Source organism: Arctopsyche grandis, chromosome 3, assembly GCF_051622035.1.
Source record: "Arctopsyche grandis isolate Sample6627 chromosome 3, ASM5162203v2, whole genome shotgun sequence".
NCBI lineage: Eukaryota > Metazoa > Arthropoda > Insecta > Trichoptera > Hydropsychidae > Arctopsyche > Arctopsyche grandis.
The window spans coordinates 12,393,314-12,537,492 of NC_135357.1; the positions used below are offsets into that span (position 1 = coordinate 12,393,314).

General features: G+C 33.9%; 1 protein-coding gene across 1 annotated transcript; it reads left to right on the forward strand.

Annotated features, from left to right (window-relative positions):
- Positions 1-1,181: 1,181 nt before the first annotated feature.
- On the forward strand, positions 1,182-121,292 carry heca (hdc homolog, cell cycle regulator). Its single transcript, XM_077446591.1, has 5 exons — positions 1,182-1,958; positions 45,410-45,506; positions 118,025-118,213; positions 119,319-119,507; positions 119,588-121,292. Exons 1-5 carry the CDS (start codon positions 1,375-1,377, stop codon positions 119,759-119,761), a joined length of 1,233 nt encoding a protein of 410 aa, XP_077302717.1. The 5' UTR covers positions 1,182-1,374; the 3' UTR covers positions 119,762-121,292.
- Positions 121,293-144,179: the final 22,887 nt, after the last annotated feature.

Sequence of the window (144,179 nt, forward strand, 5' to 3'; positions counted from 1 at the left end):
AATTTTGCAAAATGCAAAATGCGAAATTTTAAAAATTATTATTAATTAGGTTTTTTGCATTAGTTGATTATATTTATTCGCGTCTTCCCTCATCTTACCGTTCACATGAATTTATCCTTTTTCTGAAATTGCAACGGAATAGTACGTACATATAAAAGCGGTCACCGTGACGAGACAGAATGTTAAATGACAGAAAACGCAAATATCGGAAGGCAAAGATCGAAAATCGAAAGATCTTAAATCGAAAGATCAAAAAAAAATGGTGCATGGTAAACGGTACATACTCACTTAATTTGCGCGAGCAGGATACAACAGGAACAAGAGGAACAGGCTTTTCCTCCCATATTAATGTGCGGGCGCAAAATACGGGAGGAAAAGCATGTTCCTCTTGTTCCTGTTGTATCCTTCTCGCGCAAATTAAGTGAATATGTACGCATATTAATGTGCGGGCGCAAAATACGGGAGGAAAAGCATGTTCCTCTTGTTCCTGTTGTATCCTTCTCGCGCAAATTAAGTGAATATGTACGTGAGTATGTACCGTTTACCATGCACCATTTTTTTTTGATCTTTCGACTTAAGATCTTTCGATTTTCGATCTTTGCCTTCCGATATTTGCGTTTTCTGTCATTTAACATTCTGTCTCGTCACGTAGACCCATATAAAAGCCCCTCCAGATGCTCTAAAAAAGAATATTCTCGAAAATTCTCGGTTATTCTCCAAAAGAATTTTACAACACTATGTGCGACGCAAGCCTTCCGCCGGGTCCACCGTGGGAAATGGAAAATTCGCTTTTTTTGCTACGATCATGTGTAGGTAGGTGTGTGTGTGTGTGGTGGTGGGTTCGTTTGTACATTGAAAGGAAAAGTCGGCGCGCGCTTTCGCCCACCGGTAGGCTCGTGCAGTGGCGACGTACATGGGTGAGGGAGAGGGAGAGGGAGAGGTAGAGGGGTGCAGTGCACAGTGAAGGGGTGCAGCGTGGCGGGCGGGGTGGGGTGGGGTGGGGTGGGGTGCAGGCGGCCGTCACCGCCAACGACAGTGAAACCCGGCCGAAAGTGAAGCCGCGCCCGCTCCCGCCCCCCCGCCCCGCGCCCTCCCCTCGCGCGCCCATCCCCTCCGCCGCGCCGCGCCTTCCCACCACGGTACGTCTGTGCGGCGCGGCGCGATCTTGAAATTTCGCTTTCGTTGCCGCGGCAGTCGGGCGCGCGCGCCGTCAGCATGCGCCGCGTTCTCGCGATCCCCTCCACGCTCTGACCCAACCGCTCTCCCCCCGCTGCTCTCAAACTACACCGCAAGACCCCTCAGACGCGCCTCGGTTTGTTTACATTCGGCGATTACCGGGAGCGCAGAGGTCCGAATTCGGATATCGCTGCTGCGATGGCTCCTAGGAGGCAGGTGGGCGCCATCGGCGAGTTGCCTCCGGGCAGCGATTGCCACACGCTGCGCTGCTGCGTCCCCACCGGGGAATGCCTGCGACCCCAAGACCACATCGCTCCCGAGGACCCCAGGGACTCCGTGCGGGTCACCTGCAACAACGACGCCTGCCCCGCTGGCCGCTACATGCACCGCGAGTGCTTCGATCTCTGGGAGCAGACCGTTCTCACTTACCTCAAGTCGTGCGGCAGGGCTCGCTCCTGGTCCGAGCGCCAGCGCCACCAGAACCTCTGGACCAAGAAGGGCTACGACTTGGCGTTCAAGGCCTGCGGCTGTCTCTGCGGCCGCGGACACCTCAAGAAGGATCTGGACTGGACTCCGAGGTCCGAAGACCACGACAAGCGCAGGAGGCGGCGGGCTCGCACCGCGGCCGTGGGACTTCCCAAAGCGCCGGCTCCCGAGGGAAGAGGTCGCGCCGAGAGCCTCTCCTCCAGCGGCTCCTGCAGTCCTCCGTCGTCGGGCAGTCCTACTCATCCCCACGGAAAGAACGGCTCCTCCAAGACCGAGATCGTCTCCGACAGAATCAGGTAACGACGACAATAATTTTTCGGATGCGGCGAATTGTTACAAAATTACGGCTTTTGTTTTTATTTTGTATGTATATATATATATAATATGTATGTATGTACTCTCTTCTTCGTCTTTTTTTCGTTTGTTTGGGCGCGCGTGCCGATTTTACGGCCTTGGCCTTGATCTTGGCGGCGGCTGAGGCGACGTTGTCGATGCGGAATCGCGAACCCTCTTTCTTTTATGATTAACTTTGCAGCAACTTTTTTTTTATTGACTTCGCGCTTTTTGTCGCAGTCTAAGTGGAATCCAACCGGAATCTTACCAGGCCTCTCTGTTGTTGTTGTTGAAATCTCGCGTACATATTTTTCGCCGACCACGTGTTTGACCGAGCGTATTTCGGATATTGCTTTTTTGTCGCAAACTTGTCGAATTAGTTATTGCCCTTCGGCCGTTTTTTTTATCGTCAATCTTAAACTTTTCTAGTCTTTGTTGACTCGATCGCTTTTTTTTATTATTATTCTTCTTTCTGAACGTACATTCATCAATCCATTTCTTTCTTTGTCTTTGCTAGTCTTTTTTTTTTTTTAAGAAAAATTGGTCAAAATTTTGAACGTGTGCATATTGTTCGTTGCATAGCTTGAAGAATAAGGGTGAAACTCCCCGCTAAATCTTTGCAGCAAATAGGTCATGAAAAATATTGGGGAGGGTTATTTTATCTTGCGGCTGCAAGCGAGCGCGTCTTGACAGGCAGATGTACTTAATGTCGAATAAATTTTCTCCCTTTCGCTAAAGAAACAGGATCGCCGCCGTATATTCTTACGAAATTTAGGGTAATAATTCGTTTATTTTTTATGTAAATCTGTTTTTTTTTTTTTGTGCAAAAGCTTGTTAATTATTTTCGAGCTTGCGAGATTTTTACGAGGTGGATTTCCGCCGTAATTTTATTGGGAGGAAATGAGTTTTCTCGGATCTTTCAACGGCTGTAGGCGAAAAGTTGACTGAAAACGGGCGTTTTAATTAAATCTTCGTATTATTAAAGGAGAAATAATCATCGGTTCCGTTGGATAATGACTGAAATTCCTCTCGCTCCCTATTGCATTATACATAAATCGGTATGCAAATGAGAAATATGTATATTACTTGGATGTCTTCGGTTCGGTTCGCGATTGGAAACTTTTTCAATCGTAGAAAATATTCCGGCTGAAATAAAAATCTCGTCGATCATTTTGTTTTCCGGTCAATTACGTTTATTCAAGTTGAAACTTTTCCTTGGAAGTCCCCGAGGAGCAATTAAAATCCTTTTACTCTTTTGGTCGCGTCGTTTTTTTTGCCTATCGAGAAACGTTCAGTTTTTACAGTCGCTAAAGAAGAAAAAACCAATTAATCTCTTCGGCTTTTTATTTCCATTCTAATTTCAATTATTTTCATAGTCGTTAAAAGTTTTATCGAGTGTCCGTTAAAATAGATATAAGATGTATTGTGAACATAATTTCGTAATAATAAAAAGCATTTAAAAATCAAAATCAATCGAGTGTCCGTAATATCACTATGAATGCCAATAATGATCATCGTTTTGATGCTGCTTTAAAAATTTTCACTTTTGTTAATCCAATTTTGATACATTCTATTTTTTTTTTATAATTTATTGTTTTAAATATACACTAAAATCACTATGTCGGAAATGTTTTCAATATATTTCTGGATACGACTCACGAAAATATATTAGAATCAATCTATTTCAATTGCCACTCTTTAAAGTAATTTTTCCACCAGTTTGATATCGTTAATATTTTGTCTTATAAATATAATCTCAATGTCGAAATATTGTATTTTCAATATTATACACACATTGCGTAGGTGAATTTATTGACTTTCGTTTAAAAAAAATGATAGAATTATTACTTGTGCGATTAATTTTTCACGGTCGTCCGACAAAATCTCACGAAAAAACATCGAATCTAATAATACATATAATGAAATCCGAAAATCAATTTTAAACGCTACCGCAACATCCTCGGTCCTTGGCATTATTGTTCACTGGATGCCATTATTTTGCGGAAATTGTCTTCTTTTCAAATCTGCGATTGAGAAACATAATTGTGATGTATATCATTCAAGTGCACGAATTGAAAATAAATTTATCGATCCTTATAATTTTTTTTGCGTTTATCCTTTGTTGCATAATTGACATTGACCATATTTATTGTACCGGATTTGTAATGCTTTCAAAATGTGCTTAAGCGTAGATGTAAATAAATTTGCATCTACATATTCAAGTGAACATCATTAATGATTCACTTAGGTATTATGTATTATGATTGGGAAGATCGAAAATCTTTACAATATTCAGGTTCAGCTTGAATATAAAATTCAATTCAAGTAAAGTCACATAAAAGCTCAAGTAATCACACCTTTTTATTACAAGGATTATATATTGTTCAATTCGCCTTTTGGTCTGACAGTATTCCTACATTCTTCTGGTCGTTTTGAAACCTTTTGCGCGGTTGGGTCAGTATATTTTAAAAGATTAAAATTTAAACATTTATAAAATAAGTGAATCTATTATATGTATATATTATGTATAAAATGATTATTTATTTTCTGACTTTTTTTTTCGAATCGCAATATTCCAAGGACATTTCATACACCTATTGCGGGAATCACATTATCGGGTTTCTTGGATTCGATATATTTTGAATAACATTGTAACGCCAGTTGCTAAATTTTTTAATCTTAGAAACAAATTTTGCGACATTCACAACAAGACTTGTGCGAAGAAAAAGGCGCGCCCGGGACAAAAGCTCGAATTTATTCCCCCCCCCCCCCCTTAAATTAGGTTTCAATTTTTAATAATAATTCCAATTTTTTTAGTTGTGTAGATGATAGTTAATATGCTATTTTTTCAAGAATAAAGACCGCAATGTGAAAAAAATGTTTAATTCAAGTTTGAAAAATGTAAATGCAACAAATAATATTTAACATCATATTTGTAAACTTTTATTGATTTAAACATTTTAAGAAAATTACAATTAAAAAGTTATTCTTTTATACATCACGCAAATAGAAAACATGGCTACCGAAATCTCTAGAATTTCAAATTATCAAAGGACTTCTAAATAGTCCTTAAGAAAAAAAATTTAGAAAATTTAGAAAAACGAATTCGTCCATAAAATGTAGTAAAATCATAATTCGCAGTGAAAATATAATATGTAGTATATTTATATGCTAACATCGTTCTAACTGGTAAGGAATATTATCATCTTCCAGTGGCTGGAGACGATGTCTTAATGGCTTTGCGACTATTTCTCGCTAAATTTTCGCTTTCGGGCGAGAGTTCCCTTTCCTGGAACCATTCCTATTTTCGTGCTGCACTACTATTAAAAACTACCCTCCAAACCCCCTCCCCCCTCTACAGCCAAGTGCATTTATGAGTCCGATTTACGAACGTTGCTCTGGTAATCGTAAATTGTCTCCTTCCCTGAAAACCGAACACAAAAAGGTATATTCACATACATACAATATATGTATGCATGTATGTATGGATGGATTTCGTGTTTTTAGTATGTGTGCATGCCTGGGTACTACTTGCATATAAATATATGTATGTATGGCCAAAGGAATTGTGAGAATTGCCACCGTGTGCCGTTAAAATGCTGGCGAATTCGCGAAAGCTTTCCACGCCCGTTATATGCACTATATAACATGGATAATATGGGAAATTTTATAACCCAACGTTCTAAATATTGTTTATATCTTTGTAAAAACCGACGCTGTATAAATTTATTATAAGAGCGTCGTATTCGAAGTTTTCGTTGTTTTGTTTCGATATTATATTCAGACATTGCAGAAATGCAGGTCCCGTACTAATTCGAGTGTCGATATTGTATAAGTGTGTCCGGGGATAAATATGTATCGACCTTTCTTTGCTTTTCGAAATTGTTTCGTTCTCTGTGGCTTAAATTTCCCTTGATTAAACATTCGAATGCGCCCGTTCAATTAGTGTGTTTGCATGCAAGTTGAACACTTCTGCGGATGAATCATATTCGTTTTTAATTTATAACATGGCTGGATTGATACGGAGTGGTAAGAGTGTTTTGTTTGGTGAAACAGAGCTGGAAGCACTCGTCGTTTCGATTTCACACGAGGTCATCTTCCGAATATCCAGCGAGAGGAACAACATGATCCAAAAAACTGTTTCGAACCATCTGGTGCGCGCACACACACACACGCACACAAACACACACACACACACACACACACACACACACACACACACACACACACACACACACACACACACACACACACACACACACACACACACACACACACACACACACACACACACACACACACACACACACACACACACACACACACACACACACACACACACACACACACACACACACACACACACACACACACACACACACACACACTGTATTGTCGTTCTCCAGAAACTTGTGTAGCTTTTTTGGTCACTTTTCTGATATGTTTGAAGATGTTGTCGGCTTGGACTTTTGGGTGTTTGTTGGCTTTTGATGACTTGTCGCCGGGTCAAGTGCGCGTTTGGTGGAAGTTCGCAACTCGCCCAACCTTGTCGATAAGCGGCTCGAGGTCATGTCTTATTAGGTAATAATGAAAAATGCATACGAAAACAATAGTATGCAAATTTTTTTCGATGTTCGTTTTATCGTCGGAGACCCACACATTCGTGGTCGAAGCTCATGTTTTTATTTTGCCCTTGAACGCAGTCGAATGTCACACTTATCTTTGTCGAATTATTAATTATTCCGTTTCGTAATGCGATATAGTGCTCTTTATCCGGGGGCCGTAAAACAAGTGAACAATTTCATTGAGATAAAAATTCGCATCGTTTATTATTGAGAGTGCAAATTAAATTTACGCCTTTTTTTGGTTTTGATGTATGTTCAGTCCAGGGCTTTGGAGTCATGGCTTTTTGGCTGGAGTCTGAAGCCGTTGAAAATTCGAGCGACACTGTTTTATTTTTTTACAAGCTTTTTATTAGCATCACTCAGTTATTTAACTTAATAATATAATATGCATATTAGGATATTGCCTAAGAGTGATCCACTAACGCCCAATATATGAAGATCTGAGATGCAGTGTTTCTAACTTTGTTTTTTTCATGTGCTTAGGTCGAATTGAGAGGTTTGACATTTGACTAATGCGTACATTTCGTTAAGTTTCATGTCATCGCCATCGTCATTTACAGCCATTCACCATATATGCTCTCCAAAACGCTAATTTTACATTTTCTTCACACATTTTTCTAATTTCGTCTATCCATCTTCCTTGCGGCTTTCCTTTCTCTATATTCTCTCGGGTACCTTTCTAACACACCCTTTGTCCACCTTTCGTCCATTCTTCTAGCTATGTGACCTGAACCGCACATTGTCATGTCAATCTCTTCACTCTCTTTACTATATCCACCACCCTTGTCACACTTCTCACGCACACATTATATGTACTTACATGCAATACACGCTTATTTCGTTTCCTATTCATAAATAAAAATAAAAAGCTTGTAAAAATACGAAATATTGAAAGGTAAAAAGTTTAATTTAAGGTTGATGCTTACTATAATAAGTGTGACAACCTCATTAGTACTTCAGAAATATTCGAAAATATAAGCCGATTTAAAAAATTACATAAAATAAATAAAAAAAAATTAGAAAAGTCGCAGTCGGATTAGTATTTTATTCAACGACTGCTATTTATTTACGTATTTAATATTTGGCGATGATTCACTGTTGACTCTTCTCGTCTTCTCCTTATACATATTTGTAAAAAAATAAACTGTGGAAATTGCATTTCGATTCATTTTTTAATTTAGTCGCATTTTCTTACTTACTTTGATAGCAATCCAATTCTGATTATTATGATTTGAAATTTTATTTTGACAGGTGTTATTATATGGCCGATAATAATCGGCCATGACCAATTATATTAATTGTATATCATATAGTTTTTAATTTCCTTTCGGCGGCTGCAATAATTTGTGGAAAACCTTTTGGTTGCGTCATGTCCGTCCGTGTGTATGTATGGTTGTTCTTGATTGAGTAATTTTTATATCTTTTCGATATAATTTCACGTTATTCGAAAGCGACAGTCAAATTTGGGCTGCCGTGAAAAGAATATGCCCGTTACAATCTCAAATGACATGCATTGTCCTTACAAGAATCTTCCTTGTCGTGAAGCGGAGCGTGACTTATCTGTATGCGGTAACTGCATTTGATGCTCTGTTTCCTTATTTTTAAACAATGCGATTTGACGGTTTTTATCTCACAGACGATTCAAAAGGGGCAATTTTCTCGAAATTAAACCAATTTACTTCGGTGATCTTTGTTGAAGGCTCCGTTTTCAATTGTACTTGCAAATTTAAATTTCATACGCTATAGATGTATTTATTATATGCACATATGTATGTATGTATGTATGGGTGAAACAAAAAAAATCCAATTTTCACTTGTCTCTCGCATAATAATGTGTGTAAAACAATTACGGCTTCCACACGCTATTGTATATTTTTCGGTTTGGATTCAACCCACCTCCGGTCGAGATCACGAAACTCTCTTCCCCTTCGGGTGAACAGTTTTTTTTTTTGGTACATACGTAATTATGTCCGATTCTTCAGAGTGGGGAAATCGTGACGGGTGTATTTTCACGTGAATAATTCAAACTCAATGTTTTTTGATTGACGGCCGTGGCCTTTGCCGGTTTTGTTTTGTTGCAATATTAATGAGTTACACATGTAACAAAGTTTGCTTTCGGATCAATTTCATAGCTTAAGCTGTTGTTGATTATGTACATATGCCGAAGCCAAACGACTGATATTCTTTCGGTGGTCTTTTTTGGAAACAAGTGGAACTATTTAGTTTTTTTATATATAAAAAAAACTTTGTAAAAAAAATTATAATAAAAATATTTGGTTTTCTCATTTAAAAATAACATTTACTTCAAATATGAATTTTAGTGGTTCATTCAACCTTCCTATAACGCGCTAAATCTGTTCGGCCACAAATCGGATAAATATTTATATTACATACATATATAAGAAAGCAAAGTCAAAGAATAATATTGCGAGAAAATGTCACGCAGAGTACAACGCTCTTTCATATTCTAACTTGCTTTTTTTTCTTTTTAATTTCGCTATAATAATATAGCGAGTTATAGAAGGGTTGGGTTTACATACATGTGTATTAATGTATTTTATGTTTTCATTTTATTGAGGAAGCTAAACTGTAGCTTGATATTAGCATGTTTCATATTTTTTTACTTATTTTAATAGTCAAGTCACTTAAATATTTATAATGTAAAAATTTTATATCTAACAGAGTTTTTTGTTATTTTTTGCTTTTCGTTAACACTTGCCTTACTGTGCTATAAAAATCCGCTAACCTCTGTGCTGGACGTCAAGCGTCCAGTTAAAATGTGTGTGTGTTTTAAGTTAAAATAATGCAAAATATGCAAGGTTAATTATTCTAATTAGTTATAAAATCATTTTAAAATGTATTGAATAAGTGCAAGAAATGAAAATAATTATTTCTTATGGCTTCCCGGGAAAATAATTATTTATGTTAATATTGATCAATATTTTTATTTTATAATGACATAATTTGAATTTGAAGGTTTTTATGAAGAATAGATATATAAAATATGAAGACCTTGCATTCAGTATATGTATTTGGAGAAATAAAATAAAATGTAAGTTCTGATCACTCGTTATCCATCACAGTGCGGCAAGTGCTAATAATGATCAATGCTATTTAAATGAACAGGTTGAATTTAAGTGATTATAATTTTTATACTCAAGTATAATTTTCACAGGTAAGCGATGTTTTACGTAATATGTATGTATGTACATATATTTTATTCACATGCAAATAATACTAGGACAAGTTGCTTCAAAAGTGATGATGCAATTATTTGTATTTCCTTGGTTATAAAACATATTTTAATTGTTTCTATTAAGATTTTTTTTTGACATTTGAAAGATTTTATAAATCTTGCACGTAAAAGAAGTTCTCCGAACATGAATAGAATCTGTTCGGCTATTGTTTTCCCAAAACGCTTCTCAAACTTGGAATCTCATTATACTCGTTAGTTCGCCGTGGCACGTAACAATCAACAAATTTAATTACACAGCTGTCATAAGGGAACTTCGTTTCGACTCGATATCGTGTTCTTTTTCGAGAGCGCTTCTTCGCCTTTGTTGCTCGGCTAAACTTGATTTCAGTTCTTGTGTAAAAACTTTTTTTAAGCTATTTTTGGTTATACGGACGTGTTCGTGATTCACCGTCGTTTATGAATTCGTAAATAAATTATGCACACTTGAATGTACGCCTGTGTTTGTGTTGCGTTTGGTCATTGCATTCTTTCAGCATGCGATTGTATTCGATTGCATAAGTGAAAAAAATAGAATGAATTTCCCTTTGTCCCTATTTTATACTCGGTCGAACAATACGAAATTTGATTCGAACGCTTATTATTATTCTCACGTATCTAATTGTTTGGGATATTAAAAACAAATTTTCGGCCAATTTTTCTCTCGATCTGTAACACTTATCTTATGTGTTAGTTTTTTGAAATAGCGACTTGAGAAAATTCAATCGATTGTTCGTGACCTGCGGCTCCAACGGTTGTACACCTCTGTCTCGAATGCATACAATTCGCGACTTTAATTAGGGTGAATCGGCCCAATTGACCCCAAGCGTGCTCTTGAAAGACGTAATTGTTAATAAATGCAATTTGATTGTTATCGTCGACGGGCGCAAATAGAGATAGAACTTCGATGATGTGAAAACATTATTGACACTGATAAAGCGGTACTAAAGTGGAAAGATTTTCACACCGGATAAAGCAAATGAAGCGGAAAATGTGCTTGTCGCGTTAACAAATCGATATTCATTTAATGAAATGTTATAGAATGTTTCCAATGTCAAGGTTTGTTTTATGTATATCTTTTCATCTTATTCGTCCTTACTGCTATGTACATACATATGTATCGTACATAGTATACTAGTTATAGGATGCAATATATTTCTTATTAGGCAATCACGTTTGATTTTTGACTTTATTGTTGGTTCACCTTTGATGACATTGCGATATGTTATTCCATTGTGGTCGCCTTGTTTGGGTTTTAAGCATTTTAGAGATGGCTTCTTTCTCCGGATTGCGTATCTAAGCCGCATGCAAATGTCGAACTTGAGGATATGTTGAATAATTCATAGTAGTCGAGGTCTGAAAAACGTGAACGATTGTCGGTGTGCAAGAGTGTATAAAAAAACAGGCAATAGTATATTTTTTAATATATTTGCAAGTACTGCGTGTGAAGTTTGGACTTGGACTTAGACAAATAGCACTGACTTGACCACGACCACGACTGTTCTGCAAGGAGAAACACGACTATGAAGTTTGGGCTTAAAAATTCTTGGATGTATTTTCAATGATTTTCTGAATGCTCGATTATATCCACGACTTTAAATTCTGTTAATGACGCATAATCGTAATGAGGACTTTTGACAACAGTTTAAGGATAATTCGTGGTAGTAGGTGCATTATTGTTTTAGATAATTGAAATTTCAATTTTCAGCAGAACGGACGTGTTCTCGTTTATCTGACATGAAAGATCTGAAATCGCCTGAAAGAGAGCTCAACGACCGTGTTCACTTCCCCGTAACTAAAACGAAATACTGCGATTTCATTATGTGCGTTTTATGTGTGTATATACATATGTATGTATATTGTGTGCCAAGTTCAAAATATCACGCAACCTCTGACCCGTGTCAATCTCGTATTACAAAAAATTCATCATGTTTCTCTAAAAATTAACTTGTTTTTTTTTCTTCTCTTTGCAGGTATGTTATCACTTTCGCTTCGTGTTTGTACAAGTATGTATGATGAATTCGTTCGGCAATGTTCGTAAGTAGATGATATTTTATATTGAATAATTGAGCATATTTAGTGTAATCTTCTGCAATTTACGTCAGTAACTGATCAATCATAAATTCTGATACGGTCATGTGAGTTTTGCATATTTCACAAGATGATATCATACCTTTCAAAAGTTACACTAAGATCGATGTGGATTTTAGTTACTTTGCAGGGTTGAATCACCGCTTGTATGCGTCCGTATTTCACAATATTTCGTTTCATATGACGCAATTAGATTGAAATTAATACTGCGGTATTTAAATTGGAATGTTTATTTTCAACGTGCTGGTACGTTTTTGTCAAATTACTACATACATATACGGGAAGTTGCAGTTGGTTTGCAGTGTCATATGTTGTTTTTATTGTATCTAGATGTATACATTTTTCGTGGCTTTAATCCCACAAGGCAATTTCTCTCGTTGTTTTTGGTTATAGAATAATTTTATTATTAGATATGATTTTTTGCATGGATGTAGATTCACATAGATACATTACATAATGTTTTTTTGCGAAGTTTTTATGTCCATTTTATAAATAGATGACTGATATCCAAATCGAAATTTCCGTACGCTTGTTGTCGGACGACGCTTAGCAGATTGTAATTTATAACCCAAAAAAAGCGACTTTGATATGGTGCAATCTTTGCATACATTATTTATGTTAACCTGTATAATTTTAAGTATATGTTAAAGGTGTGCATTGCGTGAGAATGCTATTCGATGTTATCTCTCGTAATAAAATGGATGAAATCGTGACAATTTATCGCAAATTTGCTGTAAATTTTATTCATATATACCTGAGAGAATTTTCATGTATAAATAAGCGCTTTTCGTCGGTTGAAAAGAACCGGTTTTCAGCAACAACGAGACTTTCAAAACCCCTCGATGATGTATTAATTAATTATTATGATAATACGCCTTTGTAACTTGAACAGCAATGCGGTTTATCTGGGATAAATTTTGTAACAATATACCTTGCCGTATTTTCTTATATTTATAGAATCGAATTTACGAATTTGAAACACAAATAAACATCAATATAGTAATAGCAATACGGAAGAACGTAATTTGGAACAACTTGTTTTCTATAAAGGCAGGTATATCGCGCATAAATGAATAAACTACTGGTCTACCTTGGGAATAATTGAGCGTTTTTTTTCCTTCTTTATGGTTCAAAACATATTAATGCTTTTTATTCAGCTAAACATACCCAGCTCATCCCACAAAGCGATTTTGTATTATGACGGTGGTTATTAGACGTGGGTGCAAATATTTGTTCACATATTTGGCTAAACCAATTTTGATACTGCGGCTGACTTATATACAATACAACAAAATACTCGTATATCAGAACGTTGCGAAGAAAAATGGGGTGTAAAAAATATGACAATAAAAGAAATGTTTGTGTATATCGAATAAAAATCTCAGATTAGATAACGAAGCGTAGGAGTACTTTATGGTTGAATGTGTTGAAGTGTAACATCTTACATGTGGGTAATGCGATTGTAAAATAATGTTTGCCTTATGGATTATGTACAAACGCAGAAGATTTTAAAAACATTGGGTTGTAAAAATTACACTTGTGTGCTAAATTTGTAGGTCGAGGTCTTGCTGGCAAATTTGTCCGATTCGTGATCCAAATTGGTTCGTATGCGATCGCATCTAACTAAACAAAAAAAAAATACCAAACCATTTAATTATCGCGTAACATATGTACATCCATATGTACGAGTTTTCGCGTATTATTATTTATAGTATCATTATACATTTTCTTGACCTTTGTTGATGGAAACTAGCGCCGTTCATATTTTATGTCAGTCATTTGTACGCCGATCATATTTTCAGTTTTTTTGGCTTTTTACAGTCTTTAACTAAAAATCTAGTATTTCTATCAAAAAAGTGAGTATTGGAATCAATAGTCGGATGCTTTTCTATTTATTGTGATATCTCTATGTTTTAAAATAGTTATAATTGATAATCTAGCGAATTTTAAAAGTCAAAAATTCACTTTTTTTTCGTGATGTAATTAATGAGCTTATTTTGCTAATTTTTCACTTAGCCACGTTTATAATGATTGATTTCTACATATTTAAATTTTCATTTTATTTAAACGTACTAATTCAAGCGGTAAATATTTTTTTAAATTTCAATAATGTGTAATATGATTGATTTAAAATTCAAAATTTCGTATGCATATATTTTGTATTATATTTTATATACTTATGAAGCTTTTTTTAAGTTATAAAACGATTCTTTACGTCCTTTATTTTCTACAAAAAATATGGTCACCATACTCTTATCCTACCTGATTAAAATTTTACATACAAAAAGCTGTTTAATTTTTTCAGCATATTTCATATGTATTTTTTAGATTTGCAATATTCTATTACATCTATCGTGTTCTGAAATGCAACAAAAAAAGCAAACTGTCTAAATTATGTTATTTTATGCAATTAGAGTCAACAAACCGCGAAGACGTGGATTCCGCTTTATAATCAAGGCCAAGGTGTTATAATCATTTTCGGTTATGAAATTTTGCCATGTTGCGTATTTTTTTGAAGATATGAATCTGAATTTGTCAGTGGTGCATACGCTGTGAAGTATATTGGTTGAACCACTTATGTATATGTATTTACGTATGTATGGGAAGGTGTATTTAGCGAGGCAAGCTCTCCGAGATGGTGTGGGAGATGGGATTTAATCTCTGCTAATCGCTGTTGAGCAAAACTTGGGCCTTTGGACGGTGTTAAAATGTCTTGGCGACAGTCGGAAGTGTTTTCACGACGAGCATATCGACTTTGGTTAAGGCCCGTTCTTGGACCACTGGTGCTGTAGCCCACTCGTGGTTACTATTTTTAGCCGAGAGCGAGTGGGCCGTTGCAACTCGGCTGCACACGCGGCAACGTTGCCCCAACTGGAATTGGACAACAACAACCATGGATTTGTTGGAATTCGCCTAACACTTTTCAATTCGAATATCTTCCTATGTATTTTTCGGTCTTCGTATGTGGCTGCTTTCGATTGGCTTCCGTCTCCTTTATGCAACATTGTTTCGTTCCGTGTAACGGTCGAATGGGATTTCGTTTGTCGAAGGGACCCACCCAATGGCACCATGAACTTTTCGTGCACTGTTTCACTTTCGCACCCTCCTGTTAATTGGGGAAGAAACCTTGAAGTCAGTTGCTGGTTCACTCATATGTGTACATATGTATGTTCATCTGTTGAATATATGTACATACATCGATCGTTGTAAACTTATCAAGAATCGTGCCGCTTGTCATGATGCATGTTTCATATCTTTACGTAGCTTATTTCAAAGATTTAACATTTGCGTGCTGCAACGATGTTTAAAGTTCACGTAATTATGTATTTGTATTATCATCATCATCATCATCGTCGTCGTTTTTAAAGGTTCGCTTTCGATTGTTGGATTTAAGCTACTTCCGCAATTTTCATTTAACATACGCTCTATACATTTTTCCTTGTTTAACTGTGTTTGTATTCTTTTGGATACTACATAATATATTAATTCCTTCTATATCAATCTTACCATTTCATCGTTTTCAAGATGAAAGATTGTTGTATTGAAAAATGTGTTGTTTCATGTCAGTGTCGTGTCGTGATTTCTAAATCAAGGGACTAGGTATGGACAAAAAATATACATACACATAGGTATGTATATAGAAAAATAATTTAAAATTTTTGAATTATGATAGTTTGTCTTAACGTGTTTAGTATAAATTTTCAATTATGTGCTAACAGAAATATCCCAAGTAGCCTCCTTTTCTTAATTACATCTTGTTTGTCTTTAAAACTTAATCTTCCGAGAATCGATCAAGAATGCAACATTCCAAGGCTTTGTTATTGGTTTCCGCACTGATTTTTTCTGAAGGAGTCATTTTGCGAGCCGAGTCATTTTGCGAGCCGAGTCCTTGCAAGCGAACGACGCGGCGGACCATATCATAACAATACACAGCCACTATATCAGGTCGGGCCGATTCTAGTTTTTGAACTCCGCTAATTTCCGAGTGAACAATATCAATATGGACAATGATTTGAATTTATTGTAATTGATTTGTTGATTTTTTTTTTAAATTTTAGGTTTCATATGTAGATTTTGTCATGTTGTTTCGAAACACTTGTTGCATCTTTGCATGTACATATGTACATATATTCAGCTTTAAAAGGTTGAAAAAATATTTTATAGCACAATTACGTTCTATATCTGTGTTGTTTTTTTCAGCGGAATATTTAAACTATATGTTTGATTCTTATTGGAGGTCGGTTTGATGTACAATTCTTATCATTTGGAAAGTTCTATATAAATACATTCCCCTATAAAACGTTCGTAAGATGTTTTGAAACCTTTTTTTATCAGTAGATTGCACTCATATCTGGATTTACCATTTATTTATAACCTTTTAAAAATATAAATGCATTTTTAAACAAACATTCGGTCACTGATATGGTAGAATGTTCCGTATTGTTTTGAATATTTATTCCAGTTAGATTCTTATGAAAATTTATGCTTGCGATATGATTCATGCTAGGATTTTCCACAGATTCGATTTAGATTTATATATTTTTTATATTTTATTACAAAACATTCTTGCTAGGCATTTTGGCTCAATGCTACTTACACACACCGCATTAAATTAATTGATTTTCCCGCCATTTTAACCATGAATTCGTCACCGTTTCAGGAAAGTCGTATGAATCACACGCGATTTCGTAACTTTTCACGCTTTTGCGCGTAGCTGCGGTTTATTTTTCTTCAATGAAAATATTGTTATTTTTACATACCTCCTTTACGTTTCTTTACTTATCGCATAATAATAAAACCAATCGATCTAGTATTTTGCATTTTTGAACTAATATTTACTATGCTGTGTTTGTGTTTGCCTTCATGCGTGCTTTATCAGTCGTTTCTGTGAGCAGACAACGACAGCAAACGTTTGTATGATTTGCACGCGAACGTTTTCAGGAAACGTCGGTCTGTTTCCACGAACACCGCGAGTATCAACTCTTCCACTCTGTTGATATTGTAAAAAATAAAAAAAATGCTACGAAAACAAACCCACACACACACACAGTTGGCTCAGATTCGGTGGGGGAGTTCCGTGATGTGTATCGTTCGAATTCGCGTGTCTAAACTAACGACTCCCGTAAGTGACATTCTGAAATGCCAAAATTTTCGGTTGTCGTACACAACTTTTGTCATCCACACGCACGCGACATGCTAATTGAACAATTAACAAAACTGCTGGAGTACCACAGTCGCCGCCAATTATGTCTTCCTTACTGCCATCTCAGCAGTGTCATAAATTCTGACGATAGCATTGTATGAAATCTGATTATCCTTCGTTTCAAGTCTTGGCGAGGTGACAACGCATTCAACTCAAATTGCATTGTCAATGAATTCTTTTGTATTATATGTATTTGCATGAGATCTTTTCTTTGAACGTTTTCCTCTCATATAAAGACGTGCTTAATATGGTTCATTTTTATTGCCAGTTTGGCGAAACTACTTTTTCTTAATTCGTTAACTATAGTATATATATAATTCATAACTAAGAAGAATTGGTGACTTTGGAGAGAAAAAATATCGCAAAACATAAAGTAGTCATTTTGAAATGCCATGAAAAGATTTTATCTAGCCATAATTATTATTGAATCATTATAAAGCAGAGATTGCTATGATATTTCTATCTTGATAATTAAGTCAAATTAATATTATAAATGACAATCTGGATATGTATGTAATTATGGAAGATCAAGCGTATCCAAATCATTTTGTATACATGTTCAAATGTTATTATTACTACAACATTATACATACATGTAATTCATTATATGTATGTATATCGTATTCAATGTAATGTTCTACCTGCTGAAGATCAAGTTAATTCTAATTGTTTGTATTCTTATAATTAGAATCTTAGCTACTAATTTATTAATATAAAATTTATTTATCTAAAAAATATTTTAAAAACCAAAGGATTTATCTATTACCTGGAAAAATGTAATTATACAAATAAATTTATTTGAAATGGCTTCTTAAGAATACTAAAATAGTGATTTAAATGAGAATCCGAAAGCATGTTTCTAGATTTGGCACAAATATTTCCAGCAATGGAAAAAAGTTTTTCATTTTCGGTTTGGTTTTTTGTAAGTTGGGAAGTTTTAGAAGTTGGTTTTAGAGTTAAAAGGTATGAAAATATTTTTTTTATATTATCTGGTTTTTCTCCTGTCATGTACATATATTTTCATGCTATTTTTGTTTACATTATTTTGTAGTTTTCTCTTCGAAAACTGCATATTTAATTCTTCATTCTTCCAACACATAATTGACGGTCTGAAAACCAGACTGGCACAAGTGACATTTAAAAAAAAAACTGGTTTAAGTACTAAAATAATAGGATATATGAAATGATATTATTTTAGCACTTAAACCAGCTTTTTTAAAAATGTCACTTGTACCCGTCTGGTTTTCAGCCCGTCAATTGTCTCATTTTCATTAGAATTTAAGAGTTTCTTCTATGTATTGTTGAATCGTCAGTACTAGAAGGATACATATGTACACTCGCTTCATAATAGTTTAATCGTAGGGTATACATTCGTCGTTATTATAAGAACGTTTTGATTGAAATATTTTTCCTGGGATTCGAGATTAGAATTCCCGGGACACGGGACATAAATTATCCGTGATTTCGGGCACTAACCATAGTATGCATTCTACGTTCTTCTAAATCCATTGAAACAAATGTACAATGGACGTTCATGATTTTCAAATCTATTCAAACGAAACTTCTCAATCCATTAACGATTCACCTCCTTCCTACACGCTTTGCCCTCGACTCTTTTGACGCCGATAATAATTATTATCCTCTCATTTTTGTGGCGCCATCGGTTAATTGAACCAATTAAATGCATTGAACGCGCTGCGTGCATAATTTGCAATGAGCCTCTTCACGAATATGCGCTCGGCGTGTTTTGCATTGTCAATCGATATATTATTCGGTCGTGAACAGTTATTAAGTTTTTAAACAAGCGAACGAGTGCCATTTAGTTGCATAAGCGTCGAGATTATAGCAACGGTTTATAAGCGTAATTGCGAGAACGTGTCAATTAGTGGGGCTACATTGTGTGGCATCCCGACCTGCTCTCACATAATACACGTACTCGTGTGTACGTACTCTCGTAACTCTTTAGATGCGATCAAAATAACCATATGTTATTATCGCCGTTTCTGTGTGTCTGTCTGGCCTTGAAAGAGAGAGTTCACTCGGCGTGACGATGGTCTGGCTTCTTCATGGTCTGTGGACTCGCCCACGAGCTGGCTTACTGACCGTAAGTGGATCCGATCCGCCTTCCTTGAATCGAGTTTGGTTTACCCACATGGACTCCTCACAGTTAGCCGAGTCCGTCACGCTGTCTGTGGACGAGTGTCCTTCATCTGGTCCGTCGCGGGTATCCATGGGGTCTCGTCCGAATTTCATGGTGGGGTGCGTCGAAATGGTGATTTTTTTTTTCGGCGATGAGGACTCGCTGGTCTGAATATAATGCCTAATTAGCCTGATGTTAATGTCGTCCTCGGTTGAGGGAACTAACTGGATGGGGATAGACTGCAGTGCATCTGCAGGGCTCGTGACTTGTTTTTTTATGAATAATTCTTTGGTACTTGGTGCTTTCTGTCTGATAGTCAAAATAGTCGATTTGTTGTGGGAAAATAAGTAGATACATATTATATCGAATTCTGTTTTTATACGTTCTGGAGGGTTCATTGCTTAAAAAAAAGCATTACATATGGAAAAGTTGTGGATTTGGTTAATAACCAAGTAAAACTTATTCGCTTGCTTTTTTTGATTTTTTATTCATTTAGGTTTTTGAGCTTATTTGTTCTATTATGCTGTTATACACAGATATTAAAATAAGGTAATACTATAAATACCAACAAGAAAAATAGTGTAAAATAGATAATTATCATTGGATCAATATTAGGGATTCCGAAACCGGTTCTACCGGTTTTTGAATACAATTTGACCTTCCCGTAGTACAAAATAGACTCGATAATACTGAAATATAATAATTTTAACGTTATTTCCGGTGAATTGTTTTGAATTTAGAAGAAAACAATATATCGGCAAGTTTGTATGGATTAATAGTAAGTATGAGTCAACACTCAATATACTTTTTGATCCGCTATTCAAAGGAGCCGTATAGGACGGTATAACCGGTAGTGGTCAATTTTATCTCGGTATAACCGATAGTGACATGTGTCGGTATTTTTGGAATCATTAATCAAACTATGTGTAATATACCTAAGATGTATTGTGAACTATGAAAACAATTTAAAAATCAAAGTTCACATATTACATATATATGTACATATATATAAGTTCACAATACTTTTTTGAATATATTTAAATTATTACTGATTCAGTGATCATTATCTATTTTACACATTATTTTTCTTGCTATTATTTATAACACTGTTTGTGTTTAAGGCATAATCGAAAAAAAATCTTAGAAGCTCTTTCTTTTTCGTCCATTTCTTATATGATAACTTAGGAATGAGTTAATTAAATGTTAAGTTTAAATCCTTATAATTTAACACATTGAAATAACACGTAATATTTTAAGTCAATCGTCTGTCTAAAAAAATTTTTTTTTAAACCTGGCCATCCATGATTTCTCTATTAATTTCCCGAATTACTGATATTTACAAACATATTATTATAATATTCAAAAAAAATATGAAATCATGTACTTATTATATGTTAAAAATATAACGAATCAATTCATTGGTATAATAAAAAAGATAAAGTAAAAACTACATGAAAAAAAATCAGTTTGAAATATTTATTCTTGAATTACATATATACCCATCAAAATTATGACCGTAGTCATGCTATAGTTAGTCAGTATTACCTGAATCTGAATACCAACATTTTTAGTTTTTAGTCGTTTGGATTGATAAATATGTTTAGGATTCTGATATTTGGTATTATTTTACCCTTTTACAACCGTGTTCCGAAACGAAAAATAAATAAATTCTCGATGTTGGGATCACGGTGGCATCTTTTACTCGTTCATTATGTGTACTCGAGAATCTTCCGATTTTCCGGATTCGGTTCTTGAACCTGCTCTAGCATCTCCTTTCAGTAAGGAATCCCGCTAATTATAATAAATCACCGATGCGGTGCGGCGGGTGCATTTATAAAATGATCTCTCGTCCGCTTTATCTCAATACGGTCGTTTGTGAACCCTTGGCGTTTTAGCGGAACGGCTCGGTTAAGCTAGTTTCAGATATAATTAATAAACGACAGGTGCCAGGCCCGTAAACATTCAGTTTTATGTAAAAATTATGCAGCGGCTCTTAATGTTTCACTGCTTTTGGCCTTGGATGCTTCCTCTTTCTGTTAAAAAATAAGTGAGGCGGGGAAAGGGGGAGATTAGATTAAATATAAAATATATAAATTGGATTCGCAGTACGTAGGCTTCGTCTTGAAAGTTTACACAATGCCAAAATTGAACTCGTAATAAAAAAAACTAGTTGATTATTTACATTTATTCAAGTTATAAATAGTGCTCGTGTGTGTGTGTGTACTCCCTCATGCCGCATATTATGTCTTTAAGTGCATGACATAGATTACTGCTATCAAATGCAACTATGTTGCATACAGCTCGTCTTCGTAAACAACAGTGTGTATTAGAATATAATATAATATATCGGTGTCATATATCAGAATGCGATATTTATAATTTCCGGCTCATTAGAAGCGAAATACAATATATGTATTTTAATCTGGCCCGATTTCGGTTCAGAAAAGTAATCTGTCGTGACCCGAAATATATATTTATTATTCATTAATTGATCGCTTTCTCTTTTTACGATTTATATTTGGGACGGAAATGAGTTCGCATCGAGGGGGATTTCGACAAAAGTGTGCACCTTTGAATAAAGGTTGAATGTGCACGGTTGCAACCGGTGCACATACAACTCGGTTCTATTTCAGGCCCACTCGCCATGACCGAGACACCAAACTCGAATCAACATAATGTATGTATGTACTTAGCACTTTAAATTTAAAACATTCGGTATTCCCTTTTTGGCAATGGATTTGTGGCGTCTTATTTTATGCCATTTAATTAATATCTGTATGTATATCTTGTTCGTGTTTATAATTCGGCTTTGTGTAGGTGTTGCCGCTAACTTAGCAATTAGTGCCTTGTATAAGTTTTGCGGATCGAGGGGATTGTTAGAGGTGAAACTTTAGGAAAGATAATCTGGATCACGAGAGATAATATTGTTACATCGCGGGACGAATATCAAACTAAAGCGCCTTATATGTACGCTGTGAATATTTTATGCTGTAAATTCATAGTTTGTATCGAATTAATCTCGTTGGATCGCGGTGCATGGTAGGGTACAATTTGTGCATATTTAATAACATAAGGTACGTGCATATGTGTATACTGAATTTTAATTGATTAATTGCGATTTTCATTATTTACCGTTGTCAATTTTGAATGTGATCTAGTGGGCTTTCTAATAATTAATCGTTCGGGGATGATTGAGCACATTTTTGCGATGGCATTTATTTTGTTTTATTTTCTTATGTGGGTGAAACGATTGCAGTCTACGCTTTTAGTCACCTGGATATTGTGCCGTTTATTTTGCAGCAGCATCTCGAGGGCGCCCACGCTTAACCCATTGTCTAAGATTAAGGCGCTCGTCCATTTCGCCATTACAGAAGTTATTTTGTAGCCATTGGCTTATCTGGCTCTTCCATTAACTCAGACAATAATCTTAATGCCGACCATTACGGTTGTGAAGGGAGTGAAGCTTGTAACCCATCTTTTCGGTTAAATCGAAACTAAACTTTGCTGTTGTGCGATTATTCTCGATGCCATTTTCCTGTTGTGTTTTTAATTATTTTACTGTTTAGTATCGCTCATGTTAATGTTTAATCTTTGCTTTCTTTTGTTCTTCAATTGTACGTTTTTGCTACTTTTATTTGTTGAATATGAGCCCCGTTAGTTAGTAGGTCGTTAGATTCGCATCTATGTGTGGCGTTCGGTCCAATTGGGGCCTGCTTTTTAATTTCAGTAATTTGTTGAAAGTTATAGTATGGGAATAAATCTCCATAAATCGATTAAGTTTGGATAAAAACACATTAGATAGTTAACGTTTAAATTTATTATACTTTTATCTACTTTTCCTTCGAGACAAAAGAGAGATTTCTTTGTGTCTTGATACTTACGAGCTCGCGACGATTTTTTCCTCTTTTCAATACGAAAGTAATACAGTCCCTAAGGGTCATTATTCCTCGGGGTTTTTTTTTTCATTTTTTTCCCTCTTTCCTTTCTTGCGTTTTTCATTTTCGCCTTTTTTATTTTATTTCGTCAGATCGTTGATGAAGTCTGCGAAGGTAAGGGAAAAGCGGAATTTCGTTTTTACGTGGGATGATAGTTATTTTTACATTTCATTTTTCTCTCATTTTTCCGCTTCTCTCATTTCGTATTGTATTGTAAAGGAATCGTATGTACTGACGTTTTCTATATGTATACATATTATGTGCACTGAAATAAGATATCAGTTTCATTATGGTACATTTATATGTATCGAGTCGTTATACGATAAATTACATTTAATAAAATTTAATTTAATGATAAATTAATTTTAGTAATATCATGCCGATCTTTTATTGATATGAAACTGTAAAAAATTCTCACGATATACCCTATATAAATATTTAAATGTCAATAAAAATTGTGAAATTAAAAGAATTTTCTAAAACATTTCATTAATTGCGCACAATATAATACATTCTTTGAATTGATATTTTAAATTACAAAATAAATCAAGAACTGATATAATCTTTCGTTCGATAATTATCTTGATTTTGTTATTTTTTTTATGAGCATACCAATATATGTATAACGAATTTATTCGACATCATTGAAGCCGTTCTCTTTTAGATTTCACCGTTGAAATTTAACGTGTGCGTTTTGTTAAATGTACTGCTGGATTTGCATAAAATGCATTTCGATGCAGAGGCGCTCTTTTCCTCGACTCAAGATTAATAGTATGCCAAATAAATTGCACTGCGTTCGCAACCGATAATAACAACGTTTTACAATTTACACACAATTCGCCATGGCTTTGTGCGTTGGTTTAATAAATTCAAACCATTCCGCGGTGCGGAGTGTCTAATAAATTCACGTAGCGGATATTTTTTTGTTTTCGAATCCAACTCGCAGGTATCCCAACACTTCCGCGAATATTGCGCGAAAATGTTTGTTTCTGTTTTTATTATGACCATGGTATTCTTCGGAGTGGTCTTAGCGAAGAATAGAAATTGAAAGGGAACAAGTGCATAATCAAATTAGAATTTTTATTATCCGACACACCTAAATTGTTCCGAGTGTTTCGCACAGCGCCAGAGACAAGGTGTGAAGCACTTAGCTAGATTGGAAGTTGTTATGAAGAGAGTGAGACAGGCAGGAGGAACGCAATTTCTTAAACGTTTTCACTTACCATATAATCGGGCACATATACATTTTTATACGTGCGTTATTTATGTATGTATTATTAGAACAAAATAATCCACTTGATATCGAATTATAGGACCCAATTGCGAAAGCTCGTTCCATTTCCCTCGCAAAGGGTATTTCATGGTTGTGCGCTTTTAACCCGTTTCGGGGGAAAATTGTATTACGACGATGTAACGGTCGTCGGTTTCGATTTGCGAATATATTGCAGTTATTACGAGCTCTCCTCCAGCTTCATTGTGGTTCGAAAGCTCAATGCTTCAGTACTTTTTCTATCAAAAATTAAACTATGAATCTACTTGTATCGCATGTGAGCTCGCATACAGGAAGTTTCTTTCATATAGAAAGAATCACCATCGTGTGATATTTGTTTACTGTTTTAGTTGGTTTTTATCTTTCACACTTGTGTCTGCTGCATGTATGCCGGTATATCAGGGTCTTCACTTTTATATTATATAATGTATTTTCTTATTTTTAGTATGTACATATGTATATTCACATTTAGTAGATATTTATGTACATATGTACATACATATGTAGTTGAAATTTTGACTCGGTTGCTTCATTTGGTAATTTTTTGATCCCCAGTACACACTATGCGTGTGTTTTGAATAAGATCGTGTTCATTTTGAATTATCCAAGCATTGTTTTATGCACGAACTAATAACATTGAGTTGTTTATAGCTTTCGAACGTGCCTTTTTCGAACGTTGAATCGACGTATCGACACGCTCAAAGTACAGAAAGGTAAAGGGCGTATGGTTTTAAGAAAAAATGCTCTCATGTACTTACACATTCGTATGTATGTGACTAAAACAAATAAAACGAGACAACTCGCTCCAAATTGTTTTTTCTTGACTTTTCTTTTGAATTTTTAAATTTACACATGACGTGAGCAAAAAATCAAATATTCAATGACTGAAAGCTTTTAATGTCAGTTAGCATAGCAGTTAGGGTTCTGCATTGTTGCACAAGACATGGACTACATTTTTCATTGTGGAACCGGTTGTCGTTTACCTTACGACTCTACTACATACATATATGTACGTGAAGAAGTGTTCCATTTGCCTTTTTTTAAATATTAGTTCTAATATTGTTCACGTCCTCAATCTTCAATAATAGTAGATGCGTCGAAGCTTCAAAACGTGGTTCTATGTATATTTACCCATTTTTACTGTGATATTTTTACTCAGTGGGACTAGTAACTTAACCAACTGATTCTATAATGCTCCATCAACATTAATAACAATTTGGGTTTTTAATATTGTTTTCGTTGTACAATCGATTTTAAGTCGTTGCAATGACCGCAGCTTTTTCAATGCTTCCCTTATGCAGTTTCAACGTAATCCTTCTCCGCTCGAAAAAAAAAGATCAAGTACGAAAAGTAAGAAAAGCTATTGTTTATCAGTAGATAGGTCGTCGGTTCAAGTCCCGACTGAGCTGCTGCTCGCGCTGAAATACGCTGCTGGCGAGATCTTAGTGATTAAATCAATACACTGTTTTAAATTCTGGTGAAGATGAGACACCTGTGTGCTTTAAAAGCCGTTATCAAAGACAAAATTATAAAATAACTTAAATTAAAAAAATAGCATCGACTTTAAAGAATGAAACGAAAACATTAACTGACAGGAGAAAAAAAAAATTATAAAAATAGTTTTTTTCCATTGCTGGAAATATTTGTGCCTAATCTAGAAATATGATTCTCATTTAAATATTTCAGTTATTCTTTAAAAGTTATTTCATATAAATTTACTTTTATAGTTACATTTTTTCCAGTTATTAGATATATTTGAAAGTTGCGTAAGTCCACTTTTCTTTATTTCGAGAAATATCTCGCAAAACATTAAAAATATAATGTTTATAATTTAAATATAATTAAAAAATACTGGTGGCCTGTAATAAGTTTATTCTGCTCTTCCGAGATTCTGAACATATCGAATCAAAAGTAGCGATAATAATTTGTAAATTAAGTCAAACTGAAATATTGTTTTTAGAACTGAAAATTGGACTTTCTTCGCCGCTTTCAAATATTAGGGCTCATTTTTTAATTTTTTTTTTAAATTAACCAATTTTATATTAATAAAAATAAATTTAATTGAAAAAAAAACTTTTTATTTGTATCGGGATTGCCGGGAACGATCCTGAGAAAATTGAAAAAGTTCGGGAAATCAGAAACTCTAGTCTGCACATACATATATCCGAGTCTCCCATCGTGCATCTCCTCGTTACACTCTAGCAGTATCTCCCATTACTTTCACGCGAGTCACACCCTCTGTACAATGTGTGTGCGTGTACGCACTGATTTTTTGTCGTTTTATAAAATGCATTCGCATTCTGCATGCGTGCTACATCCTCGTTCTGTGTCGACGCGTGACAGGATAGAATTGACGCAATACCCAGCCAAAGAATCGTTTTGTATGCGCGTGCGCATGCGCAGTCGTTAACTTTTTCTCTTCCACTACCACTAGTGTGCGTTTTTTTTAGGTTTGTTATGGCGGCGAATTGTCCGTGTCCACATTCCGGTAGTGTGATCGTTCTCGGATCGATCATGCCGTTCAATGCAGCAGCTCGGGTCCACGACTACTATGTATTCTTCTAGCAAGTGTGATGTGTAGACTGTGGATAGACACCGTGCTTTTTCCAGGAATCGGGGCGGTTTAGCTCTATTTACAAAGCGTCCAAAGAGTCCAAAGAAAAAACGTTCGGCGAACCTTTCACAATGCATTTACAATTGAACAATACGCAGCACCCTCTGGGTCCGGGCTTTAGTGATGTGGCCGTAGTGTGTTGTGTAGCCGAGGTCTATTTTTCACGGTGCGTTTGATTAGAGTGCAACGCTCTCTGGTCCCGTGTATTTGTTGGCGCTAGTTGCGCCACTCGCCGTTCGTTGTATCCTTTCGAAATTGCGCTGATGTCGGCCGGTCAAGGTCTCGTCGAGATAAACGCCGTCGTAAACCACTTTTACCCGTTTGGGATGTTGACAAAATCGCATGTGCAATAGGACAGGATGCCGGTGTCCAGTTGGCCGTTGACGAATTTCCATCTCGCTTGGAATGCCCCCTGACATTATGATTTTATATACACTTACTTCCTTATTGGCTTGAGTGTCGCTGACATATTCTTGTTTTGATTTGTAAATGTCACGTATTGATTTAGTTACACAGTGTTTCTTTTTTACAAACCTCCTTTACGTTTCTCTTACGATTACAATTCAGGAAAAAGTTTGCCTCTTATCCGATCGTTTTCATACTTTGCCATATTGCTCATTTTGGTCATCAATATAAGTAAATGGATCCTCCGCCATTACGATGGTGCAAAAATATCGTGTAAGACGCGTTTAAAATCTGCCCGGCGAGGTAGTCGTTGACGTTTATCCACCGTTTGTTTATTAGTTTTACACTGCGGTACTTTTGGCGGTAGTAAAATAAAATAATGGTATTTTTATTCAAAATAATAATTTTATATACAAATTATAGAAGAGGTATGTTTTTAAAAAACTTGTTTTTAAAAACGCTTTATACGCGCGTATAATCTTGTTTTTTGAAGTGCATGCAGGCGCGTATAGGCGCGTCGTTTTCCATACGCGCAACTCGTACGAGCGTAGACGCGCTTATAAGCTCGTATTATCCATGTTGATACTAAATCACCACTACCGGTTCGAGGGAAAACGTCGGAATAAGCCCGTGTACGCGCGTCCGGTTTTTTGAAGCGCGAAAAGTAGCGCGCGTGTAAGCGCGTATGCCGAAACGACCGTATACGCGCAAAAAATAACGCTAGTCTGAAACCGCCCTTAGACTATTCTCACTTTTCGCCATGTCAGATTTCAATTGTTTAAACGCCTATAACTTTTTCTTTTTTCACTATATTTTATAAAATTTGCTTTATAGGTTCTCGTTATCTCTAATATATAAATATTTATAGTTTTAACTCTCGTATGTATATATAAATTTCAAATTTGGCGTATAGCTTCGTGTAATGGCATATAGCCGCTATATATCGATTTACGGCCGAATGTGTCAGATCTGACATTTCACTGCTAGAAGTACATCTCTTCACTGAGCGTTATCTGCGAGATAAGTATTCAATAAGAAGTTATGTTGTATCTAATTGTTAATATCATTTACATACAATAAGTTTTCCACCAACAAACAAAGCTAGGCCCCATTGACGTTTAACCCATAACCTCAAATTTCAGTTGTTTCTTCCTCCAAAACTTTCTAACCAATACAGGCTCAATATTGTACATATACATATATACAAAGATCAAACAGTGATAGTTTTATATTTAGTTATCAGCTGATTTAAAAGTTCTACTCTGGTTATATAACTAGTAAACTAAAAAAATTAAAATAAAATTCGTGGTAAAAAAACTTTTAAGATATATAATTATAAAATAAAAAAACTGAAGTAAAAAAAAAACTAGTAAATAATAAAACGGTAGTAATAAAATAATGTACTAAAATATAAATAAAATAAAAAGACAATTTAAACAATATTTCAACAACAAATGTGCAAATAAATATGTGGGATTTCATGATTAATATTTCAATCAAAGAGTTTTCAATGATTGGGGTTTCAATTAAAATTATGATCCCGGCTTATACTAATGTAATTAAATATATTACTAAGAGGTTTGGGCCGCTTTTATATCATCACATACTTAGAGGAAAATTTAACTGTTCGTTCACGTATTTAGATAGCTCTAATAGACGAAAAATCCGTCGAATGAATCTTATATTATTTTTTTAAATTTTCTTTAAATTTATGTATGTTTATATACATAGTTACGCTGTGGTGTTTTCCTTTTTTCACATACCTCCTTTACGTTTCACATGGTTTTCGTTCAAGTGGTAATTTTTAATAAAACAGTGATGTGCGGTTGCTCTAGTGCTCTACAGTCTAGACAACAAAAAGGTCAGTTTTATATATAAAGTTGGGCCTATATTATAGGCGAAATTTTCTTGAAAAGATTTATTTTAATCCGTTAATCATACCATGGCCAACTTTGTGGAAATACAATGAAGAATCTTCTTATTCTTTATTTTTTATGTCAGATTCTGATTTTGGAGCAATTATGCAATGGAAATTGCAAATTCATCGTATTTAATTTTAATTTTTTTGTTTATATGAATTATATTTCGAAGGAGATGTAAACTCTTACGTACGTTTAAATAGATGTGTCGACTCGATTTCCTCTTTCATTCCCTGTGCATCATAAATTGCGAATCACTCCGTATAGAATTCCGAATATTTGCGACTATTAAAAATTAATTTCACGCAATATAATCGTTAAGATATTAAGCTCGCGCGAACAGGTGAGCTCTCTTCTCACGGCAATTTCGATCGTAATGATCAAATAAAATGCATTTAAATGTACGATACGAACCGAATAACGACTTATCCTAATAGCGTCGAAACACCATTCGAATCCTATAAATTGCATACACCTTTTGGTGAATCTTTTCGAATTTGTTCAGGATATAAACTACCACCTATGTATGTATTTATTATACACAAATATATCTGTCTGTTTATACAGGCTTCGTTCGAGGACTTTGTTTTAATTTGCGAATCTTTTGTGCACCGGGCGAAAATGTTAATTTCGTCACTCGGCGATGAACGCGCGATAAATCGCATTATGCAAACGAGGTGTAGATTTTACTCGCGCAATACGGGATTTGTCCGACGCGCCGTATTATGGCACGTTATTACGTACTCTCTTGTATAATGCAATCGCAGACTTTTGTGTGTATGTAACAGATAAATATCGACCAACTGGTCTGGCGAAAAACACCCAACAAAAGAGGCTAATTTACCCCTTACGCTGCGGACCGGTTCGAGCTAATTTAACGCACGTGCTATTTACGCGCCTGCGAATAAAGTTCACTCGTTTCACTTTACGAGCGCAACATGCTCGCAGATCCGCGTAAATGGACCACAAATCGTCATGTAATTGGAGTTTGAGGTGAGGAGGGGTCTGGCTTTGCCGGGGCTGTCCTAGTGGAACGGTGACAATTGGGAGCACTCGTGGGGATGCTTTGTATACAGTGTCAATGTTTTATATTTTTAGCATTGATTTCCTAGCAATGTGCACTGTTTATGAACGCCTACTTCCACTCCTCGGAAAAGTGCGCAGAAGTAACGATCAGCACGTGTGCACATCTTTTCTGCGGAGTGGGGGCGGGCCTTTATAAATGGAAGAATCTCTCCACTTTTACGTGGTAGCAAATAATAAGAAATAAGGGACTTATGAGATTAGGATGAGTGCATTTTAACGAGTGAATGCGGTTTTTTTTAAATCAAAAATGCCTCTGCCTGAAGATCTTCGATTTTGGAAATTTAATGCCAAGATGCTACACAAAGTAAAATACACTTTGGTGGAAAAAATAAGTGCTAGAATGATACCCGAGAGTATGCAAAAGGGTAAAAGGAAGACGAAATTAGGAAAAAACGTGGGGTGAGATGGATGAGAGTTGCGCAAAACAGAGACGAGTGGAAGCGTGTTGGAGAGGCCTTCAGCAGTGGATGGCGAATGGCTGTAGATTATGATGATGAGACTACGTTATTAATAGAGATCTGAAATCTGTGTATTCAAATATATTTTTCTTCTACCTACAGCACATTCGATTCGTTTCGATGTACCGGATTCGGATTCTTTTGAAATTTAACAATATTTTGATCTTTCTAAAACTTCAATACTTCAATACAAGCAATATTCGATAGTCGAATTAAACAAATACGAGTATATGGTAGTTCGAGTTATCAATGTATGTATCTTCTAAAAATGTATATAAATATATGTTTACATTTTTTTCTTTAAATAATGCGTTTATTGTTCGCTTATTGACATGAACATACTTAATTTTCCGGACACATTCGTTTATCCTTGACGTGCTTGTTGGATGAGTAATTGCATCTGGATTTATTTGTATGTTTGGAGAAATTATATATACACACACATCTTCAAAAGTTTCTCATTTTAAAAATTACAAGCCTCACTTCCTGCCTATTCAAAATCCGTGGACATACAATTGCTATTTATCATTTGAACCTGTTATTGGATTGCAAAAGCTGTTTTGTATGTATATGTATATGTCTGGTAAATAATATTTAAAATATTTGTCAACACGAGAAAATAAAAGGTGAAACTCGTCAGCTTTTCGTATGTACGTTTTAAGTGATTGATGCATTTCTGTGCATTGTGCAAAATTCGAAAAGCAGATTTATTAGTAAAACGCGCAAACATACCGACAATACGTTTTAAACGTTTGCATCTTTTTAACGAGTGCTCCTTTTTTTTTTTTATTAAAACGAATTTAAAGTGGTGTTTGCACGGACTTTTGTGCTCCCGACGTTGAATTTGCATAAGCGAAAATTTTCCGACCGAAGTTTCATTCGTTTGTTATTTTCGTCATGTGAGAGAGAAAACGTATGTACATACATCAATTTCGAAAATCAAGAAAATATATTTGCACTGTACACCATAACAAGTGATGTGTTCTCACATTTTTCTTTTTTCGTGTTGGTGTTTCAATTTGAATCTGCAATATACGCAGTGACGCAATTCGGTGCATGTGTACTTTTGATCATGAAATTTAATCAATTTATGACTCCTCATCATCTCTCTGCTTGCACATACCAAATTCGTACGTACATAAATCGTACCGTACTTGTATTTCATCACATGATCATGTCACGTATATCGGTTATGATGAAATATAAAGTGGATGATTCAAATTTGGAATGATCCATTTGTCAAATCAGGTCTGTTTATCAACTTGTCAAATTTAAAGTTTTTTTTTTGTGTATTTGAATTAAATACAAATGAATTTGGTTCTTTAAAAGCTTTTTATTATGTCTATATATGCTTTTTATTATTAGCATGTCCGTCAAAAATTTGTGATTTGATTTTGAATCACGACCACTCTTGTATCGTTTTGATATTTTAGCTAACATTGAAGTAAGCTAATGTCTCCGACATAAAGCTAGATGAGTTTAATCATTAACGAACTCATTAAAAATTACATCGGAATCTTGTGTCAGATTGAAGCGATGACAGCTAAATTTCCAAACGCGGCTTTCAACCGCCCCTTCACATCTAACTTAAACAACGGAGAAAGCTACTTTTTTCACTCTCATTTAAACTTAATATTACAAGCTCTTATTATTTCTCATATACATTTTCAATTCACTAAAAGATTAAATAAAGTAATAAATTCGTGAAACTCGTGGTCCCACTATTGAACTATAATTTTTAATATTCCAAATTAACACTACATAATATATTGACGCTCGTTCGATATGCGTTAAACTGTTCAATTTTCAAATTAGGACAACGATATTTTTAAACGTGTAATTTTTTCAACTCTGAACTATGTTTTTTTATTGCCTATAATTATAGGATAAATCAAGGAAGCACTGTACCCGGACCAAAGTGTTCGTTATGACTGATTGTAATGCTGTAATCATCGCATTAGGGGGTCGTATTATTTCATTAGCATTTGTGTTAGATGGTTAACTTTTCCATTACATCCATTCGCATGAAAATTGTCTATCTTATACATACACATGTATACTATTTTATTATTATTACGACTATCGGAAGTGTTGGTTTTTTTTATTGAGATACTTATGTAAGTACCAAGGGGGTTGCATACACTTTCGAAATTAATTTTATATTCATTGTTGCTCAACTAAAGACCGAAAAAGTACAGTTACGAGTTGCGATGCGTCGCAAATAGTACGACGTGTCATTCATTGTGTATTGTTAATTGAAATATTTAAATATCCATTGTGTGGAGGCTTCGCCAGCAGGATATATATTTATTCTTATCGGGGAAAACAATAGGTGAAATAACTAAACCATGAAAATGTTGCCCGTGTTAATTTCGGTACTCGAAGCACGTGATGATAATACGGGGCGGGCTGCTTTCCCGTTTTCGTTTACAATAGACTCGTGTCAGAAGTATGGGATTTGTAATGCTTATGTTTTATATGAAAAATGTACGTTTGTGTTGGAATTAAATGTGTGGAAGTCATTCTTTCGAGTCATTTGCTTATTAAACTGCTATTTTTGTGTATGTGTGTATGTTAGTATGATCAGTTGCTTTCACATTCATCATTATTTCATTATGTAAATATGATAATAATAAAGTAATAAATACGCTATTGAAAAACAACATAACTAGCGAACATATCTGGCCTCTGTTACCCAATACCTTATTTTTGGACGACCTTGGCGCTTGGCTTGTTTACGTTTTTTTTTTTTATTATCTTTATGCAGTGTGCAAAAAAATGTTATCTGCGCTTTGGTAGCCGGTTTCAGTCTTTGCCAAACTTTTTTGCTTTCAAACACCAAACAATTTTTACACTTTTCGGGATTTTTATTATAGATTTGATTAAATTCTGTGTTGCACTTGGCTATTCGTCGCTGCGTAAAAACCAAGTACCATTCCGACGAATAACAATCGGACGTTTTATGAGTTAGCATTAGCTTTTTGTGCTTGTGTGAACTCTTCTCCATTTTTACATACCTCCTTTACGTTTTTTCTTATTTTGGAACTATTTGCATTGTATTGCAAAACACACAAATTGAATTCACGAGTTTTTCTCACATTTTAATGCAAAATAGGCGGCTTACATTGTGGTAAATGACAAAACTATATGAGGCTCGAGTATGTGAAACGTAAACATGTGTTTTTTTATGTATATATTATAATTTATTCTATCGACCATTTATTTTTTGCAATTCTAATATTTATTTGTCATACTCACATTGGCAATCTTTTCTATTCTTAGCAAATTGTATCATATGACTTCCATTTCATACATTACGAACATTATAAAACGCTCACTTTATTTTGGTTTTTAACGGAAAAAAAACAACAGACTTAAATTAAAACCTGATCTCATTATTATCGCTCTGAATATCATTACAGCTTGTATGTACATATGTATGTGTCAGTGGCGTGCCGTCATTGGAATAGAAGGACTAGGTTAGTCCCCTTAAATATCAACAATTCAACTACAGTTAATTCAAATCGTTATTCATATTGTTCCCACAGATTAGCGTTCAGAACCTGAAATCGGCTCTAACTGAGGTAATGATAGTGGCTGTTGATTGTTATGGTATGGTCCGTCGCGCTGTTCGCTTGCACGGTCTCGCCATCTCAATCCTGTCCCCCTCGCGGTAAAGCTGAATTGTTACTTATGTTGGCGTGCTAAGCTGTCAAAGAAAAACCACTCCTCCCTTCCCATAAGTATTTATGGAATTTTTACTAAGAATATTCTAATTCGTGTCCGTCAAACATCATTCTGAACTATTTTTCGTTGTTAAAATAAAACATATGTATTTACACGGTACTTATATGGTAGGGGACTCGCTTAACTAAACGATTCCCTCAGAATGAATCAATGCAGAGCGCGCCGAAACTATGTATGTATGTATGTAGTAACGAGGCATTGGAATACAGCATTCTCGATCGATTGTTCGATAAATCATTCAAAAGATTAATTTTTGAAGTTAAATAAGGTGTTATTAAGAAAGATACTTAGGTTAGTTGTTAGGATGTCTGATGAAAAAATGAAAAATTATAATCATCATTTCAAGACTATTATAATCCAAAAATTAAAAATATATTTTTTGTCCTCACCTAGTTCCCCAAAGCCACGACACGCCACTGGTATTGACGTACAAATGTACTGTCAGTGTACAATTTTATAATTTTAATCAAAAAGGAATGTTTGAATAGTGTGTTTGTTTTAATTTTTATTTAAACAAAGCGAGTAAATATATTTGAAATGAATTAGCATTCCTTGTGTTCACAATTGTACTGCGAAAATAAATTCTTACATTTCCATCGTCGCTCTGTGACTGGCGTTAAAAACAGTTTGTTTTCTTTGTATTAAGTTATGACTTGTGGAAAAAATTACGGCAAACAGTGCGCGTGCTTCAGAATTTTTTAATTGAATTTGCAGTATTGAAAAAGTCAATTAAGTCATCAACGACTATGTAGTCGGCGCTCGCACTCGCACAATCTTTTCTCAATAACAATTTAACAGGCCTAGCAAAGTACACATCTCGTATTGATTTAAATTAAATAGTAACATTTAATTTTCAAAATTAGAGTAAGTGTGAAATTGGATAATTAGCTGATGAATTTTTGTTCTTTTTTTAATGCTGACCCCCAGGGAATTCTTTGGAAGTGACAATTAATCTTCACTAACCCAATTGGTTTAAGTTGCCCACATGTGTTCGTTCGTCAAGATAGCGGTGTCGCGTTAGCAAAATAAATACACACGAAAACGTATTAAATAAAAAGTAATGCGATGTTTGTGTGTGCGAAGAAGCGGTCTGTCTGATGACCCATATTCTCTTCTGTGTAATTTATCTGCAACCAGTTTTCCAGTGCAAACAAAAAGAATGTGTTTTTAACAGGGCTGTTGGTATGCAGCGCGCGAAATTTTTATAGCAACAGCAATTCCATAATGTAGCGTAAACGTCGCCCGTTTCATGCTCGCTAAACAAAAATTTGAACAAAAGATGCTTTTAATTTTTATCTTTGAAAGATACTGGAATGGTGTCGCAGACTTGTAGCATTTGAGAGTTCGGTTGGCGTGTATGTTTCTTCAAATTATTACATTCCGAAAATCAACACGGCGTTCATTTTGATCAAATTTTACATTGTTTGTTCGATTATCTAATGATTTTGCTAGAAACTATTCTGATTTTTGGTGTATTCTCATAGTACAAATATAGCTGTATATGAGTCAACGTCGTTGATTTTTAATTATAAATTACTAGTGGTTTTACCCGGCTTCGCTCGAAATTTGTAATATAAACAGCTTAAACATGGAAAAACAATTGTAAATATTCATTTGTTTTTTATTAAATTTATTTTAATTGAAAAAAAAATAATATTCAACGATAACGATATCGTCGTCATAGAAACTTTGATTTGTTCTCGATGCTCCCACCCAAACCTTTAAAGTCTCTTTCGAAATTATATATTAGATAATTTACCATGATATACTATTTACGAGGAGCGAAGAGAAACCTCTGTGAGGGACAATACATATATGTAAGTTAAATATAGAATTTTAGATTTAAGTTATTAAGATGTATTTTTTTTTTAAATTAGCTAATAGCTAAAATGATATATAATTAAATAAATAATGATGCTATTGCGGGCTTTACCCCTGAGCGACACCTTTGGTATTACACCTGTATATAAATTTTACAGGTTATAAATTTGAAATCATATTCGTGGTGACAAATAGTAGGTAGGATGATTTTGCTAATTTGATGAGGAACCCTTTATATAGAATCTCTGATAGGAAACGATCGATTTGCAGTCACAAATATCCAAGTCTGACCAGCAGCACTGCAGAAATACTTGGAATAAATTATCTTAATTTAAGGTCAACCCAGAGCTTGAGCCCGTTAACCTCTCTGGGATAGAATTACACCAACCACCGAGCTATACTGCTGGCTTCAAATTAAATTTAAAATTATTTATGTTAATGTCGATTTTTATTTTTTTTTCAACTTATTCACTACTATTTTATCTTATTCATCAACCCAATATATACATATACATATATTGGGTTGATGCGACATGAGTGAACTCGGACCGAGTCCGCTAATTTGGTCGGACTTAACTCGTAACGTGTCAAAACGCTATTATTCGAGTCAATGATTAATTTTAGAATGTTGAATCTTCTTTTTTGTTAAATTCTGTTAGTACATACATATGTACATACTTTATGTGAACATGCAAATTTTTGCACAAGCGTTGCTTCTATTTTATTTCAACTATGTATTTAAATTTTTGTAAACTATTTTATGCGCATTTTAAATCGATACGTGAGCCAATTTGATGACTCAATAAAACGAGAGAAAATTCCTAAACCATCAATTTGTTTACTCTTCGACATATGTATACTCGTACATATGTACATATGTGTGTAATACATTTTACGACTCGTCGAGGAAGTTTTTGTTATCGCACATATGTAGCTTCGACGTTTTTTGTTTTGATATTATGAACTCATACTTCTGAAGGTGTGATAAAATGACCGTTGACTGATTTCGAAGGTTTTTGCGACATTTGGATCGTCTCGCATTTCAGATTTTCATCTGTACATATGTGGCGTTTACACACTGTCAATGTTGGCATTTGTGTGTTGATAAAATAAAAGTACATATGTTTATAATCACATATATATATAATAATATATTTATCATCAGTGCGAATCAGGTCTCTTCTTGCGATACCTACTCGCAGATATACCGTTGGTCGTCTGATGAATAACCGCCACATTTCGCAACAGCCAATACCATTTGTGGATGCTGCGACTCGTTCGAGAGAACTGGTCGAGTCTTTGCCATAGCTCGTGACACCTTTTAATGCGTCTGGTCTGTTTGTTGGCCGGTGTCTTTGCACACTTGCAACAGAAGTAAAGTAGTTAGCGATGCCATTTTTGGTTGTAAGCTTCGAGTGAAGTCTCATTATAAAAGGAGCGTTGCTTCTTCTCCATATCGAAATTCAAAACTCAATTCAAAATGCAATGTATAATTTATGCACGTTTCGTAAGGGCGTTTTGCGCTGAATTTTTGTTGCTCATTTTGTATTTGATTCGTCGCCTGCATTGCAAATGATGTTTTTTTATTTAACATTCGATTATGTGTCGTTATTTTTAGCTAAATCGCAATTTTTTTTTCGTCGTTTCCACGGCAGATTTTACATCGGACTATTATATGTAGTACCTTTTGGATTAAATCGAAAGTTTTAATTTGTTATAAATGTGAACAACTTTTTTAACTGTTAGTTACCATTAAAATTTTCATCATTCCCTGGACTTCGCGGTGATATCGTGTCTAATTGGAAACATTGTCATAGCACTTAAAACTTTTCAGTTGTAATGGCTTTGCGTCGGAATATTATCGTTCGGTTGCAATCACTTATTGAGAATAAAAACCAGTTTCGTTTTTGATAAAATTAAGATTTTTTACGATGGACTAAAAGCTCCATTAAACATTTTTAAGTTTTATAGAGTTTCATAATTGAAAACTTATTGCTCTTTACTCCCTCATTCTTGTATTATGTTAAAAATGGTCGTAATGATATTTGGCTCTTTCTTAAGGGGGTATTCTAGTTTAGAGGCATGAATTTTAGGTATTTTTTCAGGTGCAATAAAAAAAAACAAAAAATATTTTTAGGAGCCATTATTTTACCAAATATTTATTACTGTTTGAAGAATACATAGAAAAAAAATCAAAGGAAAAAAGTTACAGGCTGATGAAGTGAGGGGTCTCAAAAAAAATGGTGCGCCCTGGTTGACACGATTCCAACCCTCCTAGTAATCCAAAATCAAAAAAGCAAATTAATTCTTAATCCAAATAAATGCTGCTATGGCATGAACTACGGAAAAGTAAAAAAAAAATTTTTCGCAAAATAGCGGCTGTCTAATAAAAAGTGTTTTTTTAACGAGTTTTTTTGACTTCCGAATTTTTTAAAAATAGTAATAATTGGAATTTTGTCATAGTTCTAGTTCATGAGATAAAGGAATGTATAGAAAAGGCTCACACCAATTTTCAAGTAAATTGGTCCAGTAGAACTTGAGATATCATGTCAACCGTTTCGAAAAAAGTAGTTTCGAGAAAAACGCGTTTAAAGTTTCGGTTAAAATTACGCGCCGGTCAGATGCCACGTCACTAAAGCAGCTATATCTCCGAAAATAATTTGGATTTTGAAAAATTCTCTTAATATGAAAGAAAAAAAATCGATTTTTTCAAATTTCTAGACTAGAATACCCCCTTAAGAACCTGCTTTAAATAAGGCTATTTATTAGCATTTATAATTTAAGATGATTCAAGTTCTTTGGTATTATTACACACAGTGCCTGTTCTTGTATACACAGTAACACTGGTTTATTCATCTCAGCAATGCAATGGTTGTAGTAGAGCGTGACTTGTATGCTTCATATTAATTAATCATCTTGTTTTTCATACAAATTTGTTTCGTGCATTCACTTTGGTTAATTTTTATTTATAAATTTCTAACGCTTCAAGTAACTTTATACTGCTCTAGTATCTCTGGATTATATCATTCTTGTAATAGCCGAAGGAAAAAATCGTATCATATTTTTTAGCTTGCAAAAAATTGGCCTTGGTGCCGTCAGACATTTTTTACGTCGTGCGGGTTTGATCCGTCTCATTTGTTTTGCAATGGCAGAGAAGTGCTTCTCATCTACATAAATATGTATGTATGTATGTATATTGAAACTATTTTTATTTTTTAAACACAATAGTGTCGGAACCAAGACCAACTTGTATGCACTGCTTGAATTTATTAAGCCTGATATTATCACATTCCGTTCGGTCGATGAAGTTGATACTCTTTTAATAGCATTGTTTACGTTACACATAATTTATGATTGTTCTTTTGAATTATTGCTATCGCCAATTGTTTATTTTACTTTACAAATAAAATCTATGTTTATTTCTGTATCACTATGTAACTATCAGTGGCGTGCCGTGACTTTCAAAACAGGAGACTAGATATGGACAATTTTTTTTTCATTCAATTAATCTTGTGAATGATTTATCGAACAAGATGCAACATTCCAAGACCTCGTTATTTGTTTCCGCACTCTCTGCACTGATTGGTTCTAAGGGAATCCTTTTGCGAGCCGAGTCCCTTGCCATATTTGTACTAAAAAATTCCGTGCAAGCGAACGACGCGCCGGACCATACCATAACAATCCGCTACCACACCAACTACCTTAACCCATTTGAACCCACGCGGTCAGTTATGAACTTACACGATGTATGCCAGCGCGGTCATTCACGGCATTTTACAATTTTGCGTCGTAAAATAAAGGGATCACTCAGGCCGGCCGTAAAACCTTTCGTTACGCTTGGTTAGATGTTGGTGATGAATTTTAAGAAAGTCACACGAAATTAAATCAGTTCCTTTTGGAGTTTTGAGGGAATAACATCGAGCGTTTTTCGACTTGCAGATATGTCGAAGAGAAAACATACGTAAGTTTTTTATTTTTACATATTTTTTATTTATCTTTATGTTTCTAATACAGTAGGACTTATTGTATAATATGCATAAGAGAAATTGCGTTTATATATCTCATATTCCTGAAAAAAAAATCAAAAGTCGATGGAGTCGTATATGACTCCTTGGGATAATGACACATATTTTTTCCAGAGAATGCAATTTTACTACTGCAGAGATACGGGAAGAAATTGATAATTGGGACGAGTCTCAACTTCCGGATTCCACATACATACATATTACCACCCCTGGAAACTGATATTCGGTTAAAGAAAAAAGTAGGGTGGAAATCAATCAACCATTTAGTATAAATATGTATAATAAATATATGGGTGGGGTTGATCAAATGGATAACCATATTTCTAACTATAACATAAGTATTAGAGGGAAAAAATGGTACATGCCTATTCTGTTTTGGAACATCGATGTAGCTGTGAATAACGCTTGGATTCTAAGCAAAAGTTTTGGTTGTAAATTTGATAAATTAGGATTTATCAGACAGGTAACAGAGACGTTGTGCAAGTGTTATGGTCAAAAACGAAAACAATTGGTCCCATTCAGACCCGGCAAAGTTAATCAAAATCAAAAGGAAGTTGGAAGACATTTGATATTGGTCAAACAGAAAAGGAGAAATTGTGGACACTGTAAAAATAAAACGTTTTCCGCTTGTGATAACTGTGAAATTCCATTGCATGACAAATGTTTTGTACCGTATCATAATAATTAATTATTTTGTCTTCATGTATTTTGTTTTTACGACTTTTGAACCCAAAATCTCGTTTATGACATTTCTTCTTTTAAAAGGGTGCACCCTTTTTTTTGTTGACGATGTGTATATGTCACAATATATGTACCTACGTGTGTTATGTTATGCGATTTGAAAATATCATTTTATCGAAGAGATGCGTGTTTGTTATTTTTAAAATTAATTTTATAAATTTCTTAACAATAAAATTACAAATAACCAGTGAGAAAGTATTATAACTGATTATGTGACTCCATTGTGATTTTTGTTTTATTTTAAAAAACATGTTTCATTAGCCCCATAGGTCGTTCACGACACCACCTTGAAAAAAATTAAAAATGTTGAAAAATCAATTAATTATCCATCCCTATCCTATAAAAAATATTTCCCATGAAATAACTCAAAGATTTTGGAAAATAAACGAAAAAATAGTCCTGGGCACATGGGACATGTGTTTTCACGCGAGCTCTGGGTTCAAATGGGTTAAGTAGGGCCGATTCCGGCTTATGAACTTCGCTAAGTGAACAATATTAATATGGACAATAATTTGAATTCATTGTAATTGAATTGTTGATCTTTTTATTAAATTTTAGGGGACCAGCCTAGTTCCTCTAGTCCAATAACGGCACGCCACTGGCAACTATTTACTATTTTACTATACAATGTATCATATCAGCTAACTTCGGGCTACTACTAGCCTCCATTGTAACGAATTTGCATTATTTAAATATTGTAATTTTTATGTTAGCTATCGTGATGTGATGATTAATTAGGATAACTATGGAAATTCTCGTATGTACATATTTATTTACAGACTATTGAATCATCAGCACTGCCTATATTTTTTTAATATTAGCATATTCTTGCACATTCGCGTGGGTTTAAAGATGAACAGGGTCGTAAGGGACACCTTGGAGGAGTATTCAATCGTTATTAGTCTGTCAACTTTTGTAAGTAAGAAATTCAAATTTATTGTTCACGAATCTTTTCGCTTTGATTGCGTATGCATCACAATGTTTGTGTAATTTGAATTGTAAATTGATTCGTTATCCCGTGGTATTAATAATTTATTCATAACCTATTGCATGGAATTTTTGTGCATACGTATTCACCAAATAATGTGGCACTTCTTTGACATTTGCACTTTTTTAATTGCAATAACAATAACGTCGACGCCTTGAACGTTCCTTTATCTGAACATGTCTTAATTGCTTTTATCTCGTTTATTTCACGGAAATTTGAATATTAAATTACGTGTACTGAAAGGCCTATTATGAACGACCTAGCAGGAAGTGAAGTAATAGCTTCACATATTTTTCATTGGATCTTGGCCTTTTAACCTTGACTGCCATTGTTATTTATTTTTGTCATTTTTCAACTTTGTTTCGAGCTGATTTTGCATAAGAATCAAGCGTGGCTGATAACGTAGTTGTGAATATAAAAACAAATACAATACCATTTGAGATCGTTTGATTATTTTCATAGATTTTATGCGGTTTGATGTGTTTATTTCCCGTTGTGTAAATATTTCGATAACGATTTCATAATATAATAAATATTACAGCCGATGTTCTCGGAAATTTCTTCGAATTCTTGGATACATCGTTGTATTTCGTGCATGAAAAAATGTACATTAGAACATATCCTAGTATTTTTTCCCCTGCGGTGTTTTGGTGAATCACGTTTTGGTTGTCCTTCACGTGTCTTGACTCACCGCACCGGTCTGTTTACTGTTTTTTTGAGTTCTCAGTATTTGATAGTTCCTATATAATATTTTATTTTACAAAATTTACTGTTTATCGTATATTTTGAATACCTTGTTTAAATTATTTTCGATCATTCAAGGCTATACAATTAAACTAAAAGACAAATAGTTCACGAGTAGTAAAATAACTTAATTTATTTTTAAGTGTACATACGTACATATGTATGTACATACATATATGCAAAAAAAGTTGCACGAGTATAAAATGTGCGCAAGCATTATTTTTGTTTGTTGGAGCATGACTCGTGTAGTAACCCACTTTACTGCCACAGTTGTATCTCCTGCTTCGTCGTTAGTTTCGGATTTTCGACAATGTTCCATTGTATTTTCAAATGCAAGGTCAATTCGTGTTTAGAGCAGGCACGTAAGTACATTATTCGATTCGAGTACCATTGTATGTATGTAGAAAAAAAATACAAAAAAACCACTAACTTGGTTTGTGTTTTTGGATCGACAATAAGTAAGTACCTTGAATTTACTTACTACGAATGCAACAGACTAGAACTGTGTTCGGCTGTCGGTTTACCTGTCATAGTGTGTCACAAGAGTGAAGGTCGGTCAAAGCGTTGATGTTTTGAAAAATGGTTATATGTCAAGTGAATCCAAACATGTGTTACTAAATGGCGTCAATTAAACGTACGTTTTTCTAATGTGACTTGACTCATCGGTCATAAGATGGGTTTATGGGTTTGTTATTGTGAATTTTTTACGCGTTAGAATTCTAGTACAGATCAGCATATTTCATTATATTCATTGTTAAGGTCTTATTCTTAGGTTTGTGGTGCATAAGTGAAATGTTTATGTAGTAAACATTTGCCGTGCTGTTAAAGGGAGAGAATACGGTGTAATCAAAATATGTCACCCGCATACAAACACCGTAACTACCATCGGGTGTGGGGAGTCTGTTACATGCCGAAGAACATCTGAACACACACATGTACTTCATCTCTAAAAATAAACAGTCGCATTTGTTGTTGTTGTGTGGTTTGGTCTCAGGACTCGTTCTATTGCTTATCTCTTATACTGGTTGACCTTGACAATGAACAAGAATTTTAATGGCAGTGGTTCTATTTAGACGTCCCACTCCAGCTTGCATTATCACAAGTCAATTTTGCAGCTTCCTATTCATCATTTCCGCTAATGGTGAGAAATTAGTATTTTATTACGTCGCGCTCTATAGTGATGTACTGTAGTGATGCTAAGCTGGACGAGTTCTTTGTTTTTGTTTTGTACTTTTTATTTTTCTGCTAGATATATATCCATTCTTTTATCGCCTTTGGAAACTGATCCGTCTCGGAAAAGTTTGATTGCCACTACTTGTCTTCCATAATTTATATCGGCAATAAAAGTAAAAATGATAACCTTAAAATTTTGCCAGCTCTCGTTTATCTTGTCACCTCTCTCCACGTCTGATAAATTCGTATGATAAATGCATTTCCCTTTAGTGTCAAACGGAAAACTCGTTGCCCTTTGTTTTTCTCGCGCAGTCGAAAGAAGAAAAACTTTTCTCAGTTTTTCCGTGACCATAATTTATGCCCGGAGGTCCCCCGTAGATGATTTATGGCGAGTCAAAGTGGATACAGCGCGGGATAACACGGACGAATTTCACTCGATATTTGAGAAAAAATTTCAATGATGTTATATTTTCTCGTATCAAAATATAGTACTGGTCTTTGTTGTTATAAGGCGTGGCTCAAATAAGTAAGATCATCAGATGTAGAAATATTAAGTAAAATCATCAGATGTAGAAATATTCTCAATTAAGTTGTCAAAAGTGACTGCGATGCTGCGAGTATGTCGACGCCTATCTGTGTCTATAAAAAAACTGCTTTGAGATAGATTGTACATAATTGCCGAACTTTTATATTATATTAGTCGTTAGTGCAAATTCGGTTTGTAACTTTTGTCAACATAGGAAAAGTTTATTTTGTTTTCATTCATAGATTTAGTAAATGTAATATACCTTTGACGCCATTTTTGTCAAACACGGCCGTCAATGTCTATAAAGTTTTCCCGGATTCGCTGTTTTTCCACTTGTACGTGGGTCGCCTTTGTCACCGTTCAGAATCTGGTGACTGGAAAATAAATCAGACTATTTTCCGACTGAGTAAAGGAAAATGTATGCAAAGGACTGAAGTACAATGGTCCTCAGGGGGAACGAAACGCGATGAAAACGTGTGACTGACATATTTCTGATAAACAACTTCGAATCCACCCACCCCTTAATATATTACACACTAAGAAATAAATCTATACCTGTCATATTTTCGGCTTATTCGACATGAAGATTTATCACTAGGGATACATTTGTAATAAGCGATTAAGTATCGAAATTGATCGTGAGAATAAATTGTATTGTTTGTTTGTTTCAGGGCCGGATCTGGAGCTAATGGCATATTTTCACGACGACTGGACTTCTCTACGTTCAACTTGCTACCGAAACACAAACTCAACTCGTATCACATAAAGGTAAGAGAGAGCACTTTAGTTAATTTTCAGAGTGTATTGCACCTCTTTGATTTATTTCACATAATCAGTTAATTTAGCTTAGTACCTTTTCGGAAAACATGCGCATTGATTTTCATCGTGTTTGCTGTTCGAAGTACAAATATAGGGGGTGTGCTCGGCTATTAGTCTTCTTTCGCGCGCGAAAAGAGGTGATATTTCACCATATTTTAATATTTCATGTGAAACTGAGTGAACATCCAACACGTCATAAATCACGTTCGTAACAAATAAGGCTTTTTTTCTCTTTCTACATAGTAGGTATTATTTTAATACGCGCTCCACCGTGTATTAGTCGAACAGACGAAATCTTGCACTGTGAACGAAAATCTCCCATACTCTTCACCATAACGTGTGATGAACGACGATCGTAATTTTCACGATATAATCGCATATAATGAATGTACGTAATGTATATATTATGTTTATTTTTATCCAGCAAAGCGACATTTCTACTTTATCACGTTTATACGTACGACTACTGTCATAAATTGTGTTTCGGATGTGGTTTGTTTGTTCGTTTTAGGTTCTCTCGACTCTATATAGTGTGTTAAATGAATGGTATTTTACTAAGCCGCTGAAAGCTTGAAGCATTCGTATATGTATATTATACATATTTCTGTTTTCAATTAAATTTTTTGCTGTATGATGATAATTTAATTTTTGTATGCAAATTGAACCGTTGGATTGTAATACAAAGTTTTATAACAATGAACCACACCCGTTCACATTCATTAGATATTTTATAAGGAAACATAATTTATATCCTTTATATAGTTTGCTATTGATCTATTCAGATATTATGAATATATTATTGATGACTGCTTTGTTCGCAATGTATGCAGCATAACTTTATCGTAATAGGCAATGTAAGGAGTTGTGATTTACAAGTGTTTTCTGCAGTTCAGTATATTATGTATATGATTAATAATACTCGGATCATTTTATTAATAGACAGTAGCTTAATGATAACCTGATACGAGTATACGTATTCTTTAACCACCATTCATTCGAGTGGTTTATTCTCGTCGCGATCGAAACCTTCTAATACACTAACGTCGGGATAAATTATTAACGATTCTGGTTCTCGTCGAAGCGTACATACAAGCTTAACGATAAGACATTCGACGAGCGATTCAATGTCGCGGCTTAAGGGATGATCTTACCCGCCAGCATCCACCCCTTCTTAACCCATACCGCTCTTCGCCGTCGCGACGCTTTCCTTTCCTTTTCATCTCTTTCCCGGCGCGTGCGATTTTCCCCATACATTCGATCCACGTGCCAGGGACGCTTTCAATTCCCGACGACGTCCCGGGATTTGCAGGTATTTTTTTACCCTGTCTACTATCGGCGCCGTTTCCCAAATCTTCAGTTATTTGTTTCACTGCACGGCGATACAGCGAACGTCGCTAGACTGTGAACAAATAATGCTTCAGTATCTGTTTAGGATTGATCCAATTTTTAACTTTTTTACATCATTTATTATATAGGTGAGTAACTTCAAGGACGACACATTATAATATTTTAGTAAGTTTTGAGGATATTTGAACGTATTTTGTTAGTCTAAAGAAAGATTTCGCAAAGAATTTAGGACAACGAATTATTTAAAAAAAATTCCATTACAAATTTTAGGTAAATTTAATCCAAACTTTTGTTCAATAGTTATTGTATGCATGGTAGCATTTCATTAAATGTTTAGGAGTAGTCAATTATTAATACAGTCGCGCTCACATAAACTGAAAGACTTTACGGTTTTACGGTTTTTGGGCAGTAAAAATATTATTTCTTTATGTGTTGGGTTTCTAATGATCACATATTTTAAATAAGATTGTTTTTTAGGTGTAGAAATCAAAATGGAACACAAACAAATTAGTATGAAACAGCATACTTAATTATCATTTAAGAAAAAAAACGTTTGGTAAACTTTGGACTATTATTGTAGTTAATTTACGCTCAAATGGGATATTCTCCGCCAACTGGGTCAATATTACTGAAAACTAAAAACAAATCTGGAACCTTTCCTCGTAAGAAAGGGACTGGACTGAAAAAGTGTACATATGTATGTACATACATACATCTGAGAGTCATTATTTCTCAATAACCTTATTTTTATTTTACGTAGAGTTGCGCAAAACAGACGAGTAGAACAGTGTTGGAGAAGCCCTCATCCAGCAGTGGATAATGAATGGCTGTAGATGATGATGATGATATACAGTATAAACCATAAAGTGATCTTTTAAAAATGATCATTAAATGATCTTTTAAAAAAATCATTCTGGATAATTTGTGTTGGTTTTGTTTAATTAATCGAGTCGTTTATGAAATTCATAGTATAATAATATAATTTATCTTTCCGGCTGTAAAATTTGTAGTTCATTTCATATAATAATTTGCCACTAATGTTCTTTCCAGCTAATTATCTTTTAATTACAAACGTTTTTTAATACATATAAGTTATCATTCATGGATGAATAAGAGTGGCGTAAAACGTCAAATTGAATTGGTTTGAACAAAGTCATGGTTCATTTTTTTAACCAAATTTTCTTATGCGAATCTAATAAATACGACGTAGAAGAAATAAAGCTCCGATTTTATATGCATGCTGAAACTAATTCAGATGTAAATCTTAATTAATTAATGGTGAACGCAACGGACCGTGTGCACTTGCCATAATAACTTGCATATGTATTGTATGTGTGTGTATAATTTAAATCAAACTAGTTTTCTTCTCTAAACCTAGTTCTGTTAGCCTCGAGATACGACCAAATCGTGATAAATGATAACTAGAGTCGATGTTTCATCAGTCGGTCTACTTTGATCGTAATTATCCTGAATGTTTTTGTTAGTTTACGATACGGTAGGGTGCAAATGTTTAAGCATTCGGTTTACAGTTGATAGGTACAATTTTGATGTGGGTATCGATTTCGAGGACTTTATACCGTACGTGTTGACTCTTCTCAGGCAAGGGTATTCAATTACTCTCGTTTGTTCTTACGCCCCATAAGATTTATTATGTATGGTCGTATCCCTCTTGTTCGATCCCACTTCTTACCGAATACTCGTTGAACCTTTGAAATGATAGATCGCCTCCTTTTTCTTCATTCTTCTATCGCCATTCTTCGAATGGAACTTGTATCACTACCACTACCACTTCGACTCTCGATCAGTGTCCGTCCGATTCCTTTTGACATGCGATCTTTTACCGGACAAAGGAAAGTTCAAGGGAAAAGTTTTCCCTATTGGAAGATAGTCGCACTTTTCCAACTTTAAAGAATTTCACTTTGTTTTGCTCGGCGAATGTTCGAGAGATATCTCTTTACAATTGTGGGATTATTATTGCACGTTAGCTACATACATATATATGTAGGCATGTATGTACATTGTTCATCGATGATAATGCAACACGAGCACAACGTTCGATATGTCTAAAATTTAATCACATTATTGATGTAGTTTCCAAAACCACCATCATCATTATTTAGCTTTTGTCAAATAAAATATGTGAAGTGAAAAAAATATAATTTGTAAATTGCTATATTATTGGAATATGAAACGAAAACTTCCGGTACGATCTCTGATATGTTCAAAAGATTCATTCGATTTCCTTGATAGTTTCAAGTATTGATATACATAGCTGCTGGCAATATTTGTATTTTATTACATTCAAAATTGATTATATCCTGTTTGAATTTTTAGATCTTGTCTTATTTGTTAAAAAATTGCCTAATCTTTGTTTTTCTGTTTTCTCTACATATAAATTTACAACATTCTATTAAGTTAGCTTTCGTGTTTTTCAAAAGTGGAAGCCTTTAAATACCAGTCGTCCTTTATAATATGACGTCATTCTTTGTTTGCATTTTGATGGTGTGGAAAATAAGCCGAAGTTAAATATTTCCTGTAATTTTAATCCGCTTTTGATGCTACCTCTCTCCTTTCTTTCTAAGAGAGATTACGTACGGCTCAAAAGTAACATTAGTCAATTTCGAACGTTCCAGATTTATATTGAATACCTATCTGAAATGTCAATACGTATATTCATGCGGTTTCGTGATCTCAGATTTCGATCGTTGCATTTATGTATATGTGACCGCTTCAGAAGTCGTGACTTGGACGCAATTAAGCTGAGTTGTCTTGATTTCAGCTCGGGCAGTCATGGTGGAAGCCGGTAATAAACAAATCGAAATATGGATCATTCGATAGTGGATATATGTATATAAAATACGCGGTAGCCAGTTCGCCTCTGCGAAACCTCGCAATTACCGTAGGACTAACTCGATTATGGAACGCGAAAGTATTGTTTGTAATCGATGCTCTCGGAACAGACAGACGCGCGCGGTTAATAGTTCGAGTAGTCTATATCTAGATTTTTCGAAAGGAGGTTTATAACTGTCAGTGAGCAAGTTTACCGTGCACCCGACAAACTAGAGTTTCTCTTCCTGTCTGCATCTCAAGTCTTGTCTCGTCTCGTCTGGTCCCGTCTGGTCCTCTCCTCCCCTGTGTGGATTTTTATACTCACGTCCATCTGTCCATCCGGTGAACTCTTATCGATAATAAAATGACACGGGCAGAGCTTGTCAGCAATCGCCGATGTTATGTTATGGTCATGCACTGGACTCCGATATCATTTGTCTGGAAATAATTCACAATGGAACATTTCAGTTTCCATTGTACGAAGACACCCCGATTTTAATAAGTATTTATACAATGTACCACCGAAGTACACTGTATAAATACTTAGAGTTATTTTCAAATAACTATAAGTATTTATGTTTGAACGCCATGTACATACTTTTGGTAGGTATACAAATAATACAATTAACTATTTTTATTCATATAAATTCTCAGCAGTTCTGAAGATTAAATATAAGATATATGTGAGGAATCCGATACCAAATTATTGATTTTGTTCGTAAAGTCAAAGCAGCTTTTCACGTCTGTACTGTGTTTGAATGTTGCAGAATTTGAACCGAACTAAACATTCTCGTGGTCAAAGCTATGTACGCTCAAGCTTACATAAAATTTATTGTGAAAATAAAAAAAATTACAGATTTGCTGTTTTACAAAGATTCATTTATTTCATAGTTATCACCATTTGCTTTATAAACGTCATTATTTTGTATATGCAATCATTTAACGAAGATTTATTACTTTTTCTCGTGACGCAACAAAATAATTAACAGAGCAGAGACTATTCAATATTTACTAAGTTTGACCCACTGAATTCAATTATGATAATGATTTTTGTTGCTTCCGTCTCATTCGTGAGATATGAGCGTTTAAAAAAATGCGCAATTTTACAGATTTTTGGCTTTGGCATCGTTTGACTCAAAATCTAGTATTGATTTGCCAAAAGTGAGTATTGAAATCAATAGTCGAATGTTTTTCTATTGATTGTGGTTTTTTATGGCTTGAAAATACTTATAATTAATATCTAGCGAATTTTAAAAATCAAAAATATATATTTTTTAGACTTTATTCTCGAGCTATCTTGCATTTATTAGGCCAGTTTTATATTTCACTACGTTTACAAAAAATGTTTTTCAATGAAGCATTTTTATATATTATCTAAACGTACTAATTCGAGCAGTAAATGATTTACCTATTTAATTTTGTAATTCATTTTTTTAAACGTTCATATCTCGTAAACAAAAAGACACCAACAAAATTCAATTATTTTTTTCGGTGGGTAAATTTTTGTTGTTGCTCAGTGTATCTATCCTCCTCGCTTATATGTAGTTCAACGTTAAAATGTTGACATTGCATTTGTATGAAATTTTACTCATCTATCTTACATACATACATACATATATGCACTTCTTTAAAACATTTATGTATTTCTTAGTATTATTTATTTGAATAAGGCGATATGCGCTTTGTATTATGTTCATCATATTTAAATTAAAACGAAAAAATAAACTTAAGTGGGGGGGGGGGAGTATTTATTTATTTAAAATTTCGCCATAGTGACATTACAGATTAGCTTGAAGTCGTCACTATGGCTACACAAAAAGAAAAAATATACAATAAGATGAAAAAAAATAACCATAATTAAAATCAAATAAGGATAAATGTAAAACAAATATAAAAAATATATAAAAATTCAACATGCTACGATCCCAAACTAAACAATCTCTCAACCAAATCAGTATATTTTAGATTAAACAAATCCAAACCAATAGAAATCCGGTTGAGGAGCTTGATGTATGTATGTATGTATGTATGTACATGCAATGTAGATGCAGCATCTCTCGCTCCCCTTTTGTATACGAGCCTGCATGCACTCTGCAAGATCTTCGCGATTCAGTCTGTTCTTCCGGTTATACGAGATTCGGCCCATTACATTTTATATGTGTCGGCGAATTTTGCACATCGTAACGACCCAACGACCGAATCTCTGAACAATCCGGTGGTGAGGTGAGGTGGGTTTGGTGCAGCGGGTCGACCTCTCCCAGTGTTGCGACTGGGCCGACGAGTATTACCGGTTTGGTAACACCGGACGCCTGGTTCGACTCCCCGTTAAGGCCCCCTGACTGACATAATATAAAAAAAAAATTATCGTCTATCTGACCACTATTATTACTCTCTTATTCCTCTCGAAGATGCAAGTTTCAGCCGTGCAATTCCCGTTGGTTCAACCTTCGCATTCTGCGCACTCGCTAGAATCAACCATAGACGAGATTTACTACAGAGTACATAACAGTTTTTAATCGAACTACTTACTAAGTCACTGTGTCTACGTTTTAATTAATGGTCTCAATTATGCTATGATATAAATTTTGTTTTTGCATACATACGTATCGTTTTAACTTCTAGAAAAATTCGAACGGCGTTGAAATTTTCAGTGTACGAGTTGGATTGGTAATAAGATTTTTTTCGTTCTTTTGCTCTTTGACTTCGAGGATATGTAATATGTACATTTAACAAGGCACGGCAGAAGAAAAATCTGTCTATAAATTAGAAATCATTGGAATGTCATTTGAATACATAAATAAGATTAATATCTAGCTGAAACGAGTCGATAGTATCGACTCGATACACTACAATGAAATTTATCATTCATATCTATTCGATTGAACTTATTTTTTGCACTGTATGAGTCGTATTATTTATAGTGACACTAATTGTTTTATTGTACATACATTATTCATTAAATCTTATTTATATTTATATTAAAACTAGTTTCGGTATTTATTTGATTTGAATGCAATTTGTCGTTAAAATTATATTCGATTTCGATTGGGTGTGATAAAGTAAAATTGTTCATTTATAATTTGTTTTTATAAAATAATGAAATAAGCATAAAAAAACCGAATACATACAAAAGTTATTATAACATACAGGAATTATTACTTAATGCATTTATTAATGTGGTAGATGTTTGAATCGAATGAAATGTCAAAAGTGAACAATATTTTCTCGAAGCAACAGATTTATTATGTAGTTGGTACGATTGTAAGTCATTCCGTATTTTAAATACACATAAATTTCATCTTTGTGATATATAATTTTAATCGTGAAACGAGTTTCGATATTTTTTCTCGATCCGATGGAAACTCTTCTTCGTGCGTTCGTGTTCTATATTCGAACCGGCTCGGCTTATTCATGCATCATACGCACATAATTCGTAATTCGTAGGCGGTGCACAATATTGTAATCGTGATGCATATAAAAAGAATAATTGTATGCACCATTATATGCACTTCAGTCATTGTGCTCTCTCGAGTTTCGTAACTGCGAGAGACGACTTTGCACTTACGAAACGTATTTTTTTTTCGTCACGTCCATATGGAAAGATTTTGTGCGCTATGTGCGTTTACAGTTTAATCGTTTATATTGCGTATGTATGCACAGGGGGACTCGATAGTATCGCACACACGGCTATTGTCGAACAATGTGCCGGGTTCGGTCCAGTGAGCCGCCGGAATTTTCCACATACTTGATACCGTCGGCAGAGCGAAAAATATCAAAGGACTTTGTTATATTATGTGACTTTTTATACTGCTAACACGTTTTATTACGATTTTTTTTAAATTTCAAAACGCCATTCAAGATCTACGTGACCGAATAAACGGAATATAAAAACCGACTCGGAAATTTATATATTTATTTTGATATAATTTCCATTGTCTCATTTTCTTTTGACATTATCTTTGTATAAAATATTATCGAAAATGTTATAAACTTAATGAATATCAAATACAGCGACCGTTATATACATATTTATGTACGCACTTTCGCATTATTATTAGTTCACCCTAATGTTATTTTCTGTTTGCTCTAGGTCAGTTTATGCGAAATAAATTACTCTGGTGACATTTTTTATTGGCTTAAGTGTAATAATTTTTCTCGAACCCCTTTCCACTTTCTCTATATAAATGTGTATTGCCTTTTACATTGTGAAAATGTATTTTTGTTTAGAGTTTACTAACTTGTATACAATCGCTTTGAAAGCTTTTTTTTATAGTCTATCAATTATTCATGAGTTTATCGTTTGCATTACAATTTTATAATCAATATGGTTATACACGTAGTTTTTATTATAAGTATATTAAATTCAAAAAGATTATCGGTTTGCAAACCTTTTAGAAGATTTATATTTTGGTTTTTTATGTACATACGTACATTAAAGAAAACGAAATAGTAACTGATTTTTCATGCCAATTGTAAATAGTGAAATTTTTTTTTATTTAATTTAAAAATGATTAAATTAACTATTATTAATATTAGAGTATTAACTATAATATTAATATATAACTAACTATTAATGCTTACTCCACAGTGTGAAATTAGATATTTCATTTGCAGAACTCTTGAATGATATCAATTGAACTACATATTATATATATTAATAACTGGCATTGAACAGTTTGACGCCAATAACATACGACGGTGTTTATTGCTTAAAGTTTTTGTTGTATGATTAGTAACTTCAATAAAATATTTTTGATCATTTAGAAGAGTTAATCGTCAATTAGATGAAACCTGTTATTTCTTTAAAATTATTGAATAGTTTTTGTACCCTAAATATTCAACGAATGCATAAAAAAAAGTTGATTAATCAATTTGAATACGTGTCCTACTTATTCACCTCTTTTTTTTGTATACATGTCCTACTCTTATTTCATATTCCTTTTTACTTTATCTATGTACGTAGTAACAATAGATGAAGTTTTGTGATCATGCGAAAATTCGAACTCGAGATTTTGACTGATTCGAACTCAGAATCGATCACTGATCACGTTTTCATGATCTAGAAAAAATGTGTGTGTGTTTGTGTCTGTATGTGTGCCTCTGTGTGTGTGTATTTTGGGGATATTTTAAACACCGTTAGTCCTATCGAACAGAAACTTGGTATCGGTTACTGAAATTCTTATCGACACGACGTAAATTTTTTTCAAATTTTTAAGTTGACCGGAAATGGTACCTCCCCTTATAGGTGTCCTCTTTTTTTATGTTTTTGAATTCAAATTTCTCCCAAACCACTAACTGAATCAGACTGAATTTTTTTTAAATATAATAGAAATAATAATTTTTATAATTTAATATTTTTTAAATATTTCTATCTGAACCGGAAGTAGTACTTTTACTCTAGACAAACGAGGTTTTTTTATGTTTTTCTCAAAAACTTTTTGGTTTATTGAACTGAAATTTCATATCTAGAATAAATAACAAGTTATTTATAAAATTTAGTAAGCATCTGTCAACTGGAAGTGGCAGTTTACTCTTGTTCGATTTTTCTTCCACTGTTTTTTTCGACCCCTTAGACATGTGTGTTCGTCACAAAAAAATTCAAGTATAATTCTTGTAGCAATGTGATGAAAATAAAAAAAATTATTAAATTTTATTAACCGGAAGTGGGATTTTTTTCCTCGTAGAAAGGTCAAAAATGTTGTGCCCACTACTCTGTCCACATCCCTGAACGTATTTAGCTGAAAATTCATATTTATATCTTTTATGTACTAACTTAGAGCTGGTAGGCTTTTGGTCAGAATTTGTAAACCGGAAGTAGTATTTTTTTTTAAAACAATATTTTATTATTTTATTTTGACCTGTAAAATTATTTTTATTTTCTTGATATTTAATGAGTATGCTGATAGTGATTTTCAGTAATAAAAAAAATTTGAACAAAATCTGACAACCGGAAGTAGAACTTTTGTTTTGTGCAAGTTTCCATACATTTGCGCTCAATTTGTATCGCTATCATAGTCATCAGTTCAATATCGAATTTTGTTTTGTAACCTTCTTATATTCCTCAAATATATAGATAAAGTCATGGGTTGGTCACACCCGAATTTTTTGTTATTGCATATAAATTTTTGTCGGTCAGAAGAACGGAAACTTCATTGCATAATGTCATTTCCAATATTTAAGAGGCATTGATGGGATTTGAGTCCCTCATAATACTCAATTTTACATTTACAAATGCTGTCCTTCAATCTCTTCAGATCGGGTAATCAATGTTGTATTTTTTGTTTCGATAAGACGTAAATGTAATTCGACGTTTTAGGGTGTATTGTGTCAGGCTAATGCAGTATTTTATATTCAAGCACGAACTATCGTCATTGTTGTAAATGCACGATCGTTATTTTGATTGTGAGCTGTGACGATATAGAGGCGCGTGGGCGCGGCAAACCATTATCAAATGCAAGAATGTGGAGACAGTGGTTGACAACGGACCCCTCCCTTCTCCTATCTCCCCCTCTCACCTCCCCCTTAAGCATTTGTATACGAGAGTGATGATATATGTCTTAGAAGCCGCTTCCAACTCTTTTAGGCTTCCTTTTGTTTTTGGTTGGCTCGTTTGTGAAGTCGATCGACTGGAACTGGAGAATTGGTGACTTCGACTGATGAATGTGGTCTAAATAATTGAAGATTTGATATTTTGAGCATGATGCAGGCTGGCACAGGATCTTTATCATCAGTTCTATGAGTATTCGAGATAAACAGATGGATGTATAGGTGGGGGAGGTGGGCGTTTATCGTTCGACCATAGCCGAACCGGTCAAACGTGAAGTCAAACATAATCGATCAATGAACGTGCATGAAGCAAACACTCCACGTGTGACAAACGATACACGGCTCATATGCACCCAGAGCTGCATTCGGAATGTGCATTTATTGTGTGATGATAGTGTCTATATTGAATATTATTTTCTGGGTGTCTGTAAAGCAACCTCAATTGCGTTATTTCGGCACAAAGCTGTCACCGTAAATGGCGATCGAAGACTAGACATGAGATTGCGACACTATTTGTGCGGGACCAACAAATGAAAAAGCTATCTTGTGCCGGAGAGCACGATTGAGTTTGCTCTGCAAACTCGATCGATGTTAGATTGGTTTACCATGTCAGCTTTTATTAACGGACCAATTTTGGATACGGCATGAACGTACGTTATATACTACGTATGTATTTAGTTCTCATTGTAAGTAACGTTCGCGGATTGGGAGGGTTTCTTTTAAGAATAGTGATTGGAGAATAAAAGAAAATCGTTTTGAATTATTTCTATGTAAGCTTTCATTGCCAATCTAGTGATAGACAAAGACCAATTATTTTTTCAACCTCAAAGCTGATTTACACTACAAAAGAGAATTATTCGTAGACGTACATACAAAGGCAGTCGTCGAAATACTCGCGTCTTTCAGAAAATAAATTGACTACCTCTAATTTCTCAATTTTATTGCAATGTACACATCTGTAGCTAATATATTTTTGTAAATCCCAAGGGATAAAAATAACTTGAGGGAAGAATATCATGAAGAGAGGACTAATATTTGATATTGACAAATTTTGCATGAAACCATTTCATCACATAAAAGATCGTATATATATTTTTCAATTATATTTTACCATGATGCCATTACGGGTTTACTCTTGAGCGACACACATGGTATTACACTTATATACATAAATAAATAAAGGTATAGATTATAAATTTGAAATCGTACTCAAATAGTGGTGAGAAATAATAGGTAGGATGGTTTTGCCAATTTGATGAAGAACCGTTTCAACAATGAAATCAGAAAAATTAGCAAACCCTGATAGGAAGCGATCGACTTGGATTCAAAAATATCTTTCTGACTAGCAGCACTGCAGAAATACTCCGAATAAATCCTTTTGGATCGAGGCCTTTTGGCTTGAACCAGGAAACTCTTGGTGGTTAGTATTAACGTAACCAGTAACCACCGAGCTGGCTAAATTTTGAAGAAAAAAATTAGCATCTAAATTATAGTTTCTAGGCAATTATATCTATGTAGATGAATATCAAAAACAATTTCGGTAGAATTTAGATTCCAGAAATATCAATCAAAAAAACTAACTATTAATCTTTACCTTTATATTGAGAGTTTATAATGTTTCTTGGCGTAAAAAATATGAGTATGATTTCATTGATTAAATTAAATTTTGTTCGCCACGAACTAGTAAGTACAATAAATATAAAATAATAGAAAAATGTTTAAAAACTATCTCAGAAAAATTTGATGATTGATCACTTCGCTGACGTGAAAGACCGATAATTATACCTTACCATACACGTATAATTTAAAAAAAAGAATTACTGGGTATCGAAAAAATTTAAGATTTAGATCACGCAATACTTGTATAGAAAACATGGTGAATTTCATTTTGGCGATTGCATTGCTCGGTACTCGATTAAGTAATGGGTTTTTGAGGGCATGGCCCTTAGCTGCGTCTGCTGTGCAAAGCGTGCTCTTGTTGGGCAATCCGTTTTCGAAAGCAATTACACGCTCATTGTTATTTATTGAATCGAGAAATAAAATAAAAAAAAGAATGCAACGATCATCGAAACAAAACAAACATCGTCGAAATCCGCCGATTTCCGTATTTAAATCTGCTCGGTGTATAATTTGAACTATGCATGTGACCTATGGCTAGAATTTACGGTCGTGAAATGCTCCCAATCGATGGGAGAAATCTTTTATACGAACATATTTCGTACACATTCCTTGTCGAATTTGAAATGTCAAGAGCGACTGAAATTTCGTTTGTTGTCCCGTTAACAAAAGCGAGGAGAGAACGGGCACTAAAAAGATCTCTTTAGCGAGATGAACAGACGACTTAGTCGAGCATTTACTAAACGGCTTTATCACATATTATACATGTTGTATCTACAATTTAACAATTTCATTTTTAGTGCACAAAATATTTGACAGCAAATTTACAACAGAATGGGTACATTCAAAGTAAATTGTTTTTTGCTAATTGTGTTTTCAGCCACGTTTATTTCGAAATTAGTATAAGGTTTTATATATGAAAGGTCATATAACGTGCGCGTGGTGGGCTTGTCATAATCACAGTGGTCAGTTTTATCTATTTTATTATCCTGTTACAACCGGTGTGGTCGCTTTCAACGATTTTCAACTGATACTGAAGATATTTATAAATGAAAAAAAAAATAAAATGCAATATGTCCTATCCGAATAATTTATTATGAAATCGTAAAAGCTTCTTCGGTTTAATTGAAATAAACTCGCTGTTAGCACTTGCCGTGTTATTCAGTCGTATGATTCGGTTACGAGTATGTAAATGTGTTAATGAATTCATATATTATATATGTATGTATTTTGAATAAATTAAATTTTATTGTGTAATGAGCAAAATGTAAATATTATGTATTAGATATGAAGCATACAATGAAATTAATTTAACTGTGTATGCATGTACTTGTGTGGACGTGCGGTTGAAATGTTTGCAATACATATATACAAGTATTTGTTTGGATACCTAAAATATATTCGCAATAGAAGCTTTTCACAATTTGCATTCCGAGTTGATTTTCCTTGTCTGGAAGTAATTCTATAAACGCGTTTATATTGATTTTCAGTCCGAACCGTTTCATGAGAGAACTCGCAAATACATTATTCATACCAATTAAGTTTCCAATAATAAATCGACTCGATATTCAACCGTGAAAGCGCCAGCGTTCATTTTGCAAATTAAGTCGTCATCAATAAAATCACAATTAAATCGGTCCTGCCCGATCCGTATAATTGGAATCAGGCACGTGTATGTATTTCGATAGTATATTTTTGATATTCGTGAGAGTTTCGTCGATACGCGAAATTGATACGGCGGTTTTGGAGACCGCAAGTTTCGTCTCTGTATTGTGGTCACGTGTCTAAGAACTTCAGATCATTTCCTCCGTCTGCCCTAACACAATTATTCCGAGCGAGCGAATTTTCCTCTCGGACGGGTCTCTCACCGGTTTAAAGTACCAAAATCGCTCGAAGCTTACGAATGCAAGTCGTTTCACTTATCATATTATGTGAAATTTTCTTCTGATTCGGAAAATTTCCTCACTGTTCGATATTTTCGTTTTTAGTTCTTTCTATTGATTGTGTTCGATATTTTCTCAGTTTTCTTTCGCTCTGAACTCCCGTCTCTTTTCCACCATCGCATCGTCGGCTTTTTTCTTTTGAACGTTGCAAGTTACAAAAAAAAGGAAAAATAAAGAAAAACGACAAACATCGTAGACTTTATCGTTTCCAAATCTCTCGCCCGTTAGTTGTATTGTTATTGTATCCATTCGGCAAAATGAAGAGATTATTTCGCACTAGGGGACCGTCTTTGTGTCAATCGAAAAATTCAATTTTACGCTATCAATACTGTGATTTGGTTTATTTTTTTATTCTTAAGCTTAAATAATGACGCAATCATTGAACGTGTTTTATATCTGCATCAGTGGCATGCCGTGACTTTTAAAATAAGGGACTAGGTATGGGCAAAATATATATTAACAAATATTTTTCATTTTTGATGTTATATATTTTGTAATATAAGATATTTTATTTTATTTTATTTTATTTTATTGTCACAAATCAATACACACTCGCCATTACAGATTTGCTCCAATGCGACGGGTGTACGTTAATGAAATACATAAACAATCAGAAATCAGAAATACAGTAATACATACATATACAATCAGAATATATAGAATATAACAATTAATCAGAAATAATAATCATAGTGACATCTATGGATTTCAGATTACTGTGTATAATTAATACAAATTATACACAGGCAGATTTTTGTGACAACAGGATTAGATTTAATTCCAATTTTCAGGAACCGTTTCAGCAATGATCAGATAAAATTGGCAAACTCTGATAGAGAAACGATCGATTTGGAGTCACAAAACCCCCAAATCTAACCAGCAGTGGCGAGGACACGAACCTATGACCTCAGTGATGCTAAATATATACGCTATCACTAAGCCAAACTGCTGGCTAATATATATATGTATATATATGTTGGAGTATGATTTTTCATTTTTACAAGGCTTTCCTATGTTTTAATTCGCTTATCGTTCAGGCAATATTCCTACATTCTTCCGATCGGTTTGAAACTTTGCCAATTTTCGCGGTTTGGTCAACGATAGAAATTTATATCGCTTCTGATAGTTCGATGGTGAAAAATAATCGTAATAAACACGTTTAAGAATGCAAGAATTTTGGAGACGTTGAAGTATAGGGGCCAGTAGCCTTATATGTTTTACTTTCTGCCAACCACTCGTTTTGTCAGATTTTAATTGTTTAAACGCCTAATACACTTTATCTTTTTCACACTATATTATTTAAAAATATCTTGTTTATCATCAAAACTTAAATGATTTGTCGAACAATCGAGAATGCAACATTCCAGGGCTTCGTTATTTGTGTCCGCGCTGATTTGTTCTGAGGGAATCGTTTCGCGAGCCGAGTCTCTTGCCATATTTGTACGGATTTGCTAGACAGAAATCGGAACATTCTTACTGAAACTTAAAGTAACGAGTAAATTAAAATAATTTTTAGTCTGATGAAACGCTTATTACATATAAATTCGCCAGTACCGCAAAGGGATCAGAATTAAGACCGGGAGTCCATGCAAGCGAACAACGCGGCGGACCATACCATTACAATCCTTTACCACTATCTCAGGTAGGGCCGATTCCAATGTCTTAACTTCGCTAATCTCAGTGAAAAATATTAATAATGACAACGCTTTAAAATTATCGTAATCTAATTTTTGATATTTTAGTAAAATATTTTAGGCACTAGCCCAGTCCGTCTATTCCAATGACGGCACGCCACAGATCTATCTGCATGTGCATATTATATATTCAAATAAAAAACAAAAACTAAAAAAATATGTTTTTTATATTTATAAAATTATACTTAAAATAATATGGATATTATGTATTTTCAACTCAATCTCAAGATAATAATTTGTCAACAACAAGCAAATGGTATGGCTCTATTTATTTAAAAGCTTATATTTTTTAACAAAATTTTAATTAATTTTTCGTTTTGTACTACTTGAAAATATGTTTTTTTTATTAATACATACATAATTGACAATATATGTAGTAGTTATATATTAGCTATACCTACATGAAGGGACAGATTTTCGATAAGCCTCTTTCGAGCTGTTAAGACGAATGTGTGCATTGCATAGTAGATAAGGCACGTTTTACGCTTTTCTCGAAATCCAGTTGACGTGACCCCACAAAAGTCAAAGCAATAAGAAATTTCCTCTTTCGTGCATATTATACAGTGGAAAAGGTTTATTATGGAAAATCTGCGAGATGAGCTGGATAAGCTTGGTTGAAGGAGAACTTTCCGAACTTTTCATGTCCTCGCACTCATCACCCGTGCAAATTTACATGGATGCAACTTTGGGGGATGAATTTTCAGCTCACGTCCGATTCGCGCAGACCTGCTCAATATTCAACGTGAAGTGTAGCCATGTTTTTGGTAAACAGCCCCTGGGTAGCACACCATGCCCACAAACTTTGTACGTAGTATTTTCTCTGGATTATTTACTCTGCCTCTTTTTTCATAGGACAACGCCACCAAAGCTTTTGTTGAATGTGGGTTTAGGCGTCTGGAGGAACGGCTGTTTATCGTTGTTTCCAATTCTTCTGAGGGTGGCTGTGGGGAGGTTTCCGTTCGCTCTTTGGCAACCTCCTCTGCACTTATTTATCGTCGTGTGTATGCATTCAAACTGTCGTATGACGTGCTTTGGCCTGGTCCTTTTATTCGCAAACTACATATCTTCCACCCGTGGAATTGAGACATCTTAAACGAATGGGCTATTAGGAAACTTTTCGAGGTTCTACCAACGCTCGATACAACTCCTGAAAGTTTTAACATTACATGGACGAAAGAGTTGATATTTATGTTTGCGCCGATGTAAAACACACTAAACTTTTTATTATGTATTTTACTTTGTAAATCTATTTATTATTATGATATGAAGTCTCTTAAGTAATTTTAAATTTACCCTCCCATTCCTCTCGAGAGCCTTTTGTTGTATTTTGCTTCATTAAATTTAATCTTTTGCGAAATCCTTGACGGCGTTCATTAAAATAAAATTACCTTTGTTAGTCTCGGCTTTTGCTGTTGGATATTCGATATCAATTTGCTCTGATGCTTTTCATTCATTCTTTCAATCGTAGAAAAATATAATTAAAATTCCGTTTCATACATTTATGTACATATGTACATATTATATGATATTTTGTGAAAAGTATTAAAAGTATTATTTATTCGATTTATAGTATTAATAGTATTACTTCTACTAACTAGGAGGTTTTAGTTTTTTTAAGTAGACGATCGATGGATTTGCTTCATGTGGTTTTGGATTAATCCTCTCGGTTATTGGCGACACAACACCGAGCTTTATTAAGGACTTTAAGCTCGGCAGTTTGTACAGTAACAGCTACCTTACTGTCGAATGCTTAATCTGTCGGCGTTATCGTCTCAACCATACGCCATTTTTCAATTAACGGCGTAAAAGCTCACACAAGCCAAGTAAAATCGTACAATCTTGTTCATGTACTCTTAATTATGCTATTTATAATATTTGAATGCTATTTTTATACACATACACTCTTCCATCTGTAAAATTTTCATGTTTTGTGTTCAAATTTATGAGTATTCTCTTTCTGGCGGGTTGTTTTTGTTTAGCAGTGCTTTATTATTAATTTTCATCCTACTAGTACTTGTAATACTTTTAGTGTGGAACAAATTAGTGTTTCATTGCTTTGTTTCGTTTTGAACGAACTGCGCCTTTTCAAGTGTATCGATGTTTTCAATATTTCACGGAAAAATCAGTGACTGCAATTTGTAGCAAATAATTATTGCGAAACTTTTAGTGAAACTCCACTTTTTAGTGAAACAATATTTGGAAAATGTTTCTGAAAAAATGATATCTTAATAAATATAATATTTGTATTCGACAGCGCGTTATGTCATTCTTTGTGTTTGGTCGAATCTTATAAAAAACCATTAGCTATGTACGTTTTCATTTTTAATGCAACTTGAGACGCATGCGCTTGTCGCACGTTGCGCATGCGTTTTTCACGTCACACTCAATTCGTGCGTCATGTCAAGTCACAATCAAATCGGAGGAAATAACGTATTTCTTGAAAGATTATCGAAATTTTAATATAAAATAAATAATGGCGCTTTAAAATCTTTGGGAACAAATATAATATGAATCCTGAAGAAGCGAAGAAAAAAATTCGGTTATATTATTGTACAAAGAAAGCAAAGACATGAAATTTTAGCCAACGGTATTGAACGAGTGTGGACGGTTGATTGTATGCACTGTGAATACGTCGCAAGGCATGCATCATGTTGAATGTTGAAACGAAAGTTTATATCGAAGACGAAAACAACTAAGTGGAGGCATAGCTATTGATTTCTATTCTATTAAACATATTTATAAATAAATCGTTATTTACTTTACCTACAATAACTTTTTTATTGAGTTTTTTTTAATCATTTTAGTTGAATTAATTTACACTAAAACACGTTTAACATCGAGTATATATAATATATCCTTTTTCTCCCAAGCATCATTGGTATATATTTTGCATTGCTTGTAAACTTTTACAATTTTTAATTTTTTTTATTTCTGAAATTAAAATTAATTTTGACGGAAAATGGCATCGAGAATTTTCAAGACCTTTGATTTAATGATCCCTTTTTTTTGAGCCCATATTATTTTTTTGTCTGCATTTGACCTTATAGCGGACATCGGAAGGTGTATATACGTTTTTGTCTTTACCATGTTGTTTTCAAAGAGGTTTTGCCTTACGTAAAGGTACACGGGTCGTTGAGTGAGATTTAGTGCGGTCTTTGTCGGATTTTTTTTCCGAGGGATGCTCTGGGGTGGCGAAAGAAGAAAAGGCTCTCGGGCCGGACTCACACACAGCCGCGTTAGGGTAGGTTAGTGTGTCTACCCCGAAGAATAACATCTTGGGGAAATCCACCACCACCAAAACCTCCCATCAACCCCTACGCAGCCCCGAACGCTTTTATCCCGATTTTGGGGAGGGTCGTAGGGGGAGGGCCGCTTTGCCCACGCGCGCCACGCGTTTCCCTTCCGACTTCGGCCCGTTTTATTGATCGGGCTTGACATTGAAATAATAATAGGGAAGAACAGCTGGCGTAAGGGCTCCCGAGGTGAGGGAGTCCCTGCGCCCTCCAAACCCTCCCGTCGTGCGCTGCTGATCGAAACGCCTGCCCTCGCTTTACGGATCATGGCTCTCCACCCATACAAACAGGTTAAATATTTTTATTTACACGTTTGTTTTATTTTGTTGTACTCGGTAAACTTTCAAAGCGTTATCAGATGTAAATTATTGCATGTTTGCACGCGTAACCGAAAATTTTACTCGAATACACACATTAACATGCCGCATGTTAATAAAGGCCGTATGCTCCGAAATGATTAGAAATGAATGTATAAAAATACACAACTTTGAATCTAACCCCTTTTTTCCACCCTTAACAAAAATCATTCAAGGTCATCATCGTGACTAATACGTCCGAATAAGTGTAGCATTCGGTGCAAATAAAAAACAAGTCGATTCGCTTGCAGTGTATTCTCAATTATCCGGTCTAATGATGGGGACGGGGCCGGATAATTCGAACAACAATTTTTGATATCGTTTGAGTGAGTGAGTGTCTGAATGACAATATAAATGTTGTCATAACTCATGCATTGAAATCCCGGATCATTTGAATCGCCATCAACACCCACCCACTCTTCAATGTTTTCCCGATTCAACATTTAAAATTTTCTTTAAATCTGCATATTTCAGATACATAAATATATCACTTGCTTCGATCTCTTAGCAATCCGATAAATCTATTTCCACGTTAGGAAGAATCTTTCTCCATAGTCAAAACAGTGTATATTAATATAATATTCAATTTTTTTCGAAAAATTAATCGTCATCATCTTATTCAGTAAGAGTTTTCAGAACATCAGCACGATAAAGCCGTTTCATTGATGTTTATAATATAGTTTCATTCGGTTGAGAAGGGGCATTATCTATTCACAACGCTCCTTTCTGTGACAACCCTTTAAAATCTTTAAAAAGCTTTGAACCAATCTTCGAAGATCTCTCTATCCATCCAATGCTCCTTTTTGGTTAAAATATTCAACAGGAAGATTTTTTATTTCAATCTCCTTGAATGATTTAGGTTTTTTGCTTTTCTAAATCTGAATCTAAATCTTCGTATGATGACATTTTTATACTACATATTTCGTTTGGAAGCAGATATGCAGTAGGTAGTACTATTTGGACATGCAGTAGGTAAGTTGTAGGCGTTCACAATCTCCTGTGAACGCCTACAACTTCTTTATTTGTTTTATGTACATACTATATCTCGGGAAACAGTTTGATATTCCACATGCATCGGCGAGCTTTAATGTGGATTCCCCATTTTCGAATATCCATTAAAATCAGTTTTTTTAAATAACATTTTTGAAATAGATTATAATTTAATGCAAGTAATTAAATAAATTACTGAATATACATATGTATGTACGTATATGATATGTAATCCATCAAATTAACCACTGTAAATTATGTTTTAAATCAAACAATCGCGATGTTTTTATTTAATCATTTTAATTTTAATTTTAAAAGCTATTGATCAATGCGTGTATTATCATATGGTAGTCTCCTGCTTAAGTTGACCATCTTTCAAATACGACTGATTTACTGAAAAGTGTTGCGTAATGTTATGTCACCCCAGTATCGACATGGCAGATCCTTTCAAAAGTAAAATGTATATCATTAAATTTTGCACGCGTTGAATATTTGCACATTTTCATTTGTAGAACGCCGAGTGTTCACTTTGATTGCAAATGTGATTGTGGCGCGAGGGTTTCCCTTTTCAGCCTACCCCACGCTACAGCCAGTGGTCTGAGTTGGGTTTTCAACCCCCCACCCCCCCAAAGGGCTTGCCTCATCCCCTGCGAACCATTTTATCACCCTTTCAGGCCTAGTCGCGGCGGAACGCGTTATCCCAGTCCCAAACCCCCTCTACCGTCTGCCACATTGAACTCCACAACGCAAAACCAAACCCGGCAAATTTTAAAGCAAATCGTTTTAGTAATTATTTATTTAACACGATCGTAAAGTGTATGATTTGTGCATCATAAATATGCATTTTAAACGGCATGAAGATGATGCTAATTTTATAATATTATCGACGTGCCTTTTAAGTTATGCTATTGAATGTAAATTTTTATTAGTTATAAACGCTATTTAGTTATGTAATTATTTTCGTTTTATTAGCGGCATTGTAATGAGCTTATTATTCTTTATGGTTGTATTGTTTGTTTTTGCGTGAAATCCAGGAAAATTCTAGATCCGTCTATTGTTTGAATAATTGTTACCGGATATGATACTTCTGTGGTGCTTTGAAAATTTGAGGAAATATACACGGATGTGTCTGCTTTAGTCGCTTATTTCCATTTTGCAAACATTGGCATATCTAACGGTATATCGAATACAGTTTCTCATTAGTTCGATTATATGTTGTTTAATATCGAATGATGAACGGCATAACATTGGCAGGTTGAAAATTATTAACGTTTTCGCGCCTGTTTATGCAATATTATACATAGCTAAATCGCGTGCTAAAGCCGTGCTTATATCAACACGCACTGTTCACATTTATTAAGGTTAATTAATAATGTAATAATGCGTAATATAATAATAGCAACATCACGACCTGGCAATTTAAAATTAAAATAAAACGAATATAAACATCAAGCATGTACTTGTTTTACGGGCGTGAATCGGAAATACATACATACATATCTACTTGATTACTGATTTAAAATTAAAAAAAAAAACGTACCATTTTTCATCTGGGAATAAATAATTTAAAATTTACTTATGATTTAGATTCAAATTTAGTTACTCCAGTCGAAGCTCAATCCGATATTGGAGTTATTTATTACCTCTTGTGATTTAAAATGGTCAACTCATATATATTAATACATGTTATTCTTTTCTGTATGTTATAAAAAGTTTTTAATGTCTCAATGCCAAGGTTTTGGCCAAAATTTATAAAACCTGTATGTATATTAGACCAAAAATGGAATTTGCGTTTACTATTTGGAACCCTCATTTTAAAAAGGATGTTTTATGTACAAAGGTCCAACGAAGAATTACAAAAATGCCTTCCGAACTTAAATCACTTTCATACGATATGAGATTGAAAATAATAATTCTTTCCACTTTGGAGACGAGAAGATTGAGAGGTGATCTAATTTAAATCTATAAAGTTATGACGGTGAATAAACACACACACTCTCAGACTCCAAAAAGATATTTTCTACAAAATAAGTAGAGAATCCTTCTTTTCAAATAGTGTGTTTAATATTTGGAATAAATAGTCTATCCGTTAAAAACAGCCATACCTGTTTAATAATAAACTTGACGATTTCCTTAAAATTATTGTTTTTTTTTGTAGTTCCTCCTTTTTCAGTATATTCGTTTATTTTTTAATTGTTTATTTTATATCCCCCACTTACGAGTTATGCTCCATATAGCTTTTGAGATGTTGACTGATTCGAACTCAGAATCGATCACTGATCTCGTTTTAATGATCTAGAAAAAATGTGTGTGTGTGTCTGTGGATTTAAAGTGCAAAGTCAATGCTTGCGAAACATTGACTTTGTTGTCTATATACATATGTATACATTTCGTCGCTATTTGAAGTGTATTATTATACGTTAGTATCATGTTTATATTGGTATATTTACTGCTTTGTTGTTTGTCTAGTACTATCCTCGATCTAGGATCTTCCGTTTCCGCAGCGAACCCGACGAATCTGCGGGGAGTCTACATTGTTTCCCAAATCTCGGTACGACCAGTTATCTTCATTGCACTGGCTCGTTTCTTGAGTGCTAATTTGCACCAAGTTTCCTATCGCTGTCTGAAATCTTCGAGGCTTCAATTAATTTATCAAGTCTGTATGTTTTATGCGACAACACAGTAACTGTATTCGCTTACATACAACAGTCTGCGGATTCCCAGAGCACACCATCCAGTATAAATCCCGTTTAAACGTTTTAGCATTAGTAAGTCGGCTCCGACTGCAAGTTCCATGCCCCTTTTTGCTAGTAGCAACAGCAGTTACAACACGAAACTGGATGCTGTCGTTTTTCTCCAGGTTTTTAACATTGGAATTGTCTATTTTGAATCTATCTCGCAAGACGGCGGTCTGGCTAGCATAAGCTTCTTTACGCCCATTTTACCGTCCTCCATATCTTGGGTATGTAAATCCCGAGCAACCAGGGGAAAAAGCTCCTTGTACGTCTCCACGGAGAATATTATTTGCGATGTGTCCCTGTCGGTTGGCAGCAGACGTCTCTTTGGAAGACTACTTCTTGCTTAAGTATGCGCGCGCGAAAGGGTTTTAAAATAAATAATGTGGAAGAAACAGACGTGCGTTTCAAATGTTGATTTTTCGCTTTTCATTTTGCAATTCACTCCTTTAAGCCTCTGAGACTTTCGCATAAATCTAAATATCAAATTTCTTTGCGTCTATGTTATTTTAACGTAAGCCGATTCGGATACTGAAATCGCTCAAACCCTCTCCTTGTGATATTTAAATATTGCCGAAACATTTCGATGCCTTTATTAGTTAATTTCAGGCTGTGGAGTCGGAGCATTTCAAGTGGAGTCGGAGTGGATTTCAACTATTTTTTTTATTTTTATTATTTTCTTTAATTAAGAAAATTACGGTGTGCGTCAACTAGATTCCAATTTTATTGAACTAATAAATTTAAATTTAATAATTTCTTTATAAAAATCATAAATTTTGATTACATTATAAATTTAATCGTCGAATTGCATTGTTTCGATCTACAACCGACTGTTTCCTCCGTCTTATACTTGTTTTTACTTTCATTTTTTTTATTTATGGATTTGTTTGTGTATGAAAATTCACCTACGCTATGAATATACTTTTTATCTATGCCTATTTCATAAACAATAATTTTTTATTTATGCCATTAATGAATAAATTGGGTTTAAATTTGTAGTGATTTTTTTTAATTCCTTGAATTTCTATATTTTGATAATCGCTGTTATTTTAATTCTAATAATTTTATACGTCGAGAAGAAAAGACGATCTTACTAAAATCGTTCAAATTGGAGTCGGAGTCGGTATCGGTATATTTTGATCCGATTCCATACCCCTTGTATTACATACAATTATTAGTTTTTCACAAGAACAAAATTAGAGTTTGGCGTCGAAGTCGAATCATAAGATAAAGTCGGAGTCGGAGTCAGAGTCGGTAAATTTTGAAGTGATTCCACAGCCTGTTGATTTACATAGTGGGTAGTGTGCTTTTTGGAAGATTCATATACGTAATATTTATAAGGTAGTATAACCGTGATATTTTTTGGATATAATCGTAAATTTTAATTAATGGTTAAAAATGTGTAAATGTAACCTTCAACTTCAGATCTCTCGTATATTTTATACGAGAGTATATCCATTGTGAAAATATCGCTGTCTTTGATTTATAGCAAATATTTTAATTTCAAAGTGAAAAGATTCGCATTTTGTTTTCCATTCTCGTAGAGATTATTAAATTTGCGTTTATTTCTCTTCTTAGTCAATAAGAGTACCATCTATACATGTTTGAATGCTACCACTTGGTACTGATTTATGTATAGTTTTAACGCATCGTTAACTTCACAGTGAAACTCTTCAAAACTTGTAAGTGGCTTTTTATTATGATATATGTATCTAAAAACGAACTTTCAAACGTCGTCGTCCTCTCCACGACAAAACGACATTTATCGACTGAAATTCATGCATTTAATTTGAAAGTTGTTTCATGAACATGTCATAAAATGTCATTACATTCGAGAATGCCGACGTCAACTCGTAAGCTTTTTACGTGTGAAATTGTTCATTTTATGCAATTTCAAATTTCGTTTAGTGGCAGTAATTTTGATTTAAATGAATATTCGGCAACGTGCGATAATGGTGACACTTGTTCAACATGCAAAGTTTCGTGCGCGCTGAACATCCCCATGATTAATGCACACCAGGAATTGCAGCTGAATGCACTTTTTCGGATTTTTGCCATTTATTTTATAAACTGAGGCGTTGTTCGCTTACGATTTGAATTTTTTAACTGCATGAATATGACGGTGTGTGCAAAGTTCCCGGTGGTTGCGTGCTCTCCGATACTAATCTGAATTGTTTTATCGTCTCCTTTCACGGTTTCGTTCCATTGTCTCTGGTTGTTAACAGTGCCTTATCTCTCCTGGCCACCATTCGTGTTTCTGTCCGCTCGTTTTTTCGGTTGTTTTACAGCTGAATTGCGCACTAATGTGTTTTTCATTCGATTCACATTTTATATGACTACATTACGCTCTGAATACATCAGCGTGCTTTATTTGACTTATATCTACTATGCATATATGTATTTGCCAAGCTGAAATTTCGACTGAGCAATTCATATCGTTACACTTACGGTTTCTTAGAAATCTTAAAATTTTACTTTCCTTTCAAATGTTTGCGGACAAATAAGTTAGCAGTATGTTTGAGACACTCAGTAGCACCCTGAAGTGGTATCTGTGAGTGTAACGGGATACATAGTCCGGTAAAGCCTGGAGTATGGGGAATACCACTTCTTCGGCAGCAGCTGGATGAAGTATTGGTCCATTCGTGCATCCTACTCGAGACACTTATTGAAATCCTGAAAGCTTTCGGTATCGTCGCCGACCAATTTAGAGAAAGCTCGCTTGTTTACTACCTTCGTAGCGGAGATAGACATTTGCTTTTTTCTCATTATTCTATTCTATCTACCTTATTTATAGACAATTTCCATTGCATCTGCGTATTTTCTTTTTTGTATTTTTAAATCGAGATTTAAATTTCGAATGTACGTAATAATAAAAAAACCCATACATTTCTTGACGGTACGGCACTGACGGATTTTGACGTGATCCAGACGATAGAAGTGCATGTTTATACAGCACAGAGTATTAGATATGTACATACGTATTATCTTATTTGTTAGAGGAATTGTTTTAAAAGATGAGAGGGTTTAGTTTACCCACGTAATGGAACAATAGTTCGAATGAAGACATTTTCAAAGATCAGAGTACACTTTTGGGACAGGATTATCTTTATATTTTTTTTATTTATTTATAATTTAATTGCAAATACAAAATCCATTATTATTTTCAAATACAAATATCCATAAGTATTTTTGAGAAAAATTATGCTACATAGTTAGCGGAGAGGTTGTATTGGAATTGCGAATTCTCTAAGAAGTGGATTGGTCCATTTGCTGGCAACGACAGATTCGATACTGGGAATCCTTGACAAACTGCTACACTCCAAACACTTCTTTCTAGATATTATGCTTTAATTTTCAATTTCTCTCCACGTCCTTCGACACGTATCCAATTTTGAAATCAAGTCGTAAACGCGAAATACGACTCAGGAAAGTCTCACCATGTTACTCATATTTCACATGTCTATGAGGAACAGCTTTTCCGCGAACACACATTCACACTTTTCCGCTTTTCCGATACATCATAAAACGGCTGAACACCTTGATAAAGCTTCTCTTCACTATTGGCGCACTTTTACTGTCTTCCTTTTATGTAACCGTGTGCTGGGTTTTATTACATTTTTATTTGAGACGGAATGAAATATTTCGTCGCAGACACTCCCAATCTCGCACCTAGCATCTTCTTCCACCTCTGCTTTTGATACCCAGACAAAAGAGTGGGTATTAATTAATAACTTCGCTCTTTCATTTTATCGAAATTAATGCAATTCGTTTTGCGTTGAGCTTGAGAAATGCACAAAGGCGAATTTTCTTTAATTTTTAAATAATTCCTCGGCGAATTCTCGCTTCTCAAACTTTTGGTACGTCGAGCAAACTTAATTAAGTTTTCGGTTGTCATACCGACTACTGGGCGTTATTTATATCTGCCATTTGCAGACAACTCAGAGCCAAAAACGAAAACTCCCGTTATTAATTTTTCCCTTCTGTGGCAGCCCTGCGTAGCTCGGTTCACCCTTTTCTTCGCTTTTCTGCGCACTTTTATTAAAACAAACGTTTCTGTTTTAAAATGATTGCACTCCCCCGGCATTAAATGCACGGTCTGGCGGTCAGCATATCCGGTAACGGTTTTTCCCCCGAATTGTTGCGATGCAACGTCGATATTTTCAGAATCGGGAGGTTGTATCTACGGACTTTTTGGATGCGAGCTCATGAATTTAAACATAAAGTAGAATGCCATAATGTTTTATGACGTTCTTAAAATTTAAACCATATTTACTCCACAGCATAAGACAAATTTTACGATGGCACAATGACAAGTATCTGACGCCTATATACATATATATATATATATATATATATATATATATATATATATATATATATATATATATATATATATATATATATATATATATATATATATATATATATATATATATACATATATATACATATATATACATATATATATATATATATATATATATATATATATATATATATATATATATATATATATATATATATATATAATATATATAGCCATAACATATAGCCTAACTATGCACGTTTTACCATCACGACAAAACGCTTTGTGTTTTATATAATTTGAACAAATTTTTTGTTACATTTTTACTAATTGGATTTTTTGTTTGTTCCAGGTATGTATCCACAACGCTTTCACTTCGTGTTGCACGTATCCATCAATATACGTGAGTTTTTTACATTTAATCGATGATTGTAGTCTGCTTCTTGTAAGAAGATTGCAACAATCTTACATTCATTTCATGAGCCGGCTCTTTGTGTTCACCGCACAAAAACATGAAACTTTGTATGTACGGTAACTTATTAGTAGCGATGCCTTCAGAAAACTCGCAATCATTAGCAAAATATAAAATTTATGAGGCATTGTGTACATTCGAATTCCGTTGTAGCTAACTATGGAACAGTCAACCTAATCAACTTCTTCTTATTATAGAAATCCCTCTAAATGTGCTATCATACATACATATATGTATTTACTTAAAGATATGTTCGTGCTAATAATTGATTTAACGTTAATACGTTTCTAAATGATATGAATTTTCTTATGATTTATGATACGGCGAGAGAGATTGCGTCCGTTTTGCATTCTACTAATTGAAAACATCCAATGTCTGGGGAGAATATTCACTGAAGAATCTGTCTCATGGAAGAACTTAGGCGTCGTCGCATCTGCGTCATTCCATGTACTTTATTATTATTAACTCTTCAAAATTCTCCCATTATACAAGTCTGGGAAATGAACCCGTGACGCCACTTTTCCTACAGCTTCATGTTTCTCCTTCCTGGTAAAATTTTAGCTCACCTGTCGCCAACATTCCGACTCTCATTAACTTCAAAGAGAACCGCCACTTGAGAATTTCATACATATTTTGACTAGAAAAATGTTGACTAATATTTTAACTACTTCAGTATGACATGCATATGTACATATATACATATTATATATATATATATATATATATATATATATATATATATATATATATATATATATATATATATATATATATATATATATATATATATATATATATATATATATATATATATATATATATATATGTATATGTATATATATATATATATATATATATATATATATCATAGATACATATATTCTTTGTTCCTCAAGCTTACGCATTTTGCAACCCTTTTCCGTCGTGCCCTTTTTACTCTGCTGTCGATTAATCATCGCCAGTATTCTCCCTTTTTTATCTCGTCTAAAATGTGCTTTAATTAAATTGGATGGTTTGGCGTCATGATTTGTAATTTTTCTTTAAAATTATCTCTCTTTAAAAATGCTTTTATTAATAATGGCAGTGAACCGTAGTTTTTCAGTCGGCGTTATTTATGATGTAAATATCTATGATTAATTTATCTTAAAACCCGTTTGTTCGAATTTGGAAATTCTTACAGATATGATAATTCTTTTCGTTTCGTAAAATACTTAATCGATTAATCACATCTGTTCGGATTTTTTTTTAATGCAACATTATCGTATAGCAAATTCGATGCCAAATATATCGGAGGATTTTCATCTGAGAAGGCTCACTACAAACCTGTTGCTCTGAACTTATGAGATAAGCGTGACATGGCGATATTTAAACGTTACGAAATCCGCTTTGGCCCTTTTTTGGCGCACACAGGGCCGAAACGATCGTATCCGATTTTGATCGTTCGTCGGCCCTTTTTCCATTGCCAGCAGTGAAAAACACACTAAAAGTCAACGAACTCACAATGACAGAGAGCTGGGTGGTTGCTCAACTCTTCTCAGTTTGTGTGCCAACATATTGATTACATTATATAAACTGACGTCACTGAGACTCCAGTAAACACAGCCGGTCGGTGTATGGATACCGCGTCACTGATTTTACATCAAATAAATATTTATTATAATAAATAATATTTATAGCCTTCAGTTTAATTTGCGTGTTATTTTGTTCGATCCGATAATCTTTATTTCTAAGGCCCATCATAACATTTAAGTGATTCGATTTAAGTTCTGTAATCCAAATCGCTTAAGCCTCACACAACGGCTTCAGTCTAATATTTTATCACGAGTAATTTTGTTTATGAATTTCCTTTTTTTTACAATGCAATTTATAACTTATGTGCTATCGCTTCTGGATCTTCCCGCGTACAAAATTCGAGCTACTTAGTAAAGGGATCCGAGGCTTTCTTTCACTCAGCCAACCAAATGGCATTGTCATGTACATATGTATGTAAATATATACTTATGAATATATGAATAAATATATCAATATAAAAATGTTTGAAAAATATAATATTTTCCAATTTTATTAGATTCTCACGTAGCTTCGATTCTTATCTTCTATTTCCAATGGATCGTAATCTTACTACTCACTTTTAATGTTTTATCGGATTATGTTGTGTGTAACATTATGTATATGGATCTATACATAATGTTATAAATATATTTATAACCACAGCATAGTGCACTAACCAGTAGCATCTTGTGGCTATTAAAACACAAATCTAGTCTCCTGTTCGAATTTTTCCGAATTTTTTAGCTTAATTGTTGTGACAGACCCAATAAATTGGTATCCTCCCTCTTAGTTTCTTGCAAATTCGAATTATTAAAATCTCGAATTCGTCGAATTTTATAAAAGCTACCTACATAATATATTTCTCACAAATTTGCTGTGTATCAATAATTGTCCCTAAATGTCTCTATTTGTATTATATGTACTGTTATATAGGTATAAGAAAAATGTTTACTACTTACATACATATGTATGTATAAAAATTAATCTAACCATGTGTTGTAAGCCTTGGGGTAATTCTTGTCATTGCACATATCATATGATGTATGTATATAAATTACATATACATATGTATGTAATTAATATTTTGCAAATTTTAATTTTGACATCACATCTCAAGGTATGTATGTATCTCAATACATTTTAATAATAATCATACGAAGAGTTTAAAACGTGTAAGAATGGAACAAAACAATATTTTGTGAATTTCCTGTTATACTATAGTTTGTAGGTATATACGAGTATTTTTAATCGACCTTCACCTTGAAAATGGTGAAGCATGCGGGTGAATTGTCGCACCCGAATTTGTATCTAAATTGGTATATAAAAAAAGAAAATGCACATTTAAATAAAATTGACTTTGTATTAAAAGTGAGTGAAAAGAAGAGGACGCCTCAACTAGCCGAACAGGGTTTTATTGGCCGTTGAGAGAATAAAATTGCAAGTTAGCATGTCTCCCAGGGTCCAGACGTGTAGACCGTACTATAAAGAAGAGTCTCGGAGAAAGCCAAATTGACCAGCGGGGCGGAGACACCTGATCACTGATCAAGACATCCAAGAAGAGACCTGGGCTCTCCCAGGAGGACCACCTACGCTCTCAGTTCAATCTTGGCGCAGATTCGGGAATACTTTCAGTCCGCTTTTGCAAATTGCACAGCCAGTGCTCATTTTATATCTGTAAAAATGTAGTAAAATATCGGAAATCTAGTTAGAAGGGATTGTTAAGGACCCCAACTTGGGTACGCGCTGGATCGTACAATGTACATATGTATATGCGCCTAGACCGTGTCGGATGCATTCCGCCGCGAATTGCATGGCCGTTCGGAATTGCAACGTGAACACAATGCCCGTGGAGGCTGCATCGAGGGGTTTGCAGTAGTGGTGGATCAGGTGGAATCCGGCATGGGGGTAGACAGGGTGGGGTTTTGGGAATGAACGAGGGAATAATGAAAGAAGAATTATGTATTCAGGAGGCGGGACTCGTTTTCGTGCGGATTGAACGTTTCGCGACTGAATGCAAATTTGACCATTGTTGACCTCAGCTGCGTACGCAAAGCTAGCAACACCGGGCGACCCAGAATGCATTCGAAAGTTGAAATGTATCGTTGAAAGCTTCGCGCGGTTGAACTTCCTCTGAAAATAGCTAAAATAAACAGACGACGCACTACTGTGAGAATGAGAAGAGTACATTGTTTTGTACGATCAATACGTCGCAGGATGGCAGATATTATGTTTCGATTTAATGGAATATTTATTGTCAGTCCGTGACATACGTTAGTTGGCACGTTATTGTATTACAAATTGTTATCGATTTGTTTGTGTCGTTTGTGAATTCGTTAGTGTTCGATGTTTTGATTTGATTGCAACGAGTTGCTGAACGAATGCTTTTTTTGCCGTATTTTGATTTCCCTTGATAGATAGATAATAATTGCATTCTAATACAATAGACTGTGTTGTCACAGACAGGCAGGAATATACATACATATATAGGCTATTTGAAGAGGCTTACGTCTGCAGAGAATGGTAATAAAAATCACCATCATACATAAAATATAATAGAAGAAATTTGTGATTTTCAAAATTAAATATTACAATAAAATTTCTTACATATTACATATATAAGAGTAAATCTGGTCCCGGAAAAATGATAATTTTGGACTTTCTTTAGAATTTCGATTGTAAAATATGACGTGTCAAATAATAATGAAACAAAAAATCACATCACAAATATCTGAGTAAAAAGCTGGCAAAAAGAATGCGCCGCAGGCAGAAAATACTTTTTGAATAAATTTTAATTTAAATGTCCAGATCAATTAAACATTATTAAGTTGCGCCGCAAGCAAAACTTTTTAAAGAAAGTACATTTTTTCATGAAAAAAAAGCCTTTCTAAAATTATATAGATTTCAATGTGGGATACCCAAATTCGTGCAGATTTAGTATTTGTGGCCTTTTTTATTATTATTATGATCTCCCCCCCCCCCCCGCAATATATCAGCTGTTTTGATCATTTAATTTCCAAACATACATATTATCTATACTAAATTCATTTTGTATCATGTAACGGAATTGTTTGTTTTAAAGCGTAGTTTAACCATAATTTTCTATAACTGTATTCATAATAACGAGATATAGTCTGATCGACGATTATAGAAAACTGGAAGCCATTTTTTTATAAGAAATATTTTTTTGTACTATATTTTTTCTCCGATATGACTTCTGACGCTTTCATAATAACCGGTACAATAAATATAAGAAGAATAAAAAGACTGGGTACTGTGCTAGCAAACGATAAAAGTGTGAGAAGATGAGTTGGAAATCAAGCTGCGCAAGATTTTTTTTAAACCAAAGACCAACATTTTTTAATAAAAATCTGCATCTATCTTCCAAAATCAATTCACAAATAAAATAATACAGTTTTCCTTGCACCATACAACGTTGAAGAGCATCAGTTCTTTCCGCCGCACCGCACCTTGTCCAAACATTAGACACTCGTATAAATTGTTACATTAAATTCTTCTTTTTCTCGGAGCATAAAGCTCTGAGAAGCACTGCTTCGTATGCGAGGGTATGTCCGACTACATAATCCACGGACCACATGGGCAGACACTGCTAACACAGATCCTCGCCCACGCTCGCTCGACCGGCTAAGAAGGCCAAGGTGATCTTTGGCTCATTCGAAATATCAAACCCATTTAGGTGCGCGAGCGCCTTTGTTATTGCCGTTGTTTTTTGTCTGCACACACACACGACCGGCATGTACAGGTATTGGCCATTAGTATATGCCTGTGTACGAGCACAGGTATGTATTTGCCATTATTGTGCTCTTCCGCGGATTCGTCGCGAACGGCACGCGGCAGTTACGTTTTGTGGCGATTCTAAATAAAAAAAATAACAAAAACAAAAACAAAACTTCACAACCGGTAATTTATGTGCCGGGCTTTATGCGCCCGATATTATATTATTCGAAACGGAAGTCGTTAATGCCGCCCGTATTTTTAATGCTGCGACTCGAATTAACGAGCCGAAAGGTGCTTCAAATTAAAACACACACCTTTGTCTATCTCTTGCCCGCATCTCCTGTATTCGTAGATTGTCGTTTAGACACAATTAATCGATTCAAACTGTTTTGTAAAAAATATATACACATGTAAACACAATTCAATATGCGTAAACGTTCGACAATACAAATCACAAATGCGTAAGTCGAGGTCGCGTTGTAAATATGCAAATTGCTTCACGGTGATGAGCAGCTGAGCAATCTGTATTTAATTTAAATGCATAATATATTACAAATGTCGGTTCCCCCCCCCCCCCCGACTATTTTGCATCGAGTTAAATCATATGATATAACATTGCATTTGTGTTTGTTTCTTTGGCTGTAATATGTAAAGCTTTTCGTATAAATCAATATGTCTTATATTATAGATAAAAAGTTTATGAATACACCATTATGTTATAAATTTCATGTAGTTCAAAAAAAAATAATAATAATAATATATATATATATATATATATATATATATATATATATATATATATATATATATATATATATATATATATATATATACATATATACATATATATATATATATATATATATATATATATATATATATATATATATATATATATATATATATATATATATATATTACGTACATAGTTACGAATACAATACATAAATGTGATTTATTGCGACTGTTCGATCTTCTTCTGCATGGTCTTGTCACCGATTCGTATTCAGTGTCTGATTTTTCTGGTAGTAATTCATCACACGGTTCCGATCTAATATGTCTGGTCGTTAGAGTATTATGCATATGCTCAGATTATATATATCACATATTGGAGATTATGCTAATGAAGTGAATTGCGACGTTGAATTTTTTTCAACGGTATTATATTTTTAACAGTTTGAGAAGCTCGGTTTTGTATGATCTTCCATTATTCTTTGTGCGATTGAAGCGTGACCGACACTGCTTCATAAATATTACTTCTGGTGATCATGTACCTATACCTATGTACATGCATATCGATTGTAGATTCAAGTCTCATTCGCCTCCGCTACATTACGTTGTGTATTACGCCTGAAATGGTCATGTTTTCGTCGTCATGTTCTTCCCCTCCTCCCCCGTTCGATTCATCATGGGCTTATGCGTTTCGAACGCAACAATGATTTTTAATTACAAAATCTGACCGTGGTTTGGTCGAAGGCCGTGATTAACCGGATAAAAAGCACGAACGAAATAAACAAAAAGACGTATGTATGTATGTATGTACATCATTCATTGAAATAAAGGTACGTAAGTACCTCATCTAATGATTGAAAGTCAATATTTTTACGACTGTTGATCCTTAGTTTTTCATCACTCCTTTTACGTATTCGCCATGTAAACCGATTACCTTTTACTCTTGTTTATGAGGCGAAAGTTTTAGTGTTGCTTAGAATTTTATCGCACTTTATATTCAATGATTTTCTCTTAATTGTAAATACTCGTACTATATATGTAGGTGCTTTCGAAAGTTTATGCTCTTTTGAACGACCTTTTGCTCTTGTGCGGAATTTCAACAAGAAATTTAAGTAACGAACTGTAAAGGTATGTTTAGTATACAATATTATGAAGGAGAACCGCTTCAACGTTTGCATCCCTTTTGTTTCAGACTGTATCATTATTTTTTTCATTCTCGTTTTGCCGTGTCTTTTTTCATTTCGCGCCAGCCGACAGCAAACAATAAAAGGCCCTCTGGGAGGAGAAGAGTAAATTGGAGAAAGGAAACTGGAATTAAAGTAATAGGAGAAGCCGTCATGACAAACATTACGACCATTATTATTATCATCATCATCATCCAGCTAACGTCTACTTACAGTCTAGTTAGGAGACAAACGTAAACAGTCATGGGAATTGCTCGCACCGTAGGGGCTTTTACTTGAGTTATGTTAACAATAAAAACGGACAAATGCCTTCAACGCTTCCAGATTTTACCTTCGCCGACGCTCATTTATTACAAACCTACGCAATCCCTACTTATTACAAGCCTCTTCTATGTTTCATTTTTATTCATATTCAATTAATGTAAACAGTAAAAATATATATAAACATAGAGCACGAGGAAGCCAAAGCCGCCCCCGCTCCCTCATTACATACATATATTTTTTCCTTAAAAATCTAATTTCGAAAGAGACTTTGTAACAATGTATGTAATGCTGGTTGGTAACATCGAAAACAAATCAAAGTTTCTATGACGACGATTCGTTATGGTTTCGATTCGATATATATTTTTTTCGATTCAAATAAATTTAATAAAAAAACAAATGAATATTTACTATTAGATTCGCCATGTTTAAGTTGTTTATATTACAAATACTGAGCGACGCCTATTGATAACTCAACTGTTGCAATATTGCATAATATTACACATGTATTGTTTTATCTGCTTTAACAGTGTACAATTTCACCGAATGTTTTCGTTACAAGCGATAGTATATATTATATTTATATTTGTTATTATGATAAACTCTTATCGCATAATGGTCAGAATAATTATTTTTGGAAACACCACAACATTGGCTATCACGTTTGTAAATAGAATTTATGTAATATCTGTTTGAACGTGTGTTATATTTTTTACTTCAAGTTGACATGCCACTTATCTACCTTGAGTTTATATTTATATACACACGTACATAGATATAAACGAAATGAATTATTTTCGTACTGTCGTCGTTTGGACCTCTTGAACCCAATCCTCTTCTCTGCTCAGATGTGCAATACAAATAAAAGCGTTCGCGTTTTTCCCGTTTTAAAACTTTGTACGAAAGACTTCAGTGAAATAAAAAGATACTTATCGCGATATAAGAGTCTGTTGTAATGTCCTTCGTAATGAAACGGAACACATGTCGGTTTCTTTGCGACTTATAAAAGAAACGTTTCTGTTGTCGTGCGCGCACCTCTTTGCCTGGAACAAAAGTGTAGACCGTGTCATTCCTAAGTAACTATCCTTGTTCTTTCTCGCATTCTTGATATCTTTAACGGGAGCTTTTAACCCAACGTGTATGTATGTATATGTATGCATTATATAATACAAGTGAGTAACGGAGACCAACTTTCAGCCGCATTGCTTAACTTACTTGGCTTCAATTTATAAACTTTTAGTTAAAATGTCATTTTACACTTAGTTCTTCTTGCAAATGGCAGTTTTTTATATTCGCATTCGGTGCTACCGATACATAGCGAAAAACTTGCAGAATCATACGGCACGGAATGCATATGTGGATTCCAGCCGTGAATGGGCGTGTCTTCGTGTCAATGTTAATTCATAAGATCTTATTATTTCATACATTTGTCGCTCAATCCGTAATAAAATCATGGGAAATTATATTTAAAATCTCCGGTTCAGCCTGTTAGTTCAGTGACATTTATTGCCCGTCAAAAATTCGTGATCTGATTTTGAACCACTTCCACTCTTTAGATCGTTTTGATATTTTAGCTAACATTAAACTAAGCTACTGTCTCCGACATGATGCTAGAGGAGTTTAATCAATTTACGAAGTCATTAAAAATTACATCGAAGTCTTGTCAGATCGAAGCGATGACAGCTAGCTGTTTAAACGTGGCTTTCTACCGCCCCTTTGCAACTCACAGGTTGAAAACTTAATCAGTAGTAAAAGTTACTTTTACTCTCATTTACTCTCATCTCATATAAACGTAATATTACTAGCTTTTATGCTTTCACAAATACGTTTTTAATTCACTAATAGATTAAATATAATATTATTTTAGTAAAATTTGTGGCCTTACTATTGGAGTGTTTTGGCCAAATCATGATTACATGTTCAAAACTATCTAAAACAAAAAATTCGTGTCATATACGTCCAGCTTAGGATACAAGTCGCGCACCGATAAACACGAAGACGAAACGTTCCATCAAGTCTCAATTTAAGCAAATAATTTTTAATTTGGATGAAGTTTTCGTTCGACGAACGTTTAAATGTCTATTCCATCTACAAGTTCGCAATATAGTTGGCATGTAGAGACGTAGCATAAGATGGAAATTACGAAATAATCGTCGAATTTCCCTTGCGCATATGTATACAGTGATGCTCAATAATAAACAAAAAAGTTTATGGCTTAATTTGAGTTGTAATATTCATACAAGGCTGTAAATAATTATATTTCCAAAAGTAAACCGTACAACTTAAATCGTGCCGTATTATATTTATATAATTTAAAACCGGTTATATTGATTTTTGTTTTAGATTTGAAAAGTCTGCACCGAAAGCATACAATTTTAATTAGGCTTTTCTGATGTTCTTATCAATCAATTAATTAATTATACCGAAAGCATACAATTAAGAGAAACGGATCTGATTAACAATCGTTTTCGTGGCTGTTTTTGCACCTTGACGAGGAGTGTTTGCTTCGATAATAACGTCATTAAATCATATTTTTTATTATGTGCATATAAAACTCTAATTTGACGTTGGTTTTATACGAGGTGTTGTTTTTTTGGAATTTTTTTTAATATCGCGTTATCTCAAATTTTTTGCATCTACGCGCAATAAATCATGACGGTCGTGAAATTTTGACTTTATTAAGCCCTTTAAAATTTTACGATACGTTTATATTTAGTGTAATTTTATATTGGTGCTTCCATCCGCTTATTTATAATTATTATCATTTGTTTAGTTAACCTCGCTTTTGAAGTTTTCTGTTTGTGTGTTTGTCGAGGCGCAAACAACTCGTGAGCTATAAACAGATTAATATCGACACATTTATGTTTATCAGTTTTGCGCGAGATGAACTTAAATAATTTAAGGATTTCTCTAATTTTCCCTTTATCTGTTTAACCAACCGTTCAATTTCTGCCCCTTTTTTCGGTTTATTTCTCTGTCTCTCTCACTGACATGTTACACAGAAAGTCAATTTGAGCGTATCGAAAAACTCGCTAAAAACTTTCAGGATGAAAGTAAATGAAAATTGCTTGCGGATGAAACAGCGACTGTCTGTCTACCCCATTGGATTAATGGATCTTTTCATGCGAAAAACTCCCTCGTTACTTATGGCTTTTTATAGATCCTTATGAATTCGGAATTTGCAAACTATACTTGGTTTTATTTCGTTTGCAGTTTTGTGACATTTTAATAATGAATTCATATCAAATCAAACAAATTATATTGAACAACCCGTTATATTTTGATTAAAATTCAGTTTCACATTATAAAAAATTGTAATCAATTTTCATCTCAAGGTTTTGCCCATCGTATTTTTTTCTTCATATAAACTAATGTCCATGTATCGCACGCTGTATCAAGGTGATCCGGTCCATTTCATCAACACAGTTTCCCTTTTTATTATAATGATAATGATTCGTTCTTGGAACGTTTTTGCCTATTGATATTAGACTGATTTACCGCTCTTATTGCGAATTTAAATAAATCGATCAACCTACATAGTTTTCGATTTCAATTTGAAACGTGCCTTGAAATCATCTCTTACTTTTGCAGCACACATATATTATTACGATGGTACTGTTCTGTACATTCATCATTCAAATTTGGCATTTGGATATTTTACTATGTGTATGTTTGTATGTATATGTTAGTCGAAGTGTATTTTCAGTTGTAATATATTCCAACTGGTGTTTTACTTCATTCGTATTCGATTACAATTCAACTCGTATGTTAAATATGTATATCTCTGAAAGCGCAAATACACTTTCAACAATGTGCCCCAGTTGTAATATAACAGTTGAGTTTTTTCGAATGCTTTAGAATTTAATAATGCGTTAATATTCGCCAAGTATTACGAATAAAGCTAATGCGTATCGTATTACGATAACTCTAAGAATGTGTTCAAAACAAAAATGTGACTTTCCAACTCAATTTACTAGTCGAGTGACGTTTTCACGAAAACCTATCCTCTCCATCTTACCTGGTACCAACTTATAGTTGAACTATATTTTGAGTTGTGATCCATTTTGACCAGTTGGAATGTAATTCGCCATATAAATCAACTTATGTGGGTTAGACGGAATATATTCCAATTGGTCAATATATATTACAACTGAAAATACACTTTAACTATAATGATAGTTGGTACTAGGTTAGATGCAACATATTCCAACTAGTCAAAATATATTATAACAACTGGAAGATACACTTCAGCTGTAACGTATGTACGTATATATTGCAATTCCTTTTCAAAACAACAGAACATTCATTAAAATATCAACAGGTATGTTTCTATTGGGTTCATATTTATAATCATCGATTTTGTCAGTCTTCTCGGAAAGGGTGTTGCGATTGTCCGACCTTGGTCGTTCTTCGCCAGTGCAACACAGTGTTATTGGCGTCGTTGCATTACGCAATCTGTAGCGATGCGGCCAGGTAGCCGGCCCGACCCGGCCTGCTCACCTGGCCGCAACCGTAAACAAACCGCTCTCGGTTCAAAGACCCAGCTCGCAATTATTACGTTATCCGCGACTTATGCAACACGACGTAACGTTCTGTATCGTTTGACGATCGCTGATCGAAGGCGAAAGTGAAAACGCACACACATATGTACATACAATACATATAATATTATATACACTACGGCTGACGCGATCGCCGAATTCTCAAAACCGGTGCCAAAATATTGTTGTGCAAATTTTAAAATTGCCGCCGTTGATGTGTTTATTGCCCTTGATGCGGAATGTCGATTTCAATTTTCTTATTATTCTAATTTTTTCAACGAAAATATCGGCGAGTACTTACATACATACATATATTGACCGGTAATTATGTATCTATACATACTTGAATCTATCTTAGATGCGACTTATCATCCATATTATCGACGAGATTTCATAATTTAAACATTACAATATGTACATACATTCAAAGTTCCATGACTTACATTCTGGTTGAATTTTAAATGTTTACTTTTTGACTATTCCTATAGTCTTTGGCAGTTTGTCGAGATGACTTCACACGTACAATTTGACAATCTAAGTACGTATATGACAATCTAATTTCGATTGTCATATCATTTGACTGGTATATCTTTGTAACTCTGATAGTTCTGTACTTGCCATCTCCATGCTTTGACTTTATTTATCTAATTGAAGACTTTGATTTAATTGAAGAAATTCCTACTAGAAAAAGACGGCTTTGTCTCAATGAAGTAACAATATTTTGATTCATGTGAGTTAAGTAGTATGTATGTATTGTTCACAATATGCACATCTTAAGTCTATTATAATAGCTTAGTATCTACTGATCTAGTGATCATTGTCTATTTTACACATCATTTTTGTTGTTAGTATTTATAGAGATTTCTTATATTTACGGTTAGTATACATATCATTATGGAAAAAGAAGCTTAAAAACTCATTAAATTTTTTTATCAATATTCATTATTCATTTTATACCCATATGGATATTATTTTTAACTTTAGACTGGCGATCTAAAGCAAATAGTGCTTAGGTAATCTGTGTTTATACTTGAAGGGTAATATTTAATTTAATTATTACATTAAAGTACATTTCTCATGTTTTTACTAAACTTGCATGATTTTGCCATATACATACCTACACTTGGACTGCATTCGTTGTATAAAGGCTAAACAAAATTGTACAAAAAATAGAGGACTGTCTGTTTCATAATGACCACATAAAAAAGTTAGTATCCTATTCGTGTTGTTAGATATACAAATGTATGTATGCACATATGTGGATGGATATGCACCGGTTTTCTCGTTTCGCATTAATTATATCGCTGTCCAGCATGCTTGCTGTGTGTGGGGCAGGACACGAGGGTGTGGCCTTGTTGAAAAACGAAATTTAATTGTTGGTCCTTGCGCTTGTGGACCATCCCATAAGGGCAGCACTGGCCAATGACGAGCCTTTGTTCTCACCCTTCACCATGGTAACCATCGTCGGTGGTGGTCCTGCTTTGTGCATATGCAAACCGAAGGGCTCGCTCTCCCCTTTTAGCATTCACACGCATACCCCAAAGTAATTGAACTTTATTAAAAAAAGCAACATATACTCACCTAGGTGAGTATGGGATTGATAAAATATTGAATTTTGAGATGGGGTTTGAAAATAGGTATATATGTATGTATATACCTATGTCCTCTACTGAATCATACTGAATGTCATCTATGTATGGCACAAGCGCCCAATTATTAGAAATAAGTACTGAAAATTATTCAGAGAGCAACTTGAGTGAATGTTAATTTGTAGATAGATACCCATTCTCACTCACGTATCTACATATCGCCATATACATATGTATAATATACTGCGTTTTACTTTGTTTCGTTCTCCAGATTCTAGTCTATTGTAGTTTTCATTTCAATAGTATTTTACGGTTAATTTTTAAATGAAAACTTTAATTTAATTCAGAAAATGTTAACGTTTCTTATCTTATGACTACATAGATATGCACACGTTTTTTTATTTAACTTAACGATGTTGAAGTATGTGGACAAGGATTCTTGCAATCAATTCATCATCTCAGAAAAAACTTACTTCCAAATACTTTGAATCGTTGACGATATAAGGTGTAAAATGGTACCTGTTTACTTGGTAGTCATATCAAATTTTCAGTGCTTTCATTATTGTTTGTTTTGTTAGTTGAGAGATCAAAAATGGAACATTTAGAATCATATGGTGTAAAACGTGTTTTTATACGGTATTATTTTATGTTAACACAGTTATTGAAAGCGTATAATATTATGAAAACATAAATTTATCCGAATATTTGTTATCTTTATGACTAGTGCACATATTATGATAGGACGTGTATCACACTCTGAAGTAGTTTCGAGTTCGAAATCAGTTTGTTATAGAGGAGGAGGAGGTATAAGAATGGGCTTACATCGAAAATTTCTGCATTAGGCGAGTAGTCCAAATAGAATGCGAATTAGGTTTTTATTGTAAAGCCAAATGCTATACAATAAAAGCGCTCGTTTTCGTATGAATTTGTTATTGAATCGCGCGTTCTTTCGTTCGTGTTTGTATTCCGACGACGAAATTCATTTTCAGCAGTAAATGTTTGCCATCGGAGGACGTGGCACAATCACGATTTTAGAATTCAATTGTATACGAGTAGATTGCGGCGGAAAGCGTGAAAGTTCGTAACGAGTTGCGAAATAACACTTGTTTTTCAGAACCATCTCACATTTACCTGCCGCGAAGGAGAGATCGAAATAGGCGCGAACAATTCGAAAGATACCGAATGGTGTTTATGTATTTGTGGATAATAATAAAATCGAACGCTGAGGCACATTTAAAACGCACGCGTAATAATAAACATGGTTAAAATGCGGGAATAAATGAGCGTTAACATTTTTTTTATGTGTTTCAATATATCTATCTGGCAACGTTTCAAATTGTATACAATTTCGGTGCATTGGCATGAAAATACAAATATTTTTATTTGATTTCTTCCCGTGCGCTCAATGTGTATGATTACATTTTGAATCGATCGGTGTTGTTGTTATGAGACCGAATAGACACAAAGATCATCATTATATCGAGTAATATGTATAAATAGAACTTATGCAGAATATCAAACTACATATATGTACATACTTATGTATGTATATATGAGCTGCTATGTTTGATAGTGGCGTAATTCACTAATTGTCATCACTTATTTTAATTCGATATCTACAGAATCTCGGAAGAGCAGAATAAACGTATCACAGGCTACCAGTATTTTTATAGATTGTTGACATATTTCTTGAAATGAAGAAAAGTGAACTTATGCCATCTTCAAATATAGCGGCTCGTATATAAAGGTTTTTCAGAGCTTTTAAGTACATATTAACATTAAATAAGATAACTATTATACTAATACGAACAAAATCCATTAAATAGATGCTGATAATTGGACCAACAATATGTACTGTAAAGTTATTGAAAATGGTTAAAAATATAACATAAGAAACAAAACATATATTAATTATATTTCATCCCCGTGAAGCCCAAATAGAATAGAGAAGATCAAAATTCACTCATAAGTCACATCCAATTTTAAAAAAAGTGATGAGCGAAGGATGAGCAGACAAATAGGTTGAAATAATATCTGATAACCTACGCTCACTGAGGTGGAAAATATAAAATTTAGGCACGGCAGCAACAATTTCATTAAAAAGTCTGATAGCTCTTTGAATAAAAGCCATCCGATAAAGAACTGTGCGGCAGGAGGTACAAACATCAAATAATATAATAATAACCACGCACATAATTATTAGGAATGACGTAGATGCTGGAGAACAAAACGAATTGATAGTTTCTCCGAACTTCAAGAGAATTATACCCAAGCATGTAATATCTATACTCTTTCCTATATACTATAATAGGAAATGAAAAAAATGCTTTTTGAACTTTCTCAATCACTAGAGAGTAATTATTTGCTTCATGCGGAGTCCTCACAATATCATAACTTGCTTCTATATGTAGTATCTCAAAGCAGAATATCTACAGATCAAAATTTTTATTCTATATAATTAATATCTAAAACCGTTTCAGCAATACTTTTTCTGCAAGTTCTTAAAAACTGATAGAAATTGTGATTTTTTTCTTATACTTATGTATGTATGTATGTATATTTGTATATGAATTGATTTTGATTTATTGTTCCTTAAATACATAATTACGTTTTTGGGTTTTAGAAACGTTTATACGAGTTTTTAGAAACATGGAAACGGATAGATACTCCTTATTTTCTAATGCAGTTACTCGCAGGTTTATAAAAATAGACGATTCAGATCTCGTTTAATTATAAATTAGTATGCTGAACGTGTTAAATTTTTCGAATGCATCCGACGTACAGTAATATAATACTTGAAAAACAGGAAGCTGAAGTACACCATATCAAAAAGCCGAACGTGGTGTTTGGTATAATAATTTTCCGATAGATATATCTATCATCTTCGATATCGGGAAAGTGAGGCAAACATATTGCCAACTCATCGCCGATAGTTGATTGCTTATTACGATGACGTTTGAAAAAAATCCACCATTGAATGGTGTAGTCACTTGGGAAAAGTATGATTTATAGTGTTTTCGAGTTTTCGCCTCGGCTAAAATTAACGATATTTCTTCTCGATTTATTCTTCGGACTGTTTGTTGTTTGAATTGAAATTTATGATTCGCATTTGCTTTCAGCCGACCGCTTGTTAAATAATAAAAATATCCGTTCGTAGTCGGGGTTAGGTGCAATTTTAGTTGCATAGTTAAATAATGCAATTTTAATCGACGTGCGTCTAGCCTTGCGTTTTGCACTTCGAGGCCGGTCACTGCACTTGCAATATCGTACTGCACATTTGTATGCAATAGTTTACCGAGTGTTATCAACTGCTATACTGTAGTATATCGAATGCGCCAGATCGATTTGCTTATATGGCTTGAATTGGTCGTCCAAAAGCGAGCCAAGGCGAATTGCATATCCGTTTTATATATAAAGTCAATTAGCAACGTGTGTGTCTATTTGATTGAATTCGCATACATATTTTATAAAGATTTAAGTATGTATGTATGTATTCTAGAAACGGCAAACGTGTGCACTTTTGCCCCAGGCGAGATAAAAACTTTGGTAAGCTCACTCTTTACAGATTTACACAAACTTCTCCATCCATCTTCTTCTGGTTTTGAAGTTCGTTTGCGTTCGGTCTCTATCCTGGGCTCTCCCGGTGTCAACTTCCACATTTATCTCTTCCGAGAAATTCCCATTTCACTCTTTGTTTTGCCTTCTCTCTCGGCAAGAGAGCTTCCAAGATATATTTTTACTACTCGTATTGTTTTTGTTCTTTTTACGAACACTCCGGTAAGTCATTTCGACATATTTTCGTAACAACGTTACAATGTAGGCTAAGCTATTTTATAGATGCAAGTGTGTACGCTCGTTTTCGTGTCATGAAATATTATCAATTTTATTAGTATGTATGTACAGGAGGAAAATGGCATGGATTTTAAGTTGTATCTATTTTTATCAAATTTCAGCATTGTTTGGGAATTGTATCGTTATTATTTTACGTCTATTGTTCCACAAAACGCTTGTGAATTTCATATTATTCAAGTAGTGTTTTTGTCTATGAAACTATTTTCGCACGTTTCCACTGTATTGTTAACATTTTATTCTATTTTCAATTTTCTATTCGTTTGATGTGTTTCCTCTTGTTACACAGGTGCATATTATAAAACGCCATTTACGGAATTTTATTCGCATTTATGTATGTACGTATGTATGTATGTATATACAATTTTAATGGAAATTCCTAAATTTTGATAGTGTTGTGCAATTGACTACATAATCTAACGTGCATATTATTATGATTTGACGAAAATTGTTTACAAATTCTTTGATTTAAATTTCGTTGGACGGTCACTAGGCAATGAGTGAATGGCTCTAAACTAGCCACATGCGTTTAGTCACGTCTGCTCTTATCATCACTCTCGTTTCTCGGATGCATTTAATTTTTTTTTTAATTTAAAAACATTTTTATCTACGAAACATTAAATCGTGTCCAATTTGCGAACACACTATTCTATTTTTGCGCCTAGTGCCTGATTTCTCTCACGTACTCGCCTGTATCATTATTCACGCACATTTATCATCGTCTGCCACACTCGCCTTCACTACAAATTTCGATGCACTCTAAATATAGATCGATCCTTCGAGCGAGAAAGTCGTCATAAATTAAAAATAAAAAAACGCACGTACCAAATCGTTTTCATTTACGCGTCGCCATTCAAAAACATCGGTAATAACCGTTCCGTGTAACTTTTGCCTTATAAACAACTCGATCATTTTCGAATTAGTTTCGAAATTAGTAACAAGAGCCGCGTTTTGAAATCGTTGAATAAATTACACGTTTCGAAACTGCGTATATATAAATATATCCTGCCGAAAGGCGCAATGTCAATTGTGCATTTTCTCTATGATTTACATATCGCTTCGTCACGTATATTGAATAATATTGCGTTTGAATTTATGACACGCATGCGGGTTGTCTATTCCAGTGACATTCAAGGTAATTTTAACCCTTTCATCGCCTCTGTTAATACGAAATCAATTTGCCGCTTGTCCTACCCATCTGTTCAAATCGGACGCACTTCAGATCAATCGTAAACAATTTTTCGAAGCGTGAATAAATTTATACAATGTATGAAAATTTATCATCCCACGGTTTCGTGGTTTATTTATACTCGGATGCAACAATGTACATAATTTATTATTATGTATGCATAAATTGGTTTTATTGACACGTCTGTGTGTGTGTGTGTAGTGTAAACACGCATCGAGTGTTAATAATAATATGACACACATTAGTTTATACTTGTGCCTTAGCAACATACCAAGCTAAATGTTTACTGCCCATTTTTATGTATGTGGGTGTGTTTCTATCTGTCTATTTCTATGTACATATTTATGTACATTTGTAATTTACAGACTGACACAAATGTGCGAAAACGCTCAATTAGTCCAATTAACATATTGGGAATTATCGTAATGCATTTTTAATGCACTGCCGTCGCTTCCGATTTGAGCACTCTCCTGAATAAATGTTTTTGATAAAAATGCATTTTTTATCTAAATTATTTATTTAAGAATAATTGATAAAGCCGGCATGGCATAGCCGTTGGAACCAAGGGATTTGTTAATACATAAAGTTCTACAAAAATACATTATCATATGAGATAAAAATAAAACAAAGAAATATAAAGAAAATAAAATAAACAATTAAATAAAATAAAGTAAAAAGGAGAAAATAAAAAAGATTAACCGAAAAAAGGAAGTACAAAAACCCACTAATTTTAAGACAATCATCAAGTTTATTTTTAAAAATGTTTAAGTGACTAGAAGTCAGTAAGATAGACTGTTCTAATTTTAACCATTTTATATTGAAGGATTCTCTAAATATTTTGAAGTAAACATCTTTTTTTAGACTGAGAGAATGACCTCTCAGATGAGTATTATTGTTAAACGTAAGGAAGATTATCATAGGACAAATTTTATCGACTAAGCTCACCTTTCGTTCCTCAAATGATGAATATACATATGTATATGTATCTAATTTAGATATTTCAAAAACGTATCTATTAAAAATTGCTTATATCTACGGCATAAAAACCGCGACCACTTTTTAAAAATAAATATATTATTTTATTTTATTATTAATACTAGTATTTTATGACATGTAATTTTATTTTACGATAGAGAATTAGAATGTTGAAGTTTTGCAGTGATTTTCAGCGAAAATTTCAATCTTAAAAGTTAAATTAATAATGCTCTAAAAGTTTCGGTTTTCTATTCATGTACTTCGATACGACATACAACACGGAATACAAACGTCAGAATATATCATTAAAATTTTTGTATTGCCTATAATTTAATGTAAAATGACCAAGTTTGTACCTAAAATGTTTAAAAACTAAACCACTGATTTGAATTTTTAAATAAATTATTTCGAAAGCAATGCATTTCAATGCCGTGCCCACGTTTATGTATATTTTAATTTAGTTATTATAAAAATCGACGTTCCATAGGTATGTACATACATATATGGAAAAAGTACTCGAGCGTTCACACACAGAGTGCTAAAATCATTATCGTTTTCGCCATGCATCATAATTAAACTGACGCAGAATTGCCATTAATCCGCCGGGCTTTTCGATGATATAATAAACCGCCGCCGCTTGAAATTAAATTACGCCAATTTTGAAAATCTCGTTACATATGGATGAGTGTCAATGAAATATCGTTAAATCGATCCATCGCGCACTTCAATTAGTGGCGTACACGAAAAACGCATAATCATCGAGCGCTAACGACGCGCTTGTGTGGCATCGGACCAGACGAATAACAACAATAATAATAATAAAAGGAAAACGAAACAATGCAGCAACGAGTTGTTAATCAGCCTGTGGAGTCAGTCTGTAGGTGGAGTCAGTAAAGTAGGCTGCGCGGTCGATGACTCCTCGGGCCGCTTCAGGGTTACAATCAGCCAAGAGCCGAGACAAGTCAACTGCAGCACCGAGTGACCCAATGCACCCTCAGGTCATGACCAACAGCCGCTGACCCAGCTGAGGCGCGAGACTGGGATCATCTGGTGATCCTCTTCGAAGCAGTCATCATTTCTGTATCATGACCCACGCGGTCCGATGTATGCGTGTAGAGTAGGCAATATACACGACGTTTCGACTTTCTTTTATCCCGTTATTCAAACATGGCATCCGTTACATATGTATATATAAATTGCGACCAGTTTATCAGATCGAAAGAGAGTTCAGCGACTCGATGTCTTTCAGCAGGTCTGGAGAATGGTTGGATTCGACATTCATTACCGATGTCATAACATTATGCTATTATTATTCATATCACTATTGAAAATATATCTATCATGTACTACTTATACATATGTGACTTCATTTCATTATATCCTATTAGGAGTACTTCGTTACATCGGAAAAAATGTATTGGAGGAAGACAAAACACTTCCAGATATATTACATACAATTAGGAATTCCAATACCGGTTCTACCGGTTTTTGATCAAAATTTGACTTTGGGTAGTAACTAAACTAACAAAGTAGACTACTGGTAGTACCGAAATATAATACGCTTCCAACTTTATGTCAGGTGAATTGCTTTGAATTTAAAAGAAAACGTTATATCAGCTAGTTTGTATGGATGATTTAACGCTCAATATCCTTTTTGACCTGTTATTCAAAGGAGCCGCTAAGTATACATTAATAACACTTGCCGCAATGTGATGGGTAGCGAGTGACCAGGGCTTATATTTTATTTCTCCAAATATATTTAATGCAGGGTGTTCATATTTTATGTACTCCTCTTCAAAACCTCTATGATTCAAATGATGTAATTATGAAATAAAAACATTGATCAATATAAACAGAAATAAATATTTTTGTGGGAAGCCCTTGTACACGAGCCTCACAGATGCGAGAAAGAGGGGGAATACAGTACGCACCGCGCTCAACTCATGTTAGAATGATATCCGCCTTGGAATAACGGCTCTGCTGCAGCCGTTATTCACGATAAAATGATTTTTATAGATAAATACAATAATTAAGCTCACAGATTTTGCATTATTTTAAATGAAAACATTTTTAACTGAACGCTGGCGTCCAGCACATTAGCTATCGATTTTTTTTTTTTTTGGCACTAAGGCAAATGTGTCGAAAATATTGTACTTACACTCGAGACTATATCCGTAATTTTGTAATCAATAAATTAATGTTTTATGTAATTAATAAATTTGTGTTTGAAAAAATAAATAGCAGTAATAACCTGTAGTGAATAATTTTATTTCGGTAGTGATAAGTGTCAGTATTTTTGAAATCCCCTATTCCGATGTATTGTATCGGGATAGGGGATTATAGTATTAAGTTATTGTGTATGTTAAAAAGTGTGTCCATGTTTGATTGTCTTATCCTCCAAAGAAGCTTGTCCTTGGTGGTTAAAATATAAATTTATTTATAAATACTCAGTCGGTATTTATATTCTTCGGTGATACTTAGTCCGGAAAGGAAGAACCTGGTGTCTTTATTGTGTGGTTGAATAAGGAAAAGTTGCATATATATTTATTTTTTATATTTCAATTCAAAACCGCAAGATGAGGCATTCATTACAGAATCGACTGCACATCCCGATGTGCGGTTATGTATTTATCACGTGCACTTGCACAATCGTTTGTTTAAAAACATTTTTTTTATTATGCGCTCATAAGTGTGTTTTTTTTACATAGAATCAAAATAAATGCGCCGTTTTTTTTCTTTCGACGTTTTATGACGGAGATAAGATTTACGGTGGCCCCACCCAGAACTTCTCACTTGCGTTTCATCATTTCGGCTCATTTCATTCGTAACATGCAATTGGGGGAGAGAGGTCGGTTTTCCTTTTCCTTCGGCGTTTTTGTTTTGGCAGTGGTAAACACGAAACTTTTCTTTCGAGTTCCGTTCGACGCTTCGAAGATTTCTCCCCTCCGGGTCCTGCCCTCAGGATTTGTGTTCTCTTTGTGAACATTTCCTGTGCCGCAGTTTCGCTAGGACGCATTTATTTTCCCGCACAGCTTCTCATCGAATGTGTCGCTTTATTTTTCGCCGTGCCAAGTTTATTCGGAGGAGTCCGAAAGAGCATATAACTAGCTTCCCGTTTGCATTATATGTACCTATGTACATAGCTGTGTCAAAAGACGCCTCATAAATTTTAATGCAGCTCGTTTACCCCGTCGAAAGAAAATTTCAGATCGGGAAAGATAAACCGAGAGCATTCGCGGAAAAGTGCCATACGAGTTTATGCCAATTAACTTCGATATATGCATAAGGGCGGTTTCAGACTAGCGTATTTTTCTGCGCGTATATCGTCGTTTCGGCATACGCGCTTACACGCGCGCTACATTTCGCGCTTCAAAAAACCGGACTCGCGTACACGGGCTTATTCCAGCGTGTTCGCTCCAACCGGTAGTGGTGATTTAGTATCAACATGGATAATACGAGCTTATAAGCGCGTCTACGCTCGTACGCGTTTTCTACGCGCGTATGGAAAACGACGCGCGTATAAAACGCTAGTCTGAAACCGCCCTAAGAGTATGTGCGTAGAAATAACATCCTCAAAGACAATGTAAATTTATTCCGTACCAGTTTTTTTGCCTCCAGTTGTGTCTAGGCGTAAAATAAATTTGAATTAATGACGTCTAACCATTTCCATTTGTGTAATCGCATTCGTTCATTCTAACGCATGATAAATTTCGCCTTACCCGATAAAACCTGGCCAAGCTTTTCGGGGCGTAAGCAGTTTTCCGCCCATTTTCATAATATATAACGCTTATATCCTAATTAAATGTATTATTCGAGGCTTTTATTTGGCGACGTCTCGTCGCTCAGACGAAACGTTCTCAAGATCCCCAAAAACAAAACCGAATCTCGAAAAAAAGGACCCCAAAAACAAAGAAAAGCCACGACGGATAAACGATAAAAGCTCACATTAAAAATTTCACTGCTGAAAGCGTTGTGTTTTATTATAAAACGATTTTATAAAGATTTTTATTTAATGTCGCCTGGAATTTCGCTGAGTGAACGTGTCTCATCCTAGCGTTTAAATTTTATACGTGTAGAATTTTAGAAATATTTACGATCGCCTAATATAAATTCTTGCTCATCTATTTATACGTATTTTTTGTTCCAGGTAAGTCACATCATACGTGAATTTTTATTATTATAAAAGCTAGGTGTCGGTGAGTAATTATTTCAATTCCAAAAATAATTATTATTTATTATAATATTACGCGTCATTTAATGTCAAGGCGTTCGAATTTTTTTCATCAGAATAAGGAAATGACATCGTAAATATTCGCCAGTTGAAAAATATGCTTCAGGAAATGAACTGATATTTTTCAGAAGCGTCTCCCATCGCCTAGTCGGTTTCCTTATTCGTTCTGCAGTCACGCCTCATCATCAGAATTTCATCTCACCAAGAGACAGCAAAAAATATGCGTTACGGCAAGCACTCCTGCGCTATACCTTTGCATCCGTTACATTTTTAACGTCGTCACAATGAAAGTTTCATTCTGTAAAAATGTCTCTGTTGGTAGTTTTTTATTTTATTTTATTTTTTCTTCATCTCCCCCTATCGTCTTGGGCGGGTGGTTGCTCTCCTCTCCATCGCTTCCGCCGTAAGAATAGCGAAAGAAAAACGGCGACAATAAAGCCGTCTTCGCTACGAACTATTGTATCCACCGATGGATGTCTCTACAAGTCTACAAGATATGATCTACCTATATAACAAACCACCTCGTGATAATGGCCCCACCATACAATATCAATCTATCATATTTTTAAACGAGTGAGAGTCTTCGTTCGACTCTTCTGTGTAAAACGGTAAAAGCGATAAAATCACTCGCTTCTACCTAACTGCTAGTAAATTTTGTTCAATAGACATTTTACAGTGTGATGAATGAATACACTAGGGATGCCTATAAAATCGATCACGTGAACGAATTAGTAGTAATCCTTTTTACCCCATACTTTCAGACTTCATACAATCCTGTGAGCTAACTGCAAACACTATTACTTTGATTGAGATCTATAAATCGTTTTTTTTTTCTGTTGAGGTATGGGTTATTTATCATCTAAAAGTTACACACAACCAGTATTTATCGGTAGAGAAATTATTTTTAAAATAGTTTTCATAACAACGACATCTATGCAACGAATCTAAAGTTTTGGAAGTCCAATTTTCAGTTCCAAAAACATTTTCTGTTTGACTTAATTCACAAATTGTTATCACTTATTTTAATTCGATGTGTCCAGAATTTCGGAAAAGCAGAATAAACGTATTACTGGCCACCAGTATTTTTAAATATTATTAACCGCAAAGTATTATATTTAACGTTTTGCAAAATATTATATTTCTTGAAATGAAAAAAAGTGGACTTATGCCACTTTAAAATATAACGACTCATATGTTACAAGTTTTGTTTACTCAATTACTAGTTTGTTCATACACGAAACATTGCTTTTAGCTAAAGTAGTTAAAACAATCTTCAAATAGACTTCAGCTGCCAAAGCTTTTAGCTGTCAAAACATTTGAGTTGACAAAAGGCCGAGTATTTAAAAATGAAATCTTATGGAAACCCTATTACAACGTTGCTATTATTACCGTTTCCACTAATATCAAAAATACTGCAACCCAAGCTTTGCATACATATGTATGTACATACATAGAGGGTGGGACAAACGATGGACAATACTTAAACTAAAGCCTAATAGTTTCTGCACGAACAAACTACATAGTTCATTTATGAATTTGTTCTTTTGTGTACACTTAAATGAAATGTACATACATACACTTGGACTGTAATATATGCTGTAGTAATCATCGCATATATTTATGACTATTTCTAAATACATAAATTAAATTTAAATATTACAGTTTATAAACATACGTAGGTACGTTTGGAAAAGCTATTTTCCCCTGTGTGTTCACAAGGTAAAAGTTTCACCGCTCACTTCACCTAGAAGGCTGTCGCGATTTTTCACATTTCACGACAGAGAAATAACCATATTTTTTTCACATGACTGCATTTACATAGCACCTGCAACATGCTTAGTAGTCGAGAGGTGCACACTAATACGTGTCACCATCACATTAGGTAACGCTGAAATACATTCTTCAATCTTGTAAACAAGTATCATTGTAATAATTTCAATGTTATTTTTTTCACCGTATGATTAATTTGTTATTATATTTGAATCAGTTTCAGGTTGTGCATACTAATTGTAGTGGATTTGCATTACTATCCCCTTGTGTATATACGTATGTGTGTGTGTGTGTGTGTGTGTGTGTGTGTGTGTGGTGTGCTTAGAGCGAAATTAAATATTGTCATTAGTTTGGCTTCTGAGGAGTTAGTGCATTACCTGTCTGCACGTACAGATTTGCACAAAATCCGTGCAAAGCATTTGCTTAGCCATGTGCATATTTGAATCTAGGGGGAGGAGGTGGATTCTTGTCTGCTTAGCCCAGTACATATTTGCGACAGAGCTGGTTAGATTTCAATACGCCAACATCGTCTCTAATAATATTATCTGTCCTTAATGGGGCTGTACATACATAATATCTTGTATTTTATATTTAAAATATATATATATATATATATATATATATATATATATATATATATATATATATATATATATATATATATATATATATATATATATATATATATATATATATATATATATATTTTTTTTTTTTTTTTATTCCTGCTGGTTCTGTTGTGTTCTACATATGTACCGTTTCCTATACATATACATATATATCTACTGTTTCCTATATTTTTACACGTATACTTGTACATATATTGAACGAGCAATCACCTGTATAGGGAACTCGAGCACTAACCGTTATTACGAGAAGATTGCATGTGATGTCGTACTCTGTGGTGAAAGCCGTTGAAAGTCATTTTTCCTCTGTGGGGCTTTTCCGAGAGAAAATCGAACAACTGAACTTATGCCACGATATATACATATGTACCTAGCTTTGAAAATTTTAAACAATATTTAGTTTCATCACGCTTTAAACGTTTGGTATCATTAAGTTTTATCGTGATAAATATTTGAAATCGTGTAGAAAGAGTACTTTTACAACATTGATCCAAATGAAGAAGATAAGACTTGGAAAACATGTATCATGATTTTTCCGTTTTTGACTAAATATATTTTTATAGAACGATTATTAAACTTCTAGCATCATTTCTAGTCACTAGCAATGTGTTTAAGATTTTTGTTAAGTCGATTAAAGTATGAATATTTTCCAAATCTATGTCATTTATTTGATTACTGAAAAATTAAAAGTAAGGGAATTAATTCTAAAACATTCAGCATTAAAATTACTGCTTAAATTATATCTGATCAAATTGTACATGAAATTTTCCGTTGCAGTTATTTCGGGCATCAAATTTATCTGTATTTTATCTTATCCGGACAAGTTATCATTTCAAATTGCAATATCAATTTCTTGTCGAATTTTTTATGAAGTCGGTGCAACGTGATCTCAATAGAAACCTTTCATATTTATTTATTAATTCAGTTGCCATCGCCTGGGAATCGTTCAATAACTCGTTCGGGTCTTACACTTTGTGTGCAATTCAATTTTATGTGTTCGCTACGTGAACTTATATATAGACTCCCACTAATACACGTGGTTTATGCACACCCACATTCACCCAAGTGGACCATGAATAGTTAGTTGGCTGGCTTTCACCAGTACAAAGAATGTCCGAAAAGGTAGCCCCGTAAAAAGTTTCGGGTGAAAACTGCAATAACAGTATCTCATGTGAGCTTTCTGACCCGAGGGGCTATTTGGCAACCCGAACGTCAAAAAATCGAACCCCCCTTGATATATGTATGTATGTAAAGTACGACTTTCGCGTGAAAAGCGCTTCAACGTGTGTGATTTTCCGCGGCATTTTTCCCACTATCTCGAGCGACTGAGAAAATTAATACAACCAAGGGAAATATTATGCGGGCGGTTTTGCCTTGATTGCTTTTCGCCTTTTGTTTTGCTCGATTTGTTCGCCGTTTGCCTTCTGTTTATGCTCCTACAGACTATATGTTATCTTTACTCTCGGCTAATTGGATTCGAGGTTTTACCTTTTCATTTTTGCGTTCTTTCAACGTCAAAACTACCCTCTCCGCTGTTTTTTTCTCGACCTCTTGCGAGTGATTTTTCTGTAGGTTTTTGTTATTTAAAAAACCCATTGGGGTTGGGGAAGTTTTTGCGCTAATTAAAATATCTATAGCGACTTTCCCCTCCCTCTTCAGTCATCCCGAAAGTATTAAAATATAGCTGAGCTTTTGTATCGGTTTCTCACCATTGTGTTACGGGTTTCGTGGAAGTTAACTTGAACAGTCGGGAAAATCCGAAATTAATTTGCTCTCATTAAAAACGAGCATATTTTTTTATATAATACAAATTGAAAATTCGTGTTTTGTTCTGTTCCCCACTGAAAAGTTAACACTTAACTAAGCTTTAATGAAGAAAGATTTCAATTCATAAACAAGCTTTTTGATTGATGCTTTCCAAGCTCGAAAAAAATATCTATAAATATTTGTATAGATATTTATAGATATTTTTATATATTATATATTATATATTATACTTTTCTATGTAAAAATTATTCATATAAATATTTCAAAACATTACATGCATAAATAATACTTATCATAATGTACCCATCTTGATTTAAAAATAAGCAGGAGATTTGAAATCCGACGCGAAAAGATTTTTTACGATGAAATAATTTTTTTTATAGCACAGTCAAGTTTCAATTTGATCGAATATTTTACTGGACGCAAATCATACTATCAATTATAATAGTATGATAATCCATACAATTCATTACTATCTTTTCTTATATGCAGCAAATATGCTACCGTTTTGTTTTGGATTCCATCTTCTTATTATAATTGAATTATGAAACATGCTGACATATGTATATAAATATTATTTTATTACATACATACATATGTATATCATATGTGCCATGACAGGAATTACCCCAAGGCAACACATACATATGGTTAGATTTTTTTTATATTCAAATACAACAGTACATAAAATACAATAGAGACATCTATGGACAATCATCAACATTTTGATACACAGTAAATGTACGGGAAATATAATACATTATGTGGGTAGCATATTTTTAAAAGACTCGAGATGCTAATATCTCGAATTCGCGAGAAACTGATGGGAAGGATACTGATTTATTGGATCCGTCATAATAATTAAGCTTAAAAAATTGGAAAATTCGAATAGTAGGTCGATCGAGCAATAGTTCTACTAATGTACTATGTACGCTGTGGAATATGAATGACTCAAAAACGTGCAACAAAAATAGCCGTTTCTAGGCAAGAGAACTTCCTCATAGCATACGTACCCACCCGTTAGGGATCGGTGGCGTTTTCTAATCTGAAATTTATTGTCCTCTCTTTTTATTTTACCCGTGAATAATACCCGTTTCTACGGCGAACGACGTGTAGAGAGATAGAAGACAATGAATGAACAAAATGGACGTACTCACGATATGGTCAACGAGCACGTAATAACTCTCACGATAGCATCTACGTCTTTTTCTTATGTCGTCTTTTGTTTTAGATGTGTATACGTTCAGGTGAATATACACGTACATATATGTTTCTTAAGTAAGACGTTGATTTAGTTTTGGCCAGGTAAGCTAGCGCACTTAAGCAAGTTTACGGTGACGTAGACAATAAGCCCTACCCGTAAAGTGTCTACGCCCGCGAGGTGTCGGGGCTTCTTCGCACAAAGGGGTAGTTTTAGGGACAACGCGGACGCATAGACACCCTATCTAGCGCCCTTCTGACGCCCGATAATCACCAGACACCCTTTCCAGAGCACAGGCAACTTGGCCAGCGGCTGGCTATAGAATAAATGGTTACCCATGTAGTTCAACTGAAATGTCGAATCTTAAAATGTTTTAAAATCGTTGTGCTGTTAGTCGAGGAGACTTTAAATTTGAGGTAAACTTTTCTATGTATCGTTGACTTATATTATATTTCCTATACTATTTTTCTTTACTTTTCATCAACATATGTATGTTGTTATACATACATATTAACTAGCAGTATAACTCGATGGTTGCATTAATGCTAACCATCGAGAGGTTCCCGGGCTAAAGCTTTGGGTTGAAGGCAGTTTATTCGGAATATTTCTGCAGTGCTGATGGTCAGACTTGGATATCTGTGACTTCAAGTCGATCGTTTACTATCAGAGTTTGGCAATTTATTTGAGCTTATTGTTGAAACGGTTCTTCGGCTTTGCAAACTATCCTACCTACTATTTATTTTCACCACTATTTGAATATGATTTCAAATTTATAATCTATAAATTTACATATGAACAAGCTTAATACAATAGGTGTCGCTCAGGGGTAAAACCCGTTAAGTATAATATTAAAATAAATGTATAAATGGTTTATCTCAAAATTCCGTTCCAATTTGTGCATATATGTCTAATATTATGTATTACAAAACGTATCGCATATATTTTGTGAAAATAAATTGAAATTAAATTATCAAAAGCTAACTAGGTGGAATATTTATGATTACGATTTAAAACGATTTAGTAAGTGGATTCAAAGACTTGCTGTGTTTAGATATTATTTAAATTTAGAAATGTTTCGTGGAAAGTATGAACATTTTTTTTTTTAGTTATAGGCAATTATTCGAGTCGCTTAGCTTCACTCGTGCAGTTGAAAATTAGAAAAAGACACTTTAAAACTGTGAACCTTGAGACTGTCCATATATTAGATTTGGTGCTTTTAGTTTAAAACCGAGTTTGAAAATCCGAGTATACACACATCTAGCTTATATTATATTTATATATATATACACACACATATATATATATATATATATATATATATATATATATATATATATATATATATATATATATATATATATATATATATATAATTTTTATTTATTCAATCAATCATGCACGGTCGTCTAACAAATTCCTCCAACGCGACGAATGTTCTATATTGATTATTTTAACAGATATAAACCCATTTATTAATAAATAAAATACATATAATATGTACATATTACATACATACATACATACAGATGAGATAAAACCCGAATTCTGTTTAATATCAGGTAAGGCGCAGACACAGACAATCGTACGGCACGGCATGCCTGGATAGACTCCAACTGTGAATGGGCTTTAAAATTTAAAAATTAAATTTCATGTTAATTTTTACGATCTTATTATTTCTACAAGTTCTACATTTCTTCCAATATGGGAATCAGTGTAATCGATCACTGTCAAATCCATAGAATTAAAAGGATAAAATATCACCGAAAACAATCCAATTGGTGAATTTTGGCCTGGATCGCCATACAAACATAAATCAGGCGTGCTAGCATTTTATTTACATATGCGAAAAATATGTCTGCGCCTTTAATTACTTTTATTTTGAAGCTGAAATCTTCTCCGACTATTTATTAAAAACAAGTCAAATTATTTGATTATATAAAGTTTAGAATTGTGTAATAATTTTCCTTTTTTTTTTAAATTATTTTAGTATTTATGCATGTAGTGCTTATTAAAATTTTAGGAGAAGTCATTATAATTCTCACTACTTGAGCTTTCTTCGCGAGCTTTTCAAGCTGTTAGCGCTATGTCACGTAACAAATTGAAATAAATCCGCGGGAGCTTATCACGTCATTTAACCTGAGTAAACCGTGCCATAATTTAAATGTGTTTTCGGGAGTTGCTCGAAAACCTCTTCTTAAACTCGCTCTCTCGCTCTCTTGTTTTCACTTACCGCACTAGAGTCCCTCCCGACAGGATAATACAGGCCCACCCCGTCGGGGTATAATGGCCGCTTGTAGATTTACAACGTGAATTTCCTCCACTAAATTACGCTTTTAACGTTTAAGCGTTCCGCGAGATGAGACAGTTTTCTCGCGGAAAATTGAGGCTTTTCACCTTTTCCCGATGAGGGTTTTCCGTGAAGGGGGTAGGGTTGCATTATTCGCGATTCGGTGTAATCCTTCCTGCAATTAGGCGGCTCGGTTGGGCGTGATTTAATGAGATAACCGGATCGGTCTCCGCGTATCGGTTAAACTTTAACTGCGCAGACTAAATAAAGTTTTAAGTGCTCGTTTCTTACGTGCTAGCGATTTTAAGCCGTTAAGTTCGTTTTATTGGTACAGTTTAATGTTTGTTGAAGGAGGGGGTCCCGTCTGGTAGTGTTTGAATTCGTTTTGAATCTCTTTTCTCTTCCCAGCCCAGTCATATTTGCATAAATTAACGCTAAATCGCGGCGAAACATGGGGGTAAACGCCGATTTCGCTGCGCCCTTAAAGGGTTAATTTCGACTGTGGAACAATATTCAACGTATCATAAAGAAGTCTGTTTAGAACTCAAGACACCATTGCATATACATACATACAACTGTTCCTTATCTGATGTTGAACGTATTTTAATGAATTTTGAAATAAATATAAGCATATTTGAAATTATTTTGACAAATAACCACTAACTCTTGAAAGCGTATCGGTACTCATGGGCCATGGGTTCAGAGCCTGGCCCGGTGCTGCTGGCCAGATCTTGGACTTATGTGTTTCCTATCAGAGTTTTCCAAGTTATCTGATTTTATTGTTGAAATGGTCCCAAACAAATTTGCAACGTATCCTCATTTGGTGATTTTGGTCATATGATTTCAAATTTTAATAATAATGCTATACATTTGTATAAAGTACATATGTACAAATTTGGCTATAGGTGTCGTCTTGGGGGCAAAACCCGTAATGGGCATCATGGTAAATATCATATAATTTTTTATTTAAACAGGTAGAACAAGAAAGAATATCAGTCATCAGTATTGCATCAAAGTTGTGATAAATTTGAAATAAGACTTTAAAAGATCCCTATCCGTAGCATATGAACTGTGGGGAAAAAAATGTAATAAACATGAGATGTCAGATATGAAAATTCTGAAAAGTTAACTTGTGTCTATTTGATCCTTTCCCTCCCCCACAGGAGTTTTCCACGGCAAACCTCAAGTAATCCCATTACACTAATGACGTGAGAGATCTCCCGCTCGCGATTTGAAGAATAAACACCGCGAAATCTTCTCAGGGAAAAACTTCAAATTGAATTACACCTGAGTCGGAGCGAACCCCTTGTTTTTATCTGATACCATCCCCCCCAACCTCCCCTTTCTTTCGCGGGAGTTGTGAGAGTGTCGACAGTGCCACTCACCCGCCCACCCTCTCTGCCTTCCCAACAGTGCCAGACTGTAAAAGTGCCAATTCGACGCTAAACGAAATTAAAACAGTTACATTCGGGAAAAAGTTTCGCTTTTGCTCCCTGCTGTGAGAGCCTCGACCGCCGACCAGCTGCAGATCTCTGCGGTCTCCACAATTTTCCCCCACGTCCAAATTCGTGTGCGGTCCTGGAATCGGCTGGGACTCTGGCAGATGCCCTTTTTCTGTTAACGATGCTTCAGAAATGTCTCTAAATCCGTTGATTCTATGCATTCATTCGGTCTTAATTGCAGCTTTTTAACTGAAATTCTATTAAACGAAAATAAAAATGAAAACTTCACAATGCATATTGTTTACTTTTTTTTTCAATACGTTTTAATCGTAAAAATCTGAAAAATTCAAACGCCAGTCTAGACCGGCGTTCATGCAATTAAAATTTAATCTGAAAGTTTGTCGAGAGATAGTTTTTTCTTGTTTTTGAATTAGGACTTTTATAATACTTTCGTTGATAATCCCAAATCACCTCAGTGAAAACTAATTTGAATATTGAATTTCAACAAAATCATTTAATACTTAATCTGCCATCAAATAATTCATGAAGTTTGTCCTTTAGGAAATTTTACTTGCTTTTGCATGTACTAAAATATTTCAAAAGCTTTCTAGCCATGTAAATAAAATCTACACCAAGAATTTAAGATTTATTTTAAGAAAAGATACACTACTTTGCAACTCGTTTTTTTCTTTTAAATTTTTATCTCCGGTGACGGGTCCGTTATATTATATTTGTCAGATATTCTTTGTCTTTTCAAGATGCTAGTATTTAACCCCTTAATGTGTTTTCCCAAACTTGAAACCCATTCAATTGAATTTTAGGACAGAAACAAAGGCGATGAAAAATTTGGGCAAAATCGTATGACAAAATTTATGTACATATGTATGTATATATTAAAGTACATTTGTATATAGAAAATATATTACTAGTTGAAATATGTTTCATCCACGTAGTTATTTCACATGACACAATGGATTTACAATCTGACTGGTCAGAATCAATCAATATGTATTCCGTTTCTTTTTATTCACTTTTTAATATGATTCACATAACCTAGGGTTTTAATGCAACTGGATTTTGATGTATTTTATTCATATTGCTTTTCGTGAAAAGGTCACTGACTAACAATTTGTGTCGATATGCCACATTTTTCTACAACCCTATTCTATGTTTCATTTTATTATGAACGCAATTCTTAGTATCGTAATATGATAATCTTTTCCATGATTAATAATAGTAAGTAATATTGACGCATTGTTGAAATCAAAAATAATCTGTAAAAAATCCGAACTGTCAAAGCTAATATTTCATTACTGACTCTCACCGGTGAAACTGTATTTTCGCTTGTATGTCGATACATACATATGTATGTATATGTACATATTTGCTAGTTAATTTATATTCGCATACGAATTATCTAAAACGCTAGATAAAATGTAATACACTCCGACGGTAACACATTTCAGTTAAAAATTTTATTAAAAAGGATAGATTTTTACTTTATCTATAGGTTTGTATGTACGTAAAAACAATAGATGTAGTTTTGTTATATAAAGCCATCTCAGGTGTCATGATCATCCGACAATCTCAGGTGTCAATGATGATTGCTTTTTCTTTAGTTAGTTAACAATTAGTCGTAATTTTCTTATCAATGAGAAGTATGGATGCAGAATTTTCATATTTTGTATTCAAAATCATATCAAATTTCGTTGAAATCTATAATAGTATTTGAAGAACTAGATTTATATTCTGTCTTATCTCAATACACGCATACGCCTCAGAGCACATTAGTAGCATAATATAGACGTCTGCTAATTTCGTTCTCGCCGAAGAGGAATATAAAAAACTTTCAGTATGTAGTAGGTAGTACGTGGAAAGCCAACTGTTTGTGTATACATAGTAGTGAACAAGTTCCCAGCCGCTGTATTATAGGCGTTCACGCGTTTCTCCCGCACGCGGTCTGAAACTTGCGCGATAATATGTAAATTTTGTGTGTAATTGCATTGAGTGCGGTGTCTGCCCCGCGCACGCCCCTGTAGACGTAGGGGGCGGCAGCCACCCACCCACCCCGTCTGCGGCCGCCCAAATTGTCCTCCCTCCCCGACATTCGAATGCAAAAATACGCAAGCACGCCCCTGAAATTTCCCGTTTCTAACAACTACTAACCACTATCATTATTGCTATTGCCGGAGAAAACTTTCGTCAATTTTCTGCAAAGACTTCTTTTTTTGGTTCGAAAAAGTTTTTTACGCTCGAGAAATTCATCAATTTTCACGCAAGTGCCTGAAGATGTGCAACTTTTTATATTCGGAATGTGCGCATAGAATTTTATGAAATTCATTCATTGATATATATGTACATATGTATGTTACAGTCCTAGTATTCACTCTGGCTCGTTCGTGAACATACTAGTTTGTTTATATACGACCTCATTGGTTGTAGTTTGAGTGTTAACAGTCAAAAGCTATTTTCAAATAGACTCACCAGGTGTCGCCTGAAAATTTTAGCTGTCAAAACGCCAATTATTTGAAATGGGAAATTTCATGGAAACCGCATTACGACGTTGTTATAATTACCTTTTATGCTAATATTAAGAACATTGAAACCCAGAGTAAGCCTACATAAACATGTGTATACATAGAATATGAGACGAACGATTGGAAATACTTAAAACTTATGCCTAATAGTTATGTATGAGCTAAATAGTATGTTCATGAACGAACCAAAGCAACACTTTGACTAACATATACAATGGATACAATTTATCACGGATTGCTCAATAATATGTCTTATTTTCAATATAATACTTAAATGAATACTGAAATATTTACCTTTTTTTTTTTTATTATTTTGAATTCAAATAAAAAACTTTGATTTCGAAATTGTTTTTACAAGGCTTTTATTTATATGCTTCACTTCGCTAATTCTTCCCACCGGCTTGAAACTTTGCCATTTTGCACGGTTTGGTCACCGATACAAATTTAAATCGCTTCTGATAGTTCGATGGTGAAAAATAATCGTAATAAACACGTTTAAGAATGCAAAAGTTTTGGAGACGTTGACTTATAGTGGCCAGTAGCCTTGTATGTTTGACTTTCTGCCACCCACTTGTTTTGTCAGATTTTAATTGTTTAAACGCCTATAACTTTACTTTTTATTCACACTATATCTTAAAAAAATTTGCATTATAGGCTCTCTTTATAGATATATATATTTTTACTTCACTAATAGGTTATTGACATGAAATGCCGAGTCGAAATATTTGAGAATCTTCATTTTCATAGTTATAAAAACATATTTTTAGAGCAATTTAAATTCTTAAATAACTTAAAATCACCGAGTGGAATCTAAATACGAAGCATATTAATGTAGAAAGTGTATTTGAGAATATTTTAGTGTTAATTCCATTCAATTTTAACGGCCGGTATTGGAAAGGAAGATGTATTTCAAGATGCATCTTACATACATACTATTGAATATCATTAAATCTTAATAATTTACCATATATGATTTTTTACGTGTATAATCATTTGATATGAATTCAATATACTAATATAATATGATGGGGTACATTTGAATATCATTGGCAAAATTAAACACAATGTCAAACAAAACTTTTCTACAGTTCATTTGCCCGAAGTACCACATACAATGTTCATTTTTATAGCACTAAATTTTACCAATTTGGTTCGTTTCTATAAAATGAATTTTCATAGTGAAATTCTATGCGAAATTTCTTTTATAGCTAGCATTACCACCAATATAATTTGAATAAGCCACTTCTAATTTGTGTCCATAATCGTATAGCTTTTTTTTATACATTGTCAATGAAAAGCTCTAACTCTCTACAATCACGTACGGCAATAAAACGTTCGTAGAGTGGCTTATTTTATACATACGTATATCGACGTTTCTCGTTAAGCTAGCTGTCTTCAACGGCAGATTACAATTACTGAGCCGGTCGACACGTGTCTCTGAAACTTACCGTCGAGACATTTCAGGTTCTCGAGTGATATTTAGCGAAGGTTCACAGCCGCCCCCCGTCAATTGGTTCATCCAGGCTTGTCGCCGTTGTGGCACTGGGTTTCAGCGATCTTGTGAAGCTCACTCTCGGTCCTCTCGACCGCCTAATGATCTCATTAACGGTTAACGCCTGACGGGATAAGCGTGTTTGTAGGGTGGGTTTTCCCGACTCACGGGTATTGTGCGTTCGAGAATAATTTCCCGTGGCCTTCTTCCGACTTTTCTCGTTCGACTCCCCCACCCTCGTAAACGGTGATGTGTCCCCAAATCGACCGAATTTCCCTTCAACAATCCATTGAGGTTTCAGACGTTAATGATGTGGCCACCTTTACAAATTCACTCGCAGCTTTAGAAGTGCTTTCTTGGGTGTCAGTGCGTTGTACATAGTACTTATTTCAATATATTTACACTCATTATATTGACAAAATGTTTCTACCTCAAAATAATAAATACTTATATATAAATTTGAAATTATATTCAAATTCGGTGAGTGGCCGTTTCAAAAATGAAATTAGATTAATTGACAAACTCTGATAAGGAACGATATACATACTTGGATATAAAATCAATGAAAAAAAAGTTCATAAAATAAATCGATTTAAAGTAATATGTAAATACTTATAATAATAATTTGTGATAATAATAATTTATAGTAAGCAGTGGTGTAGTGCTAAATAAAAAAGAACCAGGTCGGTGTTTAATTTTTACAACCCCCCCCCCCGGATTTTCCTTACTAAAAAAAAAGTTGTATCCTAATATTGGTAGTTCAAATATTTATAAAAAAAAATCAAATAATAATTAACAAATATTCTTACTTGTTGAAATTATGATGTATTTTTTTATATTTTATAAAAACTTCCATAGTGCAGCCTCTTCAACATCTTTGGTTTTACAAAATCCCTGTTTGTGTGTCAATAGCAACATTTGCTTTTAGCAATGCTAAAACCATGTACATACATATGTCAAAAAACTATCAAATTTTAACATATGAATTTAGAGATGACTATTTATTTAAGATGAGTTCCCTCATTGTATCTATCCTCAAGTGCGTATGGTCAATAATTTAAAGAATATTTTCTTTCGAAATTTTGGGTGGTTTTAGATAAAAAAAGCCAATAAATTTCATTAAACGTCTTTTGAGTTTTGAATGTGTTCAGATTACTATTCGATTGTGGTCATTGAGTGTTTGATCGAGAGTCTGCTCATAATACATATTTGTAATACAATATGTTATATGAAATTTTAGTCATAATATTTTTTAATTGTACTCGAAAAACAATGTTTATATCAATTAAAATGTCAGGGCGGCGACTTGGGTAAAAAAAAAGGACCTGGCCCGACTACACCACTGATAGTAAGTACTTCGAATCATACAGCTTTTGATTCTTTTCAATCAAGGTCAAAGCAGGGCTTGAACCCGGGAAATTTTGGTGGTTAGCATTAACGCCAACATCCAGCTATGCTGCTGGCTATATACATATGTACATGTGTATCTATTTTTCTTTAATCAAATAGGAAACACACTTTTTACTCACTAATAGTATACATACATACATATGTAGATTGAGCGGCTATATTTAAAATACTTTTATATCTCGAAGAGTCCTCTTCTTCATTTCGAAAAATATTTCGCAAAACATTAAATATAATGTTTTGCGTTTAATTAACAATATTTAAAAATATTGGTGTCCTCTAATACGTTTATTCTGCTTTTCCTTGATTCTGGACATATCGAATTAAAATAAGTGATAACAATTTGTTAATTAAATCAAACAGAAACAGTGTTTTTGCAACTGAAAATTGTACTTCCGCCACTTTCAAATATAACGGCTAATTTATTCCATTATAAGTAAAATGACACGTTTTTATTTTAAAAACCTTACCGAAAAACCACATGATTCTAAAATAAGTTTCTTTTCTAACCTAAAAAGTGAATTTTAGTTATTATGAAAGTGACGGTATTTGATACAATTTGTTTCAATATAATTTATTAGATAAAAAAACTTGGCTGCAAAAAATGTTTTAAGACATACATATATATGTATGTATGTTCTTTTCATTTCATCAAATTCAGACCCAATAATTGATAAAATTAAAAATAAAAACGGTTTCAGTCATACAAGAATAAGAATAGGTTAGTAAAAAAAAAAGACGAATTTTATTTCGCAGTGTAATTGATTGGTCTAAAATTAAAAGTTTGTAGGAAAAACGGAAAATAAGAAAAGTTTTTCTTAACGGATTCCGTCTGGATAACATTATTTATTCGACCCGCACCGTTTCGGATTCCCAAGCTCCGTGCCTTCTTTTGCATTGCAACTCGAAACGAATCTCGTTGCCAAGTGAATTATTTTATTTAGAAGCACAGGCAGTTTCGGTGGCTTCGTTAAAACTTTCCCTCGTCTAAGTAAGTAAATTGCATAGGTATATGTGGAATATGAGTGGCTTCCTTGGAGGTGGCTGGTTTCGGCGAAAGCATACACATACATATGTACATAGCTCGTTACGGCATAATGAAAATGACCGTAAAACCGCATAATGCGATGCCCCATTCGTTCCACCTGTATTATTTATTCGTATGCATCGCCATCTCTGCGATTTTAATGATTATGTGTCTGCGGCTCGCCAACATTGTAAATATAGTTCAGTGCTGATTTTGTCTTCAAATATTCATCTGAATGCGATGCTTTTTGGTGTATCGACTGTCCTGGAAAACAGGACGAGCTCCCCTCGTACTCTTCGCCGAAGGGTAGAAAAAGAAATTAAAAACCCCGCGGTGTTTGGGGTGTGATTGGAAACCGGATTATGTTAAGGGGGAAGTGCGGGTGTCGCAAATGCTTTTTTAACGTAATGATTTTTTCTTTGGATTTTTTTTTTTCGTGGAGAAAAGAGGATTTGTCCGTCGGTAAGCCGTGGCCGTTGTTGTTCGGCCGGGAATTGTTCCGAGTTTTCGTCGAATTTTCCTGCACACTCTCCCTCGATGGAAAATTCTATTCATTGATTCGCAATTAAAATTCATAACGTTTTCTGATTCGATTTCTTTTCAATTAAGCGCCTTTGCTAATCTTGTTTCTTTTCATATTTTTGACGTTTCCTCCCCGCAAAGAAAGATTTTCAAATTTTGGCAGTAATGAATTTTCGTTTTTTTTTCTATATACATACATACATACTTTCCTTGAAAATTATTTAACTTCTTTTCATGAATATAAATTTTTATTCGTATTAAACTGTTTACACAGAAGGGCTGCATTCCATACCCGCTTTTTTTGTAATCTTTCAAATCAAAATTACCGATGATTATAATTAGTACGTTTAGATAAAAAATAAATTGAGATAGGAAACCAATGCTTGTGAACGTATTGAAATTATTTATATTATTTACATTATATACATATACATAAAACCTTTTAAAATAGGCAAATTAATGCATAATAGCCCGGGAAAATGATGCATAATAAATATCTATATTTTTGACTAATAATTCATTATGAGTATTTTGAAGTAATAAAAAATCACAATCAATAGAAAAAACATCTGATTACTGATTCCAATACTCAGATTGAACACATCAGTACTATATTTTAGTCAACGATCGCAAAGGTGGAAAGAACTGTATGAGTTGTGCATTTTTTTTTAATCACAAACGAGATCAAACCAATAATAATCAATATCATATTCAGATTTAATGGATCAAACTTAGTAAAGATCGTTTAATCTCCGCATTGATAACTCAAAAACATGAATATTAATTGCTCAATTAATGCAATTGCTTCGATTAAAACATGTATGCATTTTAAATAAATTTAAAGGCATTCGGAATAAATTTGTAATAAAAAAATTTTATTTAGAAAATTTTTTCTTAACTCTTCTGATTATGAGAAAATTGTTCGAAAATTGTTCGAGGGGGCGGTTTTTTGAACTTTGCCCAAGGGCGGCAAATAGTCTGGAGACGTCATCGCAATTTCCTATCAAAATTTGAACTGACCCCCCTCTTGAAAATTTGAACTACAAAGATTTTGAGTCGTTATCAAGAGTGATGAAACCTTTGTTTGGAAAATGGTATCTATTTACTTGGCTACTATATTAATTATTCAACATTCTGTACCTTGCATTATATACATAGGTAGTGTTTGAACGGCGGTCAAAATTATCCAACTCTGGGTATTTTTACAAACCTCTTTTACGTTTCACTTATTAGATGATATATTTTTTATATATCCAACATACGTATTTTTAAAACACCAAAAATCGGGTATATTTAGGATGCATTCGTTGCACGAAGCAATGCCCTTTGGAGTTTATTCATTTTGAAGGCGTGTTTGTTACAGGGAATTTCGATAAGTAAACAGCATCTAGACCGCCTTAAGACATGTATGTATATGCGGGTTTATTTTTGTTGTGAACTAATATTTCAGAAACTTGTACAATTTTCAGTGCCACAGCATTAGATATTCTATCAGGGGGCTGTGTGCGCCAGAGAAGTTTTCCGTTTTGCAACTACTCCTTTAAAGTTGTTCCTCGGGCACACCAGGTGATGCTCGAAAGGAGCGAAAGCCAGACTCCCTCGCTCATGAGTAGACTTTTAAATCATGCATATAATTACCATTATTTGTGCGCATTGACTAGCTTACCGAGACATGCCGATACGTCAAGTTCATTCACATCGACCGCTGCAAAGAAAAATATCGCATTTTCCTTTGACCAACGTCTGTGCTTAATCTACTATATTTTCGCGTGTTAGTACGAACCTCGAGTCTTAAAGGTGAAATTTATATACATACATGTATGGACGTAGCTTTAATGTCACTCATACTGCTGTTCGGTTACTTCTCACTTTTAAAGGGACTCCTCCCTTGCATTCTTTTTTTATTATTTTTTTTTTTACTCAAATGTAAACTCAACTCGTAGACGAGATGGGGTCGTGGGGGAGTATCTGTTTTGTAATTTTAATGTTCGTCTTAAGCGTAAGCTATTCGCGAAAGCTGTTTGAACATCCGAACACACATAAACCGACTGAAATATTATTAATTCCTTCTATGCTCGACGACTATCGAAATTTACATACATAAATATTTGTATTGAAATTTCTTATTTGAACGGCACGCGTCTGAAATATGGGATGCAAGATAATGTAAATAAATGTTTGCATATCTTCGATTTATCTGTACATATGCATACTTTATTTCATACATTTGTAGTAAACCTCAGCTTTTTGCGAACAATTCCATGACCTCTGCCTACATACGAGTATGTATGTACATACGTACATATTATATATATATATACATATATATATATATATATATATATATATATATATATATATATATATATATATATTGAAATTGTTAGCATACATATAATCGCAACACATTTATAGTCTCAGAATCGTGATTTTCTATTTTTGGCATGTCACTATTATATACACACTAATATATACTTATGTAATTGCTAGAGCACTCTAAATGTATACCTATAATATCGTATTCAAAACTTTATGTACATATATATATATGTATGTAACTTGAATAATTTATTTTTTCAGTGGTTTCAAAATATGCTTATTATAAATTTTAGATTAAATGCTATGAATTGTTGTATGACTTGGTAAAAGACCTATCCAACAAATCATTGCTTCTTTCTTCATTATCATCATAACTAGCCGTTTACTAATAAATTTTGCTCAACCTTCTTTCTGAAACTTGCAAAACCCTCATCTACACCAGAGGTTTTCAACCTTTTTTGCTCCATTCCTCTTTTCACCATTATTCAGAATATAATCCCCTCCTATTTTGCCTCCAATCGATTTCCCGACACAATTTCCACCATTTTGAGAGAACTAGGTTTGATCAAAAACCTATTAAGTCTGTTTGTGCTCTTAAAGTTTACCATCCAGGGCTAATGTCCATTTGGCAAATAGTCCGTCAACCACCGAAAACTCTCCAGGGGATTAGTTTTGCCCTGGATCGCGATTAGGCGTGCTAACGGTTTTTTTACATTTGCAAAACTATTTAAAAAGAAACACGTGCCGCGTACCTCTCTGTGTGTCTGTACTTTAGCTGTCGAGACGATTTTATAATAGCAGCATAGATCAGTAGCTAGCATGTAATGCTTTCAAACCAAGGTCACGGATTCAATCCCCGCCCGTTGCTGCTAGCCAGACCTTGGATATGGTCGATCGTTTTATATCAGAGTTTGCCAATTTATCTGAATTTCATTGAAACGGTTACAACAAATTGGCTACCTTGACTTATTTTGTGCAAATTTCAAAAAAAATACTGCATAAATTGTTTATCGATGATAATTGGCCGGGAAGACGCATTGGGGTTTACCTGTTAGGCCTTCTTGGTATATGTATACATATTTGTAGGATCCTAGATGCAGTAGTTTCCAAATGATACACGTGGAGTAGCTCAGGCAGTGTTCATTTGTACGGCTTAACTTGGCGCAAGCCTTACGGCAAGTGCCTGTATACACGCTTCATGTTCAAAAATCTTTCCTACATATGTACATATATGTAAAAAAAAATGCACTAATCGAGAGTGTTCTACTTCATATGTCATTGTCATAGTAGTTTACATATTTGAATGGCATCTCGTTATTTATCTTGAGTGGAAGACCCCGGGTCGCTTATTGTCAGTTTCAAAATGGAGTATAGTTGAATATACTGAATGAAATCTGATTATAAAGACACAACATACACTCAAAATTTATGAGTCTCGTGTGGTTATTTTCGTATATAGCCTTTTTCGCGTGCACTAATGATCCATGTACTGTCTGGTGGGCGAGCTTCCGACCGGACGACCGCTTAATTGTATTAGTTGCCTTTTTAGCCAGAATCAATAAAGCCGATATCACAGCGTGCAGGTGGAGACTGTCATTTACCCCCCTTTCCCCCTGAATATTATAAATTTTCCACTTTCAAACCCACCCCCTCACCGTCCCATGTATTGAATTATACCCCATGGCAGACGTGAGAACCGGCGACGGCTGTCTAAACTGTTCAGTTTTCACTTTTCATCGACATGCATTATTAGCATGTCTACAACACATACATACTGAGTTCACAAAAGGCCAGTTGTGATTGAGTTTTCCGCCGTTGTGATTGAATTTTCCGCTATTGATCATGTTCATTCGCGACGCACTGCTATAGCAGCAGCGTCTTTATACGTTCTGCATAGCTTTATATGTGCATACATCGGTCTGCATTTTATTACAAATACCATAAATATTTAATACGTTAGTAATGATTGTAAAGCCACATTGAATTGTAAAGGCGTCTTTGTTCGCCGACATCTCTCAGACATTCCGAATAGATAAATCCGCGATGAGGCCGTTAAATTCGATACGAATCGTTCTAACGAGGGGATACCTTTTTGTCTTTTGCAGATGGAGGACGAGGGGAATCATGGCAATGACGACACCCGCTGCTTCATCTTGTCAACATTGGCCGGACAACACAAATCCAGGGTTACTTGTGCCCTGTGCGACGACACCATGTTCGTGTTCGACCGTTACCCTCTCGTCGATGGAACTTTCTTCTTGAGTCCACGCCAACACACCAAATCGGCAGTCGAAGTAAGTATTTTATCACGCACATATATGTATTTATGTATTGATCATGACGAATGTTACAAAAGTCATCGCTCTATTTATAGCGGCTAAAAATAAAACAATGAACGGGGAAACAATCAGTAAGTTATGCGTAGAGAACTGCTCTTTGAATGTTTCTACGCAAACTTTCGCATACAATAACATGCGCTCGCAACAAAGTTGTTAAAAGAGACAGTTAAATTGTTTTGCCTCAATTGCTTATGAGATTTCAGTGAATAACTCTACTTACATATATACATGATGGTATTAAAAGCAAAACTGTCGTAATACCTACATACATATGTACATACATATAACATCAATGAACTTCCATACGTATTACAAAATGAAAACTTTGATTTTGTTTATTTATAGGAAATAATTTTAAATTCACATTCATTTGATGACTTTTGTAACAATAGTTTCATATTTTACATAAAGCTTCATAAAATATGTCATCTTATATAGAATACAAACAGTAAAACTAATAAAAAAACATTCCTAATACCGGGTTGTGACACTATACGATTAACCGAAACCGAGTAACTCGGACGAGTTAAGGTCTATTTATATTATCCAGCACTGCACGTCAACAGCCAACAGGAAAAGACTGCTTCTATTCTTAATATACAGCAGCGCACGTTTTGGCGTGTTCAGACTTGTTTTGGCCGAGTGCATGGCAAAATCGGCTTACATATTACATACCGCACAGATACTCAGAATAAATTCATTTCAATCAAACTCTGATATGAAACGATCGACCTGGAGTCACAAATATCCGTCTGACCAGCAGCATTATAGATATACTCTGAATAAATTCTTCTCAATCGAGATCAACTCACGGGATCGAACCCGGCGCCTCTCGGTGCTAGGCTAAAGCCCAACCACCGAGCTTTTGGTTAATGCTCATAAAAATTGTTCAACTCTACACACTATGTATAGGGTTCAATTAACAAAATACCTTCCAATGGTTAAGGATCGTCTGAAATGAGCGGTTCCGTCTAATTTAGTCATTGAAATTTAGTTCCAATTTTGGATTTTATTTTTTATTTTTTTTTATTGATTTTAATTTGCTTTTTCTTTTGAAAAGGTGAAAGTGGAAGGTCGCACGCAGTATTTAACGTGCGTCTGCATGGGTTGCCTGGAACGTTGCCCTCCCGACAGAGCCATCAATTGCCGTTTCTGCGGACAGAAATGGGACGGATCTTCCCTCGTCTTGGGAACAATGTACTCGTACGACATATTCATGGCTACGCCGTGCTGCGCTGAAAGGCTAAAGGTAAGAATCTCAACCACGTACGTACTGTCTAACGGTGGGTCCCATCATCATGTAGCTTGACCATTGTCGTGTTGTTGCAGTGCAACAACTGTTTCAAGCCATTGCTGCACCCCCAGCAGAGGTTGAACTTCTACTCGGACTACAGCCACACAGTGACGTGCCCCAGCTGCCATGCCGTGGATGCACACTTCGTGAAGCCTCTGGCTTACTGCTTCACCAAACAGCAGTTTCCGCTGTACCAACAGTGGCCATAACATGAGGCGCGCGCGACGTCGCCACAGGCCGACGCGCGCGTCTCTCCTGCCTCGTGCGCCTCATGCGCCTCGTGCGCTTCAGCTGCATCGGTTGCATCTGCCGCATCAGCTGCATCGGCTGCATCGGTTGCATCGGTTGCATCGGCCTCGTCGACTGCTTCGGCTGGATCTCCCGGCGCCCCATCCATGGTGGTGCCTCTGCTTCGTCGCATAGAACGCCCTAGCCCCCCTAGGGCTCCTCGTCCTGTCGTCAACACGTCACTCAAAGCTCCAGAATACTCGCCCCCAGCTTCGGTATCTTCACCACCTGAGAAATACCTCATGCTTAATCAGAGCGTCAAGACACCTCCGATTAAGAAGCCGCAACTCGCAGATTCGTTCTCGTTACTCGACCTCGGCTCCACGGACAAGTATTCTCTGAACAGCTCCATTTGGTCCAAGGAAAAGTACTACGGCATCAATAATAATGCGCCTGCTAAAACTCTTTGGGGTACCGAAGACGATCTGTCAGCGAGCTCTACGGATTTCTTCAAGCTGCCCACTTCGAATCCGATGAACGGCGCTGGGCTGCAGCTCTTCTCTAACGAATTTATGCAGTATCTCAATCAGATCGCCTAGTCGTCGACGCGTGTGCTAGGCTTCTCACTTTTATAATTATATTTATATATTTATCGTAATTTTTTTCTATTGATGTGGAAAATAAAAGTGTTTTCATGAGAATAATCAAAGGAACACTGCTTTTTGCTGTAAATTTTCGCTTATGTAAAAAGTTCAATTGTGAAAATTGAAGGAAATCTTAACTAGTTATTGATTTGTTAAAAGGATTTTATTGAAATTTTTATTCCGTTAACTATGTAAAAATGTTTCTTTTTATATTATTAAATTTTCAATATTTTAACATGTGATGAACGATTCTTTTTATTTTTAATATAAAAAAATCATACTTAAATATAATTTCTTTTGAAAATTTTTGATTGGGCGACTCATTTAATTTGTCGTTTTCTTTCTTTCTTTTTTTTTTAATTTTTTGTTGTAATTTCATTGCATTGTATTTTTAATAATTTAGTGAAATGTAGTTTATTAAGTGTAGGGTGTTGTAATTTTGTTTTCGTTATTTTTCTTACATATATGTAATTTATATCCATCTGTTCTGTGTGGAAAAACAATTTTTCTGAAGAACGTTTTGTTAAATAATTTGTCATAGTGTATCATGTCACTGTTTCGTGATTTAATTAATAGAATTAGTGTATTTCTTGTCAACGGGACATTTGAAATTTCGCATTATTATTGTTATTTAGTTGAATTATCTTTTTACTCTATGATCTATTAAGTGTATATTAAATTGACAGCGTATTTATCGTATTGTTATGGTTTCTAAAAAAGTGATCTTGTGAATATTTTCGTTTTATGTCCTTTGATGTGTGCCCTCAGCAGGTTCATTAACATTTACGCTAGCTGTACGGTGATAATAAGTAAAAGTAAGATTTCGTAAACAATTAGTTAAAAATTGTAGTTATTCAGGCTGTGTAGTAAATACAAAAAAAAAAAAAGAATAAAATTGACATCTTAACAAACGAATGTGCGAGCATATGTTTAAAATATGTACACCCACCATTACTACTTTGGCATTTGACCATGAGTTTAACTTCTATCAATGGTAAATAGTCAGTTTATTCCCGCTTGAAGTGTCACTTTAAAAATGTATAAAATAAAATTTTTTATAATGATCGTAGACTTAAGAAGTATATGTGTAATTGATTAATTTAAGATTTTTATATCGAATTAAAATTTAGCAACAGCGTGATTCCAAGTGATATAAAAGTATTTTTAATATAAAATTAGATTTTTTGAAAATAATTCTCAATAAGTTTAGAAGGACGCGGAACATGCGGTTGACAGGGAATGCCAAAAATATGTCCTAATTAATGTAATATTCGTAGTTGTGTCATTATAAAACTTTTATACTACATACATGTATATTAAATACTTTTGGATTTACGATTAAAATCTTACAATCATACTTTTAGATTATAAGAGGTTTAAAATTAAGGTGTCATCGGAATCGAGAGCGTGAAAATAAAAAATTAATCCTGTGTGAGAAATTCCAATAATAAATATATAAATATAAGTGCGGCCAGCCTAGACTAGAGTCGTTGATGGGGAGCTACAAATATTGCAAATACGATTTTTCAAGTTCTAAAAACGTTATAAAACAAAAAAACTTGGAAATCATAATTGAACTTGGAATCGTCTAAGAATCAATATGTTTAATTTCCCATAATATTTGGTTTCGTTGATTTTTTCCTTGGTGATTTTAAGGACACTACGGATGAATAACTTGTATTTACGTATGGTGGGAAAATATGATGTAATATAGTTTGATTCCTCAATTATATTCATATATTTAGGATTATATATGATTTTAAAAATATGATATGTAAGTATATTTTTCTCCGCATTTAATAGATTATATTATTATTATCTGAATTATCTAAGTTATGTTTTATAATGGATAAATAGATCATTGTGCATGCGACGCTGACTCATCACTAATTTATATTTAATTTTTAAATCTTCTTTAAAACAATATAATTATTGCTCGTTTATATATTATATCTACTGTGTTGAATTTATTGTAAACTTATTGAAACGAAATAGATGTGTATAAAAAATATTTAGAGGATTATATCCATATGAGCAAACTGTTAAATGTTTTTAGGGGAATTATAAAAATTTAATTAAAGCAGAGTTCATCTGATGAAGGTCACGTACAAATGATTATACATAATTATTACGAATTGGGTGAGTCAGTGTTATGCATATTTTATGTAATATTGACGATTTTTAATAAATTTTCACAACATTATCAGCATATCAGTAATTATTTATGAATAAAAATATATTTAATGAAATGTAAAATAATGCAGAATCATCGGTTCTGCCTTTTATTCTGTATGTTCGAATGAAAGGTGTTTGTCTTTTTTGAAGTAACCGATTAGCTTTATGATTCATTTGCGGATATCCCAGTTTTTCTCAATTTACTTTTTCGTAGTTATTTAAACTCAATATAATGTACATATTATAAAATAGTTAAATTGCAATTATATAAACCACAAAACTTATCATATTTACTATATAATTAAAATACCTACATTTACCTCACATAAATACATTTAATAATATACAGTTTATGGATGACAAATTAAATCAAAAGAATTTCCAAATCGTTATAGAAAAAGAAAAATGCCAGATATATCACCATCGCAGTTTTGTTTCTGCGTTTCATTCCTATATTTTCTTTGCCATACGATTCGATTAACGTTTTCATTTGATTTTTATTTGTCGATGGTATTTATTGGGCATTTACTGTATTTTTGATAGGATCAGACAGTTTTATTTGTTTATTGAGATTTTTATTCAGTATATGATGATATAAAGTGTATTTTTTCTGAAATGAATATTACTATTAATTTTTCAAATTATTGAATGAATCTTGTCTGACTACTATCAATATTTTTTAATACCTGAAAATTAAAATAATTACTCGTAAAGAAATTTAATAGGAAATACAAAAGTATAGAATGTCATACAGTCAAAAAAAAAAATCGCCTTTGGAATTCTGTAACCCGATGTACAAAAGAATAAAACAAAACTTACTAAACAGTTGTTACATGAAAACGGTTTACAAACAATAGCCTATAAAATTATGTGTCGTTCAAAAAGTTGGTTTTAATCGGTAAGTTTAGTAAATTCTTTATCTTAACATGATTTTGTTTAATAATTCGCAATTCACTTATAGAGAAATTATAAAACAAATTATTTCATATTTTTAAAATAATTATAAACAAATTAACCCGCCAACTAGCACCCAATGATTTATTTTCTCTTTAGGAATTACTGCTTTATTTCTAACTTTTATTTCTTTATAAGTTTATTATTATTTTTAGTGAATTAAATATTTTAAAAGAACATTCATTATATACAAATTCATCCGTTATCTAAAATAAAAATAACTTTATGCTGTTATAAGAGAAAAATAAAAACGTAAAGGGATTGCTCCATTCGAGTCATTTCTTTCTTTTAGCGAAATTTTTATTAATGTTGAGGTGATTATAATTTTTTCATATATACGTTAAATATTTTATTGGTTATTTAATATCGATTTAATTTATATGTTTTGTTTCATGACCGTTAAATGTGGTGTAGTTTAGTAAATCGCTTAAAGTACAAATGAATTTGTTACTTTTGCAAATTTTATATGAATAAAGTAAAATTTAATAAAAATTATCAAAAAACCTATAAGTAATTGTTGAAACGAGAAGTAGTAAAACCTTATACAATTTTCATTTTACAATTAATTTAACAATATACATATAATAATCCTAATATTATACATGCGGCCAACTTTTTCATACGTAATAATTATTGTAAATTTGTAAACTTGTATTCTTTGCATTTCGATTTCACCTTGATTTGTGTGTTTTACAAATTCATTTTATCAATTTTTTTTTAAACCAAAAAACGTTTTACGTTATGAGATTTTTTGCTTTCCGAAAAAATGTCATTTAATCTCTTAACTTTGTATGTTCCATGTTGTTTTTATTATTATTTTTATTTGAATTAATTATTGTGAATTTTATGATAATGTTTAGTTAACGTGAACTAGTTAGTGTTTTTTTTTTTTTTTATAATTTTTCAATGTTTAGTAGACGTCGTTGTAATGTGTTAGTGTTATATTAGTACTCTCACTTCGTAATACAAATTATCTTCATTCCTATAGCTTTTTTATATACCAGTATGAATGTGTGAGTGATTGAAAAATATTGAAACTTTTTAAAAATTATAATAAGAAGATATTGAAAATCAACTTTATGCGGTTCGAAAATGCAACCTCAATGTGACTATGAAAACATTTTTATTTGTGCTATATGTATGTAAAAAATTGATATGTGGAAAACATGATTGATGACTACGATTAATTGTAAACGGATAGTCTTAAGGCTGGTAAGAGGACCAAGTTTGGTCTTGCGTAGTGAAAAAAATATGAAAAACCTATCTCACGATTTCTTTAAAATATTCAAGTTAGTGTCTACTTTAATTTAAGGGGGAAATATGATAATGTCATAGCGAGCGAATATCTAAAAAAAAATCCAGCTTTTACATAATGTATTGATTAAAATCAATGGAACGCTTTAGGCTCTTATCGTTAGTATACGGAAGGGAAAAAGGGATCTTAGGGTAGAATTTATGATGTCTAATCAATTCGATTTTTACATAATATACATTATATATATATTTTGATATGCCATTTTCATAATACATATTTGCATTATTTCGTTCGCACGGAGGTTCGGATTATCAATAACAATGTGCCTTCGATAAATGCACTACTTTTGATTAACCTCACAGCTTCACTGTGACGGGTCTACTTTCCTAATTTTTCCATTTACTTAAATTTTCATCACATTCGGGTACATCACATTAGCCTGCTATTAAACCGGACCTCCTCAGTTTGTAAACTGTAAAATTTACGGTTGGCCTTTTGAATAATGATGGATCGTCTTTGATAAGACATATGTAGACATAAGTCGTGTACTGTCGTATATTAAATGTAATAAATTTAAGCAATTTATATTTTGTAAAATACATACACACTTGTAAGCTTCAATGTCGATAATCAAATAACGTGACGTTAGTTAAAAAAATAAATAAAAACCATTTTGTACGTAGACTTTTGTATCGTCTTTAAACTCTTGAATGAAATTTGAATTAAAAAAAAAACGTGAATCGAAGGCTGTCTCTGTATTGCATATAAGAATTGATAAAAATATTTTTTTTACCGTATTTTTCCACATTTCCCGACGTGATTCGGCGCTCAAGTGAGGAAAAACTTTTTTGAATAAATATTGAAAGAAAATTAGAGTATTTTTTCACTATTGGCTTTTGATATGTAAAATGTGATTTAAATAATAATTGCGAAAAATTAATCATAATGGTAATTTTTATTATAGCATAGCTCTTTTTTTGTATTCGGAATACGCGGGCTTAATCAGGGTAAGAGTGACATAATTTTATATATATCCTGTAGACGTACATATTTCGGTGTTAACTTAACTATAAACACATTTCTAAGAAACTTTCAATTTCGAAATTGAAATTACGTCATCGTCGTTTTTTGTATATTATCCCCTGTAGATTTTCTTTCGCTGAACATTCACTGTATTCGTGTACTTTTCGTTCCTTTTATTCAAAATTAAATTTAAAGTCGTGTATCCTAAAACGATAATAAATTAATAAGCGTGTAGAATTTAATTTATGTGAAACTTTATTGCTATTTAATAAAAACCATATTAAACACTAAATACATATGTGTCGACTCAGTAGGCTATAATAATTATCAAAAAAAAAAAAAAACTTACTACTACTAAATATTAAAAAAAAGGTACTCGTGTCTTTTGAGAGAAATCGAAAATAGTGTTTAAATATAAAAAAAGAAGAATATTACCGTGAAAATGTGTTCTTTCCTTTTCATATTGCGCTAATCCTGCATTGTCTGTTCATAATCACTTGTCCATCATAAAATTGCATTTAAAAATCATCTCGAATCAATCATTCTTTGTCGTCTTTTGAACGTGAAATACATGTAGTTAGTAGTTAAAACTACATTCATATTATATTACATACATAATTAAGTGAGTGTGTTTGTGTGAATGTTTCTCGTATTATACTTATATAGTAGTCTTTTGAATTATGAAATTCTTAATTGTAGGATAACTTTTTTAATATAAAATATTATAATAATTCAAAAAAATATATAAATATATATAATATATTTAATCTGAAAAGTCCTATTCTGGAATATTTACACAATGCTACCAAATGTGAAACAAATTATACGTAGTATATATAGTAATATTGAGACATTTCAAACACTACATAAAATATATAATAGTCACAAGCCATCTACTTTGGAAGTAACAAATAGATACTTTGACCGAATTTATGTGTGTTTATTATAAATATGATAGATACGTGTACATTTCTATAACACACTGAGCTGCGTTGCTGTGAAAATTAGGAATATATGTGCGTTTTTTAGAGTAGTGCTTTGGAATGGTTCAGCCTTTTGCTAGGCAATAAATTGAAAGAAAAATATTGGGTTCAAAAGATAGTGATTTAAGTAATTTTGTACAAATGTGAAAATTTACGATCGGATTGGTCAGTTTAAATTACGGATTGTTGCTATTCATAAAAGATTGTTTTTTATTTTCATAATTTCGCTTTAAAATATATACAGAGTAGTTATTATATAGAATAGTTGGATAGTTAAGCGATCGCAGGTATAAAGGTAGAATTTCAATGTGGATTACGTTTTATTCCGTTTTTTTGTCTTTTGTATAATCGATGAACTATTTTGAAATAAAAGTGATAATTTTTGTATTGTATGGAAATGTGTCAATTTTATATCATACTAACAGTTTTCTGCATATTCGGCTAACTCTACCTTTACGCCTGTTGTTTTTGAAACTCGTAAGTTAGCCTTGTGAGTGCGCGATGGCAATTATGCTCACCTTTTTTTAAGATGAAAAGTAATTTATGAAATCGAAAAGAGAGTATTTATTGATCAGCTATTTTTGTAAATTTAACGCCAATGCAAGTGGAATTGCAAAATTTTAAAGTCTATTTTATTTTTGTTTGCAAATAGTATCCGTGTTGTCGTGTGAAGAGAATCGTGAAAATTCTATCTTTACATATGAAATCAATATTTTTCTTCGTTGAGATAAAAATGTATATGAATATATTCTCTTATGCATTTTGTGGATTGGAACGGGTGTGCGAAAAAGTTGACACGGAAAGGGTCGGATGAGAGATTTCGCGAATGTCGTTCGCGAAAAATTTCACTGTCCTGTGTGTTGATGTTTTAAAGGTGGACTTGTTATTTTTTGTGATTTTGCCGAGTTCGGAGCAAGTAGTTCATAAGTTCAAAATATATAAATGTAACTGGGTAAGCATTGTTTCTAAATTTCATATGTGGATTTAAAAATTATAACTACAGAGATAAAAATTAAAATTAAGAAAAAATTAACGATTCGTCGAAATGCGAGGGAATTAGTATGTAAGTTTATTAAAAATATAAAATAAAAATAAAAATGCTCTTATAAAGAGCTTTTCGCAGGTAGTTTTAGGCTTAATGTTTTTATACCAGCTTGGTGTTGTGACATATTAATAATTCAAAGAACCTATAAGTAAGATTTACTTGCATTTTTCTATTCGTTTTCTAAACGTATTACTTGTGAATTTTTATGAAATGAAATAAAAAATATAAAAAAAACCGCGCTGTTGTGTAGTGGGTAAAACAACGACCGATTATTTCGCGATCCCGCTGATATTTCGTCACTTTTGAGACACTCATCCCAAAGCCATTGGTCTCGTTTTAAAATTAATGATTTATTTGTTGTATTATTAAATCCCGAATGAGGACTTGAACATATTTTATGAAAAAGCTAGCTTCGGAGCAAGATTTTTTCGATTGTTTTTCTCGACGATTATTTTCCACTGAATATTTTAACGAAAATATTTTGAAAATTGATACATATATGCAGCGAGAGTGGAAATTTCTAAATTTATTTTTTGTGTATAGTAATTTTCGTATCGATAATAAAAACAAATGCTCCTACTAAGGATTTATGGGAAAACTAGTCGCTTCACATTTTTTATACATCTCCTAAAAGTACAAATGAATTTTTCTTGTTATATTTAGTCAAATTTCGTTTTTTATTTGATCTTGTTACTAAGTAAAATGATAAATCAATCCGCACTCCATCATCCCCCATCTACTACAGGATGGTTCTGAAGGAGTGACATACAAATTGTTTTATTTGTTTAGACGACAATGTCGCCATCTATCAACTTTGACAATTTTAGTTAAAAAAATATGAAAAACGTGTGAAAATTATTATTGTTATGTTTAGCATCTGAATAACGCCTTCAATGTACACCCAATTTATTTTTAAATTTTAAAAGTGTAATAAACTATGATATATTTGAAATGCTATTTTTAATTTTTAGTTTTATCATTATGTACGTTAATGATTAAAATACTATATTTACAAAAAAAAGTTACATTGAATGCATTATTTGTTTGCTAAACAGAGGTGTATTGTATAGAATTTAAAATCTTCTGAATTTTAAGTGTACATTTTTAAATATGTTTATAATATGCTTGAAAAGATTAGTAAAAAAAACCTACTATCATTTACATATATGCATCTAGGACTAAGTTAATTTTTTATTATTAAGTATTATGTAAATGTTTTATTATAGAAAGATATTTTGCAGTACAGTTGATATTAGTATTCATTTTATTTAATTTAATTTTACTCGAATTTTTGTTTTGTTTTTACTCGTTGGTACTGACTTTATATCATGAAACATTTACATTGTTTATTATTGCATTTCCATTTATTTTCTCTTCATTTAATTATATAGATTTTCTAGTAAATGCATCTCTTTTGTACGATTCTAGAAGTTATCTATATATTTTTTATTTTAATTGTAAGAACAATTAACAGTTAATCCTTTTACCATGGCTTCAATTAACCCATTGAACTAAAAAAGGATGGTAAATTGCATTTTACCTACTACACATACTTTCATATTATTAAATAAAAAAAACATGTAAGTATCTATTACCTTTATATAATATGATTTATCCATTATCAAAGCAATGGCAATAAATTATAGAAAATAAATACAATGTTCTTTTCTTTTACACCATACATAAATAATAACAAAACAAACCTATCCTTTCTCACATACCTAATATAATAAATAATTATTTACATAAAAATTCCATTAAAATTGGGCCACCTTAGTACAAGTCACATGCTGATAATATAAACGACATACCCTATCTATATATGTACATATGTACATACGTATGTATGCACTTTCATAATCCAATGTGCATTGCCCACACAACCAATGCGAAATTTTCCGAAATAAAATCAATACACTTACAAAGAGATTTCAATTTCGGATCTCGATTCAAGTAGAATGAAATTGTACAAAACGAGACAATCATATCTTGATTTTCGCATCCTTTCAGCAGCATAAATTTTGCTAAAATAGAATTATTTTGCCTACAATGTATGTACATATGTACATATATACATATATGATATGTGTATTGTATTTATACCTACATATAATAGGACACAATTTTGAATGGCAATTTAACTGCTTGGTTAGATATGATAAATTATCGCAATTACGAGACCCACGTGTATATACATATGTATATATATATATATATATATATATATATATATATATATATATACATACATACATACATACATACATACATACATACATACATACATACATACATACATATGCGCATAGAACGAGCTCGCAATATTCAAATAAGCCATGGGCTATGTCACATGCACACGCCTCTCGTTATTCCATATAGTGCAGATAGTGCATGAATTGGTCAGGTTTAAAATGTACTACGAAGGTTATTATTTTCCACTGGTTTATCATTTTCTATTCGGGGTCGTTTATTATTGCGATCGAAGCTCGTAAAGTGTGGGTAAATATTTCGAGGGAATACCACAAATAATTGGGAAATTCGCAGAAAGCCGCCGTCGATACTATTATGTGTATACCTACGTGGAATTTTCGTGAGAACACATTCAATAAATACACCCGTCGCCACCCCCTAAAATGTGGCACGTGTAACGATTTCAAGGTCACACGATTCACTTTTCCCCCACCCCTCTTAAGCCACATAATATTTGCTTCCCCCTCTTTTTGCAAAGGGTATCTTTTATACTTGCACTTATATGAATCAACCCTCCCGGGTACGAAAGTTTTCCATATAAATGTGTACGTATATGCAAATTCATTTAAATTAATGACACCATTTTTGGCTACATCGCATATTCCAAAATGACAGAGTAATAAAATATTTATTTACTGCTACAATGATATATTTACTTTATTCGGGAGTGCATTTGGACGGATGAATGCGGTTTTTAAATCAAAGACACTGCCTAAATAAAAAGATCTTCTATCAATGTGTTTTGCCAGTGATGACGTATGGATGTGAAACTTGTTCAATTAACGCCAAGCTGCTACACCAAGTCCAATGCACTCAAATAAGTATGGAACGTTGCATGCTTGGCATAACGAGGAAAGAAAGGAAACGGAAAACGTGGGTGAGAAGTATGTGAAGGGTTGTGGATATAGTGTAGAGATTGAAATGGCAATGGGTGGATCACGAAGAATGGACAAAAGGTGGGCAAAATAAATGAAAGAGTGGGAGCCGAGAAAATGCAAAGGGGTATAAGAAAGACCGCAGGGAAGATGGGTAGACGAAATCAGGAAAATGTGTGAAGTAAGATGGATGATAGTTGACAAAAAACAGAGACGAATGGAAGCGTGTTGGAGAGGTCTTCATCCAGCAGTGGATGGCGAATGGCTATAGACGATGATGATGATATGTATATAGTAAAAAAAAAATCAAAAATACATACAAAAATCTATAAATATGTAAGAAAGTATAATATAATATTTAAAAAATAAATAGAAATTAAACAAAAGCGATGTAATACAGTCAAAATATTAAACATATGTACATACATACATATGTATGTTTAAAATCATTTGCTTTAGATCGTCGACTTTAAAAACCTTTAGTAAAAAATAATATATATACATATCATAAATATATTTGAATAATATGCATAATAATTGTAAATAGGTTTTTGAGATTATGTAATAATAAAAAGCATTTAAAAATCAAATATAACATATGAATCGTCAAATCTAAAACCACAATTTACATCTGAAACAAGTCCTCCTTTGCTTAATTGATCTTCTTGAATAAATCAATCATTAAGAATTATTATATTTTGAATTTATTTATTCTAAAAGTCGTCCTTTGAAGGGTTAAGCACACTTATACATACAAATAGATGTACACGTGTATCAGTAATGGTTTTGCTGCATGGCAACCGGGCCCCCCCTCGACTGCAGCCCCAGTCGGAGCAGACGCCCTTCTGTCCTTGAAACTGATTAACTGGCCCCTAAATTTCCTGTAGGGCACCCCCGGAACAGGTAGGGACTGGGCGACCGTCTGCCCTGAAAACAACCAATTTAAAATTACACCAAACAATTAGGCATTATTGTCTCGTTGATTGCATCTTATTTACAACTTGCCCCAGTGCACCTCATTAACCCCCCGCCCCTCCCACCGGATTTCCGTCTGACATTTCACACTCGCACGTGTTCCCTTCCTTCGTCGTATGTTTAGCTAAAAGAAAACGGCCGTTTAAGGAAAATCTCACAGGGCTGCAGTTTCGCATGAGATAAGTGCACAGCGAGAAGTGTTATCGTGCAGGGGCGCACGGTGCGGCAAGGGGCGGCCGTCTCCTGCCACATGGCGCTACGCCAAAACCGTAATCCGCGGATCGATCAAATTTACCGCCCCCCCCCCTCCCACCCTTCGATGCAAAAATAAACCCCCTAGTACGGACCGAATTTTGAAACAAACGTTGTTAAAATCCCGCCCGCGGATACTTTATGTTTGCTCTCGTATCGCCGACGTGTCCGCTTGCGTAACTGTGTGCGGTCACTACAGGGTTGTTCTCAGGTCTATTTGATGCGACTAAAATACACATATATAAATAATTTTTAAGTTAAAGTCATTTGATATATGTATTTTTCAAAGTCTATAATTTAATTTGGTTAAATTCCGAAAATTGTTCATACAAAATCGGTAAATTTATCGCATCGAGCGTTTCTTTGTTTATTGATTGTTTGGAATTTATTGAAAATTTATGGTAATTTTCTCGATCGATCATTTTTGTGTAGTTTTTCTCTAAATAAACAAGAGCCTTATCCTCCAATTCGATCCCCACTGATAAGAGTTTCCGATTTGAATATGCGATATTCAAATATATCCGGCTTATTTTGAAGTATTCGTTATTCGAAGTTTGAGCATGAATTTAATTTTTAACTCGAAATTTCCACGATACACGCAACAGTGTATCGTTGAAAGCCTATTCAAACATGTTTTTAATGATGTTCAAATTCCTTTAAGGATTTAACAATTAATCATATGTAGAACTACAGCAAAAAATGTAAAATGCTATTTCATATGTTGTGTCCAAAAAGGTAATACATTTACAAAATATTAAAAAGAGATTTTAAGTACCTACATATGTACATAGTTGATTTTTAAATGTTTTTATTGTTGATGTACATACATATGTTCACAATACATTTTAAGTCCATTTAAATAGTTGCTGATCCAGTGATCATTATCTATTTTACACATTATTTTTCATGTTAGTATTTATAATATTATCATATTTTAATATAAGTGCTAAGATATAACAAGAAAAAAAGCTTAAAAACTCATAATCACGGTCGAGATAAAATGCTTGGAAATAAAAAGTGCTTGGTTGAAATCTAAAGACATTAAAATCTAAAATTTAAAAATATCAACGATTCAATGACAATAAATTCAAATTGTTGTTGTTCATATTGATATTGTTCACTTGGATTAGCGAAGTTCAGAAACCGGAGTCAGTCCTACCTAAGGTAGTAGTAGTTGTAGTGGATTGTTATGGTATAGTCCGCCGCGTCGTTCGCTTGCACGGACTTGTTTCAATTTTGTTCATTCAGAGAATCAAGAACTTTGTCACTAGGATCGTTTTACTCTTTAGCCAAAATTATACGTACATGTTTCCTAATAAATTTTATTAATTATTAAAAAAAAATTGAATTTATATTTTTCCCTTTGATTTTTTATTCCTGTGAAAATCCCTACCAAATTGATAGATCTAAATCCACTGTACAAAAATCATATACATCTATTCAACAACAACATGTCAGTTAAACTTTTATAAATATAGCTGTGAAATATGTTCACACATACATACATATTGCGTTTGTCATAACAAATTACAATGCAACATTGAATTCGATGCGAGTAATAATATTATGCATATAATGGACTGTCAGTAGTGCTTGAGTGCATTTTAAATATTTTAAAGATAATAATAAAGGCCAAATTTATTTTCGATGTACATATGTATATGAAAATTGCTAAAATTATGTCGACATACATAAATGTGAGATGATTTATAAAGAGTTTCATCCAGCGGTAGGTAGTAAAATATCGACCTAATACAGTGTCTAATACATCCTATGATAAATAATATTTTATCATAAGATGAGAAGTAAAGCATAGATTCGGGTACTGCACAGTCTTTGAGGATTTAGGATGAATGATGACATAACGATGACATCAATTTATTAAAGCCTTTTAAGCCTTTTGTTTGTTTTAATTTAAAATTATATTCACTTATTGATTCATTTATTTGAATTTTTCTATTAAATAAATGGCGTTAGTTGAACATACATACTTAAGTGTCGTTGAATGATTCAATTTATCAGCAGATGACAACTGAAATATCTGTGAGTATTACATACATATAAACAGTCATACACTCAATCCACTTGCATACAATGTTCGTATGAAGATGTGTCATTTGTTTATGCATTTTTTAAGGACGTGCAGATGTGCTTGGATGAATCAGCCATGACATCACCAATGAATCGGTGAGTTATTTTTATTTTTAAAATTTATCTCGATACATTGTTTTGGCGCTTTTGCTTTCGTAATCACCCGTTGTGTTCATACATATATGTAGTTTGGTTTCCATTTTTATACACGAATCTACCCCGTCGTTGGTGGAGCAGACAGACAGAACAGACACACACTCATATAATTGTAAATTTTCAAGGGCGCTCGATTTTGTTCCGTGACCCTTCACATAATCCTTCGAATCGAGCTTTAAGCCCTACGCTTTTCCAGAAGTGGTCCTCGTGCAAATTGAGTTTCCTCCTTTTTTTTACAACGTGACTTCAACTTAGGTCCTCGTAACGACTGTAAATACATATTCATCATTGTTCCACAAAGCTTTATCATTTCCTAGGTAACAATTGTGACGAGAATCGTTTCATATTATTTTGAGATTACGTACAGATATACATATACATGTAATACAAAAAGCTGTAGCTATAATGTATAAAGTACTATGCACTATAGTAAAAATATATTCAGAATTTAGAATGGAAAATGCAAAGTTTGCAACACGAACAAAGCATAATTTTTTCCTCCATCTTGGTGTAACGTAGTTTGTATTGCAAATTTTCCTCGTCCTTATCAGCTACCGTCCTTAAGGCTTCGCATAAAGAGCAATAAGGATTAGGACACATGATATCTAGTCTATGCCCCATTAGCTTTATCACAAAGAGAGTAAGTTTAACCCTATCTCCAATTTCGCTACACCATCTCCTGGCTTTAAAACTACTCAACTTTATGAGAGGATTTGTGTTTTCTTGTATCGGAGCACAAATTCGAGATACCTTTATATGTAAATACAGCGCACATGCTTGCTGAAATTATTTGAATCGTTTGCGATATACATAACGTGCTTTATAATTAAACATTGTTATAAAATATGTACATTTACAATTACAATTTTACCATTAAAAATAATTTATTGCCACTCGCGCTAATGATTTGGTTAATTATAAAAATAATACTATAGTATAAAATATGTTTCAAAATAAATTTTGGTTAAGCTAAATAAGTTGAATAATGTCGATTATGAAATACAATAAAAAAAATGATAACTTGTATTAATATATTCAAATGACCCAAATTCTATATTGTTAATAATCAATTGTATCTTGTTAAATTAGTTATCAAGGTTTTTTATAGTTATTTTCTAATCTAAGACATACATACATACATATGTACATAATTGCGAGTTTCTTAAGCTGCAATCATGTAAAAAGCTTTTTCAGTGTGAATTTTACAGTTGTATTGTATCTTCCAGTTGTAATATATTTTGACTAGTTGGAGTTTATTCCATCTAACCTGGTACCAACTACTGATATAGTTGAAGTGTATTTTCAAATCTAATATATAATTTAGAAAGAGACTTTGTATATATGTGTATGTATGTATGTATGTATCCTTGGTTGATCGTTCGTTTGTAGATCCGTGATGACATCGAACAAATGATTCGATTTATTTTTTTTTCGGCTCAGGGAGCGTGGAGGGCGAAGCCCTACAGGGCAAAGGCTCGGGGGGTGCCGAGGGCGAAGCCCAATAGGGCAAAGGCTTAGGTGGCGCTGAGAGCGAAGCCCTATAGGGCAAAGGCTCAGGGGGCGCCGAGGGTGAAGCCCTACAGGGAAAGGCTCAGGGGGCGCCAAGTGTGAAGTGCTATAGGGCAAAGACTCAGGGGGGTGCCGAGGGCGAAGCCCTACAGGGCAAAGGCTCAGATGGCGCCGAGGGTGAAGCCCTATAGGGCAAAAGCTCAGAGGGCGCCGAGGGCGAAGCCCTACAGGGAAAGTATCAGGGGGCGCCGAGTGTGAAGTGCTATAGGGCAAAGGCACAGGTAGCGCGGAGGGCGAAGCCCTACAGGGCAAAGGCTCAGGGGGTGCCGAGGGCGAAGCCTTATTCGGCAAAGGTTCAGGGGGCGCGGAGAGCGAAGCCCTACAGGGAAACCGCTCAGGGGGCGCTGAGTGTGAAGTGCTATAGGGCAAAGGCTCAGGGGGGTGCCGAGGGCGAAGCCCTACAGGGCAAAGGTTCAGGTGGCGCCGATGGCGAAGCCCTACAGGGAAAGGCTCAGGGGGCGCCAAGAGTGAAGTGCTATTGGGCAAAGGCTCGAGCGAATCCCTACAGGGCAAAGGCTCAGGGGGTGCCGAGGGCGAAGCCCTATAGGGCAAAGGTTCAGGGGGCGCGGAGAGCGAAGCCCTACAGGGCAAAGGCTCAGGAGGCGCCGAGTGTGAAGTGCTATAGGGCAAAGGCTCAGGGGGGTGCCGAGGGCGAAGCCCTACAGGGCAAAGGTTCAGGTGGCGCCGAGGGCGAAGCCCTATAGGGCAAAGGCCCAGAGGGCGCCGAGGGCGAAGCCCTACAGGGAAAGGCTCAGGGGGCGCCAAGAGTGAAGTGCTATATAGGGCAAAGGCTCAGGGAGCGCGGAGGATTTGATAAACATAACCTATATAAATGTATTGTATAAATTTTTATACAATACATTTACAAATTTATGTGTACAAATTTTTTTCACCTATACCCCCTTTTAAATTTTAAAATATTATTATGTAAACCCATGTATTCACCCATATATTTAATTTCCATACATCCATTTATTCCTATAAATTTTTACTTTATTTTTGGTTACTTATACAAATATAGTTTAATATATATATATATATATATATATATATATATATATATATATATATATATATATATATATATATATATATATATATATATCAAATATGCTGCTGGCAAGATCTGGCGATTATTAAGATACAGATCGACCATCTCTAACTTAATTGTTGTGACGGATCTAATATAATCGGTAACCTCCACCTCAGTTTCTCGCAAATTTAAGTTATTAGCATCTGGAATTCGTTTATAATTGCTACATACATTATGAATTTCTCGCCAATTTTCTGTGTATCAAAAAAATGTATTGACTATCTATGGACATCTCTATTATATTCTATGTTGTACCCGATGAAATATCATCGCAATGTGTTGGCCAATTAAGTTATTAAATAAAAAATAAAAAATTAAATGTGTGTTCGATCCACCCGCGGTCGAATTTTTTTCAAATAAATTTTAAATATATTTAATTTAGTATTTATATTTAATTTTTTAATATGAAAAAAAAATAGTAAAACTATCTATCTACCCACATATAAACAATATAAAATACCAATAGAAAAAAAAAAAAAAATTAAATAAATTTTCAATAGATGGCGGTAAATGCTCAGAGACTTGTGACAGGCGGTAATGTCTCTGCAGAACACATTGATAGCACTTTAACCCTACAGGACACATTAATAGCAAACAGTATATATAGAAGTTTTTTCTTTTGTTATTTTATTCGTACGTTTTGTTGACATTGTTTTACATGTGACGTACATACATATGTATGTACATACATATGTCGAATCAAAACGACTATTATAGTATGGTGAGCGTTATCCTACACAGACATACAGACACACAGAATAGCGATATTATATATTCTACTATATGTCCTGTTTGAAAAATTGCTACTTATTATATACAAAAATAATCTAATCTCATCATCATTTACAGCCATTCGCCATCCACTGCTGGATGAAGGCCTCTCCAACACGCTTCCACTCGTCTCTGTTTTGCGCAACACTCATCCATCTCATTCCGCACATTTTCCTAATTTCGTTCACCCATCTTCCTTGCGGTCTTCCTTTTACTCTTTTGCCTTCTCTCGGGTACCATTCAAGCACTTCTTTTGTCCACCTTTCGTCCATCCTCCTAGCTACGTGACCCGCCCATTGCCATTTCAATCTCTTCACTCTATCCACTATGTCCACTACCCTTGTCATATTTCTCACCCACGTGTTCCGCTTCCTGTCTTTCCTCGTTATGCCAAGCATACAGCGTTCCATACTTCTTTGAGTGCATTGGATTTTATTTTGCATCTTGGCGTTCAGTGTCCAAGTTTCACATCCATACGTCATCACTGGCAAAACGCATTGATCAAAGATCCTTTTCTTCAGGCAGAGTGGCATTTTTGATTTAAAAACAGCATTCATCCGTCCAAATGCACTCCACCCTAATTTCATACGTCTCTTTATCTCTTCATTTTTACTACCAGACATGTCAATTATTTGACCTAAATATAAATAATTATTTACTACTTCTACTGGTTTATCATCTAAGGGGATGCTATCAGGCATGCAATAACTATTGAACATTAGTTTAGTCTTATCTACGTTAATTTTTAATCCTACTTTTCTACTTTCCCTGTCCAGCTGTGTTAGTCTGATAAGTAGGTCAGCTGAATCACGAGCTACTAAAACTATATCGTCTGCGAACCGAAGGTGACTCAAAAAGCGACCATTGATGCTTACTCCGGCTGTATCCCAATCCAATTTCCTGAAAACTCCCTCAAGCACCGCATTGAATAACTTGGGCGAGATTGTATCTCCTTGTCTTACTCCTTTTCCTATGCTAAATCTATCTGTACCTGAAAAAATTTTAACCGAAGCTGTGGCATTCTTATATATTGCAGCTAACAGTCCCACATAGGTTTCCGGCACTCCCTGTGTTTTTAGAGCGTTAAGTACTGCATTATGACTAACTGTATCGAAGGCTTTCTCATAATCGACGAAACCTAGGCACAATGGCCGTTGATATTCGTTGGCGCGCTCGATTAGTTCGCCAACTACTTGGAGGTGGTCCATTGTGCTGAAATTTGCCCTAAACCCTGCCTGCTCTACAGGTTGGTTCTCGTCGAGGATATTCTTCAGCCTTTCTGTAATAACCTTCGTGAAGAGCTTGTAGACCGCTGAAAGTAGACTAATGGGTCGGTAGTTCTTGATATCGCTTTTGTCGCCTTTTTTGTGTATTAAAATGATAGTTGCGTTATTCCATCCTTCTGGTATAGCTTGGTTCTGGATGCATTTGCTGAAAAGCCTAGCTAAGATATTAATTAGGGGGGGGCCGCCACATTTTAGTAAGTCAATGGGAATATTATCTTCCCCTGGGGATTTACCGTTCTTTGCAGTTTTTAGCGCGGCCTCTACTTCGCTAGGCAATACTGCAGGAACCCTTTGGCCGTGTGTCGATTCCAGAGCGGGGAATTGGCCGTTGTCGTTCTCGTATAGTTTTGCATAGAACGTGTAAACTCTGTCTATGATTTCTTCTCTATTCCTAATTATTACTCCGCTCTCTGATCTGATTGCGATCATTTGGTTTTTGCCTAAGAAAAGATCCTGTTTGCACTTTTTCAGGCTACGGTTATTCTTAATGGTATTTTCTATTAGCTTGCTGTTAAAATCCCTGACATCCCTGACTATTCTCTTTTTAATTTCCTTATTTACTAGATTGTATTCTTGCTTATTATTATCCCTATCTAAATTCCTTTTATGCTTAATTAGGTTTTTTGTTTCCGCTGAAATTTTGCTTAATTTAATCTGTTTCCTGAATCCACCTAATTTCTTACCTGTTGAGGTTAGAACCGAACTAATTACAGTGTTCAATTCCTCGATGTCTGCTTCTGGGTTTAATTTCCCGTATCGATTTCCAAGTTCGAGTTCGAATTCCTTTTTCCTAGACCTTAGTTGAGCGAAATCTGGAGAGTTACTGCATCCTTTTATTAATTTCCTACGTTCGCAATTTATATTAATGGCCATCTTGGCACGGACTAATCTGTGATCGCTACCTATATCTACTTTACTTAAAACACTAACGTCTTTAACGGAGTGCAGGGCATTTGTTAGGATGAAATCGATCTCGTTTCTGTCTCCTTTAGGACTCTCCCAAGTCCACTTATTGTTGGTGTTTTTCCTGAAAAATGAATTAGTGATAAAGAGCCTGTTGTGTTCTGCGAATTCTATGAGGCGATCGCCTCTGTCGTTTCTTTGGCCGGTACCAAAATTGCCTACTGCTCTTTCAGTATTTGCCTTTTGTCCTATTTTTGCGTTAAAGTCGCCCATGATTATTTTAAAGTGGTGACGGCTATTATCGTATGCGTCCTGTATTTTTTCGTAGAAGTCTTCTATTTCCTCGTCTGGGTGGCTAGATGTGGGGGCGTACACTTGGAAGATTTGACAAGTGTACCTGCTCGAGATTCTTAATACTATATAGCATATACGTTCCGATATGTCGCTTATTTCTATAATATTTCTTTCTATTCTCTTATTGATAAGAAACCCTACTCCTCCTATTCTACCATTTGGTAGCCCTCTCCAGTAGAGACAGTTACCACTTTTTAGGATTATTTGGTTTTGCTGTTTTCGTCTTACTTCACTAAGTCCTATTATATCCCATTTGATATTTTCTAATTCATTCTCTAATGCAAGCACACTTCCTTCACTCGATAACGTTCTTACATTGTACGTGGCTAAATACAGGTTTCTATTAGCTAAGCTATCATCCATCGTCACTCTTACCTTGTTGGAGGTTTGGATATTATTTTTCTCGCATTTATCCAAGATGTGTTGAGAAAAAGGCGGTACTTGAGAGAGATTTCCATTCAAGGAGTGAGTTCTTACCGCCATAGACTCTTCTCTGTGGTCAGCTTTGACAGATAGTCATCCTAGGTATCACTTGGATCACTTATGAGTTATTACATGCCATTTAACAGGGTTACTTTGTAAGTGAAAGTAGTTAGTTATGATAATAATAGATTAGCAATTGTTATACTACTTTTTTACAGATCTTTATCGTGAGACGCCTCTTTGGAGACAACGGATTTATATATGTGAGTGCGGTTTGCAATTTAATATTTTAATAATAAATTTAGTAAAGAATATAAAATTACACGAATTACTTTAATATAAATTAAATATGAAAAAGAACTATTAGACAGTTGGGAAACACCGTTTCTGTTTGCTATTATTCTATTAAGTAAAGTTCGTTAAAAATTTTTGTCTGAAAGCAATTATGTGGAAGATTTATTGCTTCTGTGGGACCGAATTTTGACTGGCGACCCTTATTTTTTTTTTGTATTCAGGTAGGGAGATGTATCTCGTTCGTATACGCTTTTGTAACTGACACAAAATTAACACAAAATTTTTCGCAATCACTGATATTAAAAACGCTGTTAACGGCCGATCGTCTGTTTATTTTTACACTTAAATTATACTAGGATGCAATTAGTAAAATAAGTGATTAGATGGTTAAATTTTTAGATTAAATTTCGTGCAATAGCCGGGTTTAAGCGAGTAATAGCGGGAAGAACGCAGAAGCACGTCTTCCCCGCATGACACGAAAGACCGAACTCATATATATATATATATATATATATATATATATATATATATATATATATATATATATATATATATATATATATATATATATATATATATATATATATATATATATATATATATGTATATATATATATATATATATATATATATATATATATATATTTTTTTTTTTTATATTTCAGTTCATACCTATACTATCTAATATTTATTTATAAGATTTTTATTGTTATTATCTTATATTATTATTTATTCTATTTTATTCTTATAAGTTTTTACTTTATTTTTGGTTTCTTATACATATTAAGTATAAGTATTAAATATAAATATGGCTCCTGTTACTTATAATCTACAACCAAAAAATAAGAAGAATGAAACAGATGAACAAAGAACAATACGCTTAGAATAAATATCAATAACTGAATCAGAAGAACAACATACTCGGCGTTTGATGTTGGTGTTGATGACAATTTTTATTTATTGTATTTGTAAATACAATAAATAAAAATTGTAATAGTATATTTTTACACGTATTTATTATTATATAATTTTTAATGATTTTTTTATTATATATTTTAAAATGAACCCATATGTAAATATGTGATATTTATATCTTTACTATGACTTACATTTTTTTAATGAATTTTAATAATATGTACTTACTGTGATATTTAAAAAAATATATATATTTTTATATATTTATATTATTTATTTATAATTAGTTTTGGACCATTGTGATAATTTTAAAAAACAATGATAATTTTACATGAAATTGTGAATATGGGAAGTTCATTCTTATTATTTCAATCAAATACATGCATTTCATATACATATTTTTCGTTTATAGCACTTCAATGCCACTGATAAGAATTATGAAATATTGGTTGTCTCTACATTTACTATTGTTGACATGTGCTAATCCACTAATGTTCATTATCCAAAAATATCCCAATATAATATATGTACATACATATAATATTGCTTCTAACATACTGACCTGACAAACTCAAGATGACAAAATAGTATTACTTTGGTTTTCATTTTCTTTATAGAGGGTATTTTTCCTACTATATTATATAATATGTGCACATATTTTAATTAATCATTTTCATTTTTTTCCTTTTAGTATTTAGACTTCTCTCCTATCACTATCCCATAAAACCTGTCGTATAAAAACTATTGTCTTCTGCTATGAACACCCATCTCGACCTTATATTATGAAATTCCTTCTTTTTTCAGTTAAGAATATGGGAAGACTTAGTTTTTTTGATTTTTATTTTTCTTTGATATCACATTTACATTTTTTTTATTCTTTATAGCAATCGTATATCTACAACACTGAAACGACTTCCACATTTAACTATAAAATATGTGATAAAAATAAAATACAACTTGAACTTGAAATTTACACAAAGGATTAAAAGTTTTGGTTACTTTTAGTTTTTAATTTAATTTAAAAAATATAAAATATGTTTCAATATGTTTTTTTTATTTTTAGTGTTCGAAATACCCAATAAGACGAGTAAAGAATTATATTAATTCTTACTTCCCGTGTCTGTTTGGCTGATCACTTTATACTACAATACATTGCCTGAAGATTTATCATTATTTTATCTTTTAATATCTGCCATAAAATCGAAATTTTTGTTTATCTTATTGACAACTTTGTTACGTTTATTTGATTTAGTCTACTATTCTTTTTACTTGTTCATATTATTATGTTTTATACATATGTACTATATTATATTATATTATAAATTTTCGTCATCTTAATTTCGTCAAAATATTTACAATCGTATTTTTTTCCTGTACATTTAAAACCAGGAACATATTATGTAGCTCAGTGGTCAGCGTATAATGCTAGCAATTGAGAGTTCACGGGTTCGATCCCTGATCCTGTATTCCTGGCCAGACCTTAGATATATGTAACTCTAGATCCATCCTTTCCTATCAGAGTTTGCCAATTTATCCGATTTCATTGTTGAAACGGTTCCTCCCAAATTGGCCACTTACCGTTATTTTTCACCATTGTTTGACTTTTATTTAAAAATTATAATAATATTATAAATTTATATGTATGTACATATATGTATATATGTACATATACATATTTGTACTAAGTTGGCCAAATCAACATATATACATATGTAAGTGTAATGACACAATGGTAAAAATAAAATTTTAATAAAAATAATTGAGGATGAAAAAACTTACTTTAATCACTGTTTAAGTGAGTTGTGAAGGGGCGATAGAAAGCCGCGTTTTAATAGCTAGCTGTCATCGCTTCGATCTGATACAAGATTCCGATGTAATTTTTAATGAGTTCATTGATGATTAAATTCCTCTAGTTTCATGTTGGAGACGTTGGCTTATTTCAATGTTAGCTAACTTCCGTATGTCGGTAAAATATCAAAGCAATCTAAAGAGTGGAAGTGGTTCAAAATCAGATCGCAAATTTTTGATGGGCAGGAATTTTATGGAACCAATAGAGTGAAGCTAGTAAAAAGCTCGTAAAAATAGAATTTTTAAAGGCATATTCGTGAAATGA

Coding starts and splice junctions, on each gene's coding strand:
- heca (XM_077446591.1), top strand. CDS start 1,375: ATGGCTCCTAGGAGGCAGGTGGGCGCCATCGGCGAGTTGCCTCCGGGC. Junction 118,214..119,318: donor ACACCAAATCGGCAGTCGAA/GTAAGTATTTTA, acceptor TCTTTTGAAAAG/GTGAAAGTGGAAGGTCGCAC. Junction 119,508..119,587: donor GCTGCGCTGAAAGGCTAAAG/GTAAGAATCTCA, acceptor GTGTTGTTGCAG/TGCAACAACTGTTTCAAGCC.